The 144,179-nt window shown below is 39.3% G+C and overlaps 1 protein-coding gene across 2 annotated transcripts; it reads right to left on the reverse strand.

Annotated features, from left to right (window-relative positions):
• Positions 1 to 14,808: 14,808 nt before the first annotated feature.
• CDYL2 (chromodomain Y like 2) lies at positions 14,809 to 76,640 on the reverse strand. 2 transcript variants are annotated; one of them, XM_030469763.1, is made up of 7 exons: positions 76,397 to 76,640; positions 42,992 to 43,580; positions 34,274 to 34,491; positions 27,001 to 27,173; positions 22,195 to 22,405; positions 21,323 to 21,466; positions 14,809 to 19,311 (listed from the first exon to the last, which is right to left on the reverse strand). In XM_030469763.1, the coding sequence occupies exons 1-7, from the start codon at positions 76,418 to 76,420 to the stop codon at positions 19,153 to 19,155; spliced, it is 1,518 nt and encodes a 505-aa protein (XP_030325623.1). In that variant the 5' UTR covers positions 76,421 to 76,640; the 3' UTR covers positions 14,809 to 19,152. The 2 variants fall into 2 exon arrangements, with proteins under 2 accessions (XP_030325623.1, XP_030325625.1); XM_030469765.1 differs by lacking the exon at positions 76,397 to 76,640 and adding an exon at positions 76,005 to 76,170.
• Positions 76,641 to 144,179: the final 67,539 nt, after the last annotated feature.

Genomic DNA, 144,179 nt, shown 5'->3' on the forward strand with positions numbered 1-144,179 from the left:
TGTGAGAGAGGCTTTGTTTGGCTTCATGTGTAATGTTTTGTTGACTTGAAGTATAAAGCAAATAATCAGGCTGAGTACAGTTCCTAAATGGAATCAGAGTAACTCCGTGTAGCCTCTTACCACTTTTTGTGATAAAAGCTTTGTAATAGACAGGTTTGCTCTGTTATTAAGATCATCGTTCTAGTGGCTGGCCCTGCAACAAGGACAGTTAAGTGCTAAATAAGTGTGCTCTTCCCTTAGAGTGTGGAAGACAAGTTTGTTTTTTGTGTCAAGATGGGAAAGATCCAGTCTTCACTGACAAGGCAGAGTGGTTGTACATAGTCTTGTACATAAAACATGCTCCCATGTTGACTCTGTATATGTGTATAAAATAAGAGAGTTTAGTTCAAGCTTTGTCTATGCTTAAATCCCTCTACTTTCTTCAATATGTAAGAATAACCAGGCATCATATAATTGTATTATTTAACAGTAAGTTCTCTACCCATTCAGAGTTTTACTGTAGGTTGTGACTGTAGAAAAAAAAGACAGGACAGCTGTATGGAAGCCTTACTCAACAACACATAGAATTTTTCTATACAAATATCCTTTGGCAATTATGCTGACAGTTGTAACGATAGAAAATAATGATATTTTAATGGAAGTTGCTATTTCAAATGTATTGAGTATATTGTGGCACTAGTGACCTTCTGCAGTTGTCCACAAAGCATCCCAAAGGCACATTTAAGGTGCATTAAGCAAGAAGTACTTTGTGTTTATTTTTAAACACTTACGAAGGGTACAGCACAATAGAAGAGAACCTTGACCATGACCTGTGTTTTTGTTCGCAGTGTATTCAACAGCCAGTCTGTTGTTTCCCTTTTCTGGAACAAATTACCTTTACTTGTCCACTTACAAAAATCTGTCAGTACAGCTGAGCATTAGCAGTCCTTGTATTCTAATTTGTGGACATTTCTGCCACATTAAACCACAACATTTGTAGAAGCTGGGAGCTGTAAACTGAATCTTGGAGATTCATGTGCCCAGTTTTGAAGACATATCTGCAGTTTTCAAGGTATGAACACCTGAACATTCCAAACGCAACAGAGAGAAGAGGGATGATTTGAAGTTGTTGAAAGATGTTATTGGAAGGGTAGAAATGTTGAAGGCTGTTAATAGCTTTACTTTCTTTCCCCATGTGGATTATGTATGTTGTAATAAAAGACGAAGTGTATGTTGGGGTGAATGAGTAATTGAATGCACTGTCTTATCTCTCTCCCACTCACCAGCTTGTGGAGTCCAGAGTTTGGGTCAGTTAGCAGTGATCTCAGCTGCAGGGCAGTAGATGGGAGGTTCACAGCTAATCTAGCACACTGATGGTTAAAAATGTTTGCTTATTGCTTCAAAGGCATCACTGTGACCTCTCACACTGGGATTCCAGTAAACCTCATAAAAAGTTACTGTTCATGAGTGTACAAACACAAACGGGAAAAGGCTCAGTAAATAAAACAGTACTTCAGTCTTGCGAGTAATTCTCAAGATACTCAGTGTTTGGTTTATGCAGTTGATATTTTCAGGTGTATTCTTCTCGAGTGTAACTTCGCTCGTAGGTCACACCATAAAACCTGAAGCTTTTCATTTCAAAAGTTAAAATAGCCTCATGCAGCAAGGAAACAAAGTTTGGAGGTTTAGATTGACAGTCTAGATGGAGTAAGTAATTTCTTCTAAAAGTAACCTTCCCCGCATCTGATGTATTTTAAAAAGTGTTTGGTAATGAATGCTATAGTTAAATTTAGACTTGCACAGTAAGGCTGTTTTATAAACTCATTTATTTTCAGCAGGTTTTTTTTCTCCTCTTAGAAGATGATTTTGTATGATTTTAGATTTTGAGAAAGGCTGCAAAATCTTTATTTTCGTCTCTTCTACCCATGTTTCTTATCTACATTCAGACCATATAATAATTTCTGAGTGTTTTTAATATTCATCAGGGTCACAAGCCAAACCACACGACTGATCTCTTTAGATATTTTGTTCCCCAGAACTTCACCCCCTTTCACTCTTGTGGCCTCCCTCCTTGTCCCTGCTTTTGCTGCTCTTTCCCCAGGGAGGCCTCTCTCCATCTTGGATACATTTCTTCTAAACTTGGAACTTTATCCTTTAGGGTTTTACCCTTATGCAAAAGAAAAAGAGAGCTTAGAAATTCCTTAGCTATGTAAAAACACAAGCCAAGGTCTAGAATGCCTTCAGTGAGATAACTGATGTCATTTGGTTCTCTGAATTTTCTTGACAAGGACAGGGAAATGGGACTTCGTGTGCCAACAATAAAATAAAATGTTTTACTAAATCTCTGCTTCCCTGCATGCTTTTTTAACTTCTTACTTGTAGAGGCACATCCAGTATTGTTGAGAAATACTAAAGAGGAAAAATAAACTTATTCTGTATGATTCAACCTGAAAAAATTGTATCATATCTTAAATTCATAATCCCTGAAGGTAGAAATTGCACTCATTTAGTGTTCCCGGAGTCACCATGAATAAGAAAGAAACATGTAGTTTTTGTGTATCTCAAATGCGCACATAGTTCATACATTTAGGGTAATGTTTTCAGTGTACATGTGTGTATACATTGAAAAAAACCGAAAAGAAATTTATCCATTAACAATATTTCACAAACAGAAGTTTGATTAATTTAATACTAATATTTTCTAATTTCCTGCTTTTTTGAGAATCACTTTTAAACAGGATATTGATTCTGTTTACAAAAAAGAGCCAGTTTATTAATATAAGATTGGAGTTGTGCCCAGATGGAAATATGTACTCCCTTGCAGCTATCTGCCTTATATTGGAGCTAAATGCTGAGGTTCACCCACCATCCACAAATAGTATCTGACTTTAAAGAACTTTTGGGACTTCTTTTTTCTTTTTAGTTTTTCTTTCTCTATACCCTTGGTAGATTTTTCTCTAGAGATCACTGATATCTAGACTGATATCTGCTGAGGGTCTGGTCCAGTGCAGTTAAAATGTCTAGGTTCTTAGTAGGAAGTCCAAGGCTCTAATCCTGACCTGTGGAAATTAGCCCATGTTTTATCACTGGTATCACTCCCTATGGTGTTATGCCCTTTCCAAAAAGAGATCTGTTGGCACCATTCGTGCAATATGTATTATTTATTTACTAATACACTTGTTCAGTGACTCGTTTCTTAGTCACTTTATTTTGCACTTAACTGGAAATCTGAGTTCATCTCGTGTGGATGAATGGTTAGTCTGTATGATGTTGTTTATTTTTCAGTATCTCAGAAAAAGACACAAGTGTGGAGTGGTCTGTGTGTACAGAACACAAGGGAAACTGATGGTGGAGTAAGGTGCTTCACTGACACAACCTGGTTTAGGGGATTTCAGTGAAAAGTACCTAAATATCTTAGCAGATCGAGACGAAACACAGTTCGTATGTCACACCACATGTTTTGCTGCAGCAGAAAATTGAACCTTGATTTGTATAGCTAAACCTCCCCCCTTAATCTACTTGTTTTCTCTCTATAAGCTGGCTGATTCATCTTAACTCATTTGAACTGAATTTGAGGTAGGAACTGATTCATTTGAATGATTTGAATGTACCGATTCATGCAGGAATGCACGTATGACCACAAGAAAAGTAAATAGTAGATTGCAACAAATTTACACTGCAAAGACCAGAGAGCAAATTCGATCTGCTGTGGTGTGTCTGAGTTCAGCTGTATTGGCTGGAGTTTAGTTTGGGGGGAAAAATAAGTTTCTCATAAATATGATTAAACAATTCAATAGAGCATTTGATATCTTTCTGGTAAATGATTGGTCATGTACAAAAACCTCTCAGTCTTCCACCATCACAAATAATTTAAATTCCATCATTCCTTGGGGTTTTAAAATTACTTCCAGTATTTCTAAAAGGGGCTGTTGACTAGAGATGAGTAAGCAGCCCTTCTCTTGAGATAAAACAGATTCTTTGGCTGGCAGTCCCTAATTCATTTGTCTTGCAATCAGTCACAGTGCAAGTATCTTTATATTTTTTTGAATCAAATGTTGTTCATAACAATGACCTGAAAAATCAATCATGTGATACCCACTAACTGCTCGTTTGCTTGCTAATGTTGTTGGGAAACACTCTGAGAACGCTCAATTTGCGGTACCCTCACATGTCTGTGGTTGTTTTAACAATTGTTGTTTACAGACTTCAAAATACTATGTAAATTAATCAGTGCATTACTCTGTCCTTCATGCTCCTGCTTCCCTTCAAGTCACTAAAGCTCTCTAATACCTTTCACCATGCAGGCTGACAACAAATCCATAGGTACATCAATCCAATCATTCCACATCTTGAATTTTAGAGAAACATTTTATTTCTCCCAATTACCTTTATAAAGAAATGCACTCAGCCATCCTCTTTTCTTGTAATAAAGCCCCATTTTCAACCTTGTCATTTTTGTGCTTTACCCTGTTAGTTTCTAAGCCCTGTGCTCATGAAGATGTTTCACAGTTCTTCTGGAGTTGTAATGATTTGTATCAGCTGCTGATCTGTGCTGCTTCCTACTCATCTGTTGTCTCATTCTCTCTCGATCCCCAGCCTCAAACCCCATTTTTAAATCTCATACAAACTTAACTGTGTCTCTTTCTGCTTCGTATTGATCCTCTTCACGACCTCCCTCTAATGTGATGATTGTAATAAATGAGACTGTGAAAAGGCTAGGTAAGAGTCTGATGAGCAAAACTGGCGTATTTCCCATCTCTGTGCTTCATCCTATTTCCATTCTAGTTTGTGAAAAATGTCTCATTGATTTTAGTACAGCAAGGTCAATATTAATTTTCCATGTATCTGTATTTATAACTCTGCATTTCTGATGGTGAATTTTCCTCCTTCTGAGACAGGAGCTTTATCTTTGTCTGTGTTTCTACATCATCTTGGCCACTGAGCCAAATCTGGGTTTGGGATCTCATCTCTATTGTAGTAGAATCATAGGATCATTTGGGTTGGAAAAGACCTTTAAAATCATCAAATCCAACTGTAAAACTAACGCTGCCAAGTCCACCACTAAACCATGTCCCCAAGTGCCACCAACACCAAAGACTTGGACAGAATAAGAGAAGGGGAAAGGTCCGATGCTGGCTGTGTCTATATATAATATCATGATCCTTTCGTCAGTTTATAGCGACAATGCAGTATCATAGTGCTCCTACTGTTCTGGTGTTGTTTTAATTACATGACTCAGTGTTATTTACCAATCACTCTGGGAAGGTTCCCTGAATTTAACTTAACAGCATGTAACATCCTGCTTTGTAGCTAAACAGGGGATATATAATACCACATGAAATAAAAGAAGACATAATTCTTCTAAAAATGTATCATAGAGTTCTGCAGAAAATGAACTGGATTCTAGGGGCCCGTCTGTAAAACTTGAAAAGCTGAGCCTGTGGACTCACGCTATTAGCTACACGTAGCTAATTTAGATCTTGTATTGGCCGCCACTGCAAAGCCTGAATCTTAAGGTCTGTGTGATCCATAGCAAGTCAGGTGCTGAGGTATTTAAACAGGTTAGAGCAGACAATCCATAACCAAGCAGGAAAACTCAAGAAAAATGTAAGGCGGCCAATGAAGAGATACTTTTTTTTCTCCAAAATATGGAATGTGGGAGGTGTAGCTGTAATGCTCTCATCTACTCAATGGATTTGAATCCACCTCCTGCAACATCCAAAAGTATATATATCCCAAATGATGAACAGGATACTTAGAAGGGAAGGACAGCTTTCTCAGTGCCTCCCATTAAAACTGTTCTGCTTTGCAAAGAGCAGTTAAATGTTCAATAGGCCAGTGAGAGAGAGCAAACATATCCTGCAGCTTACTAGTCAGGACACTTGTCTGGGAGGATGGAAATGAGGTTCCTGTTCTGCTTCAGCACTGTCGCCTTGTGGGCCAGTACAACATCTGGAAAACAAAATGCTCTGTGCCTGTTGTACAAAGGGAGTCCTCAGTAGAGTGTGGTGAGTAAATAAATGCGGGTTTGAGCAAAAGCAAGGTGCAGAATTGGGCAGCAGCAGATCTAATCTTTACTTCTTGGCTGGTGCTGCTGCTCAGCAGTCTCCTTGATGACTCAGGACACGGTGAAATAAGCTTTCTGAATCCAAAGGAAAAAAGTGGCTTTTATGACAAGGGGAGGTTCTTTCTTGGTAATCTGTTCACAAAGTAAAGTAGAACATTAACCTGCTGCACATCATGCTCCCGTAATATCAATGTCATCTTCTTTCATGTTCAAAGCACAGGTTTTACACAGTGAAAACTGGGAGGTCTTGCAGAATAGAAATGAGAACATTTTAGAGCATTAATTGACTTACAGGGTGAGAACCTCACCCTAAGCATGTGGATTTGGAGTTTTGTTCTTGGCTGGTTATAATTCTTTTTATATCAGGTGAAAATGACCTATTTTTCTAGTGGCAAGATTTGAATCTCTAAAAAATGTACCATTCCTGTCAAATGAACAAGACCTTCCTCTTGTTCTGAAAAGTTATTTTCATGCTTATAATATGGCCAGCTGCTTTAATTAAAAAATCCAACACTGTGATTTTTGTAGATCATATGCAAGTCACACACAGGCAAAAATAATCCAAGCCTCTGCAAATCCAGTATCTCATCCTACCCCTGGTTTGTAAGGTGATATGAAGGCTTATTTTCAAGAAATGTTTTTAAACATATGGTGGTTACACGTTAAGAATATGACTGTCAGAAAGCTACGTTACTGAGCACATGCTTGAACTGCTGCCTCAGTGGATACACAGGAGTCAGGCAGTGCTCACAAAAGCAGGCACTTTTGTATTTTGAACGGGATTATTGGCACAATTCTAGGTGAACAAAGACTTTGCCTAAAAACTAAGAGAAAGCCCACCAGTGAAGACACAGAAGACGGGTTCTCAACTGCAGCTGTGGAGATTTGGTACCTAATTTCCATTGATGCGCATGTAAAAATCGCGTGGTGGATGCTCTGTTTTCTTTGCTTGGAATGAGCCGTGTTGCTGCCTTGGTGTCATTCCACAGGTGATCTTTAAAACAAGTGGAACTATGGCCTTGGGAAATCTGAGGGTCTTAAGGATGCAGAGATGTGCTGTGTTAGTTTGCAAATCATTAAATAATAAAGTTGGGAGGGTCTGCCAATCTCTAGTTTAACACAGAGTAACAATAAAATTAAGTTTTCAAAATTGTTATGTGTATTTATAAAATATTTGTCATGATAGTAATTATATGAATGTTACTTAGATTTAAGAACAAACAGTACCTTTCTGGAACTGGGGCCCATGTTCACAGCCACCTATTGTTAAGTAGTCTAAAAGACACCAATGGGTATTGCTGAGGAATATAAAGATTTATAAAGAATATAAAGATTCTGTGAACAACTCTGGGACATGTTAGACTGTCAGCTACACACTGCATTAACAGCACAGGTAGAGAACTACTGTCATCAGTAAGAGGAGCTGTGAGAAAATCAAAACTTCCCTGTACTTGGTGTTATTGGTTGTTGTCTTCTACAGATAATAAGTTATATCTAAGCTATAAACATTTTTCTCTCTGGTATGTTTTATTTAATATCGGCTATGATGGTACTTTTGTGGGACTGCGTTTCAACTTCATCCTTACGCTTTTTCCCCTGGGCCTTTATCTTCATGGACTCGTGTTTCAGTTTTAAATATTCCCATTTTCTTTTGGTTGAAATTCATCCTGGCTGTGCTGCGTTTCTTTTGCTGCACACACAGAATTACACCATTTTCACTGTTCCTCACCGCAGCAAGACGTTTTGGTGCCTCTTCCAGCACTCTGAATTGAATGCCTTTGCTGTGTGCTGCTGGGGACAGGTTTCTGCTGTGTCCCTCTGGTGTGTTCAGTGTGGATTGTGAGCATCCTGACAGGCTCTTCCCTGTTTTCCTGGTGTGTTTTCATTACAGCCTTGCAGAAGAAGTGGCCTCACTGCTCCTGTGTGTTTATTTGTTCCTGTGTGTCTTAAGAATATAATTTTTTATTTTTTATTTATGATTTAATTTCACTCTATTTATGGTGGCATCTCTTCCTGTTTGTGGTGGCTTTTCAGTGCTTTGGATATTTAAACTTTTAAATTTTGTTTTACTTTAAATTTTATTTTAACTTCTGTAACTCCTGTTAGAGAAACTTTAAGTGTGCTTTTAAACAAAAGCCCCTCCTTGTAACTTAAAGCATAAGTTTTATAGCCTGCCTGTACGTTGGCCACTGTACAGTGGACATTGGAATCCTTTCTGTTTTTAAATGAATCTGCACAGTGCATGAAAACTGAATGCAGTCTGTTGCAGAATGTTTTTTGCACTCTTTTTAGTAATTACATATCATTATAGTGCTATTGAAATGCAACCTAAGCATTTTATTAGTACTTTACCACTTAATTAACATCTATTGCTGAAAACAGTCCCACACTGAGACTTATTCCACTTAAGCACCCATCCTGATGAAATTGAGCTCCCCATTTGAAGGAATATATGACATTCTGTGGAATTGTTTCTTGAAAGCCACTTATTTAGTGGCTGAGTGTCTGAAATTATTTAAAACAGCCTCTGCTAATGCTTTCTGCAGGAAAATTGCAGAGATTGTATAAATAAAATTCTCAACAATAATTCACATTCTTATCTGGGGGAAGGGCTTTCATACAACAAGCCAATGAGTTGTAAAGTGTTCAGATTTTTCTGGTGCTAAATCAACAGTTGTATCATTCTCGTGGTGCCGCTGCATGTGTCATTTCATTTGGTCTCTTCCTTTCCTGATTCATTCAGTATGTTGCAAGTAGTGTAAACTGGCATAACCTGCAGATGTTGGCATTTCCCGGGGTTGTGCACTCGGGGTGTGGGAGAGCAAGAATGGGCAAATAGTTTTCTATTTGTAACTGGAATGGGGTTTTGTTTTAGCCAGCTTTTGATGGAGGAGTGCTGGTTATGTGAAATAACCAGCTCTTGAGAGTTCTGGAGCTCTGCAGGATTTCTGGGAATTAGTGCTGGGATAATGACGGAAGATTACTTAGATCTTTCTGCATACAGGAAAGATGTGTCATGATTTCCTTCTATAAACTGCAAGCTTAATACTGCAAGCCGACAGTCTTTTGCATTCCTCTTCCTTTATGAATTTCAGATGGAGGAATTTAGCAGCATACGTTGGGAATTTGCTTTCAGAACTGAAGTTCTGCAGGACTTGATTCTGTGCAAGCTGAGTGCGAGCCATGATGGAACCATTCACAGTAAATGACACTGATTTCTCATCTAAGTTATTCTTTGGTCATACTTCTGTATTTCCAGTCCAATAGACAATAGTGGAGGGGAACGTGGTGTTTGGAGAGATATCCTCTTTCTTGCTGCTGTGTTCCTCTGTGGGAGGTTGCCATCATTCAAGTGTCCTAGATTTCTGTCAACCATTTGAGCTCATAGCTCACGTTTATCTTTGGTGCAGATGCAGCCATCCAGCAGCCCCTCCTACAGTTGCTAACACCTGGCAGAAAGACAGGGCTGAAGGTTGGGGTAAAAGTCTTTTCAACCACTCCAGCAGGGTTTGGCAGGGCTTGTCTCTTAGCGCCATAGGTGCTGGTTTTGTCTAAACTTTGGGCTTAGGCTTTACGAGGGCTGTTAGATGGCAGAAAAATTCTTTCATAGATCTGTGCAGGGAACTATGAGTGTTTACACCCTGGTCATAGGTGAGGTGTCTGCACAGCCTAATTCTTATCTCCAAGATTTCACAGCCCAGGCTTAATCACAGAGTCACAGAATGGTTTGGGTTGGAAAGGACCTTAAGATCATCCAGTTCCAATCCCCTGCCATGGGCAGGGGCACCTCACGCTAGAGCACATCGTCCAAGGCTCTGTCCAACCTGGCCTTGAACACTGCCAGGGATGGAGCATTCACCAGGGCAGGACAGACACGAACATTAGATGGATGTTCCTAGCTGTGAGTTGAGTTCCTGTAGAAGACGGCTCAGGTTGTGGAGTTCAGTGGGGTGAGATGTGTAAAAAATTACTCATTGATGTAGGCATTTACAAGATTGAGCAGTGTGAGGTATGGCAGAGATGGCTGTTCTCAGCCTTTAGCTGGGAGCTGTATCTGTTTGCTAATGGGAGTAAGCTCTAAGTTTGTAGCTGATCTGTAATTACCCTTAACTAACACTGTGAAGGTAATAACTACAGTCTTTCTCTTCCCCCTCTTCTCCCCTCTTCCACAGGTGTCCAATGTGGTTATTTACACCTGTGAAGAGTGAGTAAGAAAGTAGGTATAAAATGCTGCCATTCTGGTTTGGCAGTGTTTAACAAGCCTTGTAAATGAGTGTTCAGATTTTCAGGTGGAAGATTGGGTTCTCTTTCAAATCTTTTTTTAATTTTTTTTTTTTCCAGTTTTTTAATCCTCCCCCTTTTTTTTTTTTTATAATTTTAATCCTTGTTGCTCTCCTGAAGGGAGTATCCAGGGTGATCATGCAAAGTGATGCTTCAGCAGGGAATTCCTTAAGAGAGATTAATTCAAAAATGATTTAGGAAATCTCGTGATTTCATCAAATGCTGCACAAGAGCACTGCGGGCAAAGTAACATGCACAGATAGTCCTTTGGGAGTATGGCAGATCATTTGAACTGTATTTTCATTAGGAAAATGTACTCGCTTTTTATCTCTCTGCAAGTATTTAATATTATCGATTCTAATGCTCTCATGAGACCCTTCCTCACTCAGCCTTGTCAGGATAATCAGAGGGATTTTTGTCAGAATAAGCATCATAGGACTGGACTGGTTGGTGTTCATGAACCTCTTTCTCATCAGTTTGCTGATTACTGTTTTCTTAAGCATTTGTCCCAGTTCCAAATTTGAGAGTTTCTTTAAGATGGAAGAAAATTGAGAGAGGTGCCTAATGGAGAAAAAAATTGCAGTCATTCTTTTTTGTTTTTTACTGAGTGTTTTTGTTCTATTCGTAAGAAAAGTGTTCTCCGGAGTGAGGGTTAAATGCATTCTTGACACTTGATTCCCTACCCTGCCTGCTGACTCACCATTTCGCTGGCACACAGCCATGGTACAGTTGTGGAGTGTGTTTACCAAGTGCTTGAATTGCAAATGGAGTGCTGTTGGATTTTCTCATACTTGAAATGGTTGGGAAAGGTTTTAGCCTTTCAGATCAGCTGTATTGTAGCCTATTCCTTTAAAGCTCAGTTTGATCTTTCAACAGATTTTTAGAGAAGGTGGATTTATTTAAGATACACCATTTAGAGAGGGTTAGTGTCTTTGTGTTCTAACTAGTTACAGCCATGTATGGAAGATGAATCCTACCAGGTCTAACACGTTTTAGGATATTTCTTTCCAACTAGCATCACATTAGCAGCCCGGAAAATAAGTGTATCTGTTTTATCCTGTTACATGTAAATACATGAAAAATATAATCTCCTGTTTTTCTGATCTGATGAAGGCAGGCACAGCGTGGTGCTGGGGCTGCTATGATCGCCTTGTCCGTTGCTTTTTTCACATGGCCTGGTCTGTGGCATAAGGAACTTGTAGTTTACTTTGTAGTTAATAACTTATATTGCTCCAGGTGTCATTCCAGGGCACAGCCCTATGCAAAGGAGTGATGAAAGGTCATTATGGCAGGAAAACCCACAGAGGGCTGGACCACTGATACTATCAAGGCTTGCTTTCAGAAGTAAAGGGAGGATCAGGGTTGAGCAGTTGTTGACTCCAAATGCCACAGTCCAACCAGTGGGCATAATGCTGCCGACCAGCAGAGCTGATCTGACCTTCACCCTTGAAGCAGGAGAGGATCCCTGGCAGCAAAGCTGGCAGGGGTTTGGAGTTGTTACTCATTACGAGCCTAATGGGCAAAAAGTGGACTTGGAGGGAATTGTTTGCCAAATCTGAGTCCCTGACAAAAAATCTGCTGCAGCTGCATACAAGATGAGATAAACAAATGAGAGGGTAAGATAATGCAGATCTTGAATAATTAGTCATGAGAAGAGTTTTCTATGAATGCCTTTATCCATTCAATGAAGCTCTTGTAGAACATGAATACGCTGGAGCCTGGTAGGCAGCGTGTGTAATCTCTAACCAGAACAACGCTGGCAGGACAGCAGTATGAAATTGCTGATCTTTTTGGAGTACAGACACATCAGAAACACATTTCTGGATGACTGTGAATAACTTACTTCTAGATGATAGTAATTAACTTAATCCTAACAAGTCAAGATTGCTGCTTAGTGTTTAAATCATTTTTCGTTATAGAAACTAATAGTAGTGCAGCTTTTTATCTAACATCTTGGGAGGCAGTGGCAGTTCCATAGCCCCTGTTTCCAACATGACTCTTAGTTGCAAAAAGCATTTTCGCTTTTCTCGTTATAGTTGTTCAGCAACGTGTATCTGTCTATGACCAAGGTATAAAATCAGTTTCACAGATGTTACACGGTCGTCCAGAATCCAAGCTGATAAATGTGGCCAAGGAGTTTAGGAAGGCTAAAACCCAGCAGACATGTTTTTCTACTAACAAGAGTCAGTGACAAAAGTTGAAAATGTTGAATTTTATTCAAAAGGTCCAGTCACAGCTGTTGAATTTTGAACAAAGGATATGGAACCCTGCCTCCTGTGCTGATTATGTCTTTCTGATTGGTGCCACATTGCTCTTTGAAGAAGACGTCTACAAGGTATTCCCTGTACTATTACGGTGAAAGAGTTTGCTGTGGCATCTGTCAAACCACTTGGGTTGATCTAGAAGGAACTGAAGTCAGTAGGAAGATCTCCATGGTTTTTGGTGGCTTTTGGCTTGGATTTGCTGAATTTGTTCAAGTAACACCAGTGCCAGGAAGTGATAAAGGAAACACGATGCAGTTTAGCTTAGGATTTTTAAGTTACTAAAAAAAAACCCGTTCTCTTTTCCAAAAATGAAAATTCCATTCTTTCTCCCATAGTACTTTTGACAATGCCAGGTGAAAATTACTTTGTCAAGCCAGATGGATGTAATAATTGAACAAATTTTCTAATGGTTCTATTTTTATTATACATCTGTAATGAGCAAATTTTGTAAAACCAAGGAAAGAGTATAGATTAAAGCAAAGTGGTGCTAGCACAATGCAAATGGTTTGCACTCTAGAGTGGGCTGTTATTCTGGCTTTCTGAGTAATTTGAAACTCTCTCCGTGCTATGACTGTGGATTGGTTTTGCGGCTAAGTCAGACATCAGAGTCATGAACAGATGCATTGTTTTACTAAATTTTACCATCTTTCATGAAAAATAATGCACCAGGGAGGGGGGAATTCCTGGTGTTACAGGCCCAGAATTTCACCGTCTGTCTTTGTCCTCCTCAGCCAAACTGTCCCCTATTCCAACTTCTGAGACTTGATTTGCTTTGAGCTCCCCCAGTCTTTAAAATGGTGTCCTTCTGGTTTTCTCACGTGCTTTCATTTGTTTCAGAACCTCTCCCTGTTCATTCCGTATGTGATATTGTTTCTGTTCTTCAAAACTCAAAATGAAAATATGGCATGTCTTAATATATGCAGAGCTTTGACCTGTTTGAGTACTTTTTGTATCTTTGGCATTAATACCTGCCTGTTCTTTTATACATGCAATTCATAGACTAGTCTTTCATCTGCTTAAATTTGTAGACCTTTTTATATCTACTTAATGGGTTCCCCTTCCATGTAGTTTGTTCATGTATTAATTTACAGCAAGAAGGACTAACATTTATCTTGCTTTCAGAAACCTTGACAAAACATTTGGGTGGATTTTTTTAATTTTAAAGAATTTTTGTTTTCCTTTAAAGATGAATTATTTAAAATGAAATGCTCACACTGGCAATCTGTGTTAAGACCAGAACCTATCAATAAAACTGTTGGACAGGAATGGTGTCATACCCTGTTCATCATGTGCACATTGCTTACAGTCCAGTGCAAGCTACGGTAAGTTAGTTCCTGACAAGAGTCACCGCAATAAATAATTGGATTTGTTGATAGTGAAGCAAGACTAAATTGCTCAATCCTCTGCTCTAAATAGCTGACCACATTTTTTACTAACGGTGTCTGTCAGATTAAAGCTAGCCAATATAATTGCTAGGACATAGTTGCTCTCCTTTTAATCAAGTGTAGGTCATTTTTTCAGACCTTTTTGTACAGGTGGTTTGGGTAACACTGGCTCCCTGTAAAAATATCCTTCCTTTTCTACCCCTGGCAGAAGTAATTTACAGTTACTCTTCTAATCATGGGAGATACATGATTTGAAACAGCATTCATGGATGCTACAGCCAAACTATCACCTTATATACAAGAGACCCCATGCTGTCTATAACCACACAGGACCACAGGGTGACTCAGCTTCCCACTGCACCAACGGGATTCTGGGCTGAATCTTGGCCTCCCTGGCAAATACCACTTCAGTATCAAATTCCTTCATGTAGAGCTGAAATACTGTATGCAGTAGTTGGTTCTGAGCAGCTATGCTTTAGGTGACATGCAGGTATTAAATAGTAGAAGTGATAATGGTGGTAAAGGTGTCCTAGAAGTGTATTTATAAGACAGTTCCTGTCAGTTTTCTTGGATTTGATAATGAAATGATAAACAGATGGATCATGGTGGATGATTTCAGACAGTTCTTATGGAGTGTCTTTTAGTGCTCTGGTTTTTGCCCTTAAAAAAGGTTTTAAGTTTAATTTATCTTTTAAAAAGCCTGCTGTACACCTGCTTCCTTTGGAAAGGCCAGAGTCCATGAATAGCTTTACCATATACAATACAAGGGTCTGTGGCTACTACTTATCACATTCATTCTGACTCTGTAAAACTGAAGGTCACCGCATTGAAATGAAGTTTCAATATTTTTATTCAAAGCAGCTTCTCACAATGTATAAATACTGCATATTAACACACATGAAAAATACAACTTCTAAGGCACCCAGAAATGTGTCCATACACTAGTTACAGGACCATCAACAAATAAATTGTGTACAATTTGATCTAGACAGTCAATATTTGATAGAAGATACAAGTCCCTCAGTACTGTACCAGTTTCAGAAAATATTTACAACACTGTGACATAGGGGTGCCTGTACCCTTATAATATTATAATATGTACTCATCATTACAAATATTAAAAACTGTTTTAGTCTGTTCCATGGCATTTTGACAAAATAACTTAAGGGCCTAATTTGCAAAGTTCTACAATTAATTCTTTGTGCAAGTTCTGAAAATAAATTTACATTGACATAATTTGTGAATTTTTGGTTCTTTGCTTCATCTCAGAGGTTTGGTAATAAGCCTTACCAATAGACATGCCATCCTAGCTGAACGTCAGTCCTTTCCCAATAGGTCAGTGGATATATGTTTTCCCCTTACACTTGACATGGATGAGAATGCAGTGTTTGTAGCAGAAAGAGACTGATTTCCAGTATAAATGTCAAATCAGTTCACTGGCGAAGGAACTAATGCTTTGTTAGAATAATGCGATTCTTTGGTCCTTTGTTCTTATGGAAGGCATATTTTTATTCACTAAAAATTGAAATCCCGTCTGTGAGTAAGCAAGCTAGTGAATGACTTTCAGTGTAGTATTTAAAGTAGCAGTAAAGAGATTTAATATGGCTTAAAACATATGGTTAATTGGGCAGACACAGATAACACATCTAGGATACCGAGTACCCAAATGTACTATAAGATTGTCTATAAGTCTCTTATGTAAACTTCTTTAGTGTCTCCTAAAGAGCGCTGGCTTTAGCCAGATTTGACTTTTATAGACCCAGCCACACAAAGCCTGAGATAAACTACTGTGGTTGGGAGCACAAATGCACAGTTTATATATAACAAAGCCCATGCTGACAAGTCTACCTATGTTGTTCAGAAGAAACAACCCGTATTACCCTTTTCACAGGAAAAACTTAAGGCCCTGTACTCTGATTTGCTAACTTTCTTACAGCAATTATTTGGGGAAGTCCTTAGCACTACGTAAGCAATTTATGTAGCTTTAAAGATTTCTTGTACCTAATGGTAAGGCTTATTCACAAATGCAATAAAATTACATTTGAAAACTGTAAAGGCTGGCAAAATAATAAAAAAAACCCAAAACAAACCAAAACAAACCCCAACCAAAATTGTCTGTTTATCCCTACCATTGAAAGAGCATTTTATTCTAATGAAAAACTATTGGCACAAAACCATTATATTAGAGATTAAAAGAACAGTTAATAGTAGTGAAAAAGATTGCCTAAAACGCATACCCTAACCTACCACAGAAATATAAAAGTTTATATTCTGAAAATATATACTGTATTAAAGTTTGTAAGCTTATTCATTTAAACAGAAATGTACTGAAAGAGTAAACTAAGCAACACTTATCTACAGCAAAAATATACATGCAGGACAACACAAAATAAATTGCTTACCTTTAATATCTACAAATGCAAAACTGTAGGTTTTTAAAGATTGTACAAAACAATTTACACAAGAATAAAATAACATACTTAACAACAAATTGCATTTATAATCTTAAATACTGTGAATATTAGTAAAGGTACCCAGACTAATATGTACAGTACATCTAGATATCTGAATACCTAGTAAGGACAGAAACACAAGAGAAAATTGATTTCTGATCTTTAAATACTGGAAAAGAAGATTTTGATATTGTTATTACTCTTTTTGGAAGGGAAAATAGAGTCCATGAAAACTAGATTATAACTGTATAGATATGAATAATTAAAAATGTTAACTATGGTTAGCGCTTGCTTTAATGGAAAAATAATTATAGAAAAATGTATTTCAACCATTCCTTTGTCATAAAAAATGCTAAGATACAGATATCTGAAAATTCAGATGAAATGATGCAGTTTAAAGGTCTTAATTTGTGATTCTTCTCTGAAAATCTCATCTGGAAAGCATACCTTCACATTGCTGAGCAATTTCTCTACACCTATCTACAAAACCCAAGCATAGTATTGAAATAAACTTCCTAATGTCTTATTAGCACATGACTAGGAGTTATGGCTCTCTGGACGGGCATAAAGGAAATGAAAGAAATTGAAGAATCATGGTACTTTCCATTGCTTTTTTCTTTTCTTTCTTTGAAGTCACACGCTGGACTGTGCGAACACGTGCTCCGCATGTGAGTGGTTTCCATTTGAGTAACCCCTCTCATTTAATGCCATCCAGGTGACTCGTGTACACAGTGGCAGACCAGCGCATCCCATGGCCTTGACCCAGCCACGTCCCTGCACTATGTGGCCTTGCTGGCAGGTTGTGGACATAAGCAAGTATTAGTCTAAAACAAATGGTGCACCCATCACTTCAAATAGTTACTGAAAGAGTTCAGTTTCAGATGTTTAAAAGTTACTTGTTCTGATATTTCTTCCGTGAAAACCATTAAATGGGCTAATTAGAAGCCAGATTTTGTCTTTTTAGTAAAGAATTTCCATCAGAATTTCTGCCTTTAAAGTACTGATTTCCTTAAAATTCAGTGGTACAGTCAGGCTGTAGAAACAGCACTTCTAATTATTAAGAAAAAATAATGTTATATTAATGTGTTGAAGGTTACTGTGTACTGTAATCACCTTTAACTTTACAAAGGCTTTATTGAAACTCTTAATGGAAATACCAAGAGGGAGAAAACCTAGCGGCTTCAGTTGCAGACGTTTAAACCATAAGCAAGTAATTGAGCTGAAGGATGGAGACCAAGTGCACAAATCACAAAGCAAACAAATGTGAAAAGCTTCTCCTTCGAGAGGCGCTGGTTTGGGCACACTGCAAAGGCAGGGGGAGTCACAGAGCATGCTTGTGTTAGTTCCGTATTAATTGCTTCACTAACAAGAAAGAACTTGGAGATCCAGTGTTCAGGAGTCAGTCAGTGTCACTGAAAAGTACTAGGATCACGTTCTAAAAGAGCAGATTGGATTTTTGTCATTCATTGTGGACTGCTTTTATGGATAGCCCTAAATTCTTGTACCAGATGGTGGGGTGGCCAGATGTGGAGAGCAAAACAAAACCGCTCTCTCCCCTTAGTTCAATACCTAGCACCTTGTATAAACTGCTGGCCTACACCCAAAAGGCCTCCAGAGCAGGAATTATCTCACACCTGAGGAATCAGGGAACTGGACTAAGGCTCATAAGGAGTTGCTTTTAGACTTCAGACCAAAAGGGGCTGTTTAAACCTGAAAAACAGTACAATGCCACGTAACGGCACCACTCACCCTGTTACTGATATCCGGCTAACAGGAATATAGTAAACTTAAATAAAGCATCTCATTGGCAAGCCCTTCAATGCTCCTCAAGAAGGCAGAAAGTGAAGAGCGACTTAAGGGCGACTTGCTACTTCAGAATCCATTTTTTCCCCTTTAACCCTTGCAAATGAATCTATTCCATTTTTTTGTACAATTTTAAACACAGAGGAGCATGCATGTGGCTGGTTCTTTTACTGCCCACAGCAGTCTATGTGTGTCCTCTATATTCTTTATTTTTCTACACAATTTGCTGCTAAAATTGTGTTTGCATTCCCATGTGATGCCATTAATTCAGTCAAGGGTAGTATGTAAAATAAGATCTGTGACCACTAAACAGCTGAACATGAACACAAAATAAATAAGTTAAATAAATTCAACAAAGAAAAAAATCCTAGCAGTTTTTGTAAAACTAACTTTACATATTATACATATAAATTATCAGATTTTTCCATTACATTGTTAGAACTTACTTAGGAAAAAAAAAACAATCAAAATATTTCTAAAGCATGGTGTTTGGGTCTACAGAATATTGTGCTGACCCAGTTTTTAGATTGAGCCCTCTGTGTCAGCCCAGATGCGTGGCAACAGCAAGAATAAGTTAAGAAGGACAGACAAAATAAATCATTACAGATGGTGTGCCTTATTGGGCCTCAATGATGCTTCTCAGCACATGGAATGTATACTTTTACCTGGATGAGCAATGTGAAAGATGCAGCCCTCTGTAGAGATTATGTGCACTGAACAAGCCTGCCTACGTCTCGGTTACACAAAATCAGACCAGCTACAAGCAGCTGTGTAGCTCACAAGGAAATCGACACAACCATATGTATTAGGATACACTGTCACAAATTCCTCATTGATGCATTGCCTCTGCTTTTCAAACACAGGTAACATTTGACTCTGTTCACAACTGGAGCATTTTCTCTTTAAGTTAAGCCAACACATCAGACTTCATATATTTTGTCTTGCAGGTAGCTGAATAATGAATCCAGTCCTTTGGAAGAGCTCCACAGCTGTTTTAACATCTGACACTCTTTCTCATTCACATCTTCAAGTCCAGATTTCAGGAAGCTCCGCACGAGACATTTGGACTCTTCCAACACCTAAAGCCAAAATATCACTCAGTATCTCATTTTGCATCTGAAAAAGTTATTACGGATAATGGCGTGAACAGAATTTTTACACTACTAACTCTGTTTTACAATTTAAATAACTCCTTTGGGCACAGAAACTAGATTTGATTTACAGCCATAACTCCACTTGCTGATAGTCAGCATCTTTAAGAATTAAGGACTTCTGAAGTTTATGTGGTAGTGCCAACATTTTTAAAAGGAATGAAAGACCTTGGTTTATTAAAGCTGTGAAGCACCAGACAGAGCTGAAAATGTTACCCCTTGAAATGAAAATGTGTGAGGCATGATATACTGGCTACCTGCTTTCTGGAAGATAGTCTTTAAGGTTACAGAGATTGGAAACCCCAGTGTGGATGTCCATCATCTTTAACAATTTTCCCTCATGTATCATTTGCCTATCAAAATAGAGATGAATAGAAAATGGCCTTTACTGCAAATACCTTTTATTTCCTAAACCCATTTTTAAACACAGATTGCAGCCTTTAAAACCCTTTTTGAAACATGTAATGTGTATGCACCTCACAAAGAACTTAACTAGTCAAACAAAACCATTAATAATTCATACCTTGCTGATTTTTTGAGGGTAGAAGATTTAATGTGAACTAATGCAGTGTTTATGGTAAGGGAGATGCACACTCCCCACTCAGCTTTGTCAACACCTACATGCTAAGCCCAGTTCTTATCAAGTTTAGGTTACAGCACTGCTATTCCAAAGTAGTATTTCTCTTTAACTCAAGTAGATGGTGTTAATTGCAAATCCTGGGGCCTGTGTGTTCTTTTTGGTCTGTTTGTGAACAAGTATCCACAGTGAACTCGGATGAGCTCATCATATTCATTGTTTTTGTGACTTCAGCCTGATTTGCATTTAGGATCTCAGAAAGTAAATCTTGTCTCCGAGACTTTTAACTCTCATCTTTGTCCACAAGTTAGCACCAGTCTTTCTAACAGGTCTCAATAGAAAATTCCCTTGACAGCCAGGAACAGTGAAGGAAGGAATAATTCACAATGAAGCCCAGAGTTTTTCCCAACTCATATAATACACGTTATATCAGCATGATCAAATAAGCTTATGCTACACTTCCAGAGAGTTTCATTCTGAATGTCTTTTCAGAAGATCTAATCTACACTTCATTTAATTAAAAATCTTCTACGTCTCTACCTTCTCTTTTACAACAGATCTCTTAAATGGAGGGATGCTAAGAGTTTCAGGCATAAGAAGTATAGCTAGAAATCACAACAGTGTGCACTTCAGCTACAGCAGTTTTATTGCAGCCAGTATCACTTTCTTCACTTTGAGCATTTTGTTTTTTTTAAACAAGGATGTGCACAGAATAGGAGTGTATTTGCCTGAAGGGAAAAACCTTAGGAAGTAAAAATAGGAAAGGATTTTCTTTCAACTTCAATGTACACAAAAGGGAAGTTATAATACACTGTGACCAGACTGTGTTCAAATCCCTCTGTGTCTGGATCTCACCTCTCCTTCACAGCAGAGCTTAGCTGGCACTATTCTACCCTTCTGGTGCCTTCTTCTGCACATTCTGCAGAATCAGGAACTATGCAGGTGCAGAGAAAAAGGCAGATTCAGTTGAAATGTAGCAGGCTAGGACATTGTGAGAGTCAAATCTATTTTCTTACTGTCCTTCCTTACTGGCCCTACAGAGATTTCCCAGTCCAGTTGTATCGTTTCAGTCTCTTCCACCTTCATGAAGGAAACCTATGCCACAATCCCCTTTCAAAATCTGGGGCAAGGAAGTTCCACTCATATTGATTAAATGTGAAGATGGTGAAAGAAAATAACTCTCCCTGCCCCTGAAAAATGAGAAACTCCATGAGCTCATGGATCTCTATCCAGATTCTCTGTTATTAGCCTTCTTTCACAAGTATGGTTGTGGAAACTGAGGACCCACCATGTGATGAGCCTTTGGAGCACACCTTACTTCTGTGAAATGTAGTTTAATCACAAAGGAGTTTGATTTCTTACCACTGCACTGCAGGATGCCATTTCTTTCACTCGTAGCATCACTTCTTGGCTAAACGTTGTTGGCCAAAATACTTGTGACACTAGTCCTCTGCTGCAGGCTTCCTGTGCTGTCAGCTTTCTCCCACAGAACAACATTTCATTGGCCTGTGAAATCAAAAGATTACTTGTGATTGTGTGTTATCATTCTCTTAAAGGTTCTTCCATACGTGCCTGCTATTTTCAGGATTAAATTTACAAATGGTCTCCTGTATCTTTCCATACTGCAAAACACTTTAAAAGAGTTTCGGTAGCTATTTAAGGATTGTACAGGTGGCCAGAGCACAGCATGGGTTTCATTTAAGAGAAATGTGCTGGCATGCATGATGAATCTGTATTGCTGATTTTACGAGAGTAACTGTCAGTACTACTGTGCCAAGAGCCACGGATCTTAGTATAAAATACTCTGTGGGGCAAATTCTGCTTTGTTATACTGCTAGAAACTAAGCAACCTTACTGGAATTACTATGGATTGTCTTTAGAGAGCAGAGGGCAGTTTCTTGGTCTGTTACTGCACAATCCTACCATGGTACAGACAAGAACTCTGTAACACTACTCTGCTAATGCATTACTTCCCCTTTTCTACCATGATCTTGACACTTTTTGGTTTTTCAACCTGTGTTCAATCTTTCTTGTGTACAGCATGTGTAATACACTGAATTCTGAGGTCATTTTGTGGTAAGAAGTTGGTAGCGATTAGATGAACTTCCCAGAGATTTCATTTCTATTCATGACAATTAAGAGAAACAGTTGTTTTCTGCTTTACTTTTTATAAAGAGAAAGAAGAGCATGGATTTAAGAAAGGTTCTTCAGCAAACCGAGGTGGAAAACCTTACCAGTGCAACCCCCAAAATTTGTGGGAATGTGTATGATGAGCAGCCAGCTGGAGTGAGTCGGATTGTTGCATATGGTGTCTGAAACCATGCCTTCTCACTTGCCCAAACGATATCACATAGTGGTAAAATAGAAGCTCCTAACCCAAGAGCAGGGCCGTTGATAGCAACCACAATGGGCTTCTTAAACTGAATAAAAGCTTTTACAAAATCCCTAAAATAAAAAATAAAATAAAGAACTTGAATACTCAGAAGTAACACTGAGATAAATATGCAAACTTAAAGTACTTAATCTGAAAACAAATTAGAACCACAGATGAACACAATAAATGCCATGGCCCAGTTTTATGAGGTCAGAATTGCAAGATACTTTCCAGTTTGCACATGGAAAAGTTTGCTTATATTTAGTTATTTAATCTTTTGAGTACTTGGGGTATTAAATAGCTTTGTGTATGTTGTATGTGAACTGATTAATTGGAATGCACTGACTTTTTGCAGTGTTTGGTTAGGTTGTTTTACTTCTGGAATAGTAATTCCTGAGTTCGTACACATAGTGCTTCTCAGTTTGCTCCACAATGGCTAGTATGGATTCTGATGATCTGGTTTGGTTAACTTGATGAACATATTATAGCGTGAAAGAGAGAAACCTCATAGGTGGATCGATGAATAGTCATTTTCTAAGCTCTCTTAAGACTCTATGTCAGATGTTACTTCAAGTTCCATCCATGGATTGGGAGACAGTAAATGTTTCTGGCACACAAGCAGAAAGAACAAGACCCACAAGGGCAGTCAGAGAGAGAGAGAGAAATGTCTGAACAGTGAAAAAATTAGCCAAGCGATCTGTTGGGTCTTCACTGCAAATGTCTTTGGCAAAGACATAACAAAGTAGATGCCCTTGCCTGCACAACAGTAAATGTGAGGCGATGGGAAATAATGGGGAGCTAAATGTGATCAGATTCATCCGGATGAACTAACTAGAACATGTTAAATTCTGTGCAGTGAGGAGATATTTAAAATAAGCTACCTACCAGCAACGGTGGAAAGACATCTGTTGAACGGAACAGCCTATACCCCAATTAGGAAAAAGCATGAGTGTAATTGTGGGCAAATTATGGGCTCCAGCAGCTCAGTGCACAGCAGGTACATGGAGGGAAATGAGATGCTCAATTACTTTAGAAAAGAGACATGTATAAATCAAATTCAAAACAAAAGAGGAGAGTCTGTTCCTGCACTGGTTCACACAAAGAGCGCATCTCCACTGACAGATTTGAGGAAAGAACATTTTGTCAAATGTGCCCTTTGATGGGTTGTGGCTCTGGCACTGAGGTCAAAAAGACCCAGATTTCTGTATTTGAGAGCAGGGGCTGTGCCTGGCAGGTTAGAGTGCCCATCCGGCAAAAAATGGAAAAGATACCAAAGAGAAGTGTTTATGGAGCAAGTGCATTGCCTGTATTTTAAATGAAACAAAGATGCCGAGGCAAGCCAGCATTACACATCCAATGAATGAGTTCTGGTTTTCAGGCTACCTAGTAAGATGTTGATTTTTGAGCATGGCAAAATAGATATTCATGGGTTTGATGCAGCTCTCTTCACACTGTGAGCAGTAAAACAGAAGATCAGCGGCAAGACAAAGAGAGTGAAATAAGGAACTTATTTGGCCTTTGAAGACCGTTTCTTTCTAGAAACTGGGTTATGAAGAGTTGTGGTTCATTTTTGTTTGCAGAAGCAAGGCTGTTCCCTTATCTTGTTATTTCTTCTTCTGTTTAAGGTTGAGTAATGACTGTGGATCACATCCCCTTAATTCCAGAATTTTGACAGCCTTAGTAAGTGAGCCTTCCAAGTAGGACTACAGATGGGAACAGGGATGTGATAAATTATAGGTAAAAAAGAGCAAACTATGGATAAATGCTGACAGCAGATCTGAGGACCATGTGGAGGCAGAAGAAAACAGTGTGGTGGAGGAAAACAGGAAGGATGTGTTGATAAATGGGACTGGGAGCGAATACGGAAAAACAATTAGGAATGTGCAGAGAAACCAGTTAGATGATGGGAAGGAAGAACAAAGCAGAACACACTAGTGAAGGGAAAGGGCTAAAGGAAATGTGAAATCTTCATATGAGTGAGCAAGGAAGGGAGCATCTGGAGATGGGGAAAGAGTGGAACAGAACACTGAGAAGACACAATGAGCCTCTGTCACGAGGGAAGGATGGGAGCACAGAGGATGGTACCATGGATGGGTGTGGAACATGCTACCTCTAGGATGGAGTAGAAGGCTATGATATTGGGAGCTTAGGAGGGGAACAAATGCCTGCATTTGGCCTACAGAAGCTGCAGTGTCCATCACTCCAATTATCTGTGTTCCCTGTTTGGTAAGTTATCTGTTTCAGTGAATTGTCTTTGTACTCAGAACCTGGCACGCTTCTACATCTCTGAACCGTAAGTTTACACCTGTAGTTTCTGGGCTACAAGATCCTTCTTTTGATTCAAGGCAGTCTTTGAAGAGGACTTAGAATTGTAACTGTTGTTCCACAATAGAGCCAGAAGCTCAAAGACAGGAAAAAGTCACATGCCGAAGGCTTCTGGTTTTGCTAGAGGATGTCTGGGAAGTTGAACATCAAATACACTTTGGGATGCTGCAGGCCAGGGCTCGTAAGTACGTCAAAGGCTATAAAGAAGTTGAGTGAACAAAGTCATCCTTCTCTGTTTTCTTCTGAGCACACCCAGAATTTTATGCATCAGGCCACATAAGGACAACAACTGACTGATGATGTGAGACTGATGCTGGGAATGCCTTCCAATGGGGCTTTCTCCTGCTGGGCTCTGTAGGCTACATACATGCAGCTATAGTGCAGTCTCTCTGTCTGCCTCTTCCCTGCTCCCGGAACGCAACGCCAGACACACATCTGGATGGTGGCAGCTCGGGCTGATGGATCTATGTTCAGTACCTGCAGAGGAGCTACAAGATAACGCACAAGCCCCAAAGGCAGCGGATGAGGACAAGGGCCAAATGAATAAGTCATTCATATAAGATGAATATAGATGATGGGTATTTAATCTTCATTTTTGAGTTGTGATCACTGTATGAGATGCATACTTCAGAAAGTGGAAACATACAGTAATCGAGACTTTAATTTCATTTTGATACAAGTCTAACTTGATGTACAGCAGTGGCAGAGACCTGTTAATGTGTTTGAGGACATCCTAACCACTGAAAAAGCAAAGTGTATGTTTTTTTTTCTACTCTTATTACAGTATATTTTCCATGAGTTGAGTCCTTTGTTCACACAAAGCACAGAAAGTGCTAAATGGAAAACGTAGTGTATTGTTTCCAGAAGTACAATAAAAATCTATTTCCAGTGGGCCTGAAGCCGATGTTCTTGACAAGGAGCAACACATTGTACCAGTATTTCACAAGTGTTCTGTGAGTCCAAGGATAGAAAAACTGAGTATTATAGTCTATTTTATACTCATTTATATGTTGAATTGATAAGTATAACTGTATTTTAAATGTGTGTGGATAAATGTATACATATATAACAATACCTAGCTACATGAATAATATTTACATGAATAATATTAAATTTGTGTCTCCTAATGCAGTGTGAGCATGTCTGTGTTTTCAAACAAAAATAGTGATTTTCTTTCCTCGCTTATTTTGGTTCCACATTATTTAAAATCCCTCACATTAAAGTAAAAAATAAATTAGGATGTTTCCTCCAAGGGGTTTTTCCTTTTTTAACTATCACTACATGATATTCATGCATAGCTAGGGTCTTAAAAACAGGTTAAAATTTGTTATAAGTTAATTTTAAATTATTTCAAAATAATTACTACTTTGAGAATTTCAAAAGTATTAAACTGAATCCAAACTGATCTGCAGTAGTTTTAACCAAGATAATTGGTGGTTAATACATGTCATGTAATAACTAAACCCGATCTTACGTTATACTAGCATATGCAAAGATAGATCTGTTGTAAAACAAATTCTTTAATACTGCTTCATAGAATTGTTGCATAAAATTCTAAAGCTCTCGGAAGAGTAATATTTATTTGTAGAAAGTGGGGAGACAAAAATATGGACCAAACCCTCTCCTGGTACAGACTGGTGAAATACCATTGGCTTTAGTGGAGTGATGCTGATTTATACCGGAAGATCTGCCAAATATGTATAAAAAAATACCTTGTGGATAATGGAAATATTTGGTGATATATTGTGCAGATTGATTTGTAGACTGCATGTCATAAACCTTGCATTTCTATTAAGGTAATGTGATTTATATATAAGGAAAGTCACATTTTAGTTATGAAAATAAAACTACATTTACATATATATTAAGTCATTTAAGAAAAAGAGTGGAGACCCTTCTAATAAGGTTCTGAAATACAGTGGCAGACTGCTATTTCAACAGAATATGAGTAAGCCATGGGTTCTTGTTTGTACTGAAATTCATTACAATGATGAACATCAAAACAACTAAAGTATCTGCCTTTCAGGAACCACTTTAGAACATGATGCAATAACTAATTTGGATAAACAACAAAGTTGTATTTGAATTTGGAGGAATGATTTCAAATATTAAATACAGAGAATTGGAAAAAAAGGAATCCCTGTGGATATCAGCACTGGAGTGAAATGTGCATTGTCTTCTAACATTGAGAAGGTCCAAGGTTCTTACTGAACAAATTTGTAGGACTATAATTAGAATGCAATCAACACTTACATACACAACATTTTTTGGACCTGATAAATATCTTTATAATCACACACTGCATTTCATAATTTAGAGATCATAGGTAAGCTTGGGTCACCTTATAGCTTCTGCAATCCTAGTGCTTTCCTTTCTTCTGTCATTGGATAACCTGCCAATTAAATATGAGTAATCTAGGCCACTACAGAATACACTTCCCACTGCGCTGAGAAGTAAGAGTTTACTGTCATCAGCTGATGCATTGCACAATGCTCTCCGAACTTCCTTCATGATCTGTGGATAAAGAAAAGTAAACAATTCGACATGCATGCCGTTGCAATATCATTTCCCTAGTTTTACAAACCTTATTGTTTTTGAGAGACTTAAATTTTGGGCACTATTAATACTTACATCAATTATATATATATTTATCTAATTTTAACATACTTAGAATGAGAACACTAAGAGTTTACAAAATATTTTGTATTTGGAAGTGCTTTGTTGATGATGACTAATTCAAAGAGTTTTTAGTACTTGGCTGTTCTTTGCTTTTTGCTATGGGAAATTCTAGCCAGCTTATGCTATCTGGTTGCAATTTGATAATTTCAAAAATCACTTTTTTGTTTTCATTGGGTATATTCAGTGGAGAGAGAGATATATATATTTCATCGCTGTTTCTTCAGTAAAATGGGTATCACAACAATAACCTATTATCCTCAACAGGCTGTGAGCAAAATCTATAAACGCCAGTTTTCAGTTCTTCAACTATTTTGGTTTATATGACTTTAACCAGAGCAAAGCAGGACAAGAGGACATCACACACATCAACATGACAAATATTCATTTTTCTGTGTTCAATGATGTTATTAAAGTCTACAAAAGTTAGAGCAAAAAAAGCCACTTGAAAGAGAGACATTTCTACTCTGATTTACTAGATAAAGCTAACAGTTGCACCATAAATCAAACCTAATCAAAATCTATACAGAACTTAACTGCTGGTATTGTAAGAAAACGGCCTTTCATCTTCTTACAATGAGCAGAGAATTGTTTCCCTAATGATTTTTAGAAGGAAATATTATTTCATGAACTTCTGATGGTAACTTCTTGTTTGGTCACCATTCAGCATGGTTTGTTCAGCTGTTACTGATTTCAGCTACTTCAGCTTCCTCTCTTCCCTTCAGTGATTTGTTCCTTACTTGAAGGGCCATGAGTTCATCAAGTGTGACATGTCCTATGCTTAAACATACTCATATGTCAAAGTATCTCCTATAGACAGGGTCCTGTTGAGTCAATTTTTTCTCTTTTGTACTGCAAGATTTGCTGTTAGCATAAATTTAGGTAAAAGATAGCAAAATGTGGTTGGGGAATTAAATATGGTTTCCATGTGAGAGAAACCCAAGATTTTAGGCTTTGTTAGTATTTTTGTTCACTACTTTCTGTTTCCAAAAATACTTTAGATCTCTGAAATGACTTATTTAAGAACTGTCCCTGAACACGTAAGCTTTATTTATACAAAAACTTACAGGTTTTTTATTGGAAATCCTGTGGCTTGTGAGACCAAGCTTGAACCAGTATGTTCAAACTCTGCAGTGTAGTGCTACCTGCCTGCTTTCCATACATGTTTGCATACAAATGACTGCTACTGGCTGCTGAAACCAGGACAGGAGAAAACAGGTTCTGAACTTCTCAAGGCTTCACTTTCATAAGTGCACTTCAGAACGCCTGTAATACCGAGTATGTGACAGTGGGTGGAAGTGAAGTAATTAAAAGCACCAGAATCTGGAAGTGTATTTGAAATTCTTGTGCAGGTACGAAAATGTCATCAGCGATTTTACAAGTATGGTGTAATCCCAGAGTCTCAGAGGCTGTGTCAGCCCTCAGTTGGTAAAAACACAGCAAAACTGCACATTTTGTAAAGGGGAAACAGAAGGAAACCCCCTAAAACCTCTGTTCAAAGTTAAAAAACAAACTTGAGAAGGTGGTAGATGTTAGAATACAAAAAGACATGTATTTTGATATTCCTAGTTCCGTGTGAATGCAAGATTGTCCTCTTAGTTTATCATAAATGTTTGCAAAATCTGCTCTTTCTCAGGGAGGGTGTATAAATAATATCAGGGAATAACAGTCAAACATTTTTTATATACAATGAGAGTGTTGCTTTATCATTCAGCAAGTTTCTTTACCTTTCCCCTTCTTCCAGTGATATTTATATATGTACCATCTCTGTGATGGTATCACTGCTATCCTTCAAACACATCATTACCATTCCAAACCTGGTATAGTAGGTTTTTTTACCTTGCCCCTCATTGATTTGGATGGTTAAAGCCATCTGAAAGTATATCAAACTTCTGAGAAGAGCTGATACTACTTGTAGGAAAACCCAATATTCTGCTGTCAATGTTTGGTCTATGTTTTGGACAGGCTGATATTAAAAGCCCATTATTAGGAATTGATTTCTCAGATACGGTGGAAAATGGGAAGACTGTGATAGTATTTTTATAGTATGGTTGAGCAGGAGTAGAAATTTAGTTCCACTGCTCCACTAGTTCACAGAGAAAGAAAACAGTATCAAAACCAGGAAACCATAATGTATTGGTGTTTTCAGGCTCTAAAAATTATTATTTCTTTTAAATCTGCGAGTTTGTCATTAACCTTATAATGAAAAGGTGCTCAGAAACTCATTGGAATACACCAATGCCAGCAAGGTCAATTCTTGCTCCCTTGTTCTATGCCCAGTCCTTTGCTGGTGCAGTCCAAAATCCACCTGGTCACCTTGTCACTCAGCCTGGTTCTAAGCAACCTCATGTCCACTGTTGCTTCCAAATGCCTTGGCATCATGGCTTTCCTCACCTATTATCTGGGTATGGGTATTTCTCCATATATGTTTATATGATTATAAGAAAGTTACTAACAATAAAATCATAACAAAAAAGAGGGCTTGTCTATAGGGCTGCAGAACTGTGTGTTAACCTGCAGTACTGTAAAGTAAATGTTGTTTTAGGTCAGAACTGCAGTCTGGTTTTAAGCACAAATTTCCATTTAATGCTGTTGTGAATTCAGTTTGCAAATATAGAGATATTACGTGTCAGATTCCATATTTTCTCTCTTCCGTAGTCTTTAAGCCTTCCCTCATTTTGGTATAACTATGGCATATGTCTAATAAAATTTTACTTTTCCTAGTAAACCATATCTAAAATGTGCAAGGCTCTATAGCAATATTCTCCTATTCCATTGGTGGGGTTTTTTTTAATTAGCTCTTTATGGTCTTTTAGTTGATTTTCAGTTGTGGGGACAGTATTTCTATTTGAACACATTTGACTAAAATTTCTGAGGAAGTATTTACAAACCAGTGTGGGCCAGTTATTTAGCTTGTGATAACCGATCGAATTATAAATTTAGACCAGGCCTAATGCTTCACCTACTGTTTTATTGAAACTCAAATATATAATAAAATTATCACTTTCTCAAAAGTTGTGTATTTTTTTAATCCTGTCAACGATTAAATCCTGGTTACTTCCTTAACAGGACACCTTATATTGCAAAATAAACATAAAATGTTTAAAAATTTCATTAAACCTCTAAGAGCTTATTTTAATGCTTTTTACTGGATGTAGGAAATTTTAAAGGCATTTGGTGCCCTTTGCTTTCAATCTTGCTTGCATTCTGGGGAAATCACAGAGCTTGGAATTTATCACCACGATTACACAAAGTCTCTTGAACCCAAGTCTCCTGTTCATATAAAGAGGAATACTGCTTTAAACATTTAATTTCTCTGAATCTCTAAGGATTCCCTGTTGATATTCTTAAAGATAAATATTCTGTAAATATTACAGCAAACCAGAACTTTAAAGTCATTCAGTTGTTCTTAGAACCTCCTCCTCACTTGTACATTTTACATAAATACACTTTTTGTTACTTGCTGACTCTGCAAACAGATTGTGAGTCCTTTCTGTTGGATCAGTGAAGGACATAGGAACCTATAAGACCGGCTTCAGGCAGAAGTACTGGCCAAAACCCACAAGTTGTCTTTGTATGAGAGCAAAAATACAGAGAACAGTAAACCTGTACCTGCCTCTTCTTTTTTAACTTATTATTTTATTTTATTTAAAGTTAAGAAAAGTTGTAAATAAGGAGAAGTGAAGGCAAACCAGTGCTCCAAAATGCACCTGGTAGAACTTCAAACCCTGTAATTCTCATGGCTAGGAATCTGAAACCTGATTCTTTTGTATATGAGTATCAAGTATATTTGAGGTTGCAATATCAGTCTTCGATGGAAACATTAGCTGTTTGGGGTATGTTTTGCTGTTAATTTATATATTATGAATATATTAATAAGCTAGGAAAATTAATTCCTAGCTCTATTAATAGTATAAAGTTAAAAGAGTGGATGGATCATTTAAGTTTGAAACAGAATTTGGATCCTTGAAACGTTCTGAGTTGAAACAGCAACATCATCACTGGACAAAAAACTTCAGAAGCAGCAGAAGACCCATGAAAGAAAATGCCCTAATGGAATTTATAATGATGAAATACTTTCCATATCTATTTTGAAAATTAATTTTAAAGGTAGCAAACCTCAGCCACTGAAATAAAAACAAGCTGTGCTATTCCATGACACTGGCTTGGAAGTATTATAAGGTCTTGTAAAACATAAGAAAGAATTTCTATAGTGGCCTGAACATTTCTGTAGAAAAACCTCAATTACCAGAGTGGCACTCAGCAAACTTCAATCAGTGCAAGAGGGGTTGGAAAGAGCATGGGCACATTTCATGCTAAAATCACCTGCACAAACCCACAGGTGTAATGTGCTTACCAAAACAGGTTGGAGATTCAGGGAGACCTCTCTAAGATTTTATTTTTCTTTTTTGGTATAAATAAATTCTTTGTTATTTAATTAAACTGGCATAAATAGCAGAGGCCAATGGTTGAACAAAACTCTTACATTTCATTTGAAAATTAAGATAAAGCACAAAGGCAAGCAGGGCTGGTTAGGGGCGAAAGTGATTTTGTATAAGCTTAATTTTATAATGATTGTGGTCAGTGCACACTTTTTTTTTTTTTTCCCCCAACATAGATATATGGCCGAGAATAACCACAGCACTATTTTAACCACACCAAGTAGAGCTACTCTGAGTAAATTAATCATTTACTACTTGGCAAATATAATTTACTGGATGTCTAATTAAGCTTGAAGTTAATGTTTCTTTTGACAAAATGAAACTCCCATTCTTCACTTTGTGGGAGTTTTGTTTTTGTACTTTCTGTTCGCTGGTGGTAAGAGGCTTCAAAACTGAAAATGTAGTAAATGTCCCTAAAATACTCTGGCAGTTTGCCTCACCTACAGCGATGGGTGACAAACTGCAGGGGCAAGGAATTCAACATATTCCTCCTTTCAGTTCCTTGGATTTTTGCTGTAGTTGCCAGCAAGGATGTGGAATTGCCAATATTGGAGGTGCTGGATTTTGTGGTGTGAATGATCATGGGCAGCAGCCTGGATCCAGGCCAAATAAGTCATTTCATGTGTGCCAGGAAGCAGCCTTCAGAGGGCAAGAGCTTTCAATTGCTCTCAGCCTGGATGAGTTTTAAACAGACGTTCTCAATGTGGGGAAGACATTACCTTGATTAATTCCTGGCCATCCAGATCCTGGTCAGTAATGTAGTTTTGTAAAAGGCATTCCCTAGTTTTCAGTAAGCTTCAATAAAGGTTCTAGAAATAAGTCTACACCAGTGATGCAAGAGAAGTTCTATTACATGCTTATCATTTATTCTTCCACAGAGGTGGCTTCCCAGCATATTGAGTATTTCCAAGGAATGAAGCGGATTGGTTTGGCAGACCTGAAGAGCCTGAATTAATTCACTGGTTAGAGCATTTGAATACTGCTGATGTGGAACAGCACAGCCAGCACTGTAAAGGTAAGTCTGTTCAGCCTGAACATAGCAAGTCTTTGATTTCATGCTTTTTCAGGCCCTTGAGCTCTTCATTTAAATTACCTGTGGTGTCAGTTAGTGGTAATTAATATATGGAGATGGAATGATGGATTTGATGCAATCATCTAATGCATTTTAAGGAATGAGTATTAAAAGCTAGTGTTAGCTAGGAATTAGTATTAAAAGTTTGGTGTTCTGTGTTAATTATGAAGATAGTTCTTTTAAATATGATACAGTTTAAAAACTAAGAGTTTAAAAACTATTTAGTTTCATTGTCTGCATTGATGTACCTGTGTAGGCGTGCGTTTGGGAAGGGGAGTCAAATTTAGGGCTCATCGTACCTGCCAGTGGTTTTCTCTGAAGCTCTTTGTAAGTAATTAGTTTCAAAGTTATTCAGTTTCTTATTAAATAAAATAATTCCTCAAAGCTACAGTATACTTTTCCCTCAGATGGTGCTCAAACTGATATTTCATATCCTGTTATCTTGAAGTCCCTGCATAAGACAGAGCTGCACTAGCGTGCCTGGAGGGCAGAAGAGGCAAAGATCTGCCACAATGCAGGCAGCCTGTGGAGGAACTCTGCCTGCAGAATGCTCAGAGAGGCAAAACTGGGGCTGGGAAGCAACTCCTGTTGTTTCCTCTCTGATCTATAGTAACTCCTTTCAATCAGTCCATTACCGCCCATGTGGAACAGGGCTCAAGCACGTTCTCTACTCTCCAGGACATTTACTGATACCCTTTCAGTTCTGACATGGGAATGGTACACCTCAGCATTGCTGCCCACTACGCTGGGATCACAGGGAATGGAAGGAAAAGCTTCTCAGCCCTTCCAGTAACCCATGTATCTACTGGAGCAGTGCAAGCTACAAGCCCAAGTCTGACCTGAAGTGTATAACGTTTGGAACAAGGGGATTCATTAATATCCTTTATATGTTGTACAACTGTATGAATTTAGCTGAGAATAGAGCCCCTAATTGGTTAAGATTTCACAAAAAAGGGCTAATACAGTGATTCAGAAAAAAAGCAATTGGGGATCAAGATATGGTCTTAGAATTACTGTCTCAGCATATAGCTTGAAATTCTCTGTTTGTAACAACTGGAGCACTATTTAAATAATAAAATGAAAGAAACTAGACTTCTCCCAAGTATAGTAAATATCAGTAACTTCAACATGAGAAAAACTGTGTCATACAACTCCATGCTGGAAATACTGATTCTGTCATTCCTTTCTCTACTTCTGATTTTTGCTTTCAGACAGGTAAACTAAAAATTCATTTCCTTTGCATTCTTTTGGATAGGGATAGGAATCCCAAGCATGGAAAAAGTGAGATATACCTGAACTCCTTATTTCTTTTCTAAGATAATCAATTAGGGAAAAAATATATAAAATTCAGTTCAAGTGCAGCATTTCCAAGATAATCCACACATTAGGATGGCTTTCTTTGGCTTTTATGGCTACATGCTTACCTCTGGGGTCAGTGCATTGTTATCTGAAGTCTGACTTGACAGCAAAATATGTGTGAAACCATCTTCTTTCCGGACTACAATGTCCCTGAACCGGCAGTTACTTTCATTTTGACGCACGCTGTATCTTAGTCTCTTATCGAAGACATAATCTTTCTCCCCATCTAGTTTCCTTTTCACAGTGCTGTGTAGATTCAAGCTTCCATTGGCCAGAGAAGAACCTTTCAGATGGAAAGAATCGAAGCACAATTATGTCTCAATCTTCAAAGAACTGGAGCAATACTTTCTATAGGCTTAAACACAGCTCAGTATTTACAGTAGCCTCTACATGATAAATGTGATAAATCAAAAATGTGCCTGGCTAGTCAAATGTGGCCTCAAGCCATTCTTACTATATTCAACATGCAGTACTTTTTGTTGGCTCATCAGACAACCTCTAGATACAATGAACTGTATAGCATGTAGGACTGGGACCGTTGATGGGATTCAGTTCCGCTTTGAAAAATCACTTTGAAAAGTGATCGTATCATCTGAATTTGGGGTGATCAGCTTTGGGAAAACTTGACAGGTTTAGTCCAAATCCCATCTTTCAAATGTACATCTTCTTCCTTTCATGGTGGCCAAAAAGTCATTATCAGGTTCAAGTGACAACCTGAATACAGAGTTGTGGCGCATCTCTATGTGTCAGTAAGTTAGGGGACTTCTTACAAAGCTGACACAACGGGCACTCTCTTCCACTTACCCTTGTGTTAGTGTTAGAAGCAGCAGCTGGCGATCCTCTGCTCTCACCCCAAGCTTCTACTCATTACATACAGTCCCTCCTTACATCAGTTTTAAAAGACAGTTTATTCCAACTTACACTGTGTATGAGGTGTAAACTGTTACTTTGCTTATGTTTACAGTTCCTCTGTAATAGACAATATATAATGATTGTTAACAATGCTGAGCCAGAGTGTTGAAAACATCTTTGCAAGATTTTTATGCAATGCTCTTTTTCTAATTACAGATGTTTCACGCTATTGCCATGAAAAATAAAGCAGAGGCAGGTCGTTGAGGAACTGAGATTAAAGTCACTCTGTTCATTGAAATAGTTTCGATGAAGAAAATTATCCCAGACAAACCCAGCACATTCTCCAAATCTGTTTGTTGTTTAAATAGACATAAGCCCAAGAGATGCTGTATTTAAGACAGGCCAAGAAAGAGCTGAATGAAAACACCTTTGTTTGTTCTGTTCTTTACTCCTGCCAAAGCTGACCTGTTCCAGCTTCTGGAATCAAATAGCCAGGAATTTTTAAAGGGCAGATGACATGAATATTAGAACATAAATATCAATGTTATAGTTTAAATGACCACTATCCAATTAAAAATGCTCTTTTGGAATAGAAATGAATGCTGAATTCGTAACAGATGAGTCTCTAAACCAAAATCACCCTCATTCTAGATCAGCTATGTTTCCACTTCATGTTTACGTAGGTACCTGAAGTGTCTGATACCTCTCAGCTGGCAATGGCCCTTGGAATTGCTCATAGTGTGTGAAATGCCTATATATACACTGCAGTTACGATATGTGATGCTGAAACACATAGTGTGCTTAACAGTGTTTCACTGGTGCATCGTTTGGCCTCATCATGTAACATGTGCATGTGTGTACACGTATTTATACACAGAAATGCATGTTTGTTAAAAAGTCTGCTATTTCAGTCAATCATAAAACTCTTTTTCCTTGTTAAATTAAGAGATACCATTTAAAGCATCGCCTGTACTACACTGAATAGAGGATGTAATGGTGCAATACAAACACTGACAAATTACATCAGATCATCAATTTGAAAAAACATCATTTGAAGCCAGCAGAATTTGAAATTTGTTTCCAATTATCTGCAAGTGTAGAAATCACCATGTACTTGAATTTTTAAAATTATGAATAATTTCTTATTTTTGATAAGGTTTTGCTATTGCATATATTTTGACAAGTATTCTTACAAACAGAAATGAACTTGTGAAATTACTAATGGAAAACTAGTATCATTGGGAATATACTGAAGCAAAGTAATCATCTGACTGAGGCAGACTTTTAAATATTGCACTTTTATCTATTCAATCCTTACTGTGTTGCTTGACCCAGCAATAAGCTATTAAGATGTGAAGAATTAAATATCCTAAAAAAGTGTAGAGAACTTACAAAATCAAAGGCACACATGAACATTAAATGGAAGATGTACTGTATCTATCTACTGTTGAAGATTATGCCACATCTATTTTAAATACTGATGGGAAGAGAATAGTAGAAGATTAATTCTCACAGATAATCCAGCTCAACAAAAAGCCTCATAGTAATAATTTTAATTTTTGTTGTATTCTTCATTTGAGAAATATATTGTTTGTAAATTAATGTATGATGTAAGAAACTATAGATCTTGTCACAGTATTTTAACTATATCTGCATGCTAACTGACAGAAATTTAACCAGAGGAAAGATCTGAACTAAATATGAGAGAAACATGAATGGAAAAAGAGACATTTCCAAGAATGAATGATTAACAAATCAACATACAGTGAGTAAATCGTTGTTTCGGTGTATACGGTGCATCCCTCTAATCTTGTTTAATCTGACAAATTTGAGAAAACGATCAGCAAAATCTAAAGACAAGACTCATGTGAAACCAGGCCCATGGAGCATGTCTGTATATGGATGTGATGGAGCTCTGGAGCCACTGAAGCACCCAGATTGTATCTGCATGAGTGTTAATACTTAGTACCTGCTTAATGTGCACAAGGGTGACAGTACCTTAATATGTCAAGATGAAAAATGACTGTGACATAGGAAAAAAGAGACATTCTCAAAGCAATCTATACTGCATCTGAAACAAATGAGGGTGTCACAAATTAACTAAGGAATCTTTAAGTACCTCTAAGTGTGGTTCACTGGCTGAGTAGTGAGTATTTGACAGTTAGACTAAGTACAAAAAAAAAACCAAAACAGAATGGGTGAAAATATTCCTTCATTTATTGGGATTTTAATCTAACTATTACCTTGATTTTAATCAGCAGTAGAACTTGTGAAATATCTAAACCAACACTGATATTTTGAAGAAGCTTCAGAATACTTTTTAAAGGCACATGAGATACTCCCAGACCACTGGTGCATCTAGTAATCCTTCTCCAAGAAGGCAGTAAAGGATGCTACTTATGGGGAAAATGCAAGCTTGGCCACTTTCTGCAGTCCTTCCCCTTAGTATCATCCCTAAATGGTGTACAGGAATAGGAGAGGATTCATCCTTCCTGTTTCCTTCAGTATTTGCTCATGGACCTGTTCATGGATTTCTCTAATCCTCTTCTGAGCCTGTTGATGCTGTCTGTCTCCCCAGCTTCCTGTGGTATGAGTTTGAGAAGTTGTGTAGCCACTACACAGAGAAGGATTTTCTTTGATCTGTGCTTTTATCTACCAGTTTCAGCGAGCGGTCCTTAGTTCTGCTATTGAAGGATTTAGTGAACAACAGTTTTGCATTTACTTTATCTGAGGCCTTGATGACTTTGTAAACTTTAATCATACTCCCCCTCAGACTCTCCCTCGCCTAACTGAAGCCTCTTTTATTCTTGGCGATTCTCTTCATTTTAGTTGCCTGTTCCTGCACCTTCTGTAGTATTCCACTACTGTCAAAGGGGACAACAAGGAACGATGTTACTGCTGGTGCTGTTGGTACTAGAAAGAGCCTGAAGACTCCAGATCAAGTCTGAGACTGGGGCTCCACTATACTGGACATTAGAACTTCACAGTCAAAACAGCTGAGGCAGACAGAAAGTAGGAGGGGAAGGGGTGAAAAGACGGCAATGAGCCTCAGATCACTCAATGCTTTAGTGGACTTGGATCTTCCCATCTCTTTCCACTGCTTCTACTCAGTAGAAAAGGACACCTCAAGCTACTGTTATTTTCAGATACACCTTTTTTTTCTTAGCGTTCACTGCAGTCTGTGCCAACCCCTACACAGTGATGATGGTACCAGCATCTGGGTAAGCAGCAATACTGTGAACAGACCTGATGAACAGTTCTGCTGGAAACTCACCCCACAAAACCATGGTTAATTTTCAGATCAGGTCCACCTTGTAGCCTCAGGAGTGCTATAACCAGTGCAGGGGAAGAGATGGGAATAATGATCAGGTTATCATGGGAAGGAAAGCTGCACTGTTCCTTTTGTTAGCAGCATGCATTCATGCTGAATGAAAACCATCATGGAGCTAGGGCTTTAATTTTTCTAGGTGAAATAAACTATGCTCCCTTACTCTCCCTGGTAAAACAGCTTGGCATTCCTCAGTCTTCCCAACAGTCTTTCTCTGTCTCCTTTCTGTCTTTCTTGTGGGCAATGGTTAATACTGTACATACTTAAAAGCAGTGTTCTGTTGATAATTTACTGGTAATTTCAGACTTCTTCAGCTAAGGGAGCATCTGTAAGATATCTAAAAGCAATGAGTTTTGATCCAAACTGAGAAAGCAAGCATATTTGGATGTCTCTAACTGCCAGTATTGCTCCAGAATAAATAAAACAGAACAAGATAAAAAAAACAAGAGGAAGCAGTGACTAAGTTCACTGAGAGTATTTAAATTAAGGGCACCATAAGACTACAAAGATTTTCGTTATGGAGAAAAAGAGTGGTTAGTGATACATGACAAGCAAACATTCTTCAGCAGATGGTACAGATACAGAGCAATGTAGAAAAAGGAATGAGAAAATTAAAAGGGGATGTTCTTTGACGCTGCAAGAAACTTGACAAAACAATCACTCTCAATTGCAGTATCTGGAGAAACAGAAATGTGATAACAGGATACAACAAATTTCATCAGAAAGAATGGTATTGTTAGCTCCTGGAAGCATCAGTGGATGCTTTCCCCCAGAGTTTCTCCACATTTTCCAACTCACAGACCCTCTTATAATTGTTGGTAAAGATGAATCTACTCTCCTTATGATGGGATGTGTAGAAGGTCAAGAGAGGTTTTGGCAAGAAAGGTCTGTCCCAACTTCATCAAGGTTCCAGGCCTCAATTAGGGTGCATATATGATTTTGTACATACATCTGTAAGTATACAGTCATCTTTCTGGTGCAAATAGCTTACCGGTTAGAGTTTTATCTATAGCTTGAGGAGGAAACACTTGTATCCAAGTGGATGTATACACAAAACCAAGCACAGACTGGCGGAAGCCCATTCAAGGAGTCATAAAAAACTAGTTTTCAAATAGCTACTGTTTGTTTCAACAGAACTGGCATACTACAAACAAAATAGATGTATTTTGATTAGTTATAGTTTATACATTATTAATTACAATGAATACAACACTGGTAGCAGAGCTGGGCCTACAGCTGGGTTTTCAAATTGTGAGGCATTTTTGAATTTTCCAAATCTAGGCTTCATCTTAAAATTCCTATATGCATTTTCTGTGCACTCTTACATGTAGCTGTGAAGTGAGTCTGATATTCACTTGGGCTCCTTATAGGCAATCTCAAAGCTGACACAAATGTCTGCTTCCTCATATTCTGCCCAGGGCTGCCTGGGAGGCACAGCTTCTGGTAGCCAAACCCAGGTCCTCCAGGCTCCCACTTTGTTCTACATACAGTGCCCTGGAAGCGTTGATGGTGCATGCCAGGCTTTCAACTTCCAGACTCTGTGGCAGACTGCCTGGAACCTCTGGCATAGCTGGCTGCTTCAGAGCTAAGTGTGGGAGTCCTGCCAAGCAGACTGCCACACTGCTCCTGCTCTCAAGGGACGAAGCCTTGGGACCTTGGCTTGGATTTGGAGAAAGTTTTGAAACTCAAGATGTTTGGAACAAACCTTCTGTTATTCAACAAATTGGCATTTTCCTCTGAAACTTTCTTCATTTGTCATGTGTAAAATTTCAGATTGGTTCTAGTGTGACATCTATCCTGATGAAAATGAGTCTGTGATACTAACAGGACATGCGGCAGAATCACAGTGGCATCTTCTGTGCTCAGTATTCACACTCGCTAGGAGTGTGAATACTGAGGGAGTTCAGTAAATTGTTGGGCTTGTTGAAGAGCAGTGCAAATTTCTTCAATGTCACATTTCAAATGATGCAAAATCAGTATCAGGAAATGTGACTTCTCTCAAATTTGTAGGGCAATATTAGAAAAAAAAGATAGTATTTCAATTTTGACCCTTCTTCACCAGTTTCTGTCTGTTCTTCCTTTGGTAGTCTCATCTCTCCTCTCTGTAGTTTTCCCCACTATGCATGTGCTGGGTATCACAAAGCAGGACGAGAGGGACTTCTGACCTTGGGAGTGCTGCTGAGTATGGGTTTTTCAGATGAGAATCAGGTAGGGATTTAAAGATCTCTTGCTACTGCCTACAGGGAGGTCAGAATGCAAGGGAGAAAGGAGAGCAAAATACAGAACAGATGTGATGGATTTGGAGAATGCAAAAACCACCATAAAGAAATGTTTCAAAGGAGGTGCATACATCAGCTGTTAGGCCAGGAGCTCTCTGTGCACAGCAGAACACCTGGCTGCTTAGGCAAAGCAGCTTTCTGCTGAAATAGAGCTGTCTTATGGAGATTATTCAAACAAGGGCTGGTGGATGCAATTCGTAAGCTCTTATGGGGACAAATGAAAGGCTCATTTGCCCTTATAGTTCTTTGTGGCCCTCTAGTCCTTCATTAAGAAAAAAAAAAGATTCTAAAATATGGCAATTAATGCATTTTAAAGATGCATTTTGTATCAGAATTTCTGCAATGAATAACACAAAACAATCAATTAAAAAATCTTCATTAGAAACAGTAAGAAAGCGAAGAAAACTAACCTTATACACACCTGTAATTAAATATGCAAATCTTTTTAAAGAAGCAGGTAGCCATTTAAGCAGTCTTATATGAGCTCAAACTCATCAAAATACAAAAGCCTGCACTCTCAAATTTAAGTGTCATATAGACATCACCAGGGCTACTTTAGCATTTAAAGCTGACCACATATTTTGCTGGTTTGGGAGCCTTTAGCAAGATATTTGATGTATGGATTGAAAGATCCCAGTAGTTACAGGATGTAACCAGTAAGACCAGGCAAGGCCAGTTCTACTTCCCAAATCAAGTAGCATTTGCTGGGTTGCCAGTAGGGTGGAAAATGGAAATTGGGGCGATATAATTAAAGTTGACTTCTGAAGTTTTTGGCAGGGCAATTCACAAGAAGCTGTTAGGGATATGAGTGTTATCATGGGCCATAGAAAGTGGCTAATAAAAATAAATAATTGGAACAAATGCTTACTTTTCATCATGTCAAATGATTAGTAGTTGGCTGCCCCAAGGACCTGCAGAAGGATTAGTTTATTTAATGTATGTATTAATGAAGTGGGAAGAGATGGATGAGAGGAAAATTTGAAGAGAATACAAAATGAGTAGAGTAAAAACTGGGAAAGATTTTGAAGAGCTTCACTGAGTCATAAGAAAAAGGTGAATTGGCAACAGTAAAGCAGATTAAATGCATAATGAAAAGAATCATACATATAGCTCCGTTCTAAATTAACTGTAACCAGCAAGGAAAAAAACTTCAGAGCAACTGTGTATCACTCAATGAAAACCTTTATGCAGTGTGTAACAGCAGAAAAAATAATCCTCAAAAGGCTGAATCGCCACTGTATCAGTAAGCAGTAGGAAATCATTTGGAACAGCTCCTGCTGTTTTTAAAAGGTATTAAAAAAAACCTCCACACACCAAAGGCACAAGAGGATACTGAAAACTACCAGGAACCTGGAAAGACCTCCACATGGTAGGCAGGCTAAAAAGGCTGGGGCTGCCTACTGACTGACAGGACATCATCCACTTTATCCCTTTGTGTAAGGACAAGAGCTTATGCAATGAAAGCAAAGGTCACAAAACCCCAAACAAACCCCAAAACCCACAAACCTGATCAAAGAAAATGTGTATCTCATTGTGTTAACTCCTGGAGGCTTTAAATTTGGTAGGATTAAAAAAAAGAAAAAAAGATTGGACACATATAGATAATGAGAAGCTACTCAGTTGCATTAAGCTCAATAGTATTTATAGCGAACATAAATCTTTATTCCTTGAGAACTAAGACAATCAGCAACCATGAGGATTAGAAAGAAATTTCTCGTATTTCTTCTCATTCACTTCAGGGCTTTTTGTACCTTCCCACAAAGTATGTCTGTGACTTCTGATGTATCCAGTCACTGTCAGAGACACGGACCTGGCAGTTCTGGGTACTCTTGAATATGATGAGCACTAATACTGAGCAACTTGAATGTTACTCATCCACACTTACCAGGATACTTTAGTAAGAGAGGTATTAATTCTATTTCTAAAATAATCTTGATCTTTGGAGACCACTGTGTCGGAGCACATGTAACTGAGAAGTGTTTTGTTATTTGGTGATATACAAGACCAAGTTGCAGTATTTACATACCTCAGTCAACATTCCCACTCTGTGCCTTGTCATCATTTCCCCACAAGGACTTTCTACTGCAAAGGCACGTAACAAAGCCCAATCTGCTTCATGTCACTCCGTGGGAAATGGAAGGAGAGAAGCCAACTGATAAAAAATGGTGTAATATATAGGGAAAGAGTGTGACACTTGTTTATATGCTTCTCACAATACCACTTCTGTAATATGACAATGATTTTTCCACAAGTGGGCTCTCTATTTGAAGCTGCTGCAATTAACACCCCCCGCCCCAAAGACTGTAGTTATTTAAATCACATACCAATTCCATTCACAACAGGTGAATCGTTACTAACTTCCAACACGCTGGGCAAGTTTTGTTCTCCTTCAGGTTCATTTAAATCCGCGTTTTGCTGTTGTGAGCCATTCCCAAAATGTCTAGAATCCTTTTCATGACTGCCATCTCCATTTTGCAGACCATTATGTGGCTTTTTCAGTGGCATAATCTGTAAACCGCTGGGAGTAGTTCGGTAAGTCACAGTTTTAGCAGCCCTGTCATTAGCAGACGCCGGCTTTGCTGTATATCCTCTTTTCTGTTTTTGAAGAGATGGGTTAATTCTCTTCCTTTTGTGTGTTGACCCTTTAGACTTCCCAGTTTCAGAAGGTCTATGTGATATTTTCTCAAGAGATGACCCTCGGCTTTCCCGTAAAAACTTAGGAGCCTGTTTCCCATGTCTTGATCGCTTTTCTCTAGTAACATGTAGTCCATTGAACTCATCAATAAATTCCTCACAATGTAGTAGATGATGTTCAGGTTCCCAGGTGTCTTCATTGCTTCCGTAGCCTTTCCACCTGATGAGATACTCCCATTTGCCCTTCTTGTTCTTCCTTTTGTCTACAATCCTCTCTACCTAAAAGAAAAATACAAAAATATCATATTAGAAAGAAAAATAGTCTGGACATGAAAACGATACTCTTCATTTACAGTTAGGAAGGCCTCTCTGACACTGCAAAGTGCAGAGTGTTCATGAGATTCTCTGAAAACATAGTGCTGATAATATGAACTGGCTCTGACACATAAAACTCACTCAGGGTAGCCAAAATGTGGTGACCTATTTCACAGATTTAAATTCACCTTATTGTCATAAGATGTTTCCCAACACTACATTTCCATTGGATCCTATACAGACCATGCTGATTGCTGATGAGAACCTACTTGGCGTGTAAACTGCTTGACCCAACGTTTAGGAATCAGTGTTGCATGTTTCTGTTCAACAGAAGCTCCCATGAACAGACCTGGCAATACAGGAGAGGAATGCAGTAGCACCAGTGGTATTCTGACAGCAAAGCCATATCCCCTTCTGAAAGCATTAAGGAGAGACATAAAACACCTGATCAAATCTGATCTGGGAACCTGCAGTAGCCACAATGTGAAGAAACAAGAGAGAGCCAGAAGATAATTTATGAAAGCATGATTTCTTTGTAAATCTGGTTGTAAAATGAGACTATTAAGATACCTCTTATTTGAAAGAGCTAAAGCAAGCATCTTTTGCTATATTGCCAGTTACCGATCATTCTCCTGAATCCATACATGCATTATGTCCCTATAAACATCCCCATTCCCATTTTTTTGTGAATGCAATATTTGAGTAAACCAACAAAATTTGTGAGTGCACAAATTAAAGAAAAAAAAAGGCAAATAAAAGGCATAAAGGCAGGATTGTTGATAGAAGTTATGAATTTCAAGAACCTATGCTGGAGAAATGTCAGTTTAAGGAGCATTTCTGCAACAAAGGATAAGGGACTGTACTGGGACTGCAAGCTGAATGTGAATTAACAGTATCGTGCTTCTGTGGAAAACGGCCTGTACAACCGAAGAAATGTTTGTGCCATCTCAGCACTGGCAAAATCTCAACTAGAGGGAGAGTGCATATGAAAACCCAGGCACAATCAGTGGACAGTGCCTGATGGCACTGCCTGATGGCAGATGCATATGAAAACCCAGGCACAGTCATGGGTTTAAATTGCATTAACTGAAACTTAGATCAAGACATTACCAAAAATGTTTTAATGGTAGTTAACAATAAGCATAAGAACAGGTAACATGGTGAAGGTACAAATGGGTTTTAGAATGAAGTTTTTGTTAGACTAACATCTGCCATGAAAAGTCATTGCTGGAAAATCAGGTTATGATGAGAAAACCTTTTGAAGTCTCTGACAAGTTTTATTTTCAAATTCTATCTTATTTTTTTTAAGATGTGCCTTATAAGGGATAAAGATGCCAGTAATGAAAAAAACCTGCGATTATCATTAACCAAAAGCACTATTGTTAATTTAGGGAAATAAATAAGTGGATAGCAAATGTAATAGCTCTCACTGCTCTTCAAAGAAAAATCATCTTGTGAAGAACAACAGTGGAATGTGTATGGAGAATTTAACCTTGAGGAAGGGCAATCATGGCAGTGTAAGTAATTGTTCTTTTTAGGTCCCCTGTTAGAGAAAACCAATGGATTAATTCTGTCTGTTCACTGGCTGGAACTGTACATTCATAGAAATCTTGGTGGGTTCCTCAAAGGAGTCTAAATGTAATTAGCAACTAAACATTACACTTCTATCTAAATTCATTTACATGGGAACTCTGCTAAGATATCTATGTCTGAGTCATAGTGGACAGCTTCCTTTTTACTCTGAATTTAGCACAGCCCCCTTCAGAATTGCTCAGTGTGGCAAAACAATTCACTGAAGCTCAGTCCAGGCAAGCTTGAGATCATTTGTACGAAAACAGAGAAAAGTCCTCAGCAAAAAAATAACCAACTGGCATTTTGTTTGTCCTCATTTGGGATGTGCGGCTTTCAATTGCCAGCTAATAGACTTACTATGAGCTTGCTGACTTTATAGAGAGCAGCTGTCCAAATGATCCCTAGCTTTAAAATACTTCTTATCCTCCTATCTGGGACTAACCGGAAAGACTGTACATCGAGCCATGGAACTCTGTACTGGCCTGTGGGTTGTCTGTGGATTTGTTACTTTAATTACTGCAGCTTACTATACCAAGGAGCAAAATACATATATGTATGTCCTGGGCAAAATATTAAATTGCTGCTAAGCTCAGTAGACCACAGCTATCATTACGGTAGAGAATTTGGGTTAGTGCTATTCTGTCTATAGCTCAAAAATACATGCATTCCCCTCCTCTTTTAAATTAGGAGTTTGGAGATGGAACACCATTTCTGCATTGGGTCGATGCTACCTCTGAGTAACTTGTCTTTCTTTTGAGGGATTACACCAGTTGCATTATTCCCCCACTTGCTCACTGAAGGAAGAGCCTCAGAAAGGATGGACAAATACCTTGCCATTTCCAGAATCACATACCGGAAACCATCTCTTCATACTAAAACCATCTCTTCAACCTCACTTTTTTTCACTCACGTACGCATCTTTAACTATACTGATTTCTCATTTTCACACTATTGCTCTACTCCAAGGAGGAAAAGTGAAGACAAGAGGTTTTGTGAAGAGCATTTTTTTAATATGGAAAACACTCAAGTATTTTGATGCTAAGGCATTATGCATTTCAATTAAGAGGAAAAAAAAGGAGAAAACATGAGTGGTCTTTGTTCCTGGGAAACAAAATACTGGCAATGGACAATGTGATTAATCAGTTCAACACATCATAAAGGGAGAATAAAAGTATTTATGAAATTGTGTAAAATTTAATAAATGGTTTCAGAAATGCATTAAGAAAGCAAATACATTTGGGAAAGACTAAGCATTTTATTACAGCATTTTCAGAACAAAACTATGAATGTTTCATTCAAATTTAACTTACAAAACTAAAGTAAAGACGGACTAAATAAACAAAACAAAATGTTTTGTTTCTGGTCAACCCTCTTTTCACTTTACTGTTCTGCCGGGCAGAAAATGAAAAAGAAATGTGGGTTGATCCAAAATTAGTTGTTTTCCTTGAGTTTTTTTGTTCCATCATACCCACTGGCTTGACTAATGATGCAGAAAGAGGCTGAGTAGATATTTGCCTCGCCCTCATTACTGCCTCATTGTTCATTACTGAATGCATTTGAGGGTAGCATTGAACATTCTTGACCTCTCAACATGGTCCCTTTTCTTTCTCCAGGGTTTAAGTTCTTCATTGATATCTATCCCCTTCAAAGTGCCACTGCTCCTTCACTGCATGCAGTGAAATGCTTCAGTGTAGCATAAATATCAGGGTTCTATCCAAACCTGGTATTGTCTGTCCCATTTTCCTTCTACTCACAGTCCACATTAATAACAAACACCACTACTTTGGGTTTTTTTAACAATGTGTATTTGTTTTAACAGGTAGTATACATAAAGTAATAATCCTTCCGCATTTATTTAAGGTTACACAAATTCATATGAGTTTTCTTAATGAGAAAAATCCTGTGACAGCTAATGATTAATACAAGTAATACTTTATTCCCTCTCTAGAATAAGCAACACACAGTTCTGAATATATGCAGAAAATGTCTATGGCTTCAGTGTCTGACCTTCCATTTCCCCCCTCAGTTCTGTCTTTAATGAAACTGAATAACATCTTCCCAAAAGTCACCTTGGCAGTTACAGTTTGCCAAATCCCTGAATTCACTGTATTTGCTTTGGAAAACTAAGTAGTTACATTTAATAAAAGTGAAATGATTGCAAACAAAGTTTGCGGAGGGAATCACTGTTAAAACAGTGCTAGGATTGACAGATACCATTACTTGCCTAGATTCTCTCTCTCTCCCTACCCCTCCTGGTTAATTCTGGATGAATTAAGGTGCTGGTAAGTTACCATATAAATATGTTTAAAAGAACAAGTAGAACAAGACCATGGCATCTGTGCAAATGCATTTGCAACACATTTTTTTAGCTTCCAACTAGCCTTAAACCTAGCTTTTTACACAGCTGCACAAACTGGGATGAAGTTGTAATAAAAGCCTTTTTAAAAAATACTGTATTCTAAACTTCATGTCAAAAAAATCCCCTAATAATTTACAGTATAAATTCGTAATCATCAAAAACTTAGTGTTGTGCTTACATATGCAGAGTACAACAGACATATCTTCCTTCACAGAAGATTCAGGGACAAAATCATACATTTTACACCACAGTGTTGTCCATTTATAAAGAAAGAAATCTGTGCTAAGTTAAAAAGGGTAAGTCCTATTGGATTGTTTCTACAGATAGAATTGTAAAGTCGGACCAGAGAATACTCATCTCACCATTCACACCTCTACAAAGCATAAATGAAAGTCCTTATGCTCAAAAAACACCTTCCAAGAGATAGTGAACTTCCAGAAAGGTTTGGAAGACTGCATATCTACTTAGTGATTTCCATAATAAGTACATGTCATCTCCTCTTTTTGCCATGCATACCTATGTAAACAATTTAAACTGTAATCTGTGATGCTCAGATGGTGTCAGTGCACTGTATGGAACAGCAGACTGACTTCATGACATACACTAGAAGAACTGCTTTTCATTACTATAAATTACAAGACTTGTACTGTTTTACGTGTTTTTTTCACTGAAGGTCTTTGTCCCATGTTGTGCCTCGGGTGTTGGAAGGGTATTTGAAGAAAGTGCCAAGGCAAGAAAGGCAGCAAGATTTCTGAGAGAGATAAAGACCATCTGATTCAACATGTTTGTCTTTAAAAAAACCCATTAGTGCCCTAACTTCCTCCTTTTTATTACCTTCGCTTTAAGAAATAATGCATTTCACTAGTTGTAAATCGCTTGCTTGCTTGCATTTGTAACTTATTTGTGTTTCTCTTCTATTTAATTTCTCAAAATCTGGTAATTGAAGCATTTCTTCCACACGTACAAAAAATATGGCACTGTATCTTCTGAAGCAGTCAGCATTCACTTTAGAAAAATAATAGTGGAATCAATGCTCTCTCTAGACTCTGACCCACAGTTCAAAACCAGAGTAGATCCAATCAATGTTCCAATGTTGTAACCACCCCCCCACCTCCATCCCCCCCCACCCCCAAGTAAATTTGTGGAGTTACCTGGTAGGTCAGAATGAAAGCAAGAGGGATAGGCAGTCAAAAGAATGAAAGGGAAGCCATTCCTCATTTAAATCATTCACAAGCAAGACATCAAATGCCACCTTAGCAGGAAGTTCAGTGAAAATGCTCTTAATGTCAAGAAGACACTGATTTTTATTCAGTTCCTCTTTTCTCTTTTTAAGCATATGGATTTTTAATTTTCGACAATCTTCTTAGAATCAGAGGAGGTGTTAAACTTGCTAGGAATATCCTGAGAGTTCTGCATTTCCACTGGAAAAAGCCCATCAGTGTCATATTATCATGGTTGCAAACCACTGCGTTAGGCATATGTGTCCTCCAACACACACACATGAAGACTTAGGACATAACAAATAAATGCTGTGAAAACTCCTGCTGCTCCTTGTATGTAAGCCTGCATCTTTGATCCTCCTCTCCTGACAGACAGCAGCACTGCAGAGGCTTTCTGCTATGTGATTCAACAGTCCAGGCTTATACAGAAAACCAGAAGCGCACTGCAAGTTAGTTGTGTTTTACACCAGTGATGCAGCAGTTAGATTAGAAATTACTGCCACTGGAAGTGGTGTTTTCACAGTCCTAAGACTCTTCTGGACCCATTTCACCTGTGTAAATATACTCTGTTTGTCACCTTCCCTGGCATCCAGGTATTTTGAAGAATCTGAAAGATAAGCCACGCTCCATCCTTATGCAAGCAACACTATTTCCTCTTTTTGTAAGGGGTCTTCTGGCAGAAGGAGCTTGCCTTCTTACCAGTTTAGATCAAATGAAGCCGTGGCTGATACAGCTTGCAGAAAAACAGCCAACCACAGCCCCCATGGAGACTCCTATCTCTAGTGACCTTATGCCCTTTTTCTTGGAAGTCCCACCTTTCTCTGAAACTCGGTCTCATTGAAACACAAATTCCGCTGTGGTCTCTCAGTTGTTCTTTTCTGGCTCTTTTGCAAACTGTCCTCATGACACACCTGCAGTTCCACAAAAGGGCTGTAGTTCCCCCCTTGATGCCGTCTGTCCCTGTTGCTGACTCTACAAACAGAACCCATTTTTGTGTCCTTGTCTCCTCTTGTTTTGTTTATGGCTGCTTTCTCCTTGTCAGAGCTTACAGTGCTCACATTCCCCGGTCTGTTAAAGCCATTTCCTTCTCCCACTGTAAATTTAAGGATGTAATGTAAATCACTTTCTTTTATTAGGATATTTCAGTGGATGTGTGTAAACAATACCTGTGGTGGAAGTGCCACAATCATTGTGTTTTTTGGAGCAAACAGGAATAATAACATACACAAGAAGCTTGCAGTGGAAGAAGGGCCTTTTTGTATAGACTGTCCCTTGGGAAAGAACTGGAAAATTGACAGATGACACAAGGATCAGGAAGGGACTTCTTGGTCAACATGTGTAGTCTCTGTCATTGTAGCAATTACATCATATAAACCCTTTCATACTGGATATGTTCATGATACAGAACATATTTCTGCCTGGGCTTATTGTGGATAGATTGATTGCACAGCAAACAGCTGTTCAGTCTTGAATGTAATCAGTTTGTAAAAAATATCTTAGGTTTTCACGTGGAAAGCAAGACAGTTCTCAAAGGTGCAAGAAAAGTGCACTACAAAAAATAAAGATATTATTTAGCAGTAGGTTAATATAATCTTGACAATGTTCTTTATACAGAGGAAGAGCAGGATTTTTGCCTTTGCAGTCCAAAAAGTGTGCACCTGTTTCATCAAAGAACTGTTATGGAATGTGGGGAACACCTCTTTAGGTCTGCCTGTTTCGTCTATAAATGGTTTAAAACCCTTTCACTTACAAACATTAATCACCACATACAACATATGTGGAAATCCAAAGAACACGGGGGTTCCTCTTTATTTTAAAGTATAATGATGCACTTCATTTATCATATCCCTGTTTATTTTGTGCAACAAATCAGTTCATTGTTGTATTTCAGTGTTGATATTGCTTAAGGAAAGGAAAGCAAGAAGCAGGGCATACCAAATTCTTGGTGTCCTTTATGCTAAAAAGTGGTCAGTTCTGAACACACCCTCTACAAACTTGCCAGCACAATTTATTTCAGCATGAACCTGTTAGAATGCTACCTTGAACAATGCTTGAATTTGATGATAAATGCTTAATTTCAGTACTAAAGTACAGCTGGCAATTTGTACTATACTGCTAAACTTGTTTTGTACATTACAGAGCACACTTTAAAATTAGAAACAATAGATATTTTCCTAGTTTGTAGATGAACAAAGTAAAAGATAAATGCTGTTCTTACTATCAGAAGAGAAAGTTAAACACACAGTTAGTGTACGCTGCTAATCTCAGAGCGTTGAGACATGGATGAAGTTTGCTTTAAGCAGAACTGGTTTTGTACAGTGTCTTTCTGTGATAAGCACGGATGAGTAAAAGATGAATGAGAAATCTAAATTCAAGGAGACAAAATATTTTGCTAAGCTCTACAAAGAGCTGGCTGCTTTGGACACATGTACGGCTCGCAGCTTTCTAACACTGTTCAATGCTTCCTCAAATGTTTCTCTGTGGAATTCAATGGGATTTTCCAGTTTTATACCATCTGAGGATGTGTGTATGGGAAATGTGTGTGTTTATGAGAAGAGTTCAGCACATCCTAGTAAAGACCTGATGCTGCCTATGCTTCCTTTACAGTACTACATGTCAGCAGAGTTATTCCCAGTTCACCCTAGATGCATGTAAAATCCAAGTAGGAATCCCTGGGATTTAAACCATGAGGTTGTTTACTTTTATTTTAAAAGCAGTTTATAGGACCAGGAGCAGGACTTGAAGAGACTTCTAAGCAAACCAGTGTTTATGTGAACATATCACAGTTCCTTCAGTAAAACTGCCTGGAATTTGTTAAAAATACTTATGTTTCCAAACAGATGTGGAAATGTGTAAGCAGTAGTTAAAAACCAAAAAGATGACTACCACTAAAAGTGATTTCACTAACATTAAAGCAAGTCCAGAAATGCAGGAAGCAATTTATTAATTTACAAAAAAGCTGCACCTGAAATTGTTACCAAAAAGTTAATGCTGTTTTCTTCTATGTTCATTTGCAGTTTGTTCTCCTTTACCTTGTTCAGTTCTAGCTAATTTAGTTTTCTGTTGAACAGTTCACGCAGTCTTTTTCTCCACCATATGGGCTTCATTCAGATTCAACCCAAGGCCAGGACTTCAGTTCAACACTTTTACATCCATCCCAAAGCTTATCCAGAAGTGAAGATTCCACATTAAAAAAAACACAAAGGTTCAGCTATAATACAATATAAATAAATATCTGAACTACTCTGCTGTGACTCACTGCTTTACAAGTGCTACTGGTACGACTGTCATAAAATGAACCACATGTTCTTGTGTGGTAGGTAGGAAAATATTTCCTTAGCTCTTTTACAGCAAAGTGGTAAACTTAGGCATAAAGAAGCGAAAGCCTAGGTTTTGGGGAGTTGTTTGTCACACTGTGGTTTCCACAGGTGCTGAGGATTTAGGATTTCAATGGAAGCATGAGCTTCAGCCATTCAGAGAAGTTTTACCAATGCAGTGTGACAACTGAGGAGGACAGCTTGCTGGCTTTGCAAAGCCAGGGTGAAGATTAGGGTACGGCATATTGAGGGGGCTACAAGGTGATACAGGTCAGTCAAAGTGGCCACTGTACAACACACTCTCCTTGTCAAAGCTGTTGAAGTGAATTTTACACTGATCTTTGCAAGAAGACAATGTAATAGCTTTGCAGATATTGACAAGGAACATGCCCCGCATTGAAATGATAGCTTGGTAACAATTAAGGCTCTGTGTTGGGAAACGGGACAAATGGACAATTGCAGCATGTATAAGATACACGATGGGGAATAGCAATTTTTGGGTATGGTGTATAAAGTATCTCCCATCACAATATGTGTTTTCCAGCTGCTGTCTGCAGGGAAACACAAGTATTTTTCAAATTATCAGTATCTGTTTGACAGAGCAGCAAGCGAAAAAGGATTCCCAGCTCACAGGACCTAAGTTCCTTTACTGAATGTGAAGGAGGATGGTCATCTCTGCCTGCTACTGAGAAGAAAATGAAGAACTCTGTCTGTGTTGTATTAATGGCTTGACACAATAAGGGCATGTCAGAAGGATCAGTCATATATCCATTTTATGCTTTCTATCCAAACTAGAATAGGAGGCAACTGGTTTGGAGCATCCATATAGCAAAGTTAGTAACAGTCAAATTTGTGAATATCATGCAGGGACAGGTTTTAGAAGGAAAGGGCTAAAAATAGACAACTTTGTACAATACAGAAGGTTGAGGGGCAATCCTTTGAGTGAAAAGCTGAAGTAGCAGTTTGTAAAGTAGTGGGATAATAAGAGGTCATGAAACACAAAGGTTTCATTCAGAATTCAGTAGAATTCTTCATTTTCTTAGTTACACAAATTACGTTAATGTGATGGAAGAATATAAGAAGGAGTCAAAAAGAAAGGTACAGAAGAAAAAAGGAATAAAGCAACATGCTTTAGGCAACTGTAGTGGCATGATGGGAGCACAGCATTCTACAAAGAAGTATCCAGGATACCAGTGCAACATCACAGAAAAATGGCACATAACATTTCAAAAATTATCTGTGAAGGAGTAATTGTCAAAAAGGAAGAATAATACATCATTATCCCTCAGAAATAGCATTCAGATGAGCAGGGTCAGCAAGCCAAGTTCTGGCCTCAATTATTGCATTGGTTTTCACTGCAGATTTAATTTCTGTTCAAGATCTGAATTCTGTCCAGTGTAAAACCAACTGGTTTTACTACTGGTGCCTGGAAGGAACAAACTATCTTACAGGAGTAGTAAATACAGTTATGAAAGCTGTCAGCGTTCATCAGATGGGTAAATTTTAAATCTGAGAGTGCAGCTAGTTAGAGATCTGCATTTGAAAAGATAGGACAGTGCTTTAAGTGTGGGGATGCAAAGGCATGAAAAGCATATTCACTGATTTAATGTAAGAGTGTGTTCTGGAGCAATTAGATGGACTCTGTGTGAGAAGGACGTTTGCTTACAGTGCGGATGAAAGGCACTAACACATCTGTGCTTGTACAAATGTCTGCAGTGAGTCAGACTGACTGCACCAGACTGCGTGGCAGGCTCTGGCCACGTGCTACCATGAAACTCCTCTGGCTATGGTAGAGTCCCCTGGGAGCTGCTATCAGAGTGATGTGCTATGGAGAGGACAATCACAGGTTACCCTTCTGCTGTCCTCTGGCCCTAGGTCCTCTTGAAAGCTGGCTTTGGCCACAGATAGTCACCATTCCTTGACCTCAGTGAGTCCTTTTTCAGCCTTGGTAATTCACACAAGCTAAGGAAGTGTTAATTGATGAGTCTGGAGTTCTTTTAGATCACTATTATTCCTGCCAATAGGGTTTCAGCCAAGCGTTGGCAGTACTTCCAGCTGTAGGGTTGCTACAGAGTGGAATCCATTATTCTTTTCAGGGAGGTTCTAGGAACACCACCGGGCTTTCTCTGGTGTAGAGCTACAGATCCTGCCGTCCTGCTCAAAACTCCTGCCAGATCACTTGGAGGGTTATTGGGGAGGCATGTGCCATGTGTCTGTGCTGATGGCTATCTTCTCTTTCTGTTTGATAGGTGATGCAGACGGATCCAGCATCAGGGTGAGACTGGAGCTCTGATAAAGCTAAGGAACCATTTAGAAATGTCTGTGCTCAAAGCAGTATTGAATATGTAAGTAGTGAATATATTACTGAGGAAATTTTCCATGTATTTGTTAGTCAGATTCCTAACTTGGCGGTTGTGTTAATACTTCAGCTGCTCCTGGATGCATTTACAGCAATGATGTGGCAAAGGGCTTTGTTCCATGTGCCTCCGTAGAATGGGGCACAGTATTATTATAAATGTAGGGTTTCTGAGATTCATTTCCTACATTTGTGTCACTGGGATTAGGCTAGTGTATGTTCTCTCCATGGCACTATGCCAGTCACAAACCGAAGCTGCGGAAGGCTGCAGCTGTCTGCTTGTTGTTAATTGAGGGTTAGTGCAGAGACCAACATACATTGGTGCTCCAATACCCATACTGTTTTCCTGATACTTTATTAATGGAGCTTAAATTCACACTTTAGTATAAGAAACCTCTGAGTCAGATTTACTGCTACTGAGATCTCACTTGCAAAGGGTTTATGAAAATACAAAAAGGAGTTTTAACAAATGGCCAATAAGTTGGTAGATACTCTTATGAATCTCACACCTCATTAGTCTTCCAGTTCTAGTGAGCCCATGATAATCTTCTGATGTCCTTGCTGTCATCCGTAGCACAAACTATACATGTAGTCAAATGCCAGAACAGATGTCCAGAGAGGCTGTGGAATATCCACCCTTGGGGATACTCAGAACTTGACTGAGTAACCTAATTAAGTTGGTGCTGCTTTAAGCAAGGGGTTGGATCAGATATCTCTGAAAGTCCCTTCCAACTGACATTATTCTATGGTTCTGTGATACATAAATTCTGTCTTCCATATTTACTAAAAATTTACTAATTCTTTATTAATTCTTTTCCACTTGGAGAAGCAGCTCCATTTGGAAAACTGAGTTCTATGCAATCTGTGGAAGTGGGTGTATGAAATATCTCAGTTAAACTGAGTTTAGATTTACCAGGCAGCTGGAAGGGAGTTTCCCACCAGCAGCTCTGAACTTCCTTCTTTCCTTGACTTGATACCATCAGGGTTTGTTGACTTTCAGGTCATAATGGCAAGAACAATTTACTCTCTGAGCTGCACAAGGGACACATGCGTTGGAGGACTGAGGTCAGCCAATCACAAGGTTAAAAAGGTTTTCTTAGTCATTAAATGGACATTTTTTAATGCTGAGATACATTATGAGGTAATTATTCAGTGTATTTTCAGTGTTTGTATGAACATTCAGTATTTACAGTACAAGCAAAACAAGAAATGTGCTAAGTTGGGGTGTGACCATAAAACATCTTCCATGGTAACAGCTCTACATTTGCTCTTCATCCAATACAAAGGAATTAAAGACCGGGGTAAGAGGTATAAGTTACCATACATTTACCACAAAGATAAGAGGAAGCATGCTTATTCAGAGCAGCCCTGCAGAGAAGGACTTGGGAGTGTTGGTTGATGAGAAGCTTAACATGAGCCGGCAGTGTGCACTTGCAGCCCAGAAACCAACCATATCCTGGGCTGCATCAAAAGAAGCGTGACCAGCAGGTCGAAGGAGGTGATCCTGCCCCTCTACTCTGCTCTTGTGAGACCTCACTTGGAGTACTGCGTACAGTTCTGGTGTCCTCAACATAAAAAGGACATGGAGCTGTTGGAGTGAGTCCAGAGGAGGCCACGAGGATGGTAAGAGGGCTGGAGCACCTCCCGTATGAAGACAAGCTGAGAAAGCTGGGGCTGTTCAGCCTGGAGAAGAGAAGGCTGCGTGGAGACCTCATAGCAGCCTTCCAATATCTGAAGGGGGCCTATAAGGATGCCGGGGAGGGACTCTTCCTTAGGGACTGTAGTGGTAGAACAAGGGGGAATGGCTTCGAACTTAAACAGGGGAAGTTTAGATTAGGTTTAAGGAAGAAGTTCTTTACTACTGTGAGGGTAGTGAAGCACTGGAATGGGTTGCCCAGGGAGGTTGTGAATGCTCCATCCCTGGCAGTGTTCAAGGCCAGGTTGGACAGAGCCTTGGGTGACATGGTTTAGTGCGAGGTGCCCCTGCCCATGGCAAGAGGGTTGGAACTAGATGATCTTAAGGTCCTTTCCAACCCTTACTATTCTATGATTCTACGATTCATGCCAATAAAAATACACCTTTAGTTCTTGTATCTTTCCTGGTTTGTGCTAAGATGGTAACAGATGCTCTGCAGAACTGGATGCTTAGATGGGGTTTGGAAGTCTGAGTTTCTGTTTCTAGTCCTCCTCACTACCTGAGCTGTTCTCTTCATGTTTATGTGCCTTATCTGAAAAGTGTAAAGTGTTTAGTGTAAACCTCTGTAAAGTGATTTCAGACCTGCTGTTGAAAAGGGGCAAGGCGCATTGAAATAATTTCTTTGTACAGCAGTGTACAAAATGAAAACGCTGGTAAAGCAAACCTGTTTTGAAGCCTATATATAAAAATATGAAAATAGGAAAAAAACCCCAAAGATTAACATGCGCTGTCTATCTGCATTTCGTATTTATGATAGCTGCTGCTTGTATGTAGCCGTTTTGTAGTAGGTCATGCAGCATAATGTCCTGACAAGACCAAAACCTTTACAGCATACTCGGGAGGGGTAAGAGACTCATAAGCACATTATTTCCTTTTGCTGGGAAAAATAATACACCTGGATTAGATGGCTCCAGAATTACATAACACATTTCTCATCACACTTGAATCTTTCTTTTTCTCCAAGAACAGTTGTATACAAAGTCATACATAGAAAAAATAATAAAGAAATAAACAGTAACACACAGGATGGAGGAGTGTTAATATTCTTACCAATTCTACCAAAATACTGATAAATAGTAGTATTGCTTTTATTATGCTTGCCAGCTGTAGCCTCATGAAGGAACATAAACCTCATCCTTTTGAGGTATTTTTAGGGATATTCACTAAGCTTGATGAAGTACCTAGAATGCAACTAGACTGCCTTTTAGATAAGAAGAAAGTACTTTATGTTCTGATACTTTGAACATTTCAAGATGATATGCACATGGTTAAACTTCAGGTGGTCATGGAAGAAGGATTTAAACAAACTCACCGTTAGTCTTTAAATAATCAGAGAATTTCCCTAGAGAGTATGTAGTTCCCCAATCACTACCCTGAGATATTATTTTCATAGTTACAAAGCACCATGCAAATCTATCCTACTAAATAGATACTAATGATCATTATTATTTAACAGCCTAACAGGCGGAGCTTAGAGCAGTGAGCACTTTCCTTTAATATGTAGTGTGCCATAATGTTTTCCTTGGTCTTAAAATTAAGTGGTCAGAATATGTTAATCACAAAATCTAGTCTAGAGTGTCTGCCAGATAAGAGCTAACGATTGCTTAGTGTGCCCCAAAGACAAAGGTGTTAGTTTCGCAGTATAAAAATTCGGTGTTATTCTGGAAAAGACCTTGCCCTTGGCTGTTGAATGTCACATGCAGTATTCGGAATACGCACTCTGCAGAACAGGGCAAATACAACACATGCAGTACTGAATGCTACATGATCTTTACAATTTCTGCCTTGTTGATCACGCTGATGCACGCAACTACAAATAGGGCAGATTTTAAAAGGCAAGTTCACACCTGTGAATTACTTTCAAAGGGAATCTGAGATATTTTATAACATGTGCCAGAGTATATGTTAGTTAGATGACAGCCACTGGGGGAAAATGAATGGAACGTTACTCAGTTTCTCACTAAATGGCTAGCAAGAGTCTTCTGCAGGTGACGGTACAGGACAACAAAGTGTATGAATCACCTGTACATCTCCTACATTTTGTTTGAAATTTTCCTTAATCAGACAAGTACTCTGAGGTATTAAGTGAATTCCTCTTATGGCCACATTATTGAAGATAATTAAAATGTCTGAAATCTTTCCACTTTCAGTTGTTTGGTGATGTACTTTCCTATTTACTTATTTTTAAACCCTTCATAATACTATACATATTAACCATGGCGAGTCCTGTCCAAGTTAATCAATAAGCTCTTCAGTTTTGTGTAAGGAACATAGTTGCATTTTTTTCTTCCAACACAAAAATCTACTTGGCTTCAGGTTTTTTATGGTAGATACTTAGGGAGCAAAGAGATTTTTCAGGCTCTCTTCTCCCCCAGAGTTTGTATTTTAGAATTTAGGTTCTTTTCCCTAATACCTGTCTAGTTACAGGGCTCATAAGTCAGCAACATGAAATCTAATTATGTAAGTGGTTGTGGGCATTGTTCAATGAATGGCGTCGTCTGATAATCTACATATGCTGTATGTACTGTGAGAACATTTACAATTCTAAAAAATTAGTCTGCAATAGTTTGTTATTTATAACAGTATAAATCGCTGAAAATTTCTGCTACATGAGAGTGAGAGGCACTTTATAGTTCATTCACACACCAGAACTCCTTCTCCATCAGTCCACCACCATAACTTTCTTAAAACTATAGAGTTTCAACCACCATTTAAAAGAAAAAGCTAGTAATGTCCTGTTCATCAGATGTTCTAATAATAATGGTGAATGACACTGTGCATGTTTCAGCTTGAGCTTTTTAGCATTTTAGGTGTTTATTGCGTAGTAGTCTAAAAATGAAAAATACAAAACTATTACAATGACATTCACTATCAGAATGTCATGTGAATGGCATGTGATACTACACTATTTTTTTCAGTGTCACCAAAGTTTTCTGTTGTGGTTTTTTTTTTTTGACTAATGATTATTCTGGGGCTATAAACTTTTGGGGATGTAGTGTATTGATAACATTCTGAAAAAAAACCCCAAACCTTAGAATGAAACTACAATACAATCTAGAACAAGTTTTACCCATCATGGCACTGAAGAAGAACCAATGCCTCTTCCATTTAAAAGGAACCTATCTATGTTCCTTTTCAGTATGATGGCTCAGACTTGATTATTGCCTGTCATGGCATGACTTACAGGCTCACAGATTCACAGATTTGAAGACCAGAAGGGACAGTTACATCCACTTAGCCTGTCTTGGGTTACACAGGAATGCTCTTCATTCAGCAGTTCTGCACCAGGTCTGAAATTCTGATTTAGTTGAACCACATCTATTTGAAAATCATCACATCTTAATTTGCAGTGATGCACAGAAAGCACACACTGCTGTTAGGGAATCCTTCTCAATGCCCTAAATAAAATGCTATAACCTTAATGTTACAAAGTGCATCTCATTTCTAATTTCTGAAGGGTAAACTTCCAGCCACTGTTGCCTTTTGTATCTGTTAGCTAATTTAATTTTCCAAACCTTAAATCCTGTGAAGTGGTTTGCAGCTAACTGAACAGATGGTCTCCAAATTTCTTTAAGTTTTGTAAAATTTGGGTGCTAATGGATGGCTCTGTCTAAAATCTTGTAGCTGCTTTGGAAGCCATATTCTAAAAATATATCATAAGTGTTAGGGTTCATCACTTGTGTTTAAAGTTCAAATTTATGTTATTTCATATAATTTCGAAGGAGAACAATTTTATGAAGTACAGGACTATAATAACTGCATTCATCAGTTCAATATAAGTCACTTGCATTCTTTGTTTTATTGCTTAGAAAAATAATGAACCTCTTACAGAAGGTACAATTTTGACTAAAGAAAAAGAAAAATTAAATGTAAGGAAGATGTGCAGTGTTCAGTTCTGTGCCCTGGTTTGATTCCTGCTATGCAAAAAGTTTACTACTTATTGTCTCAAATCTGTATCCATGTGTTCAGTCATATGGAGAAAGAGAACAGACTTCCCCTGTGCTATACAGGATCATTGCATACAACTATATAATTATCCACATCTGTCTACAAACTGCTTTACATCTGCATAAATCTGTACCCTTTCTGAAACAAGACAACAATATCCTGATTTGTCTGTGAAAAATTCAAGTGCTAAATATTTATTTGAATTTATTTAGATACTATGTAATACATAATACTATGTAAGTGCAAAACCTTAAAAAATGTCATGAAAGTTACATGTGCTGTAAAAATGTAACAATCTACACTCAAAAAAAAAAAAGAATTTTCAAGTGTTTGGGTTTTTTAAAACCACATGCTATGAATTCAAAAGTACTAATTAAACAAATTAAACCAGAACACTTCAGGAATGTTCTGAAAGCAGGCACATAAAGCACTAATCAAATGTAAGGAAAGAGTTTAAATACCTCGAGCTTACTGGTTTGTACATTTTCTTTACCATATCAAGTCTTTTTATCCAAAGGATTAGTATCTTTTGGATACACAGACCCAAAAATAAGAAATTAGTTGATTTTGCTGACTTGCGAAACCATTCACTAGCACAAGTGATTCACCATAAACTCTGTTGTGGGAAATGAAGAAATAACAGCATTTTCTTCTCAACCTCAAACTTATTAAATAGTTTGTTGAGACTATTGGGGTATGTAAAAGAACTGCTGTCACTTCAGAGCAGACAGTGAACCAGAAATTACATGTTTTTCTCAAATGAAATTCACAACTGGTGAATGAATTCCTACTAAAACAACCCAGTTCTGCATTTCAGAGATCAGGGAACTCCATGGGGTAAATTCAGTCAGTCATTCACATTAGTGGTACATGAGCTCACTGGTCCAGGGCAGCCGAGTTTGCGTGAGATTTTCACTCTCTGATGAAAGCACAGAAGCTACACTTCCCTGTCCTTCTGTAGCCTACAAGGAAGTTGTACATACTGAGCTTCATTCTGAAGCCAAGTTTTCTGTGGACTCAGCTGTGGACAACCTGTCTAACTTTCCAGGCTTTCCTACGCATGGAGGCAGCAGAGAGAGGCAGTGGGGTGCCACAGAGCCAGAGACAGGCAGCAGGGGTTGCAGGGCTGCCAATGATTTCCCAAAGACAAGGCCAGCAACATCCAGGGAAATTCCACTAGCAGCAGAAAGGGAAGGGATGGGAAGCGCATGGAGCAGGGCTGGACACAAAAGTGCCTTAGAGCCTTCAGAATAAAACAAGCAGTTAGGGATTAGGAATGATCTTGAAATCACTGTGGATATTGCCTAAATTATAGTCCCTGCTGGTGAAGTGACTGCCTGATCCATATGTCACATGGGAGATTTACCACTTTCAAGCTACACACACACACAAATGAGCAGCACAAATCTATCATAAGGCAAGGTACAACAATCTTGTTGTGTGCTAGGATGCCTTAATTTTCCTGAAAGAGAGCCACAACGTTTTGCAACATGAGCATTCTGGAAAATTGTGAATACGTTCACTTAAGGGCCAGACCTTCAGGTCTTTGGTTTTAGATACCTGAAACGCTTTTCAAAAGGCTTCATTAAAAACGAAGGGAAAGACAGCTTTACTGAATAGAATAGCATTAATTTTTTTTAATAGACATGAATTATTTTCCTGTAAGTGACAGAAGAACCCAGCGTATCAGACATTTTCCTAGCCATCTGAGTCAAAAACTATAGATTTTGTCTTAGTAGAAGTCACAAAGCATTACACCACTGCTAGATTCTGGCATGTTATTTAAACAGTGCTATACTCATAGCTGTGCACAACCAAATCTCTTCAGCACTGTAATGAGTAAGGTCAACCCGGTTAGTTGAAGTCCTGTTTTCTTAAATGACTTTTATAAAAATATTTAGCCCTAGGGCTTTTAATTTTCTTGCTTTATCCACCATATTTCTCATCTTTTGGTATTAAAGCACCCTGGAGTAATTTTATAAAAGTAATTTTTGAATGTTCCAAAGTAGACTGTCCAAGAATATATAATTTACAATATTCATCCATTAATAGAACTGGTGTAGCCAGAAAATCGGCACGATAATACTTTTCTTTAAAAATGATACCAGTTCATCACCCTGAGTCATTTTTAGGTTTCTATGGTGAATGTTTTTTTTTTGCAGAGGAAGCCTGAGAGTTTGCTGGCTGACTGAGTCTTTTGTCCAGTGCATTTTCAGTCCTAACCATCATGGGAGGTAGGTGTGAGAAATAGTTTCCAAAATCAACCTTTAACTTTAGGGGAGAGGGGGAGAACCCTGCTCATTTAAGAGAGTCTGATCCAGATACCAATTTCCTTTGATAACAGTGATGATATTGACGTGGCTGACTACGATGAGGAGTTGATAGCCACGATTGTAGAATTAGTAACTTAGGAGATCTCCTTCCATCCTGTTTTGCTAAAAGTGAGATAAATGGCACTGCAATGAATTTTGCCCTTTGAAGGTCAGTGTCCACACTGCACATGAAACGAATTCTTGCCATTCACATTTTACAAGAACCATATTAACATTCATGAATGTTTCATCTTCAACTGTTTCATCAGTTTGCTTAACAAAAATGCCAACTTCTTACCTTCTGTGGGTACTTACTTCATCAAGAAAATCAGTTTGTTTCTACATGAGCACAAACCACCCGGACTTCTGTGAACATGGTGACCTGGGGCAGTGGAAGTTATGTGCAGTACAATGTCATTTAAGCTCTGGTTAGAGAAGTCTGATCAACTCGATGCTAAAACCAGCTGCTAAAGCGGGTGAGCTACTTAACACAAGGGTTGCTGATGTTGCTGAATCTGGTGCAGCATGGAACTATGCAGTTTTTTAGAGCTCTACAGTGTACAAGGCTCAAAGGTCAGCCTGAGGGCGCTGCATTGCAGGACTGAGAACTCCAAAGAAACTCTCAGTCCTATACAGGATTTATTAAGCTCATTAAAATAACACTCAGTCCTAAATGAGCCACAGCTTTACTTATTCTCTGTTGTGGCTCTTGAAACTCAGAGAGTGTGATTCCCTCACACAATAGCAGCAAGAAGCCACAGATCGAAAGCAGCTGCCACCATGTTTGCAAAGCGGAACGTGCTCCCAACAGTCTGCAGTTTCTGTCCCAAAAGTGCTGCAGCTACCGGTTTAACCATTCAGAGACATCTCTGAGTCAGAGGTTCAAGTAACCACCTCAGAAATGGAGCTAAAGACTAGTCACTTCAAAAGAAGAAAAAACCAACAAACCAAAACTGACGGTACAACAGCCTTGGTTGAGCCTCTGTCTCCCTCAGTTACATGGTATCTGCCACTGCAAAGCCCTACCACACTACTGTATAATCAGAGGGGGAACGGAAAGGCAGGTCTTGCTATCAGTCCTCCTGTGAGATCTAAGGCTTATCACACAGTTCCTCTGCTAACCCTGAGGCTTACTGCTCAAGTACTTTCCAAATCTTGAATAAGTGATATATCAAATACTAAATATCTGTAGGCAATCCTCAGATATCCCCTCGAAGCCTGTAGAAGTGTACGCATTTAAGTACACAGCCAAAACATACCTTCCTGATTCTCAGTACTAAACAACTTCCTCAGCACCTAACCTTGCACTTGCAAAGATCAACTGCCATTACACTGCAGCTTTTGATGCCCAGAGAGGCCTATGATCTCAGAATGGCTGCCTTTTAGTGGCAAGAGGCACAACAGCAGCTGGACATGAAGTAAGAAAGACGTTTAGGGAAAGTTCTGTTAGAGCTGCTCTGAGCTGCACAAACCGCTAGAATTAATAAGGGAATCTAGAAATTTCACAGAAGTGTTCTGTTAAGGCAGAAATTATTTCAGTTACTTAGGGAATTTTGCCTTGTGGATAAAACAGCATTAAAGAATCTTGTCCTGGTTTGTCAACTGCACTTTGGCCACATATAAACCCACTGTAGAAAATCAAGGGGTGTATATCCTAAGATACAACAATGCAGATTGCCTATCCAAAATAGAAGAGTCGTTTACATGTCTTAATTGATCAGTAAGGCAGACTTTTTTTCCCCCTGTATACTAAGTAGGCTACAAGAGCAGCAGTTAATAGCAGGGGAGGAAAGCTGCATCATTCATGGTACAAAGAGAAGGTCCAGTTCATGCTAAAAGGAGATCTGTCTTTGTCTTCTAAACACGTTGTCAGTGGTACCTGCTATGAGTGGATGAAGCACAAAAAATAACAGCAGCAGATTCAATTGCAGAACGATTCAAATCACAGCCCACAGCAGCTTGTAAATAAGTGGTAACCATGCACACACTGCAATATTTGATACCACTTCTAAGAGTGAGAAATGTGGTATCACTGGCACTCACTAGAAATACTGTAATGTCATGAAGTAATGTCACATCAGAAAGCCAAAGCGTAGGATGGTGAAACAATGTTGGGAAAAGATCCGGCATCCTTTGTGGTGCACATGACAAAGCTGATGATACTCAATTGGGAGAAATAGCAGTCTTCCATCCATTCTTCTTAAGCTTTTCTGAGGCAGCAAGAACACCATTTTATGTAAGATCATGAACTACAACAGGTAGTCCACGGCTGAGCCCTACTGTTCTTGGATGAACATGCATTCTCAGTGTAAAGAAAGATTGATGAGAAAAATAATCCAAAGCTTCTGATGTGTACAATGAAAAACAAAGGGTGTCTTCCTTGGAGCTTGGAATTTTTGTTATCTTGATCCGATTGATAAATGCCGTACAACATAGTGTTTGCTTAGGCTTTACTTAGCAGGGAGAGATGACCAGGCTACCTTGGCAGTGCTGCGTAAGTCTGTGAGCTGATGCAAGCGCAAGTGTATGCGAGTACATGGGAAAAGCACCTGAAGTCATTTGTGGCTGGTGAGAAGGCAAGGGGGAAGACAGCAGGAGAGTAATAGATGAGTCTTCTTCCAATGGCTTCTGAAACGGTCTTTGGGGAATGAGGATGCGGGAGGAGCAGAGCATTCTGATACTCCTTAGCTGCTGCGAGCCTACCTGCCCTGTAGTCTGATGGCGTATTACATTTCAGCTTCCCTAAAAGTGCCAATACACCAGCATTATGTACAAAACGCTTCAGCAGGTCCTAAAGCAAAAGAAAGTCAGAGAGGGAGCTGATCGAAATCAGCTGGGCTCTGAAAGCATTTCTCAGCCCTATGATGCTAAAAAACTTTGCTCTGAGAGACCCATGACTCCCAGAGTTAATTGATGATTGCCATTCTTGACACCAAGAGGCAAATAAAATGCAGCAGTGAGAAGGCCATAAAAGCTGGCCATGGGTCTCACCCTTCTTATGTAAGAGTTTCTGTGAGTGTAAAGTAAAAGAGCCACTATTTCCACTGTATATGTAAAAATACATTATCAAATACAGCTTTCTCTGGTGTTTCTGTTGCATCTTTTGTGTATCATCAGCGCACAGATGATTAGGGCTTTTACTGTACATAAGACATTATCAGGCCATTTAGGTAAGTAACGGGAATATACAGTGTTACTAGATTTTGCAGCCTGAATTGCCTATTTTTTATTTAATTGCCTGTCTCACACTTTGTTCTTATATCTAGAGACAGAAAAACAGTCACTTTGCATTTCCACTGTAAAATTTCTCTTCTTCCACTACCGAAGAGCCAAAGCTGATACGCATGGCTTCTTTCAGTTTCCTGTTACTGTTATCACTGTTTCCATACTAAAGTGTATTTTGCTGACTATACAAATATAATATTCTCTGGTATTGATCTGCAGCATATACTAGTATTAGGTATATAATAGTGACTACTTGATAAAACATTGTCAAGTTCCTCATCATCTCTACCATCTCCTTTTCTGACTGTTGCAGCACATTGGTTGTAACATTTCAACATGGAAGAAAATGATGAACCAGTGGTGATGTTTAATTACACAAAAGTGGAAGCTGGTTTCAAGCTTTTCACATTTTTGAATTGTGAAAAGCTTGAGTTTGGGCACCCAGACTCTATTACAGTCTCACTTCCAGTTACTGCAGTTGAATTGTGAAGTTTTAATGTCCCTCATCAGCCTGTATTTATTCCTTCAAGAACTTCCAGGTTATTTCCCCTGGAGTCATGTGAAGGCATTTTATCACATAAATGTGGTATTCCATACAATTCCATAGTACTTAATTTGGGATATAGAAAGTCTCCTTCCTTCTCCCTCTATGATTTTGATACTTTTGTCATATTCTTATTTAATTTGAAGCTATACTGTTAGATCATACCATTGTTGAACCTAAAAGGTTGCTACTTTCTCTGCTTAGGTAGAGCCAAGTTCAATTACTTGTCATCAAAGAGGTCTTCTCATGTTGTGTCATCCTGAATTCATGCATTCATGTTTGCACTGTAGTCCACTACTCCTCCCTCACATTAATGACCAGAAGACTTTGTGATGAACATCTTTGCAGTCTAAGAGTCTCCAAATCCATTCAGGAGCCCAGTAAGCATTACTGTGCATTTTCTTTCCATGTGAACCACATTTAGCAGCAATTCCCCAGCACCTTTCCTGTCAGATTTCCTGTGCTAAACCACCTGAAATCTATCTTAAAAACAGTTCTGAAAGACAAATTCATCAGGTGTACTAACGTGATAATGGGATTTTATATTTTGCAAAACAGTCCCTTCTCCAAAACAGGAAACGATTTAATGGTTTAAAAAATATTATTAGAGGAAATTTCAACTGCTTAACATTTAAAGGGAAGTCCATTAGCACAGCCAAGGAAATTTTACAAAGCAGTCTTTAAAAAAAACACTGTAATGTCACACTTTATTATGTAATCTTTCTCTTCTTACTAAGACTAATACATAAGCAACACTCTCTTCATAGAGACATCAGAGAATAGTTTAGAATACCACTGCTCAGCGCAGTGACTGTGAAGTGATGTCAAAAAAACTATTGGTTTTGTCTGTGTGAAAAGATTTGACAAGTTGAGTTGGTCCGTTAGAAATGAGACTATTTATTTCTAATTAATTACTAATATCAGGGTATTAGTAATCACCAGTTCTGGAAAAACAAACACAATAGCAAATTGAGGGGGTTGTTAAAAGTTAGTGTCTTTTTAATGCATATTCAGGTAAGGCCTTTAAAGATTGATAACTGTGTATCAACAGCCCTGTACAGCGTTAAGGAAGCCTATGAAGACCATCAAAAAATGTAAATACAGGTAAGTTGTGGATAAACCCTTTTAGATGCTGAAATGCTGTTCTTATAGAAGTAGGAGAAAGCTGGTTTTGTTAATTACAAATATCGCATAAATATAACTTTCTAGTAACACTGACTCAATCATTTGCCTCATTCCATGCATTAACTCAGTTTTCTAGTTTATCCCTTTACCCCATGTATTAACCAGAGCTACAGTGATAAGCCAAAACTTCATTTTTATTATGCATGTTTGAGTCAATTCAACTTCCTCACTTCCTCCCTCTCCTGTTTGCTTTTACCACCTGTGACATCGTGTTAGAAGTCTAGCCTGGGAGGTATCTAAAAACCACGTTTTCTGTGCGGAAACTGAACCCGCTATTCTAATTTGTCCTTTAGTTGCAAGGATACTAATTGCCAATGATTAGCAATTAGAATACTAGAATACAACTTGTAAGGCAAGTATGTTTGCGATCTCTGCAGACCGTATCAACATCTTAGTCAATACCTATGTTTGTTTAATAACTGTAGTTAAGTACAAAACTAAGAACTGCCATACGAGGTCAGACTGAAAGTCCATTTAGCTCAACATGTATATTCTAATAGAAATTAGTACTGAATGCTTAGGAAAGGGCATCTGTAGAGTAGGTGCTGCCCGTGCTCTATCCTCCTGGCTTCTGGGGACTAGCACCTCAAAGATTCTTTTTGTGCTTAAAGGGACCTATCCTCCAAGAAGCACTTTTATCATTCTTTGAAACCACGTATAGTTCTGGCTTCCACAACATCTCATGGCAGTAAGCTCCAAGATTTCAAAAGTGCGAAGAAGTACTTCCTTTGTCTCAGTCATTTGTCTTATAATTTCATTTGCTGCATACCTTTTCTTGTGCAATAAGAAATAGCATTCATCACTGTATTCATCACTAATCATCCCCATGAGTCTTTTCCACAGCAGTCGTATCTCTCTTGATCACTTCTTCTGGAGCCAGAAAGTTGTCCTAAGGTGTCTTTTCACTGACAGCCATTCCATACTGTGCAACACTCCGTTGTCTCTTCTCTGCATTACTTCTAGTTCTGTGTTCTCCTTGAGGTGGGCGCAGTACTGCAGATGTGGAACCGCAATAGTATTCCCCAGTGATATGAAGATGATCATCTTCTGTTTCATTCTCAATTGCTGCTTCAATAACACACAAAATTCTGTCTCCCTGAGGTTTATCTCTGATATGCAGTAGTCAGGTCCCATGGACCAGACACCCATTAGGAGCTGGAACATTTTGTGGTTTAGTTTCATCTGAAGGGAGTGTGGTCACTGGCCTCCAAGACCGTTCTGTGATGCAAACAGAGGTGTGGTAAATGGGGATCACAGGGAGATTCACTTCAGAAGCAGGTACCTGACCCAAATTTAAATACTAATGTGGACACATCCAAAAACTTTCCACAGTGATTCCAAAATCTCTCCTTCTTCAGGGCTCATTGTTATGCACGTATAGTCAGGATTATTTTTCCTTCGATCATTAGCTTGCATTTATAAACACTGAATTTCAGCTGCTGTCATCCAGCTCTTCACTGTCAACCTCTCTCTTGACAATGTTAACAATAATCCAGAAGTTATCAGCAGTAAGTGTAATTATTTTCAGATAATTTATGATTCTGTTGTACAGCACAGGTCCCAGCACTGATGTCTGGAAACTTTTATCACAGCCTCCCTTCATTCCTTCCTCTCTGTGAACCAGGTAGTCTAAGAGATGACCAATCCTTCTGGACCACAGCTTTGGTTCATTAGCAGCTGTTCCCGTGGGATCTTACAAGAAGAGTTTTTGAAAATCCATTTACACCAGCCAGAGCCATTCTCATCCAGATGCTAAGAGTTCTGTGAGATGTGCCCCTCCTCTAAAACTCCATGTTAATTCTTCTCTGAACAAAAACATGTTCACATATATCTACTGATTCTATTTCTGTTTCTAAGTGCTACTAATTTGCGCACAATGGAGCTCAGACTTAGCGGTGTGTAGTCCCTTGTATCCCTTCTTAATCCATTGGGTGCTGAGCACACGTAAGTGCTTACATTATTCTAAGATGATTTGACATAAACCCTACAAAATCTAACTAAATGCAGTGAAGTGCCTTATGGAAGAAAATATCCTCATTGTCCTTGTTTTGCCCCTCTGAATGAATGGGCTATAAGTTTTGTGGGTAGTCTGTGAGAAATCTAGCAAAGCCCGAGCAGGGCAACTGCTGTTTTCGAGGAAAAGTGTCTTTTTGACGTATGTTTTCAATGCTGGTTTTGTTTTAGTGTTTTGTTGTAGTCTACTGATCATGCTGCTACCCTTTACAATTTTGCAAGAGTCAACCTATGTCCCTTTCTTTGGCGAGCCACAAGAATAATAACTTTTTCCTACACAGGTCAATCATATAAACTTCTTGTGAAAGCTTTTAGAGACCTGGTACATTTGCAACAATATTTTATGTTATGACTCATAATGAGATAGTATCAAGATTGTTTCAGAATCTACATTTTCTTTGTGTGATAGAAGAAATCAGATTGAAGTGGATTCCCCTTCAAGTTTGCAGTATTACCAGTCTACAGTTTTGATAATAAACACAGAACGTGACATTATTACTCAACAGGCAAAAAGGATGATTTTCCTCTTGTCAAAACCAGAATATTCTTATTTGCATGAATGTAAAGCAAGACAGCGTTAACATACCCCACTACTTGTTGCCCTACAATCCAAATATTTCACTTTAAATTGTTTGATATATTACATTGTTCTAATAGTTTTAACAGGAAACAGTTAACTATTTAATTAATCTTTTTTTGCCAGTGTCAGGATGCCACTGACATAAAATGTGCTGCAGATATTGTCTGAAAAATACATGGGTAGGGAGGAACAACACTGATGAAAAAGTACAGAGCCAAGAAACTGCAGTACTGCTAAAAGCCAAATGAATGGACAAAGAAATGTATTTACAACATAGCTAGCCATCACAATTACTTCTTTGATTAAAAAAAAATAAATAAAAATTAGCCTATGTCTTTCAATATTAGACCACATTTAAATTTTGCCATTATTTGAACTGTCTCTAAATATTTTAACTTTCACAAAAAATTACTGAACAATGAGCTTATTGCTGGATTTTAATTTTGAATCCAAGATCAGCCCAAAGTAAAGCACTGCATTTGTCATTCAGGAAGTGTTACAAAAATTCTTGTCATTTTAATCTTCAGACAGGTATGAACACCGAATGTGGGCAAGAAAGAGAAGCATGTTTGGTTCAGTGTCCTTGGTGGCGGGAAAGTCTTCCCTGCAAATGTTTAGGCTTTCTAGAGTGGTACAGAGCGTGTTTTCAGTAGCCATTCCAAGCAGGAGTATGCTTATGACATACATTTTGAGACAAATTACACTTGATTCAGATAAAACACTTCATCAAGATTGTAACAGAACTGTAACATGCATAAGAAATCAATTGGTTTTCAGTATCCCAAAATATGCCAAGCAGTTTACAGTGTAACGAGGAAGTTGGAATCGTGGTAACAGAATGACGTTATAGGTAAACAAGACAGTCATTATGTGCATTGTAATGTTCCATATGTGGCTCAACACTGGAATTTCTTAGTAAGATAATGAATATTGCCAGAGTTATCCAATTATACTTTTGAAACTCACTCAGGATCTTCAATTTAGGGAACTTCAAGACCCAGGCAGAAGGGACTCAGGTTAACTCTTCGTTATTGGCTTTATACCTCAATTTAATCTATTGTCCAGATAATAGCCCAGTTTGTTATTCTTCTTGCCCAGAAGAATACTGCAAATCACACCTAATTTGGAATCTAGTCCTGAAAACTTTCATCAGGCAACAAGATTTCTGGATGTCTGCTGACTGAGAGTAACACTGCTCACAGGTTACTGCATTTTGAGGATAGCTGTCTACTAAATACGGATTTTGATAACAAACCAATGACAATGTACTAGCTGATTCTTCGAAATAGTTGTTAGTAAAGCTTTTCCACTAAAAGAAAACTAAGGTGTTAATTACACATGACCAGGTGCTTAGTGGGTGGGAACAAGCCTGGTAGTACTGAAATCGGCATCACATCCATAGCTTGTCGTTCTAAGGAGCAGGTGCTTGACTTTGCTCTATATTCTCCAGATCCTACGTCAACAGCAGACTGTTTTCTGCTTGTGAAATCAGTCTTGCTCCTTCACCATAGAACCATTATAGCAATACAGGTTGATTTAACTTGAGAAATAATACCATTTACTTAAATATACCATCTTGCAAGTCACCTCTGTCTTAGAAGATACATGGGTGAAATACTTAAAAAATGGATTTCTGCTTTCCAGTTCAATAAGCAGGTGTAAGTACGTATCTTTCCTAAAAAGTGACCCCATTGACAGACATGCAAGATGGAAAGCCACAATGCTCAACGACATGCATTTCCTCCCTCTGTGAAACAGGGATTCTTTTCTGAACTCTGCACCTGCAAACCAAACCTAGCATCCAAAAGCTTAGTTGTGTTCTCTCCCTTCTGCACGTCTCCACATGTAGCAGAGATTCAGCAGGCCAAAAAGTGCCATTATTATCTTCAAGTTTTGACTTTGATGGTACCTGAGTGCAGGTACAAATGGGAGATTCTGGAACTCATCTGGAAATACATTGTCTTTCTAGTGGATCACATGAGCTAAAATAAACTGCAGCTCATTCTTTCACAGCTGCATAAACAGACTAAGATTTAATTGGAACTCGTCACTATGGTACACAAGTCTTCTATCCATGGGCTTGTATCATTTCAGTGAGAAGATGCCACTTTTTAAAACATCACTTTTCCTCAAAGAGCAACACTTCAATGCAAAAACTGCTGAGTTTTAAAGATTGATTTTATTATTGTGACCCAGAAATACACGTGACATTCCCCTTCAGAGATTTAGTTATAATCTGTAGATCACTTACCTAAGGTGGTGTAATATAATCTGACACGATGTTAAAATAAGACTTAAATTTCAACATCATCATCCCTGAATGTCTAATTGTGTTCATTGTATAGAAACCCCCAAAATATTAAATAAGAAAAGCAACAGTTTCATGAGCACCTCTGTGTAACTGATAACTGATTCATATATTCATCAATAATGTGGAGTTTTATTGCAGTAAGTGGGATGTTCTGTGCTAGGAAAAATAAAGTTAGATGCACTGTTCGTACTGAATTTTTTTCCCTTCCAAAGCCATCTCATAACTTTTAATACCAGAGCCTTTGTGAGAGAACTACTTGGGTTCGGGTAATGCGAGAACTAAATTATACATGGAAAATAGAAAATATTACTTCAAATTACTGACAACAACTTTAATGTGAATCAACAAACTTGGTATTTATGAGTAAATACATTACCCTTTCTGTTTGTTACCAAAATGAACGAGGATTTCCTATCACCACATCCAACAGTGTATTTGAATAATAAAGCAAACCAGGGCCGCCTTCCTGAAGGCCACTGTGAATACCCTTTTGTCACTCCTTTATTTTCAGTTTGCTATTTCTAAGGAATATGCACCATAGTTCTTTAATATTTAACAGGTTATGAGAAAAATTCCATGACTCTCTCACCCACTCAGAAAAGCTTGAAGTCATAAGCACATGGAAGTCAAGCAAAGCCAAACTAGGATTTTATATAGCCTGAAAATTACACTAAAATATATACAGCATTCCCTACTGTTAATTTAAACGGAAAAAAACCCCACTGCTTAAAAATAAAGCTTCAAAACTAACACCTACCTTCTATCACATAATGGAAGCAACTCTCTTTGGATGTAAAGTTTCTTGGTTCTAATACACACATCTAGAACTGACTACCAGTAAACATGGAATTCTCAATGGGTGTTCTTTTGCTTCTAGAATAAATTGCTACCTGTTTCACAGCCCTAAAAGAAATATAATGGGAGGCTTTTCAGATTGTTAGAAGCCATTTCTAACTAGAAAAAGGCACCTAGTAAACCAAACACTGAGGTTATTTTGTCTGTGATCTTATGTTGCTTCAATGTAAAGATATTAATTGGATTTATCTTTAAAAGGCTGAAAGGCCTTTTAAAACAACACAGCAGTATAAAATAAAGGAACTGAAAGGATAAATATGCACATCTATTTCCAAAACTTAAAATGTTATACTTTTCTTCTTGAGTGCCACCAAAATAGAAGTTAGTATAGGTAATACACACTGCACTTTTTAATGTGCTTTACTATGGCTCCTAGATCATGATGGGCTTTAACAAAATAATTTTGCAGTATTAAATACTCCAAATTGCAGAGCTAACTATTGTCGTATTCGCTGAAGTTCAGTAAGAATCCTTGAAGGACTCGGATATTACTAATGGAGTTGAAGGGCAGTCGAAGGGGAGTGCAGTATACCTTTGGAATGTCACCATAAGTCCCAAATTTTATTTATTTACACCAACAGCCCCAAATTATTTATATTATACCAACAGACCCAAATAATTTCAAGCTAAAATCCTGGAACTGTTTAATGGTCATCCTGCCATCTACATCATGTTTTACTTCTTCAAGAGGAGAGAAAAGAGGGACATATCCAAGCAAGGACAAGGTGTCAGCTCTGAAGGCATTACACACTTCATCTCATGTGCTAACTGGTGTGGGACATCACACCCACCTTGAAGAGTTTGCTTCTACCAAGTCCCTTTCATGCAGTTGGTTTTCTGGGATGGAAAGAAGCAGGGAGGCAAAGCTAAGTTGTTTTTTAAATGAAGCTACTACCCTCTATACACTCACAAACTCTTCAGCTTTCTAGACATTTCTTCTGTCCTCTGTCATCAAGAATGTCACAGTGTAAATGCAAACTGTAGATCGATTGATATGCAAAGCCTTGCACATACCTCTTCCTGCAAGCCCAACATGTACATGTAGATTTTACACCATGACCAACTGAGGTGGTCATATTCCAAACACGTCACACAACAAGAAATGAATAGCCATACCTCTTTCACCTACCTGTCCTGGTGGATACAATCCTTCCGTATTATACAATGATAAGCAAAAGTAGTTCAAATGGAGTAACAAAGAAAGGAAGTGTGATTCAGAGGCTTTGAACTACAGCACTAACAATTCACATTCATCCATGCAAATGCCTGCAGAATGTCTGGGCCTAAAAACTGACTGCAAAGTGGGTCAAAAGAATGCTCTCCCACAGAAACCCTACATGCCAGGTTACTACTTGAGTAACGCCACTTGCATATCATGCAGTAGTGCGCTAAATGCACAGCCCACATCCAAGTGCGAAACATCTATTGTCTTAAAATAACACAAAGATCATAAAAAAAGCAGAATTTTTTAATGATGAGTAAGAGCTAAACCAGCATGGCTACCATTAGCCTGAATGGTAGTACTATTCAGGCTAATGGTACTAGTTTTACCTAGGTACTAGTTTTACTTCTTTCTAGAACTGATCACAACATGTAAAGAAAATTTGGACAACACCAGATGAAGATCCTCTACACATAATACAGAACTGTATCGTTAACATTTTTGGGTCAAAGTTGTTCTTCACAGAGCTCCCACCGGCTATTCCGCAGTCACAACAGCAATATAGCTGACATGCAATATCTTTAAAGTGAAAAGTAGTATGCCAGATACTGCAAAATGGTGGAGAAAAGGCCAATGTCATATTCAAACCATCATGTACTTCTGATAATTTAGCACCATGCAGGAAAGTGTAAGCACTGTTCACTTCAAAGAAACTGTGTGTCCCACACAGCAAAATACAGTCCTAACAGAGCAATGTCATTGCTTAACTATGACCTTTGTTAAAGGCTTTGAAATACCATGACAAAGTAATCACTGTCTATGCGAAATCTGCCAGATCCTCCACTTCTTGCACTTAAGACCCTACAGCTGATCAAGATCATCAAATGGAGACTAAGTCCAGCTATGTCCAACCAACTGCAGCAGCAGTTCCACACCCAAGCACACCCTGATGGTTGAGCAGTGCCTAATCATTGGCACACAGTTCCAACTGGACGGGGATCGTTTCTGTCCTAGCCCTCAAACTGTGAGCTCCAGATGACCACACCACAAACGGCTGTTTCAGCAGGAAACGCGGAGCCTGAGGAGGTGCTCCACACCGAAAGCCGCTGGACATCCAGTCATATCTGGGCTCTTTAAATGGTAGACTTCCACCCCGGTTCCACTTACTAGAGCTGGATATTTAAACACCTGGGTCCAGTCTGCCTTATTTTTAATCTCTACTTTCTCCTTCCTCTTCTCTGGCACGGCAAGAGTGGCTTGACTTGTTCTCAGTTTGGGCATTAGAACTGGGTGCCCGAGGTCAAAATTCGGCTGTGTCTCACGACTGCTTGCCAGCTCCTTCTTCAACCCCTCCCTCTGCCTGGACCCCGATGCGCCGCCGCGCTCCCCGCGGGGCACCGCACGCCGGGCTGCGGGAGGCCGGCACCGGCCCCACCTCGCACCCCGGGGCCGCCCGGCCGCGCCGCAGCGGGGCCCCCGCCAAACTTTGCCGCCCGGCGCGGCACGGCGCGGTGCTGTGCGGAGCGGAGCGGTGCGGTGCGGAGCTGGGGGCCCGGCCCGGCCGCCGCCCCCACCGGCCCCCAGGCTGGAGGTGAAGCAACCTGGCGCCGGCTCCTGCACTTTGCACAGCGGGCGCAGAGCCGCCTCCATCCCTGCGCCTCCCGGCAGCGCTAAGGCGCATTTTTTCGCACTAATCTGCACATTCAGCACGTCCAGAGCGCCTATGACTTTACCTGGACTTTCTCCACTCTCCGGGCTCATCACACTGCGATCGCCTCCCCATCCTACCGCTAACTCTCGCTCTCCTTCACTCCTTCCTCCTTCTCTCTTGCAAGGCCTGCTAAGATCATAGCCCGATGGAAAGTAGAGAGAGAAAGAAAAAAGAGAGAGGCAGAGGGAAGGGAGGGGAGCCGCTCCATCCCTCCCTCCCCCCCAACCCGGTGCACACGCCAGCCCTTTTCCCCCCACCCCAGCCCTTCCCTCGGCGATTTCCTCCGCTCTTCGGCAACTAGGAGGGCTCGGCGGAGCGGCTCCCAGCCGCGGCACCGCTGCCCCTCCGCGCCGCCCGGCCGGCGCCCCCCCCCGCCGGCCGCCTGCCCCGCAGCGCCCCGCGGCCCCCCGCTACCTCGTAAAGATCCCCTGAAGCCATGCTGGGTTGCGGGACTGGGCTCCTCCGCGCCGTCTCCCTCTCTCCACCTCTCCCGCTCCCCCACTCGCTCTCTCTGTTGAGTAAACTGTGTTTTGCAGAATGACAGGCTTTGGGGCTGGCTGTGCGCAGAATCAGAGGCGAGCAGAGGCAGAGGCAGGCGGCGGGGCTGGCGTAACCAGCAGCAGCTCGGGCGCACAGCGCTGGGAGCCGCGTCTCCCCCGCGGCGGCGGGGCCGGTGCTGCCCCCCTCCCCGCCACACACACCCCGCCCGCCGACACCCTCACCGCCTCCGGGAAGGGGGGGACACACAACGGGGACCGGGATCGGGACGGGTCCCCCTCATGCCCTCCGGCAGGGAAAGTCCCGGGGCCGCTCGGAGGGCGGCCTCCATTCACCCCCCCCCCCCCCGCGCCCCGGTCCGAGCCGGGAGCGCTTCAAACTCTTTCCGCGGCCAAAATACATGAATAAAATATTGATGATAAGAATAAATAAAATTAAACGGGGGGGAGGGGAAGGAGCGGCCGCGCGGCGGGGAGGGCCGCGCCGCCCGCCCAAGGTCACCACGGGGAGAAGCGAGCGCGGGGCCGGCTCCCCCGCCGCCGCCGTCGGGCGGCCCTGCCGGCCACCTTCCCGTCCCCTCGGCGCCGCATGGCCGCCCCACCCACCCCGTGGCCATCGCCGAGGAAATGGAGGTGGCGGGAAACCGCTGAGCCCCCCGAGGGGCGCGGTGGGCTGCGGGGACACCCCTCGCCTCGTTCGGCGCCCACCCTCCCGCACCCTTGCAGCCATTTTGACAATTAGCCAGTCCTCTCCAGGAAATGGAAGCCACCGACCTCCTGCCACATGGGCTTCGGGAGGAGGCAGCGGGTGGCTGGTGCAAGGAGGCGGTGTGGACGTGGTGCAGCATGAAGTCCTTGCCCGTTGCCACGTTAGAGCCTTTTCTTTGAGGAAAAGGGTGGCCCCATGGCGGCTGGCAGCGTCGTGCGGCTTCCCTGAGCAAGGACAACTGTGTGAAGATGGTGCTGAGCAAACCGAGCAGCGTGTCAGCCTCCTGCCTGTCTTTATCCACCATCACCACCGAACACTTCCTGCTCAGGGATTCCCAGGTTCAGGAAGCTTTCTCACACGAGCTTGCCCATGAGTGAAGCTGAATTAGGTCATCACGGGAGGAAGCTCCACTTTACACCAAGCATGATGGAGTCTTGAGGATGTAGTTGCCAGTGTGTGGCAAAGGGCTCTTAGCGCGACGCCCCGGCTGCTGTGAAGCAAAGGGCCATGCTCTGTGGAGGCTTGAGTATCAAGTTGTGTTCCTGTGGCTTCACACTGCGAAGGGTTTGTTTCTCCAGGTAACGTGTTAAGCGTCCTCTCAATATTATCGTTCTTGATAGGAAAGAGTGCCGTTAAGATTTGCTCTGACCAGCTCTTCGCACCTTTGCTTCGTAGCCAGCCTGCTGTAGTGTTAGCAGCTTTTAGACCCCATGTTCTCACCTCATGGCTGACCTGAGGCAACCATTTCCCCAGAGCCTGGGAGAGACAAAGCTGCGAGGTCTGGCTGTGCCATGGTCATGGCTTTCGTTCGTCTTCATTGTATTAGCATTTTTCATCTCTTTGATTTCAGTCCTTTGTGTAGCGCTGCACTCCACGTTAATGTGGGACTTGGCACTGCCCTGACTATTATCTGAGCGGCAGGTTGGAGCCGGTTATTGAATTTTATAGAGTAAGTCTCAGCATAAATATTGCTGGTATCGAGCGCTGAATTATTTCTCAAATTTAATTTATGACCAAAAATCCCGGGGCGGACTTAGTGTGGTGAAGCCAAAGACTCTTCTGACTGAGAGGATTCCTGCTTGAAATACTAAGTATTTTGAATGTTGTCACCTTTTATCACGAAAGTAGGAAATAACACATAGACGTCTAGCTCTTGATTGACTCCATCTCCTGAATTGTGAATATTACTTCTGGTGATTATGAACTTGCCAGCTAACCAGTTTAGTATTGACTTACAGTTCAATAAAAACTATCTTGTGGTAGTTTGGAGCTCAAAGATGTTTGTGTGGTCTGCTGGGTGGTGTGTTAATGTTGCATTTGTAAGGACAAGCCACTCTGCTCACATAAAACGTTAACTGTTTTTGTATCTTCACTGAAGTAACCGGAGGGGTGTTCTCTGCTTTCCAATTTGCCAGCGATATTTGGATGGTTGGATGGTTGGGATTTGATATTTGAAGAGTAAAATGTTAAAAGGATTAAGAAATACCCATGCCTGTAGCAATTTCTGTAATTAGTGCAGCAAAACCTTCCTAATTCCCAAGAAACGCATTACTTAATAATCACACCCCATGGTTTCTTCTTGATAAATCAATTATTTTGTCTTATTGTAAAGTGACTTTTATTGTTTACAGAAGTGAATCAGCTGTTTGGGGTGCTCATTGAGCAGAATATTCCATCGATAAGTAGACATTGTAATACATTTATCTTCGAAGTCTGCTTCATTACACCTACTATTTTGCTGCTTCCCAGCAGTAAACAAAGTGGCAGTCAAATCCAGTGAGTCATTTTTCAGATGCATTGTAGAATATTTCTTCTCTGAAACTGTTGGCTTTCTTCATTGTATCAACTTGTTCCAAAGGTGTCTTGAATGAATTGACAAATGTCCCTTTCCAATGTAGAAGAATATAAGTCTTGTCTTTTGAGACAGGTCTAATAATCAGATTGCTCTTTCTGGGCTTTGCTGTTAACTGTCCTCTCAGAGAGCTTAAATTAGAACCTACCCTGCGCCATAATGGAAGAAATCTCCATGACCTGATCTGTATTGTAGGACATTTAATTTACATGGTACAGTGTTTAGATCACGCTGAACATTGTCAATACTGGATTTACAACCCAAACAAATATTAGTTTGGAAGTCCTGAAAGGATGAACGCTTTAGTGAATACTTTGAAGAGGGGAAACATCTTTTTCCTGATTACTCATTCCTTGTTTTAGTGTACATAAGTCCCTTGGGATGCAGTGGTGTGTGAGTCAATAGTGAGGAGCAGAAAGAGGACTTTTGCGATTGTCAAAGCCTGGAAAAGTTGATGGTGGTTTCAGTGTATTTTCCTGTCATTTAGGAGAAAACAAGGTTTCAAGTTTTAAAAAATCCAACTGACCTTCATTTTCCCAGCAGGTCTCTACTGTAACTAGTCAAGTCATGCTATATACCTCCAAGTCTTTGGAAAAAATAGAAATATTTAAACTTACTGCCATTAAAAAAAAAAAATTCTGATAATAGATTTTCTGGAAATACATATTTTCCAATTTAATTGCCTTTAAATAGAAATATCTTTGCTCCAAAATGAAATTGCTGCAAAAATCCAGATTTTTGTGCAAATTACAAACACTAAACTGAATGTTTTTGCTAAAGATGTGATTATTCATTACTCTTATTGTTTCGCCGTCTTCTCCTATTTCCCATCCCAAGAGAGCAATGCAAGCAAGGGAGGCATTCCAAGTGTGATACGTCACATTTGAATGCTTCTTTTCGTTTGGTGGATGCTTTGGTTTCTACTACTGTAATTACAGGAATTATCTCTCTGACTGAATAAACTTAAAAACTATGCAGTTTCAGAAAGCTAAAATACAGTTGTTGTAGCTGTGCCATTGATTTGTTATCGATTGTTTAGTCAGTCTGTCCAGTGCTATGCAAATACTGTGTATACTGTACGGTCAATAATACAGTTCCCCCAAGGAGTGTACAGTCAAGCAGTGCATTTTGGCAGCAAGCTTTATGAAGAGTGGCTGTAAAGAGCTGCATTGTCTCCTGAAGAGCAAGATGAATTATTTGATAAATAGAGAAATTGAGAGAATTCCTATACTACAGAAAAGGGTGAAGACAAAGCATGAGTGAGAGGAAGGAGAGAAGGACAAGGAACCAAAGGTGAATCCAAGGAGAAAGCTGTGCAAAGCCTTGGCTGTGTGGAAAAATACGAGGCAAAAGGGAATATTTCAGCAGCAGCAATGGAAGTGAAAGCAGGGAACAAGGTAACAGGACAACTGCGTCTAACCAAAGAAGGGGGGATGGCCAGAACACGGAAAAAGTCAGTGAGGGTGAAAATGAAAGAAAGTGTTTTAATAAGTTCATAAAGGAAGAGTTGACAGGAAGTGGTGAGTAGTTACAGCAGGAAGAGGAGAGCCACTTATGACGCCACTGTTCTGGCTGGGTGATAGGCAAGATAATGGGTTTCGTAGGGCTTGGTACCGTGATGGCTGTGTACTCACCTGTTAGGTCTGAGAGAGAGCTAAAATACCTCAGGAAGCTTGTCAGAAAAATAATGCAAGATACACAGTCAAATAAGAGTTGCAAAACAAGATGGGGATGTCCTTAGCCTACATATATCACCTAAAAATCAGAGAATAGATGAATGTGAAAGGAAAATAGGAAGGTGCCCTTTTATTGAATATTGGATTTACATTTTTGCGTGACAAGAAGAAGCAGACTTGGGAAAAGCCCAATATACTTTGCCCTGTGCCATGCTGTCTTTGAAAGCAAACAAGTAGTTGCTATCATTTGATTCTGATGCTAAATTAATCTCTTTCTCCAAACCCTTCTTTGGATCTTATAACATGCGATTACTTGTCAAGAGGAAGCATTTGAAATAGAATCCGAAATACTACAGTGTAATGAAATGAACAATAATATTTAGAAAACAAAGTAATGTTTACTTGTTGGTGTACAGCATATGCTATGAAGCAGAACTCCTCTAGGGTTGAAGGTGTATTTTAACGGCAGCTGTTCGGAAAACTGTCTTTGCTTCTTACAACTTTACAATTCTGTTCTATTCTGTTAAGTATGGCCAATATATCATGTACACCACAACAAGAAAAAGCAGGTGAGTACAGAGATGAACCTGCAAGAGGAGACTTTGATGTCAAAACAGTGTTTCCCTAAACCAGTACAAGGAGTGTTCCATAGCAGCAGTCGCTGAAAAAACCTGGTGGTGAGTAAGACCACCAGGTCTTTCTATCATGAGATAGAAATGGCTCAGAATTAGTTTCTGGTGTGAGTCAGCAAAGATACGTTTTCCATGGATTATTATCAGAGCCACATAACAGCCATTGTGAAAGATGCTTTGCCGTGCTTGTTCTGAAACATAAATGATTATGTAGGGCCTCAATCAAAAAACATGGAAATAAGTGGAAGAATTCTTCTAACCTCTGTGGATTTAGGTGCCTTCCTCACCTGTTAATCTCTCCTTTTTCTGGTTCCTCTTGCTATGTAGTTGTATCATTCACCATCTTACTTTACTAGAACCATGTCTGGCAACAAGGATTGAAGCTAGTCATTGTTATGTCTTACATTGAAAATGAAGATAGCTTTGTCTTTGTCTGAACACATTGATTCTTTTGCCAGTACCTTCCAATGACACTGAAAATAACATCTATCCATATTCCGTTCCCTCTTTTTTGCACATGCCATTTTTTTCACCTGACACATTGTCATAGATAATAGAAAGGTGCCAAAACACTCCTGTTGAAATATTTGGTAGCTTTCTCATTAAGGCGAAAAAAGTGGGAAAGCATAGATCATGTAGAAGTCCATTTCATATGGGAACTCGTGTGTACAGAGCTTTCAAAATTGATGGCTCAACAGTTGAGTTTTCAACAGATTTAGGAAATCATGATATACATCAAGCAGGAGCAAATAGCAGACATTATTTTCTTATATTCCTGTGTATCCTGAACATCATGTAAGAGTCCAGTTTTAGAGACTTTGGTTTATGGCCTTATTTTTATGAGGTTAAGAACAGAAGTGTGAACTGAATAGCTGAAGTGGTTTCTTCTGTTAAGCAACAAATGGTGGAGGTGTAAACACCTCAGAAGGCTGTAAGTTGTAATACAACATGGAATTTGAAACTTACCAACTTGAAAGTGCCAGTTAAAAGAAGTTGGGATAAGTTTTATTACTACTATCTGGACAAGATGTATTAGAATCATTAGAAAGAATCCGTAAATGGCAAGACGATAGAAAACACTGTTAGATTTAGCTGACTGAAAAATTTTCTTAAGGGAGGACGTCTGACAAATTGGGTATGGTTTACACATGGAGTACGTGTACTGTTCAGAGTGATCACAGTGTATTACAGCACATTAGTAAGCTAATGGATTTTTTCCCCCTGTAACTTTGCTCGATAAAAATTGCACTGAACTAATGCACAAATATGCAGGGGTTTTTAGGTGTACAATTTTGTATGCTAAGCAATACTGTGTTTTGTGATTTTTATTCATGGACTCAGCCTGTATCTCTGTGTTTACCACTCAAAAAACACTCTCTGTATAGCTGGTCTACTCCCGAGGGTCACATGATGAAAAGGAATATCATTGCATGATTATAACAATAACTGTAAAACTGTGCAAGGACACATAATGTTTCAGAGAATGAAAAGAATCGTTCCTGTCTAATGAGAGACAGTATGGAGCCTGACCCATCAGTGAGAAGGGTTGCTTGAGAGGATGGAGAGCCCGAAGTCAGAAGGTGCCTCTATGTGTGTTCTTCTGGGTTTATGAGCAAAAACCCCATAACACACCAAAAATGTTTTAATGATACATGCAATTATTAGAAAAGCACAGAATAGTGGTGCTTGGGGAAGACCTCTGTAGGTCACCTAGTTCAACTCTACAGCTCAAAGCAGAGTCATCTAGGGCACGTTTGTTCATGACTGTCTCCAGTTGGTTTTGAGTATCTGCAAAGACGGAGGTTCCACAACCTCTCTGAGCAACCTGTTCCAGTGTTCAACCACCCTTCCAGTAAAAAAAGATTTTCTTGTTTTTATATTATGTTTCATAAGGTTAAATTTAACCAGTTTACTTTCAATGAGGCTTTCAAAATACTTACTAGAAATGTATTAGCATCTTAAACATGATGATCTGAAAACTTAAATGTATCACGACTTGGTGATTCTCAAGATCATTGGAAGTTGCATAGTTAGGGATGAAACCCATACCCCAACTCTCAAGTCCTGGCTCCAGCAATTAGTTGGATTATCTGTGGCGTTGTTTCTGATTGCATTCTTTCAGGAGAAACTTCTTTTTGCAGTTAGAGGATTGTCAGGTCCTGAAAATTATGTTAGATTTCATTCCAGAAAATGCATGTATATTGTATTTGAATATTGTAACACAGCTTAACATATTATTATGAGCTAGTAAAGGATTAGCTGCTCTTTGCCTGGAAATTTAAAACAAAGAGCTTTTAGATCTTGACAGAATGGGAAAAGCCTATTGTAGTCCAGGGAGAAGTAGCATTAATTTTGTCGGGAGTATTCAGAAAGCCTTTCTATGCCTAGTTAGCTAGAGTTGCTGATGGTACACTTGTTAAAAGATGCGTGTATTTACAGGGGTTTTGTTTAGGAGCATGGAAGCTAAATTTTAAGAGGATGTTGATTTTGCTAAGATGTTTTATGTTTGAAATAATATGTCATATGGTGCCTTATCATGCAGTCTGTACTTTAAAAATATGTAAATATATCATGCACATTAATTATTTGTTACTACAGATGCCTTTAAATGCAAGCTAGAGGAACTCTCCATTGACATACAAGGGCTATTGCTGGATTTGGTAATGTCTCTAAGAAGAGAATTATACCCACTGTAAATGAATATACCAACAGGCTATACATTACAGTACATACTTAACTATGCTAATCCTTAGGACTACTTTTTAGGGTGAGGGCTATAAACCAAGCCTTGTGGGACCTAGTATTTGCATTGCATTTATTTGCAGGAAAAGCACATTTCAAAAGCATACTCAGGCAATTTTGACAAAGAACTTGAAAAACAGTGATGTCTTGTTCTTGGGCATTATTCTATTTTTTCATACTCTCTTTTTTATTTTCAGATATTAAACATTCTCAACTTCAGAATTGTCAAGAATTTAACTCCATTTAGTTATTGCACCAGAGTGAGTTTTAAAAATTTAAAATCCATTTGCAATAGTGATTTACAAATAATGAATGATTTAACCTTTCTTTACTGTCTCTAACAGAGAGTATCAGTAGAGATGAGACAGCAGTCAGCCCACTTGTGGTAGGCATGGGCTGGTCCACAGTCTACATAATAGGGCTTTCTTAAAGCAAAATGGACTGACTTAGAGTAAAAAGAACTAAATGAAAAAGCCTAGTTTTAATTTGAAAGACTAATTCATTCGTCAGTGCGAATTGAGGGTGATTCTTGAAAAATCAGGGAACGTAGAACCTGAGTAGGATGAGAATCATCCATCACCTTTACACGTTCCAACCTACACAATTTGGTTGGAACAAAGCAAGTTGGAGCATATTAAAAGCCACAACCTGAAAGCTGGACATTCAGTGAATTTAAAGTAGTGACTTCAGTGTTGCAGCAGCAATTCACCTTCCCTGAAATTCTGGGCTGGAGTTTTAACTGGAGGTAAATCACATATTGGTTGTGCTCCCAGCTCACATCTCACCGCTTACTCTTACTCTGTGTTATTTTAGTTCTATAGTAGTGCATTAATTTTACTTCTTCATCTGCTCTCTTGGCAATATGTTACTTTTGGTTCGGACTTGTGATTTTGTTTCAGCTTGGCGTTCTGGTCAGTTGTAGTTGCAGTTCTCATTGACTTGTGCTGCTGTGTGTTCCCTTTATTGTTGAACAGTTAGACCAAACCAAATAAGCCTATCTAAACTTACTGTATGGAAATAACAGCTGAGTTTTGTTTATTTGTGAGCTCATGCAACATACTGTTTGTAAGTAAGCGATACAGATAATTTTTCACACAAGACAGTGGAGAATGTTGGTACTGATACCATCCTGGTTTGTTTTTTGTTATCTTGGACAGCTTCTCAGTTACACTTTTTTTGTGCACAAACTAGTCCATTCTCATTCTAATTCTGAGTAAGGAAACATATAATTTTCTGTTCTAGTGCTAATAATGCACTTTCAGAGCATGTGTCAATTAAGTACCCCTCTGAAAACACTATCCAGTTCCTTATCACTGTTTCTGTTTATTTTTCCTCTCTAACTCAGAAATCCTTGGCACGTGTTCTCCACCCTGTTAGTCCCCTGGACTGACTGTTAGTTCTGTTCTGGCAGTAAGGGCAGATGCCTTAGGTGAGTACTGGCCTCATGGAGTGCCCTAGAGGCTGGGACCTTGCGCCTGATGTCACTATGTTACGTAGGATGACTTTCAACCCTGTTGATGCAAAGCAGTTCAGTGTGTCTACACGCTAATGGAAACGGCGTGATAGCAGCTGGGCCATTAAGGTGTTTGGGGGACTGAGAACCTCCTGAAAGACTGGGGTGAGGGACAAAGGTTTGTTTAGTCCAGAGAAGAGAAGCCTAAGGTGGATCTAAGAGTCTTCTTGAGGGACAATGATCACAAGGCGCAAGAAGTGAAACTTCTGACTCGACAGAAATGAAAAAAAAAGTCATAATGAGAGAGGTTAAGCACTGGAATAGATGCCCAGATTGGTTGTGAAATCTCCGTCTGGAGATTTTCAAGTGTGGTGGGTTGACCGTGGCTGGAGGTCTGGTGCCTGCGAAAGCCGCTCTGTCAGTCCCCTCCTCAGCTGGACAGGGGAGAGAAAACACAAACCAAAGGCTGGTGGGTTAAGGACACGAAGAGATCACTCACTAGTGATTACCTTCATGGGCAAAACAGTCTCCACTTGAGGAAATGAGTTTAATTTATTACAAAACAAATCAGAGTAGGGGAATGACAAATAAACCCAAATCTTAAAAACACCTTCCCTTCACCTGTCCCTTCTTCCCAGGCTTAACTTTACTCCCAAGTTTTCTACCTCCTCCCCACCAGTGGCAGTGGGGAATGGGGAGTGGGGCTTGTGGTCAGTTCATCACACGTTGTCTATGCTGCTCCTTCCTCTTTAGGGAAGACTCCTCACGCTCTTCTCCTGCTCCAGGGTGCAGTCCCTCCCGTGGGCTGCAGTTCTTCACGAACTTCTCCAAAGTGAGTCCTTCCCATGGGCTGCAGCCAGGGTCTCCCATGGGGTCACAAGTCCTGCCAGGAAACCTGCTCCAGTGTGGGGTCCTCCCTGGGCTGCAAGTGGATGTCTGCTCCACCGTGGACCTCCATGGGCTGCAGGAGGATATCTGCTCTACCATAGACCTCCATGTGCTGCAGGTGGGTATTTGCTCCACCGTGGACCTCCCTGGGCAGCAGGTGGGTATCTGCTCTACTTCCGTGGGCTGAGTGGCACATGGTAGTGGCACATGGAAGTGGAGCCTGCCTCACCATGAGCTGCACCATGGGCTGCAGAGGAACCTCTGTTCAAATGCCTGGAGCATCTGCTTCCTCCTTCCTCACTGACCCTGGTGTCTGCAGAGTTGTTCCTCTCAGAAAATCTCACTCTACAGCTGCAACTGCTCCTGTGCAGTAGCATTTTTCCCTTCTTAAATACGTTATTGCAGAGGTGCTGTGACCATTGCCGATGGGATCAGCCTTGGCCAGTGGCAGGTCCATCTTGGAGCATTGGCTCCAAGCCAGCACCTTCTTCCAACACCTTCTCACAGAAGCCATCCCTGTAGCCTCTGTGCTACCAAAACCTTACCATGCAAACCCAATACATCAAGACTCAGCTGGACAAGGCCCTGGGCTGCCTTACCTAACTTTGAAACTAGCCCTTCTTTGAGAAAGTGGTTGAGCTGGATGACCTCCAGAGGTCCTTCTCACTCTCAGCTCTTCTGTGATTAAATGAAACAAGAGGGAAAGAGCTGAGATTTTTATCCTTGATCTGTAACTGCAGTTCTAAGGATTTTACTCCTTGAAATTGCAACTGTTACCATCATGTCAGTACATAGTTATACAAAATAAAAGTGTTCAAATTACCTTGTGTGGGTGGAGGTAATCTGTGCAGCCTTGAACTGCAAATAGTAATTAAAAAGGGTGGTAGCAGAATGTATCCTGTGCTAGAGCTCCTGCTGTCTGCATTGCTGTATGCTCTTCACTGCGTTGTGTACAAGTACCAGTGCAGCTTCAGGTGACGGAAGGCAGGAAGCTGGTAAACCTATGAGACAATAATGGACTGCCTGTGGTTATTACGATACTGACATACTATTCAAAAGTGTTTTTCAGCTAGTAAAACACACCTGCAGTTGGGCATTTGTCATTTCTAAGAGGACGGAGTCTGTTTTCTACATCTTTGTGTTCATTCATATGCCTTTATATGTAGGTTTCAGACTATTTCAAAGCCTGACTCTTTAGTAGAATGTTAGCAATTCAAGTTTGTTACAGGGTAATGTAACCCAAGGGCTTGATTGTTTGATGGCTGTTTGATGATTCTTATGTGTACCTGCCAATATTTGGCATTCAGGAAGCGGTAGAGTTGGTTAATGTGCCTGGTTGCTCTTTCTGCCTTAGCCTTCTTAGCGCTGTTTGGTTAGCAGAAGCTGCAATCTGAACAGAAGTTTCTTGCAGGGTTCAGTACTTGGTAGGACTGTTACAAGGGGTAGTTTCCTTGGCTCCTCAAAACAGCAGAGATAGTGCTTATACTGAGAGCTGTACTTCCTGTCACATACAAGGTGTACCATAGCATGTTTCACCTTCCTATGTATCTGTAGGCAGATGCCAAGAGCCAGGACTGATTGAGCCATACCTATGGCAAAAATGCTACTTTGCTTCTGTGTCAGGACCCTAACTGACACCTAACTGTGCACGGTGTCCAGCAGCAGTGGCCAAAGCATGGTTGTCTCTTCATGTACATAACATCTGCCCCTGGAAATCTCCCTCTCTTTGCTGTCTTCTCTGTAAATGCTGTGCTGACCCACCCCTTACGTCTCACAATGGCCGGCAGTGCATGTAGGTGTGGTGCTGGCTGCTGTGATGTACGTCTTGGGGATCATGGACAGGCTGGGCCCTGGACTTTGCTTAACTCATGCAATTGCTTCAGTGGCTCTGCTGTCACATGATGGTGACAGCAGCAGAGACAGAGCTCCCTTTGCTTCCTCCTGATGCAGCCAGCCATGCTGAATAGCTGCCTCATTGCTGACTCTATCCATGCAATCAGTCAAAAGACTGAAAAAGCAGTTAACGTGGAGGAAGGCTCATAAAAATAGTAGTCTGCTCCCAACAAGAAAAGGAAAATATGCCTGTGAAATACGTTTGGAGCCTGGAGTTTCAGGTCTAGATGAACTGTTACCCATGTCACAGAACCAGCCACTTTTTCTGTCAGTCCCAGAAGACTAATACTAGTGGATATAAAACCAGAACTTCTCTGTCATCTTAAGTGGTGGTCCACTTGGCCCGAAGGTTATGTGTATCAGCTATCTGCTCTTGCGAAATCCATGCATATGCCTCAGTCCTTATGGTTGTTAACTGTCACCTTTCTTGGGTAGTAAAATTCTTAACAGGGCAAATCTTGCCCCTACTTTCACAGGATAAATAGGATAGAAGTTACTTAGTTCATGAGCTGGCTTTAACAGAACGCTGAGAGCACACTACTGATTTTAACTGTGTTGGAAGGTCGCACCCTTAAAAGCAGTATTTCCACTTGACAGTTAGAAAACTTGTTTCTATGAAAACATAGGAAGATTTAATTTCAAATGTAGTGGTTATATTGAGCTATCTCCCTTCAGATCAAGGAATATTCTTTTGTCTCAATAGCATCTCATGAGTGAAGGCAGACATCGAGAAAATTTCATATGTGGCCAGAGAACATGTGAAGTTGCAAAAAGAAACTGTATTTCTTGTCAAAGGACAGAGACTGCAGATATCTGGATCCACTGAGTAGTCACTGTTGGGGCCTACAACAAAACTGAGCAATAATAGATAAAACTTCTAACTCAGGAGGACTTCTAAATCAAATGTCTAATCAGCTACATTAGCAAGTGCTCCTTTGACCTCTGGTTGGTCTTGAGAGCTATGCAAGATGTGGTGATCCTAAACACGCTTGTTATATTCTCAGCTCTCTTTTCAGTAGAAATTCCTCTTTTTCTATTTTTTTATTAAGAGGTAGTTCATTGCTACAAATTTCAGAACTACCTGAGGAGGGAAGAAAAAGTGCGTATATGTTGAAGAGGTGTACCAACCTTATCCTTCACCTAGGTTAGTCTTTGGAACATAATATTTAACCAACAAGTCTCTTCTTAAGTAAAATATATTGCTGTTGCCCTATTGTGGTGTCTTCAGAATGTATTTTGTAAAGTTAGGCTGAACCACAGCAGTGACACATTGTGCTTGATAAAACCAGATATAAAGGATTAATTTCCTAGTTTATGTGTCTTTCCTTGTGTGTGTCCATGGTAGATGACATGACAAGAGACTCCCAAGTGCACTCTGAATATAAATCATTCATAAATGCTGTTGATGAGTATTCACCTTTCAGGTTGGCAAATGCACTGATTCCCTTCATCTTGCTGGTTTTCTCCAATGCTTCTCAGCAATGGACTTAGATGGGAAATGGTGGAACAGCATTGAGGAAATGGTGGAGGAGCATTGAGGCATCCAGGGAATCAGATATGTTCACTATATGAGAAAGAGATGCAGTGCCTTTCTGATTTATCATTCTGAAATTCCTTTGCAGAGAGAAATTCAGGGTAGAATTTATAAGGGCATTTATTGGGTAGAATACAAAAAACCCTCAAAACAAACCCACAACCAAACCCTGAGAAATGAAAGATATAGAATTAACATTCCTTCTGTCAGGTCAACCAGAGTTTGTTCATCCAGTGCTTTGTATTACTAACTTTCAGACGTTCACTGTTTTGCAGCTTCCGGGATCTAGCAAATAAGGAGCTTTTTCTAATACTCAAGCTAATTTTCCTTGTGTGTTTTGTTTTTTTTTCCCATCAAAATCAACATTGACTCACCAAATGTGATTATATATTCTCTGGTTTTTTCTTTCCCATTATTGATGCTGTATTTTTCTCACTCCTTTTCCCAGAGTGTGCTTATTATATCCATTGTGAAGTCCATGGGCAGTATAATTACACCAATCTTTGTGTAATATGTTCTTGTATAGACACATGTCCCATTACTTTGGTTGTTTAGGCTGTCACTAAACTTTTAAAACCTCCCCCCAGGTAGACTTGGTTAAAAGCCTTTGGAGAGTTTCTGAAAGATTCAGACTAATTTCAGTGGCTTTTTATTGGGCATTTAAGAACCCTTCTTGATGTTTTCTGGTTTTGTTCTTAGATAAAATACTTCAAGAATTATCAGTTCCAAAAGTGCCCTAGAAATAAAAAATGTAAGCTTGCACCACTGCTGTCCTCCTGTTCCCTGGTGATGGTGAGCTCCTAAAGCGGGTGCATCTGCAGGACTTCACTTTATCCTTTTCCTAACTGAAACTGTTGATGAATGCTCAATGATTGGGTTTGGAGAAGAGTGGTGTGGCAGCTCTAGGTTAGTCATGGGTCCCCAGCAGGTTTTGGAAAGTCCCTGTGTGTCATTTGCCTTTACTTTTGCTGTAATGCAAACCTGGCCCTGTAGAATGCCCATTGAGAGTTAATTTTTGCTGTAGTCCTGAAGCTCGTTAAGGGAGTAAAGGACTTGTTTTAGGACTAAGGAACTAAAAAAGACTTGGCTTGTTCAGCATAGGAGGAGTAAAATTGAGAGACAATATGAATACATAAGGGAATAAGCACAAGACATGGAAAAGAGCTATTTAAGCTAAAGGGCAGTATTTGCTTATGAAAAAAATGTGTCTAAACTGGCCATGACTATATTCTGGCTGGAAATCAGAAGAAGGTTTTTTAATTATATGAGGTTTTGAAACAGCCTACAAACAAGGTAGTGGTTCATAAAAAGGACAGATGCTTTTAAGGTGGAGCTCAATACTTTTATGAAAAGGATTATACGACATGGTGCCTATGGACCATATCCTGGGCTGCATCAGAAGCAGCGTGACCAGCAGGTCGAAGGAGGTGATCCTGCCCCTCTACTCTGCTCTTGTGAGACCTCACTTGGAGTACTGCGTACAGTTCTGGTGTCCTCAACATAAAAAGGACATGGAGCTGTTGGAGCGAGTCCAGAGGAGGGCCATGAGGATGATCAGGGGGCTGGAGCACCTCCCGTATGAAGACAAGCTGAGGAAGTTGGGGCTGTTCAGCCTGGAGAAGAGAAGGCTGCGTGGAGACCTCATAGAAGCCTTCCAGTATCTGAAGGGGGTCTACAAGGATGCTGGGGAGGGACTCTTCCTCAGGGACTGTAGTGATAGGACAAGGGGTAATGGGTTCAAACTTAAACAGGGGAAGTTTAAGGAAGATATAAGGAAGAAGTTCTTTACGGTGAGGGTGGTGAAGCACTGGAATGGGTTACCCAGGGAGCTTGTGGATGTTCCATCCCTGGCAGCGTTCAAGACCAGGCTGGACAGATCCTTGGCTGACATGGTTTAGTGCGAGGTGTCCCTGTCCATGGCAGAGGGGTTGGAACTAGATGATCTTAAGGTCCTTTCCAACCCTTACGATTCTATGATTCTATGACTGCATCTGATGACTCAGGAGATCAGTCCTATGTTCCTAAATTTTCCTCAGCAATTCAAGTAAAAGAAGAAAATGTCAATTGTAAACAATTTGTAACTCGGCTCAGCCCAAGTACAGTTCAGTGGTATGAAGAAAAGGCACTTTCATAGCTTAAGGACATCCTGCGTTCTGCATTTCAAAGGCCTGTGGCAACAATGGTAGCCTGTCAAAACAGTTGTAAGAGTCTTTTAAAATACAAGGTTTTAGACATAAAGCTCTGCTCTGCCAATAGCAATAATGTTTAATGTCTTTATAAAACTTTCTGAATCCTCCCCCCTAACCTAGGGGAGGAGGAAGAACAAGCTCCATTTTCATCATGTGTAGAGGGAAGGGTAGGTATAATCCATTTATAAGGGAAAATTGTTGTGCTTATGTAAATTACCTGTGGCCCAAGACTGGTCTGTAGGCAGTTACATGTGCAGTACACAAGTGTGGTGGAGACAATATAACCAGACAAGAAGTTGTAAGAAATATTCTTCTTCATTAATTTGTTGGTAAAATGCTTCATCTATTTTACAAAGAAATTTTGTTATTTTCACTAGGTCCGGGCCATTGATTCAGTCGCTAAATTCTCCATTCCCATTATGCAAACTTCCTTTATTGACACATACAGCTTGTTATGGATCAGAAATGCTGTAGAACTCTATAGCAAGGCTGCAAAAACTGGGAGACGATAAGCTATATGTTAAACCATGTTCTTATTTGCAAGCTTTTCTTTCAGTATTTGGGATTTTCTGGTGTGCTGGGCTCACTAAAAACTCTTGCTTTGGCCTAGATTAATCCCTACAAGCAGAATACAAATTACTTTATATTGGTGGATTAAAAGTCAGTTAATGAATGAGGACAGTTATTATTGCCTCTTCAGTTTGGCTGAGTTTCTTACAAGCCAAAAGCCTCTCCACGACTGCAGTTCTCACCTGCAATCATAGCAGCAAAACCTATCTGAGAAATAACTAATCAGTGCATTTTCTTCCTGGCCTAATTGCATTTCTCATGAATCAGCTAAACCCACTCTGGGACTTTGGCAGCTATTTCTGGGTCCCTGAAGGGAGGTGGGGATTGCAGGAAGCTTGCAGCATTGCACTGCTACTGGTAACAAATTTATCAGTGTCAATGGTTTCCAGACTCTGAGTCTGAATGTTAAAACTAGTAGTTGCAAGTAGGACATTTTTCATCAAAATTTTGTTTTACTGGAATGAAAATGGCTTTTTCAATTAAATAGCATTTTTGGGGTGGAAGAAGAAGTTTTGTTGGTATATATTTTTCTTAAAATCTGAAAACATACAAATGCTTTCAATTCTGGTAATCAAAACCATGTTTTATACAGACCCCTTTCCCAAATTTAATAAAATATTTTTGTCTCTTATTTAAACTTTCCATGAAAGAAAAAAGTACGGCTTCCCAGCTGCCTCTGTTCTGTACTGTTTGGGTTTTCACAGGTGGAGTTTGTCTGGGAGAATTTTGAATCCCTTATAGCTGCAATAAATAGGGTAAAAAGTACTTGTAATATTTGCCCAGTGTCTCTCCTTGCTCACTGTTAGCCAACACTTACAAAGTCATGTTTCAAAAAAAGCAACAGAAATGTAATGTTTCTGTTGTTCTGTAGTGTAGAACTGGCATTTTCTGTAGTGAAAAGGTTACACTTTTGTATGTTATTGTCTTTGTGTGAAGAATATTCCAGTTTCCAGCTAAAATGTGCTGAAAGAACTCTAGCTTGTCTTTTAACATCCATTACTAAATATTTGAATTCTCTAAAGTGCAGGAGGGTACTTACGATGCTAATGACTGACTGACCTTTATATTAACACTACTTCGAAGACAGTTTAGTGGCTTACCTCTTTAACGAAATTAATAAATCCAGGGGTTCCATTAGTAAGTATTTTGATTCCTAGTTCTGCTTTAAAACATAATTATGTGTTACTCATAATGTTGCTTACACTCCCCTATATTTTGTCTCTTCATTCAAAAGCTGGCCTGTCATGTAGTTGCATTTCTAGTCTGTCTTTTATCCCTAAAGCCACATCTTGAAATCAGTGGAACCACACCATTGAAACAGAAAAGTATTTGGCACTGCATCATCTGAGAGTCTTGTCTCTCCACACATTGTTCTTAGTGTAATTTGAAAACATATGTGCCTTCTTCTCTTGAGGAAATATCAAGTAAGATGTGGAATGTCAACTGTAGTTGTTGTGGGAGAGTGTAATGGCCGGGGAGGCCTCTGGAATAAATGCTGGAACCTGAAGAGCAGCTCTCCACATCGCTTGCTCCTGCTTTCCAAATGGTGGTAGAATTCTGAGACTGAATACATGGTAGCCATGGGTTGTTTCCTGATACAAAGCTTCATGCTTTCCTTTCTAAAATGGCAAGATTTATCTCACCTTTTCTGTTTTAGAAGACTTTTGTTTGAGAATATGCAGAATACCTTTCTCTCCTCCCCCCTCCCCGTTAGCAAGTAAACCTCTCATTGAGCTTTTGGGCAGGCAAGAAGGTAGTTCTGCACTTAGATATTATTATTTTTATGTAAGTAGTACTGGGATAGAAAATCCTAATGCAGCTGCAGCTACTTAGGCAAAACAATTTCTGTCAGCCCTTTCTTTCATACAACTAAACCAAAAGAGTCATGAGTGCATCCTGCATGACTCAGCAGTGTATCTGATGTGGGGTATTCTAGCACAACTGGTGCAATTACAGAGAAAAGGCAGCAGAACAGAAAGTATACAACTTCATTATTAGCACTCATTTCCTCAGTGCAGGAAGAGTGTCATCCACAAGCTATTGCATTCTCTGCATTCACAAAATACCGAGACGAGTCAGGTATTTGGATGTTTCCAGCTCGGATCTCACCACACAGAATCTCTGATTGCAATCTGCCATGTTGTATCTCTAGTGATGCTTCCCGCAGCACTGATTCCTACCAAAGAGCTCAACCTGGCTCACACACACCATTTCTCACAAACAAAATCAGTCATGTAATTGTGAGTGTTATCGTTCATTTGTCTGCGCAAGAAGAGAAGACTCGTGCACCCAAATGGATTTCATGCCTGTCGGTTTAATCACTTATGTGTGGAGGTTCCAGCAGTCCTAGCTTGAATTGATTTGGCTGTGAGATGTGTGTATGCTGGAATATATTTATATGTGGTGTATACAATCTGGGTACAGCCTAGTTGGAACTTGAAAACTAATTTCATTACTAACTTCATGTATTTTAGTCATTGGTTCCAACAGAGACATAATTTATTTTAGGTGTATCCTGGCATTTTCTACTTCATTATGTGGGATAGACCAGTGGTCTGAGCCATGGTGCCTCTGTTTCCTTTTGAGCCTGCTGTGATTATAGTTGGCATCCAACATCACAAACACTTGCTCTGGAAGCTCTAACAGTGTCACAAATAAGGCCAACTGTATTAATCTGTTATGGAACAGAGTTTTTGTTTAAGTCCACGCCTTTTCATTTTAAAGGTCACATGATGACATCAAAGATCAATAAACGGTTAACGTGTTATATTTACGTGGTGAGGAAAGAGCAGATTAAGAACTGCTATAAAAAGCAATTGTACCTTTTCAATGGTTACAGCTTTGCATTTGGACTTAGGGTGTTATTTATGCAATTGCCCTATTCCCATGACTCCATCATAAATGAGTTGTGAAATTCTGTAGATATCCTGGTCAGGTAAATAAATGGGGACAAAATACTATAATGGCTTTCATAGTTTGTATCCTATGTGTTTTATCTCAGATAAATAGATTCAATAAATGTTACAGTATGTGCATTTGCGCCACAAATATTACATTTGATTCCTAATGGGTCATAAAGTGCCTTTTGCAAACCTTCAAAGAAATGTCAATCTGTTCTGTGGGAAATGTATTTCAGTACTAAATTTACTTTATACTGTTTTGCCCTAGTGAACTTACTCCTGTCTTATGTTTGTAAAGCATGTAGGTAGTAAAATTTATGGTTTGGGTTTGATCTGCCTCTTGGTTACAAAGACCTTAATTCCACTGAAGTGATACAAGCTGGATTCTTTGAGTCCTGTTGCATTTTAATGTGTCCAATATTATATCAACATAAGAATAATAATATCAAACCCTATTATAAGCTACATGAATTTTATTATTTGAACATATAAACCAAAAGTAATTTACAATATTCATCAGAGTAAGTCTGAAGTATGTTACACAGGTCTGTATTACATAGAATGGATCCTCTGTCAAGTTTAACACAGTTTGACCATAAGTGATGTGACTGATGATATAAACAGATGCAGATGCTAAAAACTGATGCTAAAATAGAGGATGGAAGCAGCATCAATGGTACTTTTGTGACTTTTGAGCACTTGAATGAAAACTCAGTTAAAATTTTGTGTTAATGAGAATAATCTCTAGCTAAGGTGCATAATACATTAATGCTTAAGTAAACTTGGGAAGTTACAGAAAGGCTTAAAATCTCACTTTGTAATGTAATATTTCCTAAGTGATAACTTTGAAATAAGCTTGTTTTGTCTCAGGCCAGAATTTTATAGATGTGGCTCATGAAAAGAGAAGAGCTGTTTATTTTAAGTAGAATATGGCACATATTGGTGTAGCCAAGTGTAGAGTTACGTCTAGATGATAGTGTTAGTTCCACATTTATTTTAGTATTTAGGATGATGCAGTCCCAGATGATTCCATTTATGTATAAGGGGAAGTTTTTGTACATTGCAGAGACAAGATTAATACATAATTACTCCTAGTTGTTCCATAAGGCTAGTACAAGAATAACTAGTTAATGGTTGCAAGATGTCAGTAACTCTTGGCCGTAGAGTATTGAAATTGCAGAATGTAAGCTAATTAAAGAGTCACCATGTTTATATATTTGGATATGTGTTGCTGAGGATTACGTGTGCATTATTGCTATGGCCTCTGAATAGTTCTCTGAATAGGCCTCTGATCATCATAAATCTTTGAGCTAAAGAAAATGGATGGCTAAAATGGCAGCGTAATGAAGGTGGAGCTAAAGTCTTCTGATGTACTCTCTCCAGGATGCCAGGAAGCTCCAAGGAAGTTGTCTTTAACTTGTGTTAGTTTGTAGAAAGTCATTTAATGTTTGGGGTTTGTTGACACTGAGGAAGAATATAAAACATGTAGTGGCACTTGTCTAAAGGTTTGTGAAAAAAGTGCCGTGACACCGTGACAGCATTACTATGGCTGCCCCATAGACCTCTGTTAGTTCAGGGAACATCAGGAGCCCATTCACTCTCAGCCAAGTCTTTGAAAGACTTCCCATCAAATGAAATGGGATCGAGCCAGATGCTTTGGCTGAATTGTTTAAGCGTATTCTTCAAGCAGTAAATTTCAGTAAGTGATGGGAGAATTAGAGAGAAAAAAGCCATGGGAATAGACTTGGACAGATAAATGTATTCATCTTGAAATTAAAATCTTTGATCAGAAAACTTAAGTCTTAATGACTTTTTTTTTCTGTTACATCAGCTAAGGTATCCAAAAGACTTTCAAACAAAGTCTGTTGAGCAATAAAATTAAAACAATAAAAAAGATGCGTGAGCAAACACTGACATCTGAGCCTACCTTGAGCCTGTTCACCCATTTTCTGTTCCCCAGGAGCTCTCAGAAAAAGGTTTACAAGGTAGCTGCCATCACTATTGCTCCTTAGGCACAATGGTGATTTACTGGTCTGGCTGTTGCTAGATATGATCTGTTCCACCACACAAGAGTAATTTGTTTAAAGCTTGTCAGAAGTTCACCATTTTAATAAGAAGGAAATTTCTGTAATCTGCAATAATAGTAATTAAAGTGTTACACACTTATATATGCTTTACATACCTGTTCTAGGAATAATTTATGTACAAAAAAGCCTCTCAAACTGACTCCCATGAGGCCAGTGACGTATGTCCCGTTCCCTTAGTGAGGTTAAGATTTCGTGAAAGTGATTAAAATCAGGATTAAAATACGAATTGTAGGGAGACTTGTGTCCTCTCCAGAGATAATGTAGTAGCTGTTGTTCTGCGAAAGAAAGAGTAAAATGATCCTCAGAGACACTCATATTTTTCTAAAATGTTGAAGTAACACTTTTTTTTCCCGTTTCTTTTTTCTTTGTTTTCTTTTCAGTTGTGAAACATTGGAGAGAGTCTGTTGCTTTTTCTTCAGAAAACAAACAAGTCTCTCACCTTAGTCTGCATGCCTCTGCATGTGATACTCCATCGTGTACACACATGTCCGAATGGACACTTTGCCTGGGAAGATGAGGAGATCTTACACAAAGCTGTTCATGAGTAGGCATAAGCCATGTGAATGGTGTGGCAGAGCTTTCATCGCAGCAGCAAGGGACATGCTTTTATGTTCTTAACAAGTCCTGAAAGAGTCAGTGACTCAAACTCCTTTGTGTAGAATACTCTGACTAAAAGACTTTATGAGGTGTATAATGTCCCATGCTCTGTACGTCCTAACTACCAGATTGACTTTTGCAGCTCAAATAAAACCTGAGATGCCAGATCTTCTGACACATCAGCAGCTAAACATCTCTCAAGGGCTGAGACCAATGGGTTTCCAAAGTCTGCCCCACTTTTGTACAGCTTAAATACATAATGAACAGGGAGGTCAGGGAACACAAAGCTTTAAAAAAAGTTTAGAAGCCTGTTCAGTTTGGTTAATTTGATCATACGTTCTTCTTCGGTTTTAATAGGCAAAATACAAACTGTTGTCTTGAATTTTCTGACCTGATAGACAAGCAGTTTTTTGGCATTTCCAGTTGTTAATAAGGGACTTCATATAAGGTAATAGAACAGTCACTGCTTCAGCGCTGTAAACATTTGTCACATCTCCTTAGAAAGATGCAGCAACTGTAATTTCTAAGTCATTAACCGCTTTTCCCAAGAGCTGTATTTCTCTGGGCTTGCCTTTCTTTTTCAGTAGAGAGTTCTAAGAGTTTTGAAGTTTTTCCTCATGAAATTGTTAAGTTTTATCCAGAGTTGGTGGAAAGCCTATCTCTTACTTGTTGCTATAGCTAATAGTTTCAAACAGCATATATTGCATTTGAGATAGATGTGGATGGAGAAATATCAAAAGTGTTATATTTCATTACTAGGGACAATGTGGGCCCTCTCCAGAAGCTATCAGGAGAACTGGCTACCATGGAGTTGGAGAAGGCTGAGGTTCTTAATGACTTCTTTGCCTCAGTCTTCACCAGCAAATGCTCTGACCACACCATGAAAGTCTTGGAAAGCAAATGCAGGGACTGTGAGAATGAAGACCTTAGGCCCACTGTAGGAGAGGACCAAGTTCGAGACCATCTTAAGAACCTGAACGTGCACAAGTCCATGGGACCTGATGTAATCCATCCACGGGTCCTGAAGGAGCTGGCGAATGAAGTTGCTAAACCACTGTCCATCATATTCAAAAAATCCTGGCAGTCAGGTGAAGTTCCCGATGACTGGAAGAAGGGTAATATAACCCTCATTTTCAAGAAGGGGAAGGTGGAAGACCCGGGGAGCTACAGACCAGTCAGTCTCACCTCTGTGCCTGGCAAAATCTTGGAACAGTTTCTCCTGGAAAACATGCTAAGGCACATGAAAAACAACGAGGTGGTTGGTGACAGCCAACATGGCTTCACTAAGGGGAAATCCTGCCTGGCCAATTTGGTGGCCTTCTATGATGGAGCCACGGAACTGATGGACAGGGGCAGAGCAGTTGATGTCATCTACATGGACTTGTGCAAAGCGTCCGACACTGTCCCACACGACATCCTTGTCTCTAAATTGGAGAGACATCAATTTGATAGACGGACCACTCGGTGGATAAAAAACTGGCTCGATGACCGCACGCAAAGAGTTGTGGTAAATGGCTCGATGTCCAGTTGGAAACCTGTAACGAGTGGTGTCCCTCAGGGATCGGTGTTGGGACCGGTCCTGTTCAACATCTTTGTCGGTGACATGGACAGTGGGATTGAGTGCGCCCTCAGCAAGTTTGCCGACGACACCAAGCTGTGTGGTTCAGTTGATACGCTGGAGGGAAGGGATGCCATCCAGAGGGACCTTGACACGCTTGTGAGGTGGGCCGATGCCAACCTTATGAAGTTTAACCAAGCCAAGTGTAAGGTCCTACACCTGGGTCAGGGCAATCCCAGGCACTGCTACAAGTTGGGCAGAGAAGAGATTCAGAGCAGCCCTGCAGAGAAGGACTTGGGGGTGTTGGTTGACGAGAAGCTTGACATGAGCCGGCTGCAGTGTGCGTTTGCAGCCCCGAAAGCCAACCGTATCCTGGGCTGCATCAAAAGAAGCGTGACCAGCAGGTCGAAGGAGGTGATCCTGCCCCTCTACTCTGCTCTTGTGAGACCTCACTTGGAGTACTGCGTACAGTTCTGGTGTCCTCAACATAAAAAGGACATGGAGCTGTTGGAGCGAGTCCAGAGGAGGGCCATGAGGATGATCAGGGGGCTGGAGCACCTCCCATATGAAGACAGGCTGAGAGAGTTGAGGCTGTTCAGCCTGGAGAAGACAAGGCTGCGTGGAGACCCCAGAGCAGCCTTACAATATCTGAAGGGGGTCTAGGAGGATGCTGGGGAAGGACTCTTCCTTAGGGACTGTAGTGATAGGACAAGGGGTAATGGGTTCAAACTTAAACAGGGGAAGTTTAAGGAAGATATAAGGACGAAGTTCTTTACGGTGAGGGTGGTGAAGCACTGGAATGGGTTACCCAGGGAGGTTGTGGATGCTCCATCCCTGGCGGTGTTCAAGGCCAGGTTGGACAGATCCTTGAACCACGTGGTTTAGGGCAAGGTGTCCCTGCCCATGGCAGGGGGGTTGGAACTAGATGATCTTAAGGTCCTTTCCAACCCTTACTATTCTATGATTCTATGATTCTATTACAGAGTGAAATTCCATGAAAACTAAAGGACGCTGAAAAATTGCATTGTTTTCCCCATCAGTTAGTTTCAAGAAAGAAAGAGCTCACAGAAATGTCAAAACTCAGTAAATTCTATATTAAATATAATGAGCTTTTGGCTTTGGTACTGCCAAAATCACTGGCAGGTAGAAATGTTGTTTAAAACCTTCATAGAATCTTTCTTCTGTTTTCTAGCTTGCATTTTTTTCAAGAATGGTTAATATACCTGGACAGTTTGTTGTTAATTCAGTGCTGTCCTATAGCTGAAATAGGCATTCACCATACTTAGCTCTCTAATGTACTTCATACATCAATCATAAACCTTTTCAGGCTTCAGTCTGACCCTAAGTTCATTTAGTTTTCTTGTGAAGATAAGCTCTGCTTTTCCCATTCGTCTTAGTAATGATTTTCTGTGCTTGATCCAGTTTGCGTTCATTTTTCTTGAGCGGGGGTTGCTGAGGCTGTGCATAACACTGCGACAGGAGTGATTCCAGTATCTTGTACAGTGGCAAAATAGAAATATTTCACTTGCTGTCCCCTAAGCTTGAATCACAGACTCGCTGAATTGCTGCGATTGGAAGAGACATCTGGAGAAATTACACTCCAACCCCCCTGCTCAAAGTAGGGTCAGAATATCAGTCAGCTGAATATCACTGGGCTCAGTGTGTCAGCTGAATACTCAGCAGTGGTTAAAAAACCCATTAAAATTGGATATTGAGAAAAATCAGGAAAAATGTAAACAAAAAAGGAAAGTATTATAATGTCACTGCATGTTGTGCACTTTAATCCGTAACACTGTATGTAAAGTTTTGGTTCTACGCCCCAGAGGAAATGCAATAGAAATCCAGAAGGTTGGAAATCATGGAAGCAGCATGCCAAATCAAAGGGATGAAACTGCTTCCTCTTGGAAAATGAGTGAAGAGTAGGACTTCTTAGCCTGTAAGTGAAGGATGTGATAGAAATCCATAAAATCAGAGTGGCATGGAAAAACTGAGGAAGAGATTGCTCAGTATCTCTTCCAGCAAGGTCTGGGGCATTAAATGAAAGTAGCAGCAAGCAGGTTCAGAAAGCAAAATATGCTCCTTTAAACCCATGGGATTCAGCTGTGGAACTCTCTGCCACATGATACTGTGGATAACAAAAGCTTTCACGAGTTCAAAAGCAATGGCACAAATATATGAAAGAAAAATCAATTAACAGCTATTTCATAAGAGACGCGATCTCTGGCTTAGGAGTCTGAAAGAGTATTCTGGGGAAATGTCATTCCCTACTAGCCCTGTTCTTTGATAGGGTGCACAGCTCTTTGGTTTTAATTTAGAGTGAAGTTAAATTTCAAAATCTTGAAATCCTGTGTATTATTTCTCCTTAGAGCTCTAATTTCTAGAGACTGGTCAGAGGGAAAAGTTCAATTGAAGAGCACCATTTTTTTGTAATGCACAAGTATAAAGAGCCTGCTACTAGTTCTCTTTCACTGTTATTATTTTATTCAGTTAATAAGGGTACTTCCAATTTACTTCAAGGGGAAAAGAAAGAGGCCACCATTATCTCTTAAGAGGGTGATATTACGAAGACGTCAGTAGGCACAAGACTTGAGTATTTCCACCAGAAGATACATGTTTTCCGAGATGCTTCAATTTGCTAAAATATGTGTCATCCATGGGAAATGGGAAAATTGTACGTGCTGGTAGTGTTCTGAGTTGGCCTGAAAAAGAAACAGAATAAAAGCTAATTAAGTTAATGGCTGGGAGCTAAATTCTCCTTTACTTGAGTATGTCTTCATGGCTGTTACAAAGGCTGAATATTGTAATACCTAATGACCACTCAGAAGTCAGACTTGCCAAGAGTGTGGACTAGCTATTGTTACTAATTGCACGAGCAGTCAGATACACCTCTGGTCACCCAGTCTTGTCAAAGGCAGGGTTTCCTCGCACCACAGTCTGAGGCTGGACCAGAGTGTTGGCTTGATCGTTCCCATTGCAATACCTCCTAGTCATAGCCTTCCTCTGACTAGTAACTTGATATCTAACCTCACAGGAATGATATTTTTCAGCAAACGTTTATGCTTTATAGTTTTGTAAATATAGTGATGTCTTCAGCTTTAATTGCTTGATAATCTTGTGGGAGAAAATAGCATTTTCTTGACTAAATCCAGTATAATGCAGTCTGCTCCTCCTGCTCTTTCTCAAAGAAGTGTCCTACTCAACTGTACTTAAAATTCTCAAGCTAAGTAAATAAGTGCTTTGACATAAAGACAGCTATTCTAAAGGCTTGCTTTTAAAGCTAATAGGAATACATTCTGATTTTATTTTGAAACAAAAAAAAAGAAAAAACAAACAGTGAAAACCCCAAAATCTTCAGTCAGAATTTTTTGTTTTAAAGCCTCAGGTTTCAAATTTGGAAGTGCTTCCAGGGCACCTTATTTCTCCTATTGCTTTTGTAGAGTTACACTTCAGTTTTCTTCTCATGGAAGTACAAGACTCTTGAACTGCAGCTCTCATCCAGAACAGTAATAAAAGTCCTCTGCGGATTTCTTAGTGATAAGTTGTTTGGGTTTTTTTTATTTTTTTTTAAATGAATCAGTGTTTTTTTCCAAGGAAAGCCAACACTTTATGGAAAACTTTTTTTTCTTTAAGTAAAAAAAAGTACTCCTTTTAAAACAAGATACTCCACCAACTTTCTGGAAGGATGGAGGAAAGAAATCTTCTGCTTCTGTTCTAGGTATTTTAACATCAACCTTTGACTTAGGCAGATTCATTCATTCCAATTTAATTTGTGTTTCTTTGGGTGCAGTGTTTACTGTAGTTTATTGGGTCAGACCATTGTAGTATTACATCTCACAGCGAGCAGGGGGCTGTTCCTTAATTCCTGTTCTCACTGTTTTCCGTTAACCTTCATCATCAATGGAAATTGGCCGGAGCCAGTCCAGCGGCTTCTCCCAAGTCATCTTGCTTGTTTCCTGCTGAGGGTCTTATAATGGCTTTTCACCGTTTGCCTGTTCCAGCAATTATTTCCTGGTTTCTAGCCAAATAGTGATTCACACAGCATATAAAGGTTTCATTCCACTTCTGTTTTCGGTTTCCAATGTTCTGGTGTTTTCCTGCAATTTCACTTCCAAAAGACATACTACCTTTTTAATTCCCTTAAAACTTCCTACTACTTTCAATTTACCATCATTTGTCTGCTCCACCTCTTCCTTTCAAGCTGTTAGAACAGAGCTTTGCTGGAAAGTCAGAGGCTGCAGCAGTCTCTTTGCTTTTGAAGATTTGTCACATTTAGCATGGAGTTGTAAGTTTCCCATATTCTCTTCTGCATGGAAAAGAGCTTTTTCTTCCAGCAGAAGACATTCTAACATGGGACTGTCTTCTGATGCATAGTGTTAACTATGCAGAAGAACACAGAGAATAGCTCTGCTTTGCAAAATCTCATTTACGAGGCCTTATACCCAGCAATGGAGGTTGGAACTGGTGTTCACAAGTAACAACACTACGTACTTTTTTTCTTTTTTCCTTTGTTTAGGAAGCAGGACCCCACTTGTAGGCAAATAGCAGCAAGGTGTTTGCAAAAAGCAACAAACAATGACACTGTTCTGTTCAGGAAACACAGTTGTTTTCTGGAATTGATAATGAATCACAGAAGACTCCTTGGTAAACACATTTGCTTTAGTGTAAAGCCAGAGCTTTTAAATGGATAACCTTGCACTCAGAAGTAACATCTGATTGTTAAATATAATTTTTACCATGAGCTAATTTTGTCACGCTTCCTTGATGACTCAAAAATGCAGTATCAATCTCCCTTCCACTACTTGGGAGAAATACAATGTAAGTAAACTGATTACAAGTGCTTATATGTGCCAACCTATCTGACATTAAATTGCATAGTCCATGGCAGAATAACCAAACTTGACTCATTCTGAGCCTGTCAAATATTGAAAGAGATAAGTAGAGGAACAGCATGAAAGCTTTTACCTACAGTTTATATCCAGCTCTGGGGAGAGAAGACATTTAAATAAATCAGTAAATGAAGGAGAAACAGTAGCTTATATTGCTGTATTAACAGGAAAAAAGGTGTTATCATTCATGATACTTGTTGCAATTTTGTGTTGCATGGCAGTACTTTTGTATTTTGTGTTTTTTTTTTTTACTGTAGAAGGTTTAAATTCCACAAATGAAAATGAAAGAGGAAAGAGAAAGGGAAAAATCAAATTTATTTATGAAAAGACTTTTATATTTGTGTATCTGTTGTCCAAAAGTGCAGACAAATCTGTAGACCAAGGACAAGGACTCAGTTGTAGTTGATGTTCTAGACTTGTACTTGGATTTCCACATGTCCATAAGCATAAGATTTTTTTAAGAAGCCAGAAATCTTCCTAGACACATATATAAAGGAGAATTTATTCACTCTCTAAAAGTTTTTGGGTTATGGTTTTTAAAATCCTCTTCAAAGAACTTTTTTATATAGATTCCTATATCAGTGTGCATGAGCGATTGTATGTGGTTCGTGCATGCATATTCAGCTGGAGTCTCTTTGAGTAGTGATTCCCCTAAAGGCTGCATTCCTTTAGCTTTTTTCCACCTCCAGTGTAGTTGTAATGTGTCGTGATTTTTCACCCTAACAAATGTACAATATACATGTACAGATATTCATTACACTCCTCTCCAGTCTTAGAGATAGAATCCATAGCAAAATGCAGATCCCAACAACCCAGCAGTTACCCATTGTGTGACCACTCTTTCCTGCTCTTTTGTTTCATTGGGAGGAACTAAATAACAGAATGTTGCTCTGCCCGTCACTGTTTCTCGACATTAGGAATTTTTAAGCCCAGAATCTTGTTTTGGAAAAGTACCGTATCTGTGACTTCACAGCCATCTGGAGGGATTTCTTTCCCCTCTCCGGAAATGTTGGTAGTGGCACTGGCTTTCAGACCCACTTCATTGCTGCCCAAGTAACTTTTGAGGGGAGGAAGCATCATCACTAAAAAGTGGGTCTGGATGAGCATTGCCTCTTCTGAGTGAGAGGGGCACATCTTTGAGTCTCATTTACCAAAACTCACAGTACTGGGGCCTGTTCTGGTACTCTAGATGCATATCTCATCTCACTGGAATGACTCACCTCAGTTCTCATCATTCCAGTCAGATTGCATCACTGCATGTGCTAGAATCAGATGCTGCAACACGGAGCTGATTGATAACAGAAATTAGCCCTGTTTCACCTAGGGTAGCTGATTAGTCAATAATAAAATTTCTTAGCACCTTTGCTGCTTTCGCAATTACTTATTTGCAGCAAATATTTTAATTTTCAGCTGAGTTAGAACCTTATGAAACAACTGATGTTGCTGGAAGACATTTTTTAGGGCCGTGGTAAGCAGAAGCAGTTCATCAGCCAGAGCGAGTGAGTGATAGTGTGTATCCAGTCTCTCACAGAATGATAGCAAAGCAACCACAGGCAAGGATCCCTTTGATGCAGGAGTGCCTCTTCCCTTACTGTGAGTCCCCTTCCTTTTGTGTACACGAGTCTGGACTGAAAATACAGAATTTAATGAATTTTTAAACAATGTTTTTCTTTTTAGATTGAAAAGAGTCGTAGCAAAACTGACTTGCATATGATGAAAACTATTGGAATTATTTCATTCCAAGGGGGATAAAAGCAATGCAAGAGTACAGCCTGTGAGTTTACCAGCATTAATTATATGGTAGTGATATTTTGTGTGTGACAGAAGAATGGAGTCATGCTTTTATCAGCGGCACTTATATTAGTATTCTTTTTCATGGGACATACATTAGTGACAAAATGTTGTTGTTCCTTAAGCTATTATTGTTTTATTATGCCATTGATGTTGTTAATAGAATCATAGAGTCATAGAATGGCTTGGGTTGGAAAGAACTGTAAGATCATCTAGTTCCAACTCCCTGCTGTGGGCATGGATGCCTAACACTAGACCATGTCACCCAAGGTTCTGTCCAACCTGGCCTTGAACATTGCCAGGGATGGAGCATTTACCACTTTCTGGGAAGCCTGTTCCAGTGCCTCACCACCCACACAGTAAAGAACTTCCTTATATCTAACCTAAACTTCCCCTGGTTAAGTTTAAACCCATCACCCCTTGTCCTACCACTACAGTCCCTGATGAATAGTCCCTCTCCGGCATCCTCCTAGGCCCCCTTCAGATATTGTAAGGCTGCTCTGGGGTCTCCACGCAGCTTCTCTTCTCCAGGCTGAACAGCCCCAACTCTCTCATCCTGTCTTCATACGGGAGGTGCTCCAGCCCCTGATAATCCTCGTGGCCTCCTCTGGGCTTGCTCCAACAGCTCCATGTCCTTCTCATGCTGAGGACACCAGAACTGCACATGGTGCTCCACGTGGGGTCTCACGAGAGGGGAGTAGAGGGGCAGGATCACCTCCTTCGACCTGCTGGTCACACTCTAGGATACAGTTGGTTTCTGGGCTGTGAGGACACACTGCAGCTGGCTCATGTTCAGTTCCACATCGACCAACACCCCCAAGTCCTTCTCTGCAGGGCTGCTCTGAATCTCTTCTCCGCCCAACCTGTAGCTGTGCGTGGGATTGCCCCGACCCAGGTGCAGGACCTTGCACTTCACTTTGTTTAACTGCATAAGGTTGGCATTGGCCACCTCTCAAGTGTGTCAAGGTCCCCTGGATGGCATCCCTTCCCTCCCAGCGTATCAACTGAACCAGAGGTTTGTCCACAAAATATACATTGAATGAAAAAGAAAATACAAACTACAACACTGTTATATTAACTTTTGTAACGTATATGCGAGAAGCTGTTTTTGTTATATATCCACATATAGAGAGATATGTAAAACACTAAGATAAGTATAGTGAAATGCCTACTCATTTTTGAGATTTTCTTGTGAAATGGAAAGCTGAATCCATGTGGGATTTTTCAGTAACAGAACTTCCTTCTGTTTGCCATTGCTTATTATGTTGTAGGAAATATGTTTATTTTCAGCTGAGTTGGAAGTTAATGAAAGAAACTGGGGGTCACTTTAAAAGACTTTCTGTCGACTTCAGTGAGCAATTTCTTGAAGCCTTTCCTAATGTTGTGTTGTAAAGGGCAAGACTTTGCAGGAAAGTTTCTGCTGCAGCATCTCCTACAAAACACTGTTCCCTATGTTCTGGTAGACTTCTGCAGATGGTCTTGTTTGTAGATGAAGATACGGGATATGGCTTGCCTTGAGTGTGATAACATCAGTTAAAATATTTACACTGCAGACCACTTCTTGTTTTGATTTCTTACCACCTTTGGAAATTGTGATCCTGATGTTTGGAGAAAAGTACCATAAATCAGCAGTCACTCATCATATTTTCATTCAAATGCTTATTGGAAATGTTGTATATATATATTCAGCATCGAAACCCTGTCATTTATACTACATGTGGGGGCATTCCTGGGTTATTTTGCTGAAGGTAGCTGCCTTCTGTGATCACTGCAAAGCAGATCAATATATTGACTATAATCTAGGCTTTATCTAGTTACTATACTGTTAATATCATTAATAATGAATGTATATGAATTTTTTCCTTTATTTCTTGAAGTAGTGAATTAGTTCAAATTATGAATCCTTAATTCACTCTCGTAATCTCTTGCTGCTTGCCACAGTATTTTCACAGTATCTTCCCACCTGCAATTTGAGACTCTTCGGGACAGTCCCCTTGTGATATTCATGTGCCAGGGAAGAGAATCCTGTAAATGCTTTTGAGGCAGGGATGGAGCCAATTAAACAATGATTAACAACAGGATCAAAGAGGTTGGAGAAGATTTTAAATACTCTTATTGAATACACAGCTATCTTCATGGAAGGGAGGAAGCACAGAGCAAATAGAACTTTTGTCATCTGCTATGTATTTTTCAAAAGTCTCACAGTGCAACATAAGACCAGTGAATTCCAATCAGCAGGTACACTGGCTTCTTTTTGAGAATATGCTCATTGTGAAGTTGCCTGAAATGCAAAGCAATAGTGATAGAATAATGCTCTAATGGAAGATCAAACTCATTCTTTCTGCTACATTAGTCTAATTTTGGTAATGCCTTCCCATGAGCATATAAAATCCTTGATGCATGGAGCAATGCTAGCATAAGTTATTAGCTCTCTGCCCCAATTTGTTTGTTCATCCTGGATTGCCAGAAAATGTGTTTGTTTCAGAACAAAGTCTCTGCTTTACAAATAGGTAACAGTCAAGTGTTTTCTGTTTGCTTGTTTCTTGCTATGAGAATATTTAAGGGAAGAAGGTGAATTATTTGGACTTTTAAAGTTATCTTTTCCAGAACAAGGATTTAGGATCCATTGCAGATACCTAGTTGTCTACATCAGCACGAAATCAGTGAGATTGCTTGTTTGTGATAGCAAATCGATTAGTAAAAGACTTGGAGCATAAGCTTTGTGAGAGAGATTTCCAAAACTGTGGTGATCAGTATTTACTGTTAAGTCTGGCAATGTGTTATAAATTAATCATGACTCAATTTTTCCTTTTAAATCCATTCATCAGAGTATCCAAATTAGATTATACTGACTCCAAGCTTTTGCGTTAACAGACTAAGCAAACCCCTGTGGAAAAATGCTATGAAATTTAATAGGAACAAGCATAGTGGGATTCTACAAGAATTTAATAAAGTCCCACAGAAACTTTCAAAATTACCCCTAGAACTAAACAGTGACATCTTAGATAGACTTTTGAAATAGCTCATAAAATTTTATAGCAGTGATATAGCTTTCTAGAAAATGTTGTAGGATTTCGGGGGGAAAAATCCTCTCAAAGCATCAAAAGACTATAATTTTTTAATTTCCAAAAGAATGTTTCCCTACAGAAATATTTGAGTCTAACCCATCATTAAGATGTCAGATCTGTAATGGAAAGAACTCAGGTAGAATACAGGTAGAATATTCTGCGCCAGTTATTTTTGCATTCCAAGCATTGCCATCCAGTTTCAAATGGGTGCCACACCTTGTGGCCAGCTTGAAACGTTGATCCAACTTCTGGCTTCAGCTGAGCCCTTGGAAAAAAAATGTGATGCTTATCACTTGTGTTTGAGAGATTTCCCTGTCTGCAGGAAGATTCCATTACCCAGCCCATCCTTTACATGTGACTGGGACAATTAGAAGTTGTTCAAGGAGTAAGAAGGTTTCAGTAGGAAAAGACAGGAGCTGCACAGTGAGAAAGTTACCCTAGAAAGGGTCAGCTCCAAAGAAAGATGGAAAAATATTTGCACCTTCCTTTGTGGGGCAGCTTAGAGTGCATGCTGCAGCAGTACAGCAGTGTGGAGTCTTGCTGACAAAGCGATTCACTCCTCAGCTGAAATCTAGCACGATAAAGCATCACTTCTCTGTAGCTGAGCATATACTGCACATTGTGGTACGAGAAGCACTGAAAACAGGAATAAAAAAGCAAAACAAAACCCTTTCTATTTCCTGGTGGAGCTGGAATGAATCATACAGCTGGGTGTGGAAACCTGCCTCGGACCTTACACCCAGCACGATTTCTGATGAACTGAGGAGCTCCAGGAAGTTGTTTCTGTAAGTGAATTACAGAGTTTGATCATGCAAACCACCCTGAAAACCTGAAGAGTCATTTTGAAATACAGTTCTAAAATCTTGCTTTCAGTGATGGATGGGAATGTTTTAGGTTTGGATTTAAGGTGTCTTTTTGACATTGCAGGAATCATAAATGCACTGCTTGTTTTTAGCTTCATCTCCTGAACTTTGCATACAAACATTACTCATATGAGAAGAATTTTGCCATCATGTTTTTAGCTTTCATCTTGCTGTGTTCTAGAACATGAATTTTATTTCCCATTTTGGTCCATATCCCTACATTGAAAAGTGTTTAAACAACTGTATCTCAACTCCTTTTTGTTTAACCCTAATCACCTTTTCCTTTCCCTTGGTATGATTTTTGGATTTTTCCACTCTTTCTGTGAATAGTTTGAATTCTGAATAGTTTGAATTCTGTTAGTTCATTTTAATTTGTCCATGTTTTTTTTATATTGGAATCCTTCAATAGGACTATGAGGTTTTTTTTGGTTTTTAAATAACAGCTAATTCTATTTCTAATATTCAGAGAGGATGGTTTGACCCATAAGCTTGACTTCTGTGATCATATCTGGAAACCTGTGAAGCACCTGCTAGGTGTTTTGAAGAGAAGTAGATGCCCAGGAGGCATCACGGATATGTGCAAATCTGAACTCTTCTACCTTAAAGAACAAATGACTCAGTATTCTGTATTTCCTAAAGGGAAGCTATACTTACAGTTTAACTGAGAGCAAATTCAGTGAAAATTCATGAGATTCATTAGGAAAACAATGAGTTTTGATAAAATCACTGTGTTGACAACTGGAGTGTGATTGAGTTACTTTAAGAAAGGTCAGCCCTTGGTACAGTTGGTTTGAAATGGCAGCTCTTGCTTTGCAGACTCTGGTAGCAGTAAAAGCTATTCTCATCTGTTTTGCCTAATGCTTTTATACTTTGGAGCACGTTACACCGTAAGCATGGTTTATGCAGTAATTGCCTTCCCTGCGATACTCCCAGTATACGAAGCACATTGCTCACAAATAAGGGTTTTCACATGCTGAGAGGAAATTGGCAAATAGTTTGAATACATAATAGGAACTTTACTAACGTTTCCATTAGCTTCTCCAGTAGAAAAATGTTGCAGTGGTCAAATATTTTGCTATTAAAGAGCTGGCTAACAACAAAGAATGTGATTCTGCTAGATAGGACATCTATTTATAACTGATAAAAAACCGAGATGCCTGCTCAGAACCAAGAGTAGAGCATGGCATTTTCCAAAAATACTGTGTTTGGTTTAATTTTCTCCATGTAAGTCAATGGTAGAATACACAGTGAATTCAGTATTAGCAGAATGCATCCAAACATGGAATTCCTCTAAAAAATTTACCAAGAGAATGCGTTAACTCTCCCAGAATATGCAGCCAGTCTAAAATTGCTTTTAATGTTAGACTTTGTGAGGAAAAATATTCAGCTTAAGAAAAATAACATCTAATACAGATTATCTATTAGTTATAAAAGGTGAAAATAAATATAAATTATTGAAAATACCACTGACGGGTTAGTGTAAGTAAAAAACTCAAGAGAAAAGTGGTGAGATAGTAAACTTCTTAAATGTACTGAGAATAATATTATTGGCATTTCTCAAAACTTGGTAGAAATTAATATTTAATTATGCATGACCTACTCTTTTATCTTGACTCTGCTGCAGTTCTGCTGCTTGGAACCAGAAAAACAACCTCAGTGGGGGAAGTAGAGTAGGTTCTTTCATACTTATTCTCCAGCAAAGCCCAAATCCTTCATATAAATGCCATCAGCATTTATAAAATATATAAAAATAAGTCTCCTTGCTAACTGATACTTGGCACGATTCTTGGAATGGATTCTGACATTCTGGTCTGTATGTTCCATTATACAAAGGGCATGGGTTTGGCCACAGCCAGCTAGAAGAGAAATGCTTTACTGTAGGAGGACTCCCTGCTGGGCCTTCAAAGCTGGACCTCAGCCCAGGAGCTCTACCCTTACTAATATGTGCTCTGTCTTCTGCACCAAGTAGAGCTCTAATGAAGGAGAGGATCTGTTTCTGTCCACTGGTTTCCTTAACTGTGTTTGTAGTTTGCAAATCGATGAAAAGGGAGAAGCAGAGTTCAGAACAGTATGACTCCTATCACTGTATTTCTTTGTCCAGTTGTGAGTATTAAATGTCTTACCCACAATTCTAATGCCAAGGTTAAAATAATTTCTTCTTGAGCTAGTTCACTATGATGAAGTAGAATTGTGCAGGAGATAGATTGCTCTGAGAGGGGAAGATTATGAATTGCAATTCGCTCTGTTAAACTGAGCAATACACACTGCTAAATTGAGCTTTTCTCAGTGCTGGGTGGTCATTCTTCTAGTTGCCTGGTGAAGTGAGGGGATTGGAACCAAACTCTCTGCTTGGATCTGACCATACCAATTCTTGGCAACTGAGCTCCTAATTATGATTTATTAAGAACTTGGCAGGAAGCCCAGATCTGTTAGGCAACCAGAATTCAATGCCCCCACTGGAATCATGACAATTCACATGTCAGACCATGTAGTAGTTGTGGATCCCAGGGTGACAGCTCACCAGGCTATGTGACAGCAACATTTAATCACATAAAGACCAACCCTGGCCGTGTCAGGTAGCATGACAGGGAAGGCATACACCAAGAGCCCGTTGCTAGGACGTGTGTTTCCCTGCTTGGCTGCACTGCCACAGCCACCCTCCTGCTCCAGAATCCCATACACCAAATGCAGCTTTTGGTGTATGATAAGTACAGAAGGATCCAGGCATTTGTGGATGAATTATGGGATCCTGGAGCAGGAAAGGGGCCGTGACATTGATCTGAAAGTGTACGTAGTAGGGAGGTTGCAACAATGAAGCATCAGACAAAGCCCCAGAGGTGAACTGTATGTTTAGTGCATGAAAACTGATGGAAAAAAATCTTGTAACAAAATGAGTTTCTGCTGCTTGTACTCGCCATGGAAATGTTTGTATAAATATTTCATTTTAGCAGCTTTCTGCCAAAATGAGAGAGAATTCTAAGTTGTACTGCATTAGCTGGTAATAATATTGATGTCCAGTCAACTTGTCGTTCTTCTTCCCAGTAATCTGAAGCAACATGGTATTTTTTTGAGAATTTTTTGGGTTGCAGTTAATTGTAAACAGCAAGGGAGGATGATTTTCAAAATATTCCTTAGTCACATACCTAGCAGCTCATAGAACTAAAGAGTCATTGTCTCCATTAGTTATTAAATACTAAGTTACTGCATTTTAAAAAGCAGATAAAAATTCCTTCCTTCACTAGTATAATGCTGTTCACCTATGGAACTGGAACTTATTTTGTGGTAAGCACCATTGATGTGAATCTTCCCTACTTTATTAAGCTATCAGTTTCTCCAGTTCAATGTGCTTTAAAACTCCTGACTGTAGTATTAACGTGTATTTGGAGAAGGAAAGATGCAAAGTTTGCCTTAATATCCTTTATTAGAAAGAAATATCAAAGTTCATTTTGGCCTAGTGCCAACAGAATGGGATGACTCCATTTGAAGGAGGGACTCCTTTAGAGTAGAAGGTGTATTCTTTTGCATGGCTATTTGCTGTTCTAAATATTAACCGGCAAGAACTTGGCAGCACAATGAGACTGTTCAGCTGACTGATGCAGGACTAATATCCTGCACTAAACATATGGAGAATCATTGTGTATTTGAGGTATCTCTTGGCTTTTGGCATCATTTAACTTCATTAACCTTTAAAAGAATGAAATAACTTTACTTGCCAGAAAATCTCTGTATGGACAAAGCTTTGATAACATTCCGAAATACCTGCCTTCTTTTATGGTTATATATTAGCTCTTCTGGAAGTCTGACTATTCGAAGACTGGGCCCTTTGGGTTTATAAACTTATGGAATGACTTCAGTATAATCATGTACTAAGCATCTGTAAGCTGACAAAAAATCAGATTAAACGTTAAAGGTATTTTCTTTTCCAGCACAGAACCAGTTCTGCCCTTTATGTGAAATACAGGTGACCTCTATGCAGCTGCAGAGGAATTTGACCTTCAAACAGTATTTTCACAGCAATGAGTAGGCACCTCCTTTTATTTTTAATACAATCACATAAAATTGTCACCTTAATTAAAAGGAAAACTGTAAGCACTTGGACTTCTGCTTAAATTTCAGGCCCCTCTTGTTCCTTGGTTTGTTGAATGAAGATACTGTGTTTTTTTTCATACAGCAATACACTCTCTTTAGTTAACCCTTCCCGTTCCTTCAGAGGGGAATTATTCATCAGTCAGAATTAGGGCTCACTAATCAGTAAATATGGATTTTATAAATTCATTACACTGCCTTCCTCTAGATAGGATTGCATGCTTCTTTCTTTATGAAAAATTGGCTTCAAATTCCATTTGTAGAAACTGTTTCATTTGTAATCTGTAACTAATAGCTATGCAAAAAGCAACATTTAACATGACTGTAAAGGTCCCAAGATGACATAAGTCAGGAACAAATAGTCTTGGGAAAGGTTAGTGGTGATGCCTGCAAAAAGGATATCAAAACTGCATGGTATTTTTTCTATTCATAATTACCAGCTTTTATGTAGAAGAATCATTTAACCAGACCTTTCCCTCTATTGCCCTTGTGAGATTAATACACGGTCAATGGACTGAAGTTAAAAGATTAGCTAACAGGAATAGACTAAATTTTTGAAGCTTAGCAAATACAAAATAGAAGGTGAATTGTGTTGACACTACTAACAATGACAATTTGGGCACTGACTCCTAAAGAAGCTGTAATTTAATGTTTCAGTTTCTGTTCAAGGAACTTAAAGAGTTTCCTGCATTCTTAAAAGCAAGTTTCTCTATTACTTTTCAGAGCCATCCTCCTCTTTTACAAAATGCTGTCCTCTTTCTACACAATTCAGTTGTTTCACAACTGTATTGCAAAGCAGCCAAATTTCCTGTAAATTGACAAATCATGCAGGTCTTTGGTGTAATTTAGAAAGCAGTCTTGAAGTCTGAACTTAGCTCCTGTGAAGATTTGGCTTTTTGTGGATGAAAATTGTCTGGAGGACTTCTCCATTATTTATCAATGAGATGATCAAGTAGATGGTGTTAAAAGACCAACAACCTCAGAAGTAGTTTATTTCACACATTTAATTGGATTTCTTTAAGCATATTTGTGGGCAAAGTCTGTGTTTGGTTCTGCGAATAGGAAAAGATTAAAATAGGGCAGAATGATTGTTACACTTCCCATGCTGCCTTTCCTTGTTGTGTTTTTTTCGAAGCAGGGGTGTGTTAGAATTGTCAGCACTTGGAACCAGACATGAATGTACCTCCTTTTCTGACCAGGAGTGGAGTCGTGGCCTCTGCGCAGTGGAGAGCCTGTATCAGTGCAGACGTCCCTCCCTCTTCTCCGCTCGTCTGGTGTGCCGGAGGAAGCAGGCAGAGCCAGCGGCCTGACCCAGCGGCTATAATTAGCTCCTGATGTAAACGACAGAGTTAAGCCCTAACTACTCAACTTTCATAAACCTGCTTTTGTCATCGCTCGATGCGTGCCGGCCTACTGAGCAAGCAGGTATCAGAGCTAATCCTAAAAATGCATTGTTATTTTTACAGTGACCTTTCTAAATAACCTGGAAGCGGTGTCCTTTGGATCAAATCAGAGCTGTTGGTAGTTCATTACGCTCATGTCACTGTGCATTTGCCTCCAAAACATTTAATCAAATATCCCCAGTACTTGTTTAATTCCCTTAATCTAACATGAGACATCTTGTTTCCCATTTGATATAAAATTGTAGTATGTATGTTTTGTCTTTGGCATGGAAAAAAAGAAAGGAAATGTTTAGCTGTTTTGATTTTTTAATGGGTTGAAATGACAAGGTCTCTCTTCATCATCCATCAGAATGGAAAGATCACTGTTTAGCTGTCACTTAAACTTTATCCTTTAAACTTTAAGTATCTCACTGTTACTTTTCCTGATGCTGTAGTTATTTTCAAATTAACTTTTGTGGGAGTTGAAAAGCATGTAGTAAAACCATGTATTAGTTACAGAAATAACTTCAAACTAAAAGTATGCTGAAAAAAGCCCAAGCTACCCTGTACTTGAAAGCAGTTTGGTAATTAAACTGAACAATTTTAAAAGTAAAAAAAGCAAAGCAATTTGGAAAGGAAGTAATTTGTATAACTAGCAAATATTTAAATAGAACAGGACTATTTCCTGCAGTGTGGGATTCTTTGCAGAGTGTTTCAAACAGTTGAATTCACAACAGGAAGTAATTTGCTGTTGAAAATAAGATCACATGAAACTTACTGCATATAGTGATAAAAGGGAAGTACTTCACTTGGTGAAACTGCTAGTTAATGTGAAGGCATCAGAGCAGTTTAATGACACTGTGTGTTTTAAATTGGTTTGGAATGTTAGAAATAGGAGTAGAGAAGACATGACAATCACATGTAACAAGCATTAACTGAACATGGGTCCCACCAGACATCAGATTACATGAAATGGCTGTTTGAAAACATTAAAATCTTTATTACAGGTGCCTGGAAGTGTGAAACCAATTAAAAACGATGTTTTAGATCTCTACACTATCACACACAGAGAAATAATTGATGACAGTGAATAAAATTCCTTCTAAATTCCTATGCAGGCCAAGGTGTAAGTATGGACCTGTAAGGAGAAAATCAAGCACCTTGAAAACCAAATAGCATATTTCCTCTAAAGCGACTACAGGAACAATGATGTTTGACAATATCTGATTATGCGCTTGGAGACAGTAAACCGTGATACTGTGTTCATTTTGAATGAACACCCTTTCAGATGGCAATTGGGCAATCTTTTTCAGAGGAAAAATGTAAATTCTTAGTATTAAACAATGCAGAAAGATTGAAATTTTTCTGGAGTTGATGCACAAAGTCACTCCTGCCAGCTATATCAGGTGTTACTTGTGTCCAATTTATGAAGACTTTGATAAAACAGAGTATTTTTATAAACCTCTTTATATCTGATTTTGTGCCTGTTTTGTTTTTTTTTCTTACTGTGTCGTCACACGCGAAGGACCTCTGAGACTTCCAAGACTGAAGCTGCTGTTTAACCCACCATCCTTATATTCTTAAAATACTTAAGGCAGGATTACCACTTTCCCAAAACAACCACTTTTCTTAGGGCCTAATGCCAAAATTAATAGAAATTGCTCAGTTGGCTTTGGTAGCCCATGCATGTAGTTTCAGAAACATTAGGTCTGTTGAGCACATCTTTGTAAGGAATCATTCTTAGGAAATACTTATACTTACTTCTTCATTCTCTGGCACTGCCAGGCAGCATTTGCTGTGGTGTTGGGATGTTTGGCCATTCAATAGCAGACACTAGAATACGGTCATCTGCTCTAATAGTTCACAAATGTGGCATATTCCTGACACGCGTGTCTGTGCCAATGTAATCTTCCAAATTTATAACAAAAGAAATTTATCTTTACACTTCAGTGTTAAATTATTACTATAATCTGAATGTTAATTAAATCTTTGCCATATAACATGGCATTTTAATGCTCTTAGTAATAAAATAATATTTTATTTTAAGTAAGTCACTAGAAAGATGTTATAATAGTTGAGATCAAATATATTTGCAGTCATTCTAGGGGGATGAGTTTGAAATTATCTTGTTTCTGGGTATAACACAGTGGCATGATTTATCAGTTAATCTGTACTATGTCCAAGTATGCCCATATATGTAACAGTCATTTTCATTTCTAAATTAACCCCAAGTGCTTTCTCAGTAGAAGTGTTGTCACTTAGTGGTGTGTGTTTCATTTTGCCAGGAGTCACACAGTGTCTTCCTTCCTCTCAGCAAGATCAATCGGACTTTGGTAATGAAATCAGTTGGAATTACTTTACCCTTGGTTAGTTTCTCCCTGTATTGTACAGGGTGCTGTGACTGGAGGGAGATTCATCTGCTTTCTTGGGATACTGCAGTGTAACTGTCTTGTATACCTGGTGCAGTACAGGATTGCACTGCCAGGAACTGTGGCTGCTCTAAAAGATGAGTAGTCCACAATGTAAATAGTTTGTGCAGTTTAAGAAGTTTGGATTTTTTTGTTGCTTTGCCCCAGCATCACAAAGCAACAGGCTTGGATTCCACTACAGAAATCAGCTCAAAATACACATGATGTAATTATTTCATTCCCAAGTTTCTGTACAGTTGGGACTCTCATTAAGGTGATTACTAGTAGAGTGAAACTGAAACTAGTTGAATTGCCCTCAAACTTGTTAATTTTGCAGTTTCTACTTAAAATGACAGTTTTCCAAATACTCTTCTTCAATCACAGCAAGCCTAGTTGACACAAGTTATTTACTTAGTAAGCATGTCATACCTCAACATTTATGCATATTCATGAAAACACAGAAAAATGATATAAAAGTTGCTTCAGACCCAATCCAATCACATGCACATTGATAATTTACATGTGTATTGCACAACTATTTGTTAACCCTTAAGAGGGGAAAAATCAGTTTCCAGAGCAACTGCTATAGTGTGTTACTAATGCTATTTTTAAGATAAAGAACATTGGTAAGGCAAACATATCAGTATCTCTTAGGAACAAGTATACACTTTACAAAGCAGAAAAACACCAGAACTATTATAATCACTTAATTTGTAAAAAGAGAAGAAGTCCAGACCCCTTTGCTAAGAATGTCCTTACAATTGAGTTTTATCATCATTTTTACAGCATTGTAAAGTATTCTTACAGGACTTCTAGGTGGTATTCAGGAAAAAAACAAAGGAAAATAATATGTGACAGCAAGGACTAAGTGAAATACGCTTGCATTCAGGATAAGCCTGGTAGATCAAACAGCATTTGAATCTAAGTGTGCAGCTGAACATGCAACATTTATATCATTAGAGAAGAAGACTCTATATAAATACAAGCTACTGATGATAGTTTTCTTCCTTTCTTTTCTGCTCAGTCAGCAGAGTACTCCCTTATCGCTGCTCTGAGAGTTGAGAACGTAATGTGCTCTGTATTCCTTGCTACCGAGCAAATGCTTCGGACACAAGATGTTTGCGTATCACTGTTATGGGCCGAACAACTATGATTCTGTGTCATAGTGGAAAATAATAGCACATGACATAAGCTTCAGTAAATAATTTTTTCCTAAGTGCACTCATAACCAAGTTATGGACTTTTTGAATGCCTACTTTTTAATGTGGCAGCCCAAAGGGCACAGAAGAATACAGTCAGTTTAGGAAGAGCTGGTATTTATTCATCATATTTCAACTTTTTCTGTGAACAGAAATTCTGTTCATGAATAGACTGACATTTCCTTGATCCTAGTTGCACTTCAGAATTGCTTACAAGATAATAGTTTCCAAAAAAATCCTGGTCTGTGGCTCACTATAGCCCATGCCTGTCCTTCAGATGCGATAAGTTAATTGATATTATCCTGAGTATTATGGTATGTTTTAATGCTTTTTTTAAACCTATAGGGCTATCAATGTGAATATAGCTTTCTGTCAGTATTAGACAAAGATCTGTTTTCAGCAATTCTGGAAAACTTAATTTGAAGAATGCCTGCGGCATCACTTGTTCCTGGCAAAACCTTACATCTTTGACCAGCCAAGATAAAGCAATAGTGGAACTGGAACAAGTTATGAAAATTAAGATGTTCTGGAGCAGGTATTTTGTGTATGGGGACAAAAGGAGTTACGTACAGTTTGCCCCAAATCAGTCCTACTTCCTACTTGCAGAAACTGCGGATTCACCTTGTTGAAAGACCAGAGCATGCAGGCTTTGGATTACTCAAATAAAGTTACCTGGGTGATTTTGTAGGTGAAGAGCAGGGCCCAAAATGGGCGCCCAGGAAATGCTGAAGTGATGCAATGCAGAGATCCCCCAGCTGCACAAAGGAAGTGTTCTGGATTTTATTGTAAAGGAGTTCTGGGTGAGATTTTCAGAGCTGTGTAAATAAGACAACTTGCAATGAAAGAAGTGCAGGTGGGCTTTCCTACTGCTGTGGTGATCTAGTCCCTTTCCTTAGAAAAAGAGTTGATTTATGTGATATTATAGATCTATCTGGTAACCATTCAGTTATGTTGCTGGCTGAATAAGGCTTCAAATTCTCTGCTGTCCTATTTGATGAATAACAGCAACACCTGACTCCACTGCTAATCCAGTGTTATTCATTTCTCCACCCAGATGCAATATCAGTGTCTCGGTTACTTGATTCAGGGTAATCATCTGTGGAGAGGTACTCTGGGAGAAGAAAGAGCCGTGATCAGCTCCTGCATCCTCTTTACGGCCCAGCTCTGCAGAATACTGCAGGAGAGCTTTTGTCTCTGATATCAGGGTTGAAGGGCACAGCAGGGAAGTCATCCAAGTCCATGCAGAGCTCTCCATTTTCTCTATAAATTGTATAAATCCTGTTGGTCTCTGATGGAAAGTAAGACTAAAACATTTAAAGAAACTTCATTGGATAAAGGATTCCTCTGCAATAGTAGGAATGGATAAACTGCATTAGGAATCCAAGAGTACGTCACTTTCAACAGAGAAATGGAGGTGGGAGAACAGATGTGAAAAAAGACTCATCTGTGTTAATTTGTCTTTACAATCTAAGTGGGTACTCCGGGCTTTTCGGGGCTCCCTCTGCTGGCTATGAAGCTGTCTTAGCATTTTTTTTTTTTTTTTCCCACTACAGTATTATTTTTGCTGATTAAAATAGCTATGGCAGCTTTGTGTCTATCTCAGCTTCCCACCCCCACTATCCTGCTCTACACATTCTTCGGTGCTTAAATACACAATTTTTTTTATGAGTATTTCCTCTTCTTCCTTGTAAGATTACCTCGTGATTCACATTTAAAAAAGAATCTGTCCTTTTGAAAAGTAATCGGTTACTCCAAGTACATAAACAAAGGCAAAGGACAAAAAACGAAAAACAAAACGAAAAGCAAAAAGCATGAAGTTCCTAAAATATTAAGCATTAATTTCCAGTATGGACTGACTTTTTATCAACACTGAATTTAAATAATGAAAGAAAATAGTAACAACAGCATAGAAGCAGAAGCCACCACCACAAAATGTTTGTATTACGCTTTATATGGTGCATCTTTTCTAGTCACCTGAGGTTTGAAATGCTGCACCTGCTTTATAATACTTAAGCAATAGTAGAACTTTGGCCTGACATAGAATTTCCATCTCTAGAACATTGAAGTCTAAACTGATTAAATCTGGCAGTTCTCCTGTAGAGCAGGTAATAACAACCATTGCAGATACATCCCAGAACATCCCAATTCACAGAAGGGGACACTCATCTGGTAAGATAAAGCAAAATATCAAGTCAAAGCAAAAAACAACCCTGGTTCAGATAGTCACCTTTAACTGTGAATTCCACCACTTAGGTCTGGTTTTCCACTGCATCTGTGATTGATCACAGTTATGGGTATGTAGCTGGTGATTAACACACCTCGAGTCATGCTATGAGTGCATGATTTTGGTATTAGCAAGAACAGAATTACAGACCCATTTTAAATGGCTGTTGAATGAGCAGCTACACCAGTTGATCTTGCTTCCAGGCACTGAAAACCAACGAGCACTGCGACCACTGCAGCAACAACTGCATTAGCCAAGCAGGACAACACAGCTGAATACTCCAACTGCCTATGCTTCAATATCTTTCAGTTAATCTAAGCCTTTCTCTTCTGCGAGTCACTGCCTCCCTCCCAAGAGCAGCACTCCTGTCTGTCTCTGGGCTGGAGCCCAGCTGAAGTCCTTTGTGTGGGAAACAAGCTTCTGGGCTTAATTTCTTTCTATGCAATTTTTAACACTCCTTAGTGACTCAGCCCAAATCCTGTGGGAATTCCTAAACCACTTTGAGGGTTTTGAAAATGTTGCCCTGTACCTGTGGGGCTCACTGCGTTCCCAGAGTTAATGGGTAAATATGTGGGTGGTAGGCAGAAAATTCGATTAGGATTCTTGTATTACTCTTGCTGCTATAATATATGGATGCTGCAGGATCTTGGATGTTTCTATCCTCCCAGCTTCCTGCTGAGATGATATTATTGCTTGGGTTAAAAGCTAAGTGGCTTTGTGTATGTACACACTCCAGTCAAATACATGATTACTAATAATCTGCATAGCATGAAGGGAAAAGCATTTCAGATGTGGTAGTGCAGAACTTAAGCTAGTAACTCACGTTTGGATTGAAGAGAGCTGCTGCAATCTGGATTGAAGATTGCACTTTCTTCTTAAATTTAGGCTGTGGTTCTCCTAGGACTTCTTTGGTTGTTTTTATCCTCATTACCACATATATAGGTGAATATAAACTTAACCTTGAAAGCACTTCTTGAAAATTTTATATAAGAAACCATGGTTTTGGACCACTCATAAAGTCTGAGATCCTGCCCTGGTCCTGCAGCCCTTGGTTAGGATGCTGGAGCAGAGTCAGCTGTGCACTGCAGGCCACATTCACCCTGGAATTTTGAAGAAATGCATGGTGATGTTGAGACTTGTAAATGTTTTGTTTTCTATAATAGAACTTGATTCCTAGATTTTCAACCTAGAGGACAGTGCCATCAGACCTTAATAATCATTATCCTTACTAACTGACTGACAACTTCCCTTATCTGAGCCTTCACAAGAACAGATCACCTAGTAGAGAAGGTGGGTTTATACAATAAAATCTTGTAAGTATAGAATAAATATTCCAAATTAACTGCTGCTTGCACACAAAGAATGATTTTAGCACCTCATTTGGAATTTGATAATAATCCATAGGTACCATACCATAAATCAGTTTTAAAATATCAAAGCAAAACCAAAGTTACATCAGTGAATCTATGTAGGTGAACTGTTACTGCTGTACAGATACTCATTTGAGCAGATGTCCACCACTCTACCTGGTTGCCTTTGCCTGTTTGTTTCAGGCATCTGCTGCAATGACTTTTGCTGGAAGAGCTCCCATGTTTCCAGAGTCTAGGGTAATAGGATCCTGTCTACTTAGGTAATGAAAAGTGTCAACTTGATGACAATTTACATATAAGCCATTCACATCAGTCTGTCTGGATAGAACATCATAAATGGTGTGACTTCCATACGATTTCTTTCCTGCGAAAGTAAATAAAGGGAGACTTAACATGTTTATATTTCAGAGAATGTTTCTAAGGCATCTTTCCTCTGACTATGCTTACAGACTTTCAAACCTTTATCATTCCTTTTGCTGTTAAAACCAATGTAAGGAGCACAGCCTGTCATTTGTTTGAAGATTTCTGTCTAATTCCTTGCATTTTTTGAGCTTCTTATCATATTAAGAGCGTTTCCGATGGAAACAAGATAGCTGATAGAGCCAGCACAGAATAAGCCATCTCTTAGTGAAGTGACTTTGTCTATATGCATGTATGTGATATTGCCTTGTAATTAATTTTCATTCAGAAAGGGAATCTTTTAAATATTAAAACACACTTCCTTCAGCTGCTGGGCTTTTTCTGCTCTTCATGGTTTTTGTGTGTGATAGAGCTGTCTTTTCACCAAGGCTTCTCATGTGACAGATGATATCTATGTATTGCCCTGCTGTTTAATGTGAAGCAAATGGGATAGCTTATCTAATGTGACAGGTACAGTCGTCTGTTGTCAAAGCTGTGACAGTACTGACCAGGATTGTCTGGATGAGCGGTCATCTTGATGTTGTGGCATGGAAGGTGTGGGCCTCATGGATAAACTGCAGCAGTACAATGAGATATGGCCACTGAAGTGGAAAAGATGAGGCAGACTAGATGGTAATATATAAAGACATCAGAAACTGACGAGTGAAATTAGGATAAAGGTTTTGGGGTTGTAGGGAAGTGTAGTGGAGGATGCATGACATGCATACCTCCTGGAAAATCTGGTAGACATTATTTGCAATAAAATAGGATGTAAGCTCATTTTTATGCAGACAGGCAGCTGTCTGTACAGACTGCTATTCAGCATTATTTGTGAGTCTGTGGAGGATTCTCCCAGCACTAAGTCTAATATGGTGCAGAGGCAAGTGGCTCAGCAGCTAACAGTATGAGATATTTTCCTAAATATAATTGCAAGCAAATAAACCAAGCATGTAAACAGTTTAAAAGTTGGTTTGTTATGTGGCTATAGTGAGTACAACATTGTCCAACTCGAAATGAGAGTGGCATTACAGTAGCTTTAATAGAACATAAAATTTTGCTGTTACAGCTGTGATTTTCACAGGGGCCTGCAAGTGCCACGTTTATGGACATTCACTGGGGAATTAGCTATCTTAGGAAAGGCAAGGTCTACTGCTAAGAATGAGTAAATAGAACTTCTAAAATGTCCATATAATAAACATAATGTGTAATTTGTAAAAAAAAGTCTATGTGGGTGCGAGATAATGGAATTTTTAATACACATGATAAATGAGCTTTTTAATCACAGAAAAGGCAACTAATGGTTGTTTAAAAAGACAAGACTTATTTCCAGGAAGACCATCAGAGACAAACAGAAATCATCTCTGACACAAGTTTGAACAACAGAAATCAGCAGAAAGAAGGAGTTGAGCATGCTGATAGATCTACTGCTGTACAGCAGAATACACTCAAGAGCATGTGATTATGGCAGCCCAGTAGACTGCAATGTTTTATCAGGTATTTCACAGTGTTTTCTTAAATCTTTGTCTTCCACAGCCATACAGATATACAAACCCCAAAACTTTCATCGACAGGAAAGTTAGCTAAGTTCTTCTGTAGAAAAACTTTCAGCATTCAACCCATCGGAGTCATGAGACTAGCCAGTCCAATCAATGATCCTGGCAGTTTGTCTCATACTTCTTCCAGTGGGTAGGATTGTCAGCACTGCTGTGATAATGTGATTGGAAGAGTACTTCTTAGTTTCTTTCTGAAGAGGACCACTACACAAGAATATAGAGACTTTCATAGTTTGTAAAAATGAAAAGATCATGTGGAGTGTTCAGATAAATGGTACTTCTGCCTACCCTTACTGGCCTGATAAGAATTTATCTACACCACATGCCACCCTGCTTTTCTTGCGACGTGAAGACCTAAAAAGTAGCCAAGTGGTTCCATCCTAGCACTTCTCTCCTGGTCTAAATCAAGCCTTGTCTTCAGTAGCTGCTCTTTTGGTGTACGCAAGGTCCTGGGCAGTAGGGAACAGCAGGCTGCGGTCAGTGCCAGCTTGCTCTTCTGCTGGTTAGCTGATTTTCCAATAAAACCAACATGATCATTAAACACAACTTCCTTATACCGTAGTGACTAGAATAACGTCAATGCGCTGTGGTTATATACAGGAGCATCTGTGGGGTCTGAGAAAGAGAAATGAGATGTCTCTCCACTATTTTTGGCACTGATGGTTGGTATTTCTTCCGTTTGCAGACCCTCTGTGCCATTTTCTGATGACAAAACTGATCCCTGAGGGCACAATTGGTATTAATGAGATGTAAATGAGAGATGAGGTGACAGATGACAGTGTCGTCAACCAAAGAAATAAAGAACAGTATCATGAATAAGCATGGAATGCTCACAGGATAGAAATTAACTGTATGTAGTATTGTTGAACAGGTTATTATTTTTTAAAAAAGAAAATACATTGGAAAAAGGAGATAATCAGAGCATGAAATATTAACATGAAACAGCTTTGACTATGGTAGCTGTTAGCAAACATTTTTCTGGGTATATATTGTAGGGGATTGAGAAAGAGAAAGATGATTCATTTATTTATTTAAGAGTGACAAATATGTGTGGCAATGAAAAGCAGGTATTATGCACTTGCTGTTCATGAAAGAAAGGTTTAATGTTTTCATGGGTCACCACATGAATAAAGGAAGAGAACGAAAGATGATATTTAGCAAAGGTCATGAAAGCTTTAATCTGGAAGCCTAATACATATGTTTTTGTCTGTTAAATAATCTTGAAGTCTGGTAGAATATGAGAATTTCACCAGGACTTTTTCTTGATGTTCAGAGACTGGTTCATACGTGTCCACCCACTGACAATCCATCTAATTTTTTAATCACTAAAACATGTAAAAGCTGCCATCCAAGTTACTAGGGCCTGTAGGAGCCCAGACTTGAAGAGTGGGCTGAGCTGATGAGGATTGCCACATGGATAATTCATTTCACCCACCCTCCGTCATTCTGGCCTAGATTTTCCACACATTTTGTCACAGTGGTTTTTGGTCTCTTGCAGTTGATACCCCTTTGGATTTCTGCAGGTTACTAGCTTCAGCTCTGGCTTCCCAGAGTTGCTGTTAACACTCCCTCCTCCCCTTGTCACGGTACTTTGTCTGCAGAGAGTGTTATTTTGGAAGCACAGCTGCAAAAAGCTAACAGAAACTTAACCTGGCCCCATGCTTTACTTAAAATGTGCTGTTCTGTCTCACAAAGGCATGAGGATCACTCCTCTAGAGTGATGTGGAGCTGGGTTTACCAGCTCAGCATAACTTCTGCAACAACAGCTCCATGGCTTCGTCATGAAAGCGGGCTTATGTCTGAACTGTTCGGAGCATAGGTGGTAGTTGCTCATACACATCTGCATCCTCGTACCCTGCCCTTAACTATAGCTGCCACCAATGATACCAATATCTGATGGGACTGTGGTTCATCTGAGATCATCAACAAGTTCCCGGTGGCTATAATAGGATTGCTGCTCCCCTCCCATTACATGAAAATGTACTTGATAGTTTAAACTAGAGAGCAAAAATAAATTAATAAAAATAACCAAAAAAGAATTTCCTTTCTCTCGTCTCTGTCTCATCTTCTCCTTGTGTTCTTTTTCCTTTTATCTTGACTTTGTAGAATAGCACTTTCAATGAGCTGTACAGTAACTTAATGGCCTTGGCTGTACATGGTAAAATAGTAAGCCATTATTATTAACAGGAGTGGTATCAAGCTTCTAATATGTTCTTGTATCAGTTGTACAATGTATGGAAATACCATTGTTTATGCACACATGTTCCTTTAATTATTTTTTTAATTAGTAATGACTGGGTTAAGTGCCTCTTTGATGTTTTTCTGGTAGCTCCCTGGCTTTAGATGCTTAGCATTCTTTTTTAAATTCTCTTCAGCTGAAACGCTCTCCATGGTATAACCCAAAACGTGAATTGTTCAGGAGGCATTAAGCAACATCTGGTTAATACATATTTTTTTCTAGTGTGTGATACACAATAATTTTCTTTGGAAAAATAACTTGCAAAGTTCAAAATGGGGGAAAACCGATATACTTTCTATCATGTAAATTTATGATTCAGTAGATTTATTAAGGCCTAGTGAAGTTTGGACAGTATCTGTGGCTCAGTAGAATGAGAAAAATCGCTGTTCCTGTGTTTAGCCAAGAAGCTGCAGTTCTGTTATTTCTCCAAGAATGCCATCAGCTGGATCCCCCTCCTCTTCAGTCAGCTGGCTTGAATCAGCTGGATGAACTTCTTTTGGTGTAAGTAGGAGTTAGAGTGGGTTGGAGCTGCATAAATTGCTACATGTGGATGACAGTGGATGATAGGATTTTAATTCTTTTTGTATTTTTTTTCTTCTGAAAACTAAATAAAAAGATTAAAAAATACTATGCCACTAAAATGAAAATTCAAGTATTTTAGTGTCAGGAAGAATGCAAGCCATTTCTCGTTAATTCTTGGTCTGATGCTTGCCAGGATTCATTGGTCTTACTTGGCATTTAAAAAAATTAAAAATTCATAGTTCACTTTCCTCAGTACTGTGCAACATTCCTTTAAAATTCAGTGTTCCAGTGAGCAATCTTCATTTGATACAATATTCATGGAAAGTAATCACAGAAGGTTGCCATGCAGTCAGAGCAGATTTGTTTGAAAGTTCAGTGGCATTTGTTTGGGAGTCTTTGCTGAGTGCTTGTTCCTCACTCAACGATGCACTGTGGTGAATTTCCCCGTTTTGCTATTCTTTGGCATGTTGAGTTACTCTTAGGCTGCTTATTCTGGAGGCTGTTACTCAGCATCCTGAAAATCAGTCCTTTAAAACTTATTAGCTGAAGTAGTTTGGCTTTTCTTATAGTGCATATAATAAAACCTCTTTGCTTTGATTTGATTTGATAGCATGATGTTGCACTGGATTATCTGGTTCCTAATTCAGTCCATGCATCTGCCACTGTGTGGATAGCAAAATTACTTGATTTAGTTGTCACAGCTTGGATTAGTTCAGCAGGCTTTGGCATTGGTAATCAATTCAGGTGCAACTATTTATCCAACTTGTATTCTCTGGAAATCTCTTTTGGCACAAATGGAAAGAGAAGATACTGAAAACATTATTCTTTTTTCAAAACATCCCTTGATCTTACGATTTGACAAAATTAGTTCTGAGAGAGTTTTGTTGTGAGCCTAAGAATGAAATTGGCAACTCACCCTCAGTTCCCTAAGGGCGATATCTTCAGTGATTTATGTAAAAGTCTGTGTAGCTAAATACATGGGGAGATTATTTTTGACATTCCTGGCTTGAAGAAATGATGCATTTTGAATGGCTGGACACACTAGTTCTCAGCTGGCACTGTTTTTTCCTGTGTATAAAATAACAATAGTTAATACATGTTTTCACATTTAATTATTTTAATTGTATTTCAATTTAGTTTTCTAATCAGAAGTATCATTTTCTTGCTACTTGTATTTAAGTGATTGAGAGGAGTTTCAGTCACAGGTGTTTAAAGAACAGAGTAAGGTTGAAATACAGGAATAAAATTGAAAGATTTATTCTGTTTTCCCTTCTGTTCTTAAGGAACTGACCTGCCTCAGGTGCTGGAGTTGCAGAGAGGCTGGGGGAGCCTGGCAGGACATTCGGGTACAGACCTGAGAAGTCTAGAAATCATGGCGTGGTTGCCTAAAACTTCTTAAACGAAGGCTGAACTCAGGGATGTTTTTATCTCTAGATGTGCTTTCCTCTCTAAAACTATGAGTAGACTTGTTTATTTGAAGCAAGTATTTACCCATAGTCTAGTTCTAATATTTTTAATTTAGTTGTTCCTTTTCTATTTCCTTTTGAAATAAGTAGCATGGGATTTTCACCTTGACCATCATAGGTGATTCAAAGCATTCAGTGTTTTCATTGATACCAGTACATGTGGTACACACAGGCATCTAGAAACTCTTACCACTCTGCCTGTTCTCTTTTGAACTTGTCTTGGAGCCTTTTTTTACTGGCATGCCAGCTAAATCAGCCCTGACCCTGATTCCTCAGAGACTCTCGTGCCCTCATCAGATTGATTTCTTGTTCCTATGCTCTTAGTGGAATTTCCAATGGTGTCATTTGATTTTGGGTCCCAGCACTATGGTCTTTTCCCTCTGACACTCTCATTTAATTTCCTTCTCACCACTGTCTCATGAACAGGGTCTCATAGCTGAGAAGCAGCCAACTCCATTTCCTGTCCTCAGTGTGGATAAAAGATAGCTCTTTTGTTTTCCTTGAGATCCTCCTACTGCTCCCACTTCTTCGCTGCGGTTCCCTCATCATGGAAATGTCTGCTCGGATTGCATACACAAATGTACACCAGGAGCTCTGCTCTCTAGCAGGAAAATTGCTGTAGCAGGGCTGTGAATAAAACAGGCTCTGAGGTGAATGGAGTGGCTGCTTTTAGGAAAGAGCAGCATTGCAGTGCCTTGCAAACCAGCGCAATTTGGATGAGGTATAAATGAGTCATTCAAAGCCATTCCTTGTTTTTTTCTGTGAACAAAATGTGTTTCTGAGCTGGGAGAATAAATGTGACATAATCCTGGAAAGGAGATTCCAGATCATTGTGGCATTGCATGGTTTCATTTGCGTGGCAGGCCGCTTATGGTACGATTGCTTGATGGTCAGGAATAGGTTTTGGGTCTGCCTACACACTTGAGACTAAACCAAGTGACTTCCTTGTTTTCTTAACACATGATAGGCAAACACTACTCTTGTTACACTACATTCCTAATTCTCATGATATTGTCAGCTATGCCCTGGCATAGTGTGTAAAGACAGAGAGGATCGTTTCTTCAGTGGATGTAAGCTGGTGAGGATGGGAGTTATTCTGAGAATCAAGCGCTGGCACACCCGATCTCTTTTCCGCACCTTTGAAACAGATGAAGCTGTGCTTGTACGAGTGTTCCGGATGGGTAGTTCTTAGGCAGGGTGGAATACCAGGGGAGATGCTGTTCTCCATCTTGGAACAGAGAAAGCAAGTATGGAAGCAACTGAGAGACTTCCAAGGAAATGCTTCAGGTGGAATTACATAATACCTATTATTGGGGAAAAAAGAGCTGTAATGTTTCTTGTTCTTGCTCTTCAGTTGGGATAGTTTTAGCTTTCCAGAATCAGCTGCGCTGAACAGATAGTAATGGATCAGCATTAGTGTACATGTCGGAGGAATGCTGGATACAAGCACCATTTGCTAGATGGATTGTAACAGTTTATACAGATAGTAAGATAAGAACAGTTACCAGAGTCTCCAACCATAATTGTGCTAGGCACTGCACAAATGACCAAGTTAAAGTAAAATGCACTGTTTCACACAGTGTGCCAAGGGCAGAACTGAAAAGACAAAGCAGCTTTCTGGCTCAGGTCTTCCTTGAACCACACTACCTCCGCATGTAAACAGTGTCTGCTGAAATGAATGTCTGAAAATTACGTGGTTCCCATGCTGACATCTCTAGAACTGTTTGCAAAATAAGTATTTTTGAGATGCTAGTAGACATACGCACTCTTAATCTTAAAAGAGAAAGAGTTAAGGCTCCTTTTGTTGGTAGATTATCTGAGAATTATTTCACTGGGAGTAGCCTGGTTAGCAGTGTGGGCTGAAGCAGTGCCTTTGAGCTGTGTTGGGATGTGTGTATGTGCTAGCTGGACAGCTTGGTTGGGATACATTTGCTTTCTGTGAGTGTATATAAAGTCCTAAATCATTCACTATAACTGGTTTATGTACTGTCCAAATTAAATAAATCTATTACACCACAGTGATTATTTACTTATTTTTTTAAATTTCAGGGACCTGGTGTTCCCTTGCTTAGAAAGTTCAAGAATGCATAATGTGTATTTCTGACATTGTTTTCTAGTTTATAGAAAAGAGACTAATGAAAATGAGTGATATCTGGTGATAATAGAAATAGTGTGCTGTTAAAGACAAGTTAAACCAGGGAAAGGTGAACGACAGTACTGTGTGAGCCTTTCAGAGCAAATGACTACACAGACCTTTACTCTGGGTGACACTATCACAACGCACTCGACTAGAAAAGTGCTCAACCAGAGGCCTTTTCTGAAGATGTCAGGGAGATAAGAATGCTAAATGCAGTAGCCATATATACTGAAAAGAATCAGGGGAAGATGTAGGAAAAATGAAGAGCTCAAAATCTAATTTCAGATGTGAAGTAAATGTTGGACCCATAAATAAATTATAGCTATGGAACATTTAGAACTGCAGAATTAATTATAGCCTTAATAGAAGGCTGAGAGCAAGAGAGTGCTGTGAAGGCATTACAGGGCTGATTAAGGGCAGGCTTGGAAACAGAACACTGAACAAAAAACATTATTTTTTTGAATGACACATGAAAATGCTGGTGCAGAAACCTAGCATGGAGTTCAGCTAGCACGTGTACAAAGGGAAGGTATGTGCCAGAGGCCAGGTAGATTTCTGACTTGCAACTCATACTTGAATTTTACTTCCTGTGTTAATCACACCAGTGTTATACGCAGCTGTCTTAAAAATTAGGCCTATTTCTATGGAAATGTGAAGCTCAATTTTGTTTTTCTGACATTTTTTCATAATTTTCCTGTCTCCTTTAGTCAAAATTATTCTTCAGATCGGTCATTATGAAACTACTGTGGATTCGTGGTATACATGAACAAACTGTATTTGGAATATACCACGAAATAGTTGGGGGATAAATTTAAAAGCTGATCTGTTTCAACCTGTTTGAAGAAAGGAGTAATATTTTTTTTTAGTTAATTATTTTCTATGAGCAGAAGATTCTAGATAGAAGATTCTATTAAAATAGAAATTACAGGTTTTGTGAACTGGATAACAGGGAGTGTTTTTCCAAAGTGTGAATTCAATTATGGGCTATACGAAGTGTGATGTTACAAATCTAATTTATAGGCAATTTGTCAAGGGTATAGTATTCATAGGCTTGCAGAGTGCTTCTTTCATCTGCAAGTACTGTATGGTCTTGTGTGATTTTACTCAAGTGATCAATTTGTATTACAGGATTAGGAACAAATAGACATCTGTGGACAGTATTGGTGTGTCATACTCCCAAACCTGACATCAGGATGGAATGATGGTAATGATGGTGAGTATAATTATCATTCACTTCTGCTTGTTTATTTGTGAGGAGGTTGAATGATCAACGACTGGCTGGAGTCCAGTGACATGAGTGAATCAAGGATAGATGTGAGACAGACTCATCAGCAAATAAATTGAGGATTTAGTTGAGCTTACGGAAGATAGCATTAAGGCTGATGTAACTCAGTTGCCCTCTTCCAGTCTTCATAAACGTCCAGTGTTCATGTGAAACCATTGTTGTGGTGGTGTGACAAACTGACGTGCAGAAAAAGCTGTTGATTTTGTCTCTGCTGATAACTGGAACTGCACCATAGCACTTTTTCCTTTCTTTCTGTTTGAGAGTTTAGAATCTCCATGTCAGGAATATTAGAATATTTGGACAGCAGTTGCTGAGATTAGGTGCTGTTGCTCACAGCAAACTCTGGAAATAGCTAGAAAACATTTCCAGTTCCAATTATGGGAGAATGCTTACTCAGGGATATAGAGTTGTGTACACTACCCTGCTCTGCGGGTTTCCCATCTTCTCTGCTGTCATCTGTGAATAACTTCCGGCTTGTCCCTATTGATTCCCCAGCTGCTCCATCTCCCTTGTTACTAATGTCAGAGACAGATGAGTCTCAAAGGAAGCATGAGAAGGCTGGGACAGAGCTACTGCAAATGTCTACAGAGCAGTCAGAATGTTCCAGTTGGTCACTGGCATCAGTCTGGTACCCAGAGAGTCTGGAAGTTCATTGAGGTCATACAGGTTTTCTGAGTATCCATCTTGATCATTTACACAGGAACAGAGGAAGAACTAAGGGTTTACTATGTGTTCAATGGTAAATCGTCTTCCTCTTCATTCTTTTATTGTATTCCCTTTCTGGGTTTTATCTTCCACTCATCGATTTCAATAGCAAAACGCAAATTGGCTTAAGGGTGTAAGATCAGTTCCCATGCCGGGAGGAGTTTCTACAATAGGGTAATGATAATCTGACATTTGGCGTTTTATGTAATGATAGCATGGTATTTTCAGGATTGTATTTACCTATGAGTTCTGTCTGAGGTTATGAAGCTACTGTCTGATAATATTTTCCCAGGTGGCAGTGTAGTCATCCATGCATTTAAAAAGGCTGGTGGCATTGAAGGGTCAGTAAACATTAGAACCTATTCCAGTCTGAGCAATGGGCAGTGCAGTAGCTCATGGTTAAATAAACATGACTGTCAGGTTTGTCATCAGCTATTTAAAAGGTGGTAATTTCCCTCATCACTGGATTACAAGACTGTGTGTTAAGACTTGGTCTTCTGCATAACAGATGACTTCTAGGTAGGAATGCTCTTGAGAAAGGGAGCAGGCACAGACGGCTTTACCTTGCCGATGGGAGGGTTATTTTTAACTGTAGGACCAGTTGAAGGGAAAATGTTTGCAAAAGAAGGGGAGGGTTTGTGAATCACAAATCAAAGTATATAGAGGAGCGGAGAGTCACTTGCTATGGAAAGGCCAAGGTAAAAGTGATGCTGGAGACCTGTTAGGCCAAGCAAAGCCCAGATGTGCCTACCAACACTGGCAGTTCTGAAAGCATTAGGTTCAGTGATGGTTGCTGCACAGCTGATGGATCTCTGCAGAGCAGATCTGACACATCCCAGCTGGGTCAGACATACTGCACATTTGCACGCAGGCTCTGTGGCGTATGGGCAATGAAGTTGGTGCAGCAGCCTCTGTGCGTATGTGATTCAGCATTCTTGTGAAATGGCCATTTGTTCAGGATATCCAGACATCCAGAATTTGGACAAATCTATTCAGTCACTGCTCACAGCAGCACAGAGATTTTCCTGCTGTAAGCAACAGACTAGTATCCACGCTGGGAATGCTGGCAGGTCTGCTGAACATGCCTGGATCCAATGCAGTTGGGACCCAAACACAGCTGTGTGTGAGCTCTACCAGGAAGATACAACAATTGAGCTACTCCCAAAGCTTTCAACCTGCATAGAATAACAAGATTGGGTTCACAAAGCCTAGTCCTAATAGCTGGGGATGGGGAGAAAAAAACATTTGGATGAAGGTCAAATGGAGTAATACTCCAGTTATTCTTACAGGCATCTTTTACTCATTCACATTCAGTCCCTACCTTCTCTCTCAAATTTGTCTGTTCACTACTTCCAGCCTGCCTTCTCCGGCTTTGCTTATTCTTATTCTTTTCTTTCTGATTTCCCCTTCCTCTGAGGATATGTAGACTCCAGCTTCTCCTTTAAACTCCTTTCCCATGAGGCAGTATTTCTGCAAGCTGCATTTCTTACTTAACAGGATTTTTTTTTCCTCCTTACCAGCATACTAGGAAGGTAGGTCCCAGTGCAATTAGGGATACACATGTCAACAACTGGCTCTCATGAAAACTGCAGAGCTGAAAGTTTGCTCCATCTGTGTTTTGTTTTATTTTAAGCAGCTTAGTATCTTGTACAAATTCCTGTTAAAAGTCAGGGTGTCAGTTCTGGTCTTTGAGTTTTGTGGACACCTGGAGCTATTTGTGAAACTGGACTCTGTACTTAAAGTTCCTGGGTGAATGGATAAAACATGCATTTTAATAAAAGGTGAAGGCAACATGGATAGTAACCAAATATAACAGCACAGAGCAGTTTTCCTGGCCTTCATGCAGTAGAGAGTCAATGGGAATTTCTTCATTGGCTTCAGTGGGATTTTCATCAAGTCTGTTGAGAATACTGCACAAACCCCCCACTTCAGACAGCAAGCTTTGTAACAGGCAGTATGAAACCTAAAGTATGAATCATCAGTTAAAAATACTGGGCTGAAGCCCAAGGCCAGTGGAAATGAGCTGTCATGGAAGGCTCAAAGGTTGTTCAGGTTCTGTGTAGCTGATAAGGTGTCTGGCAGTACAGTTTACCCACAAGACACTGCCTATCGGGCTGGGATGGGGACTCATGGGATCGCAGTATTTCAGGAGTGTCTGGGTTCTTCAAATGTGAACTCAAATGGAAGGTGCTTTAGGTGACATCGCGCTGTCAGTGACATTAAAAAGAGTTCATGTTCGTTAATGGAGACAAACAAAACCGTCTGAGTCACTAGCCACAAAATATTTTGCAAAGCATGTGCAAGATGCTAAATGTCTCGAGATGTTTGTAGAAGCAGAAGCAAACACTGAAAGCAAAATAATGAAAATTAAGCATTTCCTTGATCATTTAAGATTAATGATGTCAGGGTTAATCACTGCCATATAAATACCCAAATAAATAAAATAGATTAGGCAAGTATTATCTCAGTATTTGCCTGGCTATCTGGCTTTCTCAGGATCACTAACTGACTTTTCAAAACTTGCTTCTAATTGACTTTAAATTCACAGAATCGTAGAGTAAGTTAAGTTGCAAAGAATGTCTAGGTTTTTTGAATCACTTACCAAGTTTCTTTCCACCCAATGCATATGTAACAGAATAATCACCGTCATATCTGACATGCAGTAAGAAGCTGTGATTAGATCAGTTAGTTTAGAAATACCACCTCTAAATTGTTCTCTAATTGTCTTTTCTTGAGAAAAAGTAAGAGTTTAGAGAAGCTTCTCTTCTCTAACCTCTTCTACAAGTTGTAAAACGTCACCAATGAATGAAACAGCCTGAAAAAAGAGTTAATTGCTTTTTTAATAAAAGAAATAGCCAGTGCTAACCATAACTCTCCCACTGAATATTTTGCATAAAGTTTCTATTTATATGAAAGACTCAGTGTGGTGCTCTGAAACTGCATACATAACAAGATGTTATTTAACAGAAACGTTACATGTACAGTTATTTAGATCTGACTATACCACATATCCTAGTCACTTTTGTACTGAAACTAACATTTAAATAACTATTCTTTTAGCTTAGAATCTGGTGATGCTTTTGAAAACTCAGAGTGCTGCTATTGGACAACTTTTCAGCACATGGGAAAGTGTGCCAAGAAGTTTAAAATATTGCATTTATTGTAAAACGCTGACGCTAGGATCACAACATGCAAGACATGCTAAAAAACCCTCTTTAAGTGGAAGAAGTGTGTGCATGTGTTTGTTGTACACTTGGATATAAAGGAGTTTATTGTTCTTTTGCAATTGAGAAAGCTGAAGTACAGACAAAACTAAATTAATTTCCCACAGTCAGACAATGAGTCAGCGACAGAACCGATAAAAGAAACCGCCAGTCCTGATGAGATAGACTGAGCCAAAGCTCAAGACTTTCACAGACATAACACCAAACACAACACAGATGTACATTACTTCAACGAGCCAGTCTGGTCACCTCTTCTCCAGCTAACTTCAGCTGAGACTCATTAGTGTAGCAGAAGCTGTTGCTGGCCAAATCCTGTTGCTGCTCCTAGCCATCAGCAGGGGTGGCGGGTTAGAATTGGTATCCATGAGTCATTGAGACACCACTCTGCACATAACCTGTCCTGTGCCAGCTCTTCTGTATGTGGGCCTAGCTGGAGATGGGAGAAGGGAAAAGATAGAGGAGGGAATGAGTGTTAAGGACAAGCCTGCTGCTGTCTGAAGGAGGTCAGTGTCATGGTCAACATACTTAAAAAACCTAAGCTGCTATATAATCTTCACCAGGGGCTGTAGCGATAGGACAAGGGGGAATGGGTTCAAACTGAAACAGGGGAAGTTCAGGTTAGGTATAAGGAAGAAGTTCTTTACAGCCTGTGAGGGTGGTGAGGCACTGGGACAGGTTGCTCAAAGAAGTGGTGAATGCTCCATCCCTGGCAGTGTTCAAGGCCAGGTTGGACAGAGCCTTGGGCAACATGGGCTGGTGTGAGGTGTCCCTGCCCATGGCAAGGGGTTGGAACTAGATGTTATTAAGGTCCTTTCCAACCCAAACCATTCTATGATTCTATGATTCCATAATTGCTTTAGTTCTTTTCATTATACAAACCTGCAGTGTTTACTGATTGTTACTCATATTTACATTAAAACAGGAAATATTTTTTCAAACTACAGATTTACTTGACTTTTAAATGACACGTGGAAGCATTGGGTACAGTTTTGTAAACAGAGCTGCTCAGATTTTTGTAATTCACAGAGCACATCTTTTTGTCCTGCAGAGGTTTTGCTATAATTCATTTCACAAGGTCTGTAAAAAGTCAGTAATAAAGCACTGGGATGGTGAATTAAAATTGGAATTTTGGCGAATTAACTTGGTAACAATTACTACTACCACTGAATTAATTCATATTAATATTTTATTAAAAGAAATTCTCTGCCTCTGTTCTCGCTCCAGGTAAATTCTGTCATGAGGTGCTAAGTGGTAATGGCAGATCTTAATCAGTAGATGCAAGCGTTTCTTGTGGCATAAAATTAAAATGTTCAGATAACATGGTTAATGGTAACTTACTAAATTTTACTCTTCTGACAGGTGGAATGTATTTAATAAGAAGCTAAAAATAATTGAACAAGCATCTCTTTTTTTTATGAAAAAAACATTTCATTTGCTGCTGGGTTGAACCAGGCTATAACTTGACATTGTGTCCCAGTATCCGTGCTTCTCTGGGCACAGGATTGAATCCTGATTCCTTCTCTTCTCCAGGGTAGATGTGTAATACTTCGTCACTTCTTCATGGAATCATAGGATCATAGAATGGTTTGGGTTGGAAAGGTCCTTAAGATCATCTAGTTCCAACCCCCTGCCATGGGTGGGGACACCACACACTAGACCATGTCATGAAGAAATGCATTTTCTCCTGGGCAGCTAGCTTAGATGAGTGGAAGGTCTGTTTTCCACATTGCAGAATAAGTTGCAGCCCGACATTTTTGGGTGCATATCCTGCCGTTTCCCTCCATGGCTGTGGTTACCAGCTGAGTAGAGCTAACCAGACTGGGGACCAGTTTTGTCTTCCTTTGGCACTGTGTAACAGCCTTGTGAAAACCAGTGTGGATGTTCCTGTAGTAAGATGCTGAGTCAGGACAGCCAAGTGTTGCTGAAAGATCCATCAAATTACCTCTCTGTGACTTTGTCGTTTGATTGATATAATGCGAAATTAATTGTTAAAACCCCATTTCTTTCTCTCCCAAAGCAAACATACTGATAATTAGCACATGGTGATATAGTGGTAGGCTTGCTGCCTCCTTTCATATGTCACCAGCCCTTGTAGTAAATGATGCTGTCACCCTCTCCGATGCCTTGTCATGCCTTTCACCAATCTCTTTTGCTTTATCTGCTTGATAACATCTCCCCTGTCTCAAGCACTTAGGCTGCAGCCTTTCCTGCCAGTTGTGCCTCCTGCTTTTTGTAATTTTCCTCTGCACATAACTTCAGTCTGAATCTCTTCTGTCCTGCAATACAGCCGATGTTTTATACACATTATAACTCTTGAAAAAAATTAAATCTATCCCTGATTGTCTTTCACAATTCTTCACCCACTTCCATTGCCCCTTTAATGTTTTATTCTTGCCATATTTATTACAAGATGGCATACAGATGCTTTGGTCCTGCATATATTATTCTGCCCATTCTATTGCTTCTTTATTCTACTGGATTTAATCAAGTATTGCTCCATTATTCATTCATATTTTCCTCTGGTAAAGTATAACTTCCTTTGTAAACAAAATTACCTCATTTTTTAAAATGTCTTGTATTACCTTGCTGAAAATTCTCCTCTCACTTGATGGAGAATTTTCTTGTTTCGTGAATTTTCTGTAGTTTCTTTAAAGTTTCATGAAAAAAAACAAATCCAGTACATTTCAGTAAAAAGAAAGTTCCTTTATGGAAAACAATGTGTCTAATTCATTAGCATTATTTTATGACATCTTGTATAGAAAGGTTTCATGTCAATTCAGTAAACAGGTGTTGATTTATTGCACATTGTGAAACCGTCCCTTTCCCTGCAAAGTTTAAATTAAGAATGGCTGCTTGGATCAGCAAGTTTAGTCTCCTGCATAACACAGGTCAACTCCCTTCTATTTTGCTTCACATCCACTAACTTTGCTTATTGTTGGAACGAGACCATATGCTTTAGAAAAACAGTGCATGTTGTTTTTTAAATTTTCCAGCATTGGGAAGTGCACCACAACATGGGTGAGTTTCTCCTGTGATTAATTAACCACACTGTTAATAGCATGTGCCTTATATCCAATCTGAATTTGCATGGCTTCAGCTTTAAGGATTGGTTCTTTCTTTTCCTCCTCTTTTTAACATAAAGCCCTTGATGAAAGTCTTCCTTGGACAGCTGGAAATTTCTTTGGTGTTTTTTGAGTCTGCCTGAGCAGCCATCCCCAAGAACTGGATCTTCCTTAGCTGTTACCTCTCATTGTGCCGAGAGCTTATGTTTCTGGCAGGATGGAACTGCAGCTCCTCCTCTCTGAGCGCTTGAACCTGTGCACCTTGGTGTCTTCAGTCATCCACGTTCCAGCCGGTCCCTTGTCTGTGTTAAGTGCCCTCTTTCCGTGTTGAATCTGGACTGGCCAAGCTAAAACAATAACATTCCCAAAATGCTTTTCAGTGCTTCAAATACAGGTCAGCTCAGAATGGTGCAATAGGGTAAGGGATCAAGCAACCTCTCCTCATTTGGTCTGGGGACACCATCACACCAAAAGCAGTCCTCCTAGAGAGCAACCAATGGATGGTACAGGCAGTCCACAAGCCTGCCTGTAGCACAGTCTTTGAGATTCTTTGTGGTTACTGTAGTATGTATGTGTAAGTATGCATGTATGACCTGTATATATGTGCTTTTTACATATACATGTGTTATATACACATAAAAGTATATACACATTAGATATGCACACATTAGTATGAATATGTTTGGCAAAGTAGCCATTTAGGGTGAAAGCAGATTAAAAACCAGTTTGATTTCTTGGGACAGATCATAGTTAAAATCATTGAGGATTCATTACTCAGGGAAAGCAGGTTCTCTGTGTACTACAGCATCATCATGGTGGAAGCCATAGAGGCCTCACTTGTGAACTCCGAGGATTGGAGAGGTGGCTGGTTGGCAAAGCCATGGATGCTTCTTTGACATGCCTTTGGTATCATGAACATACGGTAACCACACTTAAAAAGGGGAGAAACAAACCTACGCCAAACCTTGTCAAAAGGAAACTTGCACAGACCCACATTCCTGATTACTGAATGTAGGTTTTTAGATTTATTTTTATACCTTACTACATGACACAATTGAGAGGGTGTGTGTAAAATGGTAGTTTTAGTAGGAGTAATATGTAAACATACTACTACAAATACAGTCTTTCTAAATAGAGGACAATAAACTCCTGAAAACCACTTTTCCATTAAAAAATATCTCTAGAAATGGAGCTTTAAATTAATAAAAATCCTCATGAAAAGTCTCTTGGGCAAAAAAAGAATAAAATAATTTAAAGGCAAGCACAGCGGAAATGGAAGTTTTCAAATGAATATGCATGTAGAACTGCTAGAGAATTTTAAGTGATGTTTCCTATTGAAAACCTCTCCCGACTCTCAACTTCATACCTAATTGAAGGAAAATTAAATTTACCCTTAGGACTGTTTGTAGGAAACTCTTCTAATAAGGTTTATATTTAGCAGATAATAGTGCATTTACGGGGTCACAGCCTGCCTAATAGAGCTGTAATAGATACATTTTGTATTTAATCAATATCAATGAATAATACTTCTCTTTAGTAACTGTAATGCCACTGTGGTTTATTTTCGCTTGTACTGTAGGGATATCTGTATTTTGTTTGACACAGACTATGTTATTTTTTTGAAATAACCTGATATAGCTGTTTTATCTAGGCTCTTTAAAGTTTTAGTGATGGCCTACTGTATGCCAAGTGTTTACTCTGATTTTGCTTTCTGTGTAAAGCGTATTTTCACATGGTGATAGGTATTAAAAGATGCTCAACTGAGTATAAGTCCATAGGCAGATAAAATATGGCAAATACCTCTGTTCTATGTGCATTATAAATTATAGCTGTTCTTAAATATCTGAGACAATATTGCAAGTAATGATGCTGAGTTTGTTTTCTACTGAAAAATTATGAGAAGCATGGCATTTTATTACTGTGAAATAGTTTAGATAATCAAATTACTGCATACCCTCCTTGGTTCTTTTTGCTGCTTTGGTTGCTTCTGCTTTCTTGAGGACAAACTTGAATCATCACCAGATCTCATTAAATGGGAGGGAAATGTTTGTATTTGTTGATTTACCATTCCCGCTTTCTAGAGCAGTAGATGTCCCTGTAAGATCCCTGTCCTGAGGGTGCTCGCACTAGAGATGGAGTCAGTTGGCACATCCAGAGATAATAGAGATCATGAGGCTGCTGGAAATCTGCCAGTGTTAGTGTCAGACACATCCGTCTGAGTCTCGGCTGATTTCTTTGCTGATGGTATGAGAATAGGGGCAGCCAAATTTATATTCACAGTTGTAAATTACTGCAATTCCTATGATCCATAGCTTTGTCTCCATCTTAGCTATAATAATTTGTATATATTCTTCTTACAAGAAATTATGCTTAATATAGTGGATGATAAAAGAGGCCTTTAAAACAAACTGAGGAAGTCTTTGAGATTTTAGTTTCACAATCCATGTAAGTGATGCTGTTGCTGGCCTTCTGATCTGGCCTCACGCCACTTGTGGAAGTCAAGCCTCTGATGTGCTGCTTTTGTGCTTCCCAGATTCTTGTTCAAGGCAGTCCTTTGTATGACTGAGATGGCAGTTATCTGACTCACCTCTTGAGCTGATATCATGTACCCTTCCTTGCCATCGCTGTTAGAAGCTACCACATCAGCGAAAGGAGCAGTATTATCTGGATGAAATGTGAATGTCACAACAATGGGTTGTATCGGGCCATCTTCTGGTTCTGCATTTTTAGTATTCAGACAACATCGTTGGCAACAGAAGGCACGCATCTTCCATAGCAGAACTGTTGCAGCCGAAGCAGAAATGCTGACATGTGTTAGTGACATTCCAAGGATGTTTAAACTCATCTTCTCACATTTGAACTCGGTTTTCCTCTTTGGTTCAAAGGCAAACCAAAGTTGAAGTTTTCAATTATGATATTGCTGAAACTCTGCATCATTTTCAGTGCTCAGTTTACTCTGTAAATGACATAAACCTCATAGAATCAGTAACTCATAAGATTCCTCTTATTGGATTATTAAAGAACCAGATAAATCTGGTGTCATTTTATATGGAACCCGTATGAAATAACTTTGCTGAACCACTTTTCATTGAAGACCAGAGATAATGTAAGTCAATGTGCTGTTAACCCATTTGGCTTAGCACTGTTCTGTACAAGAGTACAGTCTAAGATGAACTAAGATTGAAGAGCTTTGGGTTTAATTCCTTGTTTCTCAGAGATTTCCCATGTGACTTTGAGCAAATCACTTACTCTTTTGATTCTGTCTGGAAAGTAGAGAGAGCAGGATTTTCCTCCCTCACAGGCATACTCTCAGCGTGTCATGTACTTGAGTACTGGAGAGGGGAGAATACGAAAGTATGTAAAGCAGACAGATGTGTTACTGCTCCTTGGTAGCAGCTTCAGCAGAGAAAAGCATGCTTAGGCTTTCCACAGGGTTCTGAGAAGTGAATGCATTTTCTGCCTCCCCCTTACTTTCATTAATTTTATTGTTTATTTTTAATCAACAATAGCTGCAGTCAGTCTGTGTCTTTATTGATACATATTTGGAAAGAGGTTGCAGCTTGAAGGATAAAGTTATGTGAGAGCAATATTTTCTTCAATTTGAATTCCAACAGAAGTGGACATTCACCTTCACCTCACTCCCAGTTGTATCCTGTATCCTCCTAACATTGAAATCTATTGATGAGAAACACTGATATATCAAGAGAGAAACCAGCACTCACAGGGAACATAATAACCAAAAATTAAGCCCATTGCTAAGAAAAATAATTCATTGATGTTTAGCTTATTTTCATTATTATTATTTTCATAGCTAACTAATTCAGTGATTGCTTAGCAATCAATTTTAAAAATCAAGAAGGGATAATTTTACATAAAAAATGGGTGGCTTCCACTTTGTGCTGTAGGATATATAATTAGTTGTTTTACCCAAGCAACTCACACAGAGATCTCCCAATCAGGCGATTTCTCACACCATTGCACTCTTAATTTTACAGAGAACTGGATCACTGCCTCTGTCTGCTTCGGCTCCCTCGCACCGCTGCTTGTCCGTGGTGTGCAAAGTGTCAGAGTAGAGGTGTTAGCTTTGCAGCATAAGCCACTTGACATTGGGATCATTTGCGGTGAAAGTAAAGCTATAATAAAGAAGTGGAACGGTGCATTTATTCTGGATTTAGATGGACATTGTCACAGCAAGAAATACATTGGGAAGAAAAGTTAAGACAGCATTCTAAGTCTTGCTAATACCAGCTTCAACTGTTGTTAATACAAATGACCTAAGAAGTGTGTGTAGTTTTCCACTTTTTATTCAGTGGCTTGTGAAAAGCATCGCCTCATGTTCACCCAAGGTTGTCTTGGAAGGTGTCTGATTTCTGCACAATCTTAACATGTACGGTGGGAATTTCTTACGTATGCATTTCATGGAGGAAAAACTGAAGCTTGAAGAGATTTAGTGACTGGTTCAAAATATGCTTGAAGTCCATGGAAGGATGGCTTTTGTTTTGGTGACTTGACTGCTGCTGTACAGGAAGTTTGAGCACAGAAGTGACCTTA

Source organism: Strigops habroptila, chromosome Z (assembly GCF_004027225.2).
Source record: "Strigops habroptila isolate Jane chromosome Z, bStrHab1.2.pri, whole genome shotgun sequence".
NCBI lineage: Eukaryota > Metazoa > Chordata > Aves > Psittaciformes > Psittacidae > Strigops > Strigops habroptila.

Excerpts from the sequence above, each read along its gene's own strand:
- CDYL2 (XM_030469763.1), bottom strand. The coding sequence starts at position 76,420 with ATGGCTTCAGGGGATCTTTACGAG. Across the intron at positions 34,492-42,991 it reads ACCTGTTGTGAATGGAATTG|GTTCTTCTCTGGCCAATGGA; the intron begins GTATGTGATTTA and ends TCCATCTGAAAG. Across the intron at positions 21,467-22,194 it reads AAATTTTGGGGGTTGCACTG|GCCAATGAAATGTTGTTCTG; the intron begins GTAAGGTTTTCC and ends TTGATTTCACAG.